Raw genomic sequence first — 110,923 nt, 5'->3', positions numbered from 1 at the left:
TGAAGCCTATGGTCTCATTTAGCCCAGGCTGGCCTTGACTCCTCTACTTAGCCAAGAATAACTCTGAACTCCTGATCCTCCTGCCTCCATCTCCCAAGCGCTGGGATTACAGACGTGAGCCACCATACTCGGTTTTTGCTGCAGATCAAACCCAGAGTTTCAAGCACACTAGGTAAGCACTCTACCAAACTGAACTGTAGCTCCATTCCCCAGACAATAATCTTCTTGGCCAGAAGAAAGGAGCTGCTTCTGAAATATAACTTCTATAGCACTGTGATCAGTGGGATGTCTGCCACCTGCCGGAGACACTTCATAGTCCTGGATCCAATTCCAGTTCCCAGAGAGGTCCCTGGGTCCAGAGAGGGCTTGTTCTCCTCCAAGCTGGGAGTGTAGCTTAGTGGTAAAGCACTTGCATGATCTGACATTCCTGAGATCCAGGTGTAATACTACATTAGAAAAACAAAATAACACCCAACCGGGCAGTGGTGGTGCATGCCTTTAATCTCAGCAACTCTGGAGGCTGAGGCAGGCAGCTCTCAGTGAGTTTGAGGCCAGCCTGGTCTACAGAGCTAGTTCCAGGACAGCCAGGGCTATTACAGAGAAACCCTGTGGGAGGTGGAGACAGAACAAAACAACAACAAAAAAAAACCCCACCCAACCTGAAAGCTGAGCATGCCACACCTTTAATCCCAGCATTCAGGAGGCAGAGGCAGGTGGATCTCTTTGAGTTCAAGGCCAGCTTGGCCTGTGTAGTGACACCTGTCTCAAAAACCACTTGTTTTTTATTTCCTAGACAAGGTTTCCCTGAGAATCCCAGCTGCTGTCCTACTTGCTGTTCCCGCCCCACCCCCACACACCGAGACAATAGGCATGTACCTCTCTACCCAGCCCTGGCTTGGCACTGTTTGTTGTTGTCATTGTTGTTGTTGTTTGTTTGTTTGTTTGTTTTTTCGAGACAGGGTTTCTCTGTGTAGCTTTGCGCCTTTCCTAGATCTCACTCTGTAGATCAGGCTGGCCTCGAACTCACAGAGACCGGCCTGGCTCTGCCTCCTGAGTGCTGGGATTAAAGGCGTGCGCCACCACCGCCCGGCAGCTTGACCTTCTTAATCTGTTCATCCTAGCACCCTAGCTAAGTGCTGGCTTTAAAACTACAGACAGAGGGTGCAGACAGACCCTCTCCCCACCCCCCTGCAGCAGCAAGCAGACTCCTGCTCTGGTGCTGAGATGGGCCTGCACTGTGACCACACTGTGACCACACTGCTCTGTGTCTTCAACCTAGCACCTTCTCTTTCACTTGTCCTTGTGGACCAAAACATTCTCCTTTCTTCATTTCCTTTCCCTGGGAAAATCCTTCGATGTTTGGACTTATCATCATGGGGAAAGAAGACACACATGCGGGGGGTGGGGTGGGGGACAAACGGAAAACGCACCAGAGCCTTGCCCATGAAAGGCAAACGCTCTACCACTGAGCTATGTCCCCAGACCCAGGTTGACTTTTGATTCCAGTTCCTCACATTGGACGCAGGGAAATGACAAACTTGGACCTATCGCTGGGAAATCTACAAAGCTTTTTTTTTTTTTCTTTTAGTTCTAGGATTGGAATCCAGGGCCTCACACATATTAGGCAAATTCACTACCACTGAGCCCCAGCTCAGTGCTATGAAGGGGATTATTTAGATAGAGCATACAAGAAGGGATCCCTCTGTGACAGCCTGTGACTTGCTGGCATCTGGCATGAAGCACAGACTTGGTAGGAAGGGAGGGAGGGAGAAAAGGGAAGAATGTGTTCGTCTGGTTTCAGGAGCTCCCCAGAGCCTTGACCTAAACAAATACAAAGAGTTGAGAACAGCCTGGCCTCAAGGCTGCTTTTTGTCCAGAGTCTTTCAGACCCACCTGCCTGAGAGCACAGAGACACCCTCAGGCCTAAACTGCACCCCCAATCCTCCGCCCCAGGAACTGGCTTTGGTAGGAAGGTCCTGGGCAAAGGGTGAACGGACGTCTCCTGGGCCCAGGGGAACCGAGCCTGGGGCCTCTAGTCTGCAGGCAGGAACGTAATTGTGAAACTATGAATGCACAATAGCTGTTCTTCAGGATCAGAACCAAGTTTGGAGATGCCTCTGAAGAACCCCAGAAAATGGGGTGTCATCAGCCTCATTTTATAGATGGAAAGACTAAACAAAATGAAAATCAGAAAACCAAACAAACAGGCTCAGAAAGCAACCTGCCCTTTTTTTGAAAAGTGACTTTTCTCAGGGTCCCAGAATAGAGCACATGCAGATTTTAAGGGAATACCAAAATAACTCAGCAACAAAGACAATATTTAAAGTGCAATCATTTAAAATAAAAAAATCTAAAACTCAGGATGGATAAAATAAACATCGTAAATGAAGATTTGCCTGGGTCACTAGGTCCAGTCTGAGATTTGGAGCTAGGATTCCAATCCCTCTGCTCCGTTCTTGAGTCAGTATTCAAAATCACCTGGCCCCATTCTTCAGCGACTCCAAAGCTTGAATGGCGGCTGTTTATATATATTAGCACAGACCTCAGGGGCATTCCGAAGACACGGAAACATCTCTGTATGGCTCAGCCTGCAGAGCCAGGTAATCACAAAGAGCAGAAACAAGCCTGTGTCCAATCCCAGGGCTGAGTGGTGTGAGGGAAAGAGGGAGGGAGAAGAGAGAGGGAGGGGGATGAGGTGGAACTGGGAAAAGGAAGCGTCCAGGTCTAGCCCTGACCCAAAGCCAAGCCTAGGTCTGATGGAGAAGGCTGGAATCTACAGCTGGGCTGCTTCATAACACCCACAGGCCTCTCCCACCCCCTGGTCTTAGGAGAAGGCTCCGTATGTGCCTTTGTATAAAGAGAAACCCGAGCCCCTAGCAGGAGACAAGTTCAGAGGCAGGCAGGGGAGCCAGCTTCTGAAGCTCCATCTTACACCTGTCCGCCCAGGCCCCACCTCTCTGGTGAGGTGTTCTTGGGTTTTGAGGGGCTCTGGATCTATGAGAGGTAATTTCACACGGGGCGGGGGCACGTGGGGACTGGAATTTGAAACAAGGAATTGCTAGAGGAAGCGGGAAGCTGGGAGAAAAACTCCGGGGTCTGGGGTGGGAAGTCTGAAAGAAGAGATTTAGATGCTGGGGTGACAGCTCTGGATCGTGGGGTAATACTGACTGGTCCCATAGAAATGCTCATCAGATTTCCTTCCTTCCATCAAGGTCCCCCAAAGTCTTCGGGAGGGGCCAAGAAGTGCTGGAGGACAGGTGTCTGGGAAGCAGGTTGACATCCTACTGTGCACTGCATAAGTGTATGGGGGGGTGCTCAGAGAGGTTAGGAAACTCGCAGAGGCTCACACCCAACCACTTAGGACCTCCAAGATCTGACACCCCTCCCTGTCAAGCAGGCTTCCCCGTTGAAGAGTGAGTGCATTGGATCCAGACTGTCTGGACCACTTGGTGAAAATTTCCCCTATCTCCTTCAGGCTGCTTCAAACAGGCTGGGATCAAGAGCCTGCCAGATGATGGAGGCTGGAGAAGTACCTCTGGTCAACACCAGAGTTGGAAAGAAGCAGTTACGTGAAAGAGGGCTAGACCCTAAATTCCCGACGAAACACCCCACACAGCATGTTTTATATTGCTATAGATTACAATAATTTATATTACAATAATAATTCAATACTAATGGTGTTATATTAACTGGCTATTAAATGTTCTTGGGCCTCGGAGAAGCATAGAGAAGCCGGCTAGGGCTGCATGAGCTTGAGTCCCGGCCTGGTTTATTTCTCCCCTTGCCCTAAGAGAGAGCTGAGTTTCCTCTCTGCCTGCTTGGACTCTGAACTGTGAGCTATAGGCTTCACTTTTGCTGGGTCCGAGATCTCTACCGAAGTCTAAGACCTAGAAGGCTGGCCAGGGCAGGAGCTGCTAGGAGCCCTTGAGGCAGAGGAGGCTGGAGACATGATATCTACAGAAACCGCAGCTCTTTGCCGGCCGGCCGCCGCAGCAATGTTTACAGGACCCGAAAGAGTGGGATGTCTTCGACTCATGTGGACTCAGGGTGCTACGAAAGATGAGGGTCCTCCTGAGATGAGAAGCAGCGGAGGTGTAGGCAACCGGCAGCCGAAGAGAGACCCGCTTGCAGCAGGAGAGAAGCCCAAGCGGGAGGCTGGCAAGGAAGGCCCCCGAGACACCCGCTCACGGTGATTTATGACTCTCACCCCCATCCACCAAACTGAAAAGAAAGACAAGCAAGGCCCGGCGGGAGGCACCCAGCGCAGGGGCGGCCGAGCTCCGGCCGGGTGCCCCCGCCCTCCCGCCTCCCCGACAGCTTGCAGCCGAGCCTGGCCCTCCGCCGTCCCCCGGGAGCAGCGGGTCCTCCGCTCCCAGCCCGGCCGGCGGCGAGGCCGCTTCCAATCTGCCGGCAGGAGCAGAGGGAGCGCGGGGGAGCGGGGCGCGAGGCCACCGGCGGCCCAGCCCGGGTGAGGACCAAGTTTCCGTTCTGCGCGCTGCGAGGGGCCACTCACGGCCGGAGAACGCGTTTGCTGGATGCGGCGGCGCTTAACGATTCCACCGCGGCCTCGGACGCCCGCCGAGCTGGACGCGGGCCTCAAATAGTTTCCCAAGGGCCCAGGACGAGGGGTAGGAGCGCGCCTAAAGGGAAAGTCTGGGCTCCCCGCGAGCTGCTGGGCTGGCCACTCGGGCCCCTGCTGCACAGGTGCGCAGCTGTGCTCCCTCGTGGACGCCGTCGGTCCGGGGGCTGAGCGCAGAGAATCCAGGCGCCCTCCGTCGCAGCTACTTTGGGGTCTTGGGCCCCGGCACTACCAGAGGCTGACCCCCAAAAGTCGCGGAACTAGAGCGCAGTAGTGGTGTCCAGAGGCGAAGGGGAAAAGGCCGTGTTTTCATTTTCAGCCCTGCCTTGAAAATAGAACCCAGGCCAGCCATGGCTGGGCGCTGACTACCAAGCTGGCCTTAGACATCGTCGTCATCTTTGTGCCAGCTCAAAACTTGCATTGTCCTGTCTAGAGGTACATAACACACACACACGTATCTAAAACCCACTAGCTTCTCAGGACATGAGCCCCAGGGAGGCCACTGGCTGGGGACGAAGAGGTCACTGCTTTCTTTGTTACTTCGGGCCACAGTCATATCCGTGGGTCCCCTTAACATTCTAGACTTGATCTTTCCCACGGCTCAGCTCTTACTCTTGCCTCCGAGTAAGGCAGCGCTGGGGTGTCTTCTCTGAAAGACACCGGGCTTACCCTTCTGCTCCAGGACAGCAGGCCAGAGGCCAGAAGGAGAGGACTGCCATGTCCTGCATGCGTGTGTGTGTGTGTGTGTGTGTGTGTGTGTGTGTGTGTGTGAGAGAGAGAGAGAGAGAGAGAGAGAGAGAGAGAGAGAGAGATCTAGAACCCAAACAAAACACCCCGAAAACAAAATTTTAAATTCTTTTTCGTACTAGGAAAGGGATTCCCTACGCACGCCAGTCTTTTCTCCATTGGGTTTTGCTGCCTTTCTGTGGGATGAGGAAGAAAAACCGGAGACAGGAAAGGGATTTACGACCGCAGTTCGGTCGAGTAGCTTGAATAACTGTGGACAAGCTCCGGAAAGGCTTTCAAGGCCGCTCATCCCAACTACAGGCCACGCAGCCGGGCTGGCCCTCCTCCCACCGGCCTCGGCCCCCCCTCAGCTAATCATCTTCATTAGGGGCGTCATCGCCGACCTAATGAAAGCAAACTGTGTGGAAATCGCCGGTAAACAGGTCTGTGCTGTAATTAATTCAGTGTCTCTTTTAATCAAACTGGAAAAGAATCGGGCCGCGGCTTGTGGAGCCGTGACATCACCCCCAAAATCGACCGGAGCCAATCAGCGTCATCACTCCGGGGACACGTGGGTGAGTCCCCTTTTAAAAAAAAAAAAAACACAACACAACGAAAAAAAAAAAGAGAGAGAGAGAGAAACAACAAAAAAAAAAAGCCAGCCCCAAAGTAAAAGTGACACAAGTTCGTTTTTTTTTTTTTTTTAAAGGAAGGGGGGCGGCGAAGGCGTGCGCCGAGGACAGGTGAGAGCTGCGGTGGGAGCCGCGGGGCGCTGTCCGCGGTGCTGACGGCCCCTGCGAGGCCGGGTGCGCACGCAGGCTCTCCGGGGCCAGGTGGAGCGGCGCGAGCCGCGGGCCGCCGCCGCTGTCCGCGGTGCTGAGGCCTGCAGGTGCGCTCTCTCCGCCCGCGGCTTCCGCCGCCCGGGCCGGCTGCTCTCCGCCGTGCTGACCCCTGCCCTCGGCTACCGTTTGCCTGGAGGAAGCGTGCGGTTTGGATTTTGCTTTTTTAAAAAGACGATCTTGATTCAGATTCCGACAGCCTCGCATTTCTTCTGTGCTAAAGGGGCCCTCAGGCCGTTCTTCTACCTTTTGGCTCTCCCCAACTTGGCGCGCCCTCCTCCCCTTCCTCCCCGACACTCCCACCACCACCCCCCCTCGGCTCGGCTGCTCGGCGCGGTGCTGCAGAAGACGCGTTGAACCCTTTTGGATGTAATGCGCAGAGGAGGTTGGCCCAGAGCTCCCGGGCTCCCCCAAGGCTGAACTCCGTCCAAGGTGCCCACAGGCTCCCTGCCCGCCTTCCCCATGCCAGCCCGCAGCTAGGGGCAGGGGCAGCGGCGGCTGGGGTTGGGGGTGGGTGGGGAGCTTTTGGGGAGGACAGGTCGCAGTTTGGCTATGGAAGGCTCCAATGGCTTTGGGATTGACTCCATTCTCTCCCACCGAGCGGGCAGCCCCGCCCTTCCCAAGGGGGACCCCTTGCTTGGGGACTGCCGTTCACCCCTGGAGCTGAGTCCGCGCTCAGAGAGCAGCAGCGACTGCTCTTCGCCAGCCTCGCCGGGAAGAGACTGTCTGGAGACCAGTGCCTCGCGGCCCGGTGCGGCATCTGGCCCAGGTTTGGACTCTCACCTGCAGCCGGGGCAGCTTTCAGCCCCAGCCCAGTCGCGAACCGTCACCTCCTCCTTTCTGATCAGGGACATCCTTGCTGACTGCAAACCTCTCGCGGCCTGTGCACCCTACTCTAGCAGCGGGCAGCCTGCAGCCCCTGAGCCTGGGGGCCGCCTTGCGGCCAAGGCCGGGGAGGACTTTCGGGATAAGCTGGACAAAAGTGTCAGCAGCGCCTCGTCGGACTCTGAATACAAAGGTAAGAAAACAAGGTGAAAACGGGATATGGGTGTTTCTAAAAAGTGACGTTTAGAACTTGAGAGCACACTTGGAGACAGGCACATAGTCATCTCAGGGGTCCCTCAGGCCCAGGCTGAGAGTTGGTCTTGTCTCGACCTCTTTGCCAGCCCCAAGGTTGGACCCTGGAGCAACAAGGAGTTCAGTGTGTGTGGCCGGCCGGGAGAAGTGTGTGAGGCTGAGGGAGACAGTGTGTGTAAGGGAGAGCAAGCTTTACCAGATGCACAAAGCAAACTTTTTAAGTTCCAGACGGGGGCCACAACTCCTCCGCCAGCTGTGCTGGCGGACAGGAAGCTCACCTTCCGAGGTTCCCGGGAGGAAAGCTTACAACAGTGCAAAGCTTGGAGGGTGCTGTTTTGTCAGAGTGAAAGCCTGGCAGAAAATTCCTGCCAGAGCCCTTAGTACAGTAAGAATCTTCTGGCTTTGAATCTGAATTTCCCAACAAGAGGAGAAAGTGGGCCTCCCCACCCGTTGAGGAGTGTAGTCTTAGGCCAGTAAACCTGCAAATGAAGACATCAATTTGAAGAAGGAACAGGCAGCCTAGCCCGCTGGCTGGCTGGAACAGGTTCTGAGGTCCAGTGGAGGGGGAAGGACCCCACATCCACATCCACACAGCTGCTCTCTCTCTCTCTCTCTCTCTCTCTCTCTCTCTCTCTCTCTGAGTCGGGTCTTACTTAAGTAGTGATCACCAAGCTGTGTTGAAGACCTAGAGATACCTGAGTGGTAGGTCCAGTTACCCCCACTTTCACTTTGGGAATCTTTGTGGTGGCTCCCTTTTCATTCTGTCTTAACTAAGGAGCTGAGGTGGTATTAAAAAGAAAGGCGGAAGGACGAGAAGAAAGAAAAAAAGAACAGAGGGGAGGGAGGAAAGAAAGAAAGCGTTCTTTAGTCTTGTTTCTTATCTTTAGGCTCCCCCCTGACTTTAGCTGTTTATTAGGTCCAGGGGTATAAGGTTCTTTCAGGAAGAAGTTAAGTGGCAGAGGCCCTGGGTGTCAGAGGGAGCGGGGATGGAGCTCTATGCCAACCAGCTGAAAACCAGGACCTGCTGGAGACTTCTCCCGGCTTTCTAACTATTACAATTAATTCCCCAAATCCTTCCTTGAACCAACACTTGGTTGCTGCCTGCATCTCCTGGTATCCATTTGTACTAAATTTCACAACTATTTAGTTAGATTCACTTAATCTTCCTCCCAACCAAGAATTCCTTTGAGGGGAGACCTGAACTCCAAACTGAAACCACTCAGCATCCACACCTCATCTCTGTCTCGTTCCCCCAGTGGAAATGGCTAGGCCTCCTTCAACCAGGCCATGGACCCATCATCTCTAGAAAGCTCACAGTTTCAACTACAGCACCCAGGAAGAGGGAAATTTGGCCCAGCCCCCCCCCCCACCTGTTTAGAGAGGCAAAGAGAACTCACCTTGGAGAAAGGTGTGTGAGTGAAAGGCAGATATAATGTATCACATTGTGTGTGTGTGTGTGTGTGTGTGTGTGTGTGTGTGTGTGTGTGTATTTTATTCCTTACAATTTGTAACCAACTCTATCTAGCTTCATGGTTAGAGCAAAGAGCAATCGGGTCCAGCCCTGCCTGTGCGAACATTTGCCTCCTTTTATGTTTTTGCCCCTAAGCAGGATTTTGAGGAGAGATTCCATTTCGTTTAAGATAATTGGAATATCAATTTTCTTCTGCTGTCCCTGATGATATCTGAGCAGGGGGATGACGAGAGAGCCGAGAGCTGGCTGTCTACGTATCACTTAAACAGGTTTGGAGCACAGGATGCTGCAGAAAGTTCCAGCCACCTCTAGGCACAGGCTTTTGCACTTAAAACTCTCTGAAGTGAAAAGTGTGTGTGTGTGTGTGTGTGTGTGTGTGTGTGTACATTGGCAGAGCAAAGCCAGGCCCAGCACATTTCTCAAACGGGGTGACTTTTGCAGAGTTAGGAAGCTGGTTTGAGAGACAGACACAGGAACCAGGTACCACCACCGCCTAGCCAGAGGAATACTCTGAGCCATTTCTTCCAAGGATGAGATGAGGAAGGGGTGGGGGACAGGCCAGTCCCATCACAGCTTCTGGCATGAAAGCTTCCTTAAACAGTATTTACTGAAGTTGGAACAGAGCTTTGGAAGTAAGGCAGGTGGCCACAGCACATTGGCTGGAGCCCGGGCTCTAGGAGAAACCAAACCAGGTCTCCACTCCCCACAGGAAGGGTCTCCAGCCAGCAGGCTCTAGACTGATGGGATGCAGGTCAAAGTCTGAGAAATGGACACAAGGTAGACAGACAGTCAGACTGAACTGGGTGAGAGTCCCAAAGGCTCCAGCAGAGTCAGGAAAGGACTAAAGTTTAAAAAAAAAAAAAAAGTGGCTGGCCATCCCACCAGAATGGGGGGTTGTTATAACTAATCCAAGTAATTAGGGGAGGGTAAAGTAAGATTTCTGCAATATCAAGTTTGAAGTTTGAACAAGGATAAGCTTTAGGCTTTCCAGGGAGAAATCTCATCTTTATCTTTGAGGCTTCCGAAGCCTCCCAGCGGAGGCAGAAGGCTGAAGGCCGTCTGGGGCAGTTTTTCCAGGACTCTGTGAGCCCGGGTGCTGGGGCTCCAGGCTCCCTCCCTGCCGGGAAGCCCTGCCTTTCCGGCTGAAAAGCCTCCCTCCCCAGTGGCTCAATTAACCGGATTATTGTTTCCTACAGAGAGGAATCACCTCGCATTCAGCTGAACCCTGTCATGGCAAACGCCACGCACAATGAAACTCACTATAAAAGAAAATAAAGAAAGCAGGGGGTAGGGTGGGCGGGAGGCCCAGCCCAAAGAGTTATTTTGGGAGAAGTGGACTATTCCGTTCCAATCTCGCCTTAAGAGAAGGTGATGAGATGCCAGACTCTTTCGATTAAATGTTTTCTGTTAAGTCAACCCCAACGAAAGTAGAGGAAAATGAACTAATCCAGCTCTGTCCGGTCCACGGTGGACCTCAGGAGCGGGGAACAGATGGCCATTTGCCTGACCGAAGGCTGTCCACAGGATCGTTACGCCGGTGGGGTGGGAGCCACAGTGGGCACAACGAAGCCCCTACCTCGGTGACACATACAGCCCTTCGTGCCCAGGGACGATGAGTCTCTCTCCCCGCGCTTGGCGCTCGCAGATACCCGCACCCTGCCGGCCTTCCACCCGCATAGTTCGGAAGTGGCCTAGGAATCAATCTTTCGCTACAGATTCTTGGCTAACCCGGGGTCAGTGAGATGTGGGCACAATTATCTGCTCTTCTGGACGAGGGGGTGCTGAGGAGCGAATAGGGTTTTGTTTCTCCATGCGAGTTTTGCGCCCAAACGCGGAGCCCACTACCCAAAAACCCGTTCTCGGCCAGTGGCAGACAAGGCCAGTCTGCCCCGAGGCTGACTTTCTCTCTCCCCGTGTTTGTGTGGGGTGGGTGGGAGGTTGAGTTTCTTCAGGGAGCTGCCAGCGGCTCTGCCCCCGGGCACTTCCTAACGCCATTTCCTCCTCACTCACTCGCAGTTCACACCCTTCTGAGGGGAGGGAATCCTGGCACCGATGCGTCCCTGTGCGCTTGGTGCTTCGGAAACGCAGAGGTCTGTGCCTTGTGGAGTGGGGAGTGGGATGGCAGGGCGCAAGCACTACCGAGCCCTGACATGCCTTCTGTGTCTCCGCAGTGAAGGAGGAGGGTGATCGCGAGATCTCCAGCTCTAGGGACAGTCCCCCTGTGCGCCTGAAAAAGCCACGAAAAGCGCGCACCGCCTTCACTGACCATCAGCTGGCGCAGCTGGAGCGTAGCTTCGAGAGGCAGAAATACCTGAGTGTGCAAGACCGCATGGAGCTGGCTGCCTCGCTCAACCTCACGGACACGCAGGTCAAGACCTGGTACCAGAACCGCAGGTGAAGTTTGGCTGCAGGGTGGTCGGTCGGTCGGGGCCTTGGGTCTCTCCCATTCTGTAAAAGTAGGGAAACTGAGGCTCTGAGAAAAGACCTTGTCCTAAGCCCCACAGTGAGGGACAGAAAGGACACTAGACTGACTTCCAAGACAGGTGAACTGGCACAGAGGCTAATAGAGAGTCAAGCCCTGCTCCACCCCAGCCTAAGTCACCAAGGAACCAGGCTTAGGCTAGGCTTTGAGGCCTCTGGGCTCTTCAGATGGAAGGCCCAAGCCACGAAGGGAGAGTGGCAGTCCAAGTCTCCAGAAAAACAGAGAGGTCCTGAGGTGGTTGTACTAGGAATCAGTGGCCTAGTAGCATTTACAGCCAAGAAAGGGCTCTCCTTACCCCAGCTCCTCTGGGAGAGAAAGACTGGGAAATTGGTATTAGGACACTGGTCTTGAACCTGCTTCTTAATCTCCTTGTTGGACATTCATAGGATTGAAACACACCGGTAAGATACACGTGCACAGATATGTCAGTCTGCATAGTGACACACTCTCCTACATACTTAGCAGAGGCAGGAATGGTGCCTTCCATAAACAAGCCTCAGAACACACAGCCCCATTAATAATAAATACCGATTACGGCTTCAGGCATAAATAATTAAGGCTCGTTGCAGTAATTACACAATTATGACGATGAGGAATTATTCGGGGAGGGAAACAGGGCTAGTGTGCCTGAGCCCACCTCATGGAACCCAGGCAGGCATGCCCAACCTCACCCCAGGTGAGTGCAGAGCCTCCAGTTTTACTTCCTCACATCTGCCTTGCCCTAGGCCTCCCAACTTCTGGGCCAGAGGGATTTGGGACTAGCTAGCCCCAGGCCTCAAACCTAGGTGGCCTGAGTGTAGTCAGACACGGAGAGAAAGTGCGTGCATTCCTCCAGAGAAATCTCTGCTTGGAGTCCCCTAGGCCTCTGGGGCTACCCCCATGGGGGTTGGCTACCCAGTAGCCAGCTCTGCCACCCTCTCTGTCACTCCAGTGTCATTAGGCCTCCTCAGGGGAAGCACATCCAGAGGGTACCCGACCTGTGAGTTTGTATGTGCACTTTGGAGTCAGACAGTCTGGCTTGGAGCAGGGGCTCTACTTGCCACTTGTAGATGATCATGAAAACTGGCTCACACGTCAAGGTTTCAATCTGTAAAATGGGGACAACAGTCATGTAAAGCCAGTGGAAGATGGGATGATGCATGATGCGATGATGCATTTGACTTGGGAATCCATTATTTATTAACAAATTAGCATTCTCCCTGTTGGCCACCTCGTGGCTCTCTGTGCCAATCACTAGAAAGGGGTAAGGGTTGTGGAGTGTCCTAATCCTGATCCCTTCCTCTGCCTTGATTTCGGTTTCCAGGACTAAATGGAAGCGACAGACAGCCGTGGGGCTGGAGCTGCTGGCGGAGGCAGGCAATTACTCGGCGCTCCAGAGAATGTTCCCGTCGCCTTATTTCTACCCTCAGAGTCTCGTTTCCAACCTGGACCCGGGTGCCGCGCTCTATCTGTACCGCGGCCCCAGTGCGCCACCGCCTGCCCTCCAGAGACCTCTGGTGCCCCGCATCCTCATCCACGGACTCCAGGGCGCCACCGAGCCGCCCCCGCCGCTGCCCCCGCTGCCCGGTGTCCTCCCGCGCGCCGCGCAGCCTCGGTGAGGCGCCCTCTTGCCCCTAGCCGTGCTCCGGGGCCCCCAGCTCAGGCTGGGCGCGGGTCCCTCACGTCGCCCCGGGGCAGGGCTGCCCGACTCCCCGCAGTGCCGCAGCCTAGTGTCCCCGAGAGGGATAAATCCACTGAGGCTACCCCTTCGCTGCGTCCTCTCTCCTGGCTGCTCCACCCCAGAGCCACTTCCACCTGCCGGATGTACATACGCGCCCCTGCCCACCTCCCACCCAACCCCAAGTCCCTGCGGGCTTCCCTAAGTGCTCCCTGTCCCCTCAGCAGCAGGTAAGGGGACGCCGGTGACTGGCTCTCTCCAGTGCCCCAGCCTCGGGTCCAACCTTCTCCCCGTGCCTCTGCGGGACACGGTGGGAGTGCTGTACGGAGCATCCCCCCCCCATCTCCTTTATTCTCCCTGAGCCCCGGGCTAGCGGCAGAGCTGTACATACAGTGTGCAAAGTGTATATGAAGTTATTTATTCGTGACCCATGAGCCCGTGACAGTGTCCGTGAATCAGTGAGTCTGTGGCCTGTGCCCTCCCCGTCCTGGGTGGGGCAGGAAGGGGCCGAGAGGGCTTGCCCATGCATCCGGGCCCCCAGCCCCACTTCCCTTCCACCCAGGTCCCGGGGCAGCCAGGCCTCTTGGGTTCTCTTTTTTAAATGTGGAAATAAACTTCTTACAAATGACCAGGCGCCTGTCCGCGCTACCGTCCGTTGGTCCCCGCTCAGGCTCTCTCCCACCCCTTCCTTCATAAGAAACTTCGGCATCTTACACTACATTTCCCTCCATTCACAAAAAGTAAAGTTTTCTCTCCCTTTTGGCCCGCTCCACGGTTCCTGGGTGCTATGATACTCAGGAGACCCCAGCTGGACTTCCAGGGCTCTCCCGGTTTCCACATCGAGGCGAGCCTGTAGCTCTTGGCCTCCCCATCTGATTCGCCCTGCTTCCGCACGGGGACCAGGGGCAAGGCCAGTGCCTGGCCTCCCTCTGCTGCGTGGCAGGTCACGAAGCTTTCACTGAGCCGACTCATCTGGCTCAGACTAGGGCGCCGGCAGCTGGTGACCGGCCCGGGCGCGGGGCAGACAGATGGACTCCGAAGCCGCTCCCTGTTGCCCCACCCTCCTCGGCCCGGCGCCCTCCGCTCCGGCTACCCGCAGCTCCTAGTCTCTAATGCCTGGTAGGACCCCACGGGCCTTCGCGAGCTTGACGCCACATCAGGCAACCCCTTTGCCCGATCCATCATCTACCCCTCCCCCCCATCCCCTTCGCCCTGGGAGAAATGGGAGCGGGGTAGGGGGCAGATCGCACCACCCGCCTCTGGCTCTGAGATCTCAGGGGAGTCAGACTCCAAATCACGTTCAAAGGGCCAAGGTCACCTCCTGACCTCGCTCGGTCTCCCGGGATATGGGCGCAGGTGCTGCCCTCCCCCACACCACCTGCAGCACACTGACCAACAAGATGGAAGAAATGCCGGGAAGTTTGGATGCTTGCAAGCAAAGTACCCTCCCAGCATTTCTGGCCCAACTGTTCTGGGAGAGAACCTGGCAGTGGTGGGAGGGGGCGCATTCAGAAATTAAACCCCCCCCACCCCCCCCACCCCCCGCAACCACAGCCAGTTCGGCTACTGTTTCCTCCCCCACCGCCCAGCATCCTCACACCCAGGCTTTTCTTTTCTGGGATGGTGGGGGTATTATTCTAATTTTGCAAAATGCACAGCAGCTAATTAAGTCAAGGAGCCCCTCGGCTTTCAAGTTCTTTTGCATGTGAATGCGGGTTGGTAAATCCCTCGATCTGGCTGTGGTGGGGTGTGAGGGGGACTGTCCCCAACTCAGGGTTAATGAAGTGGGAAAGGAGTCTCTCATAGCCTCCTGCAAACAAAACCCCCCAAGCAACAAACCCTGCCCAAATCCTACACGGATTGACTTAAACCCAGGGGATAAGTGCTTTAAATTAATCTCATTGAATAAGAATGAGACCAAACAAAACTCTTTAAAATCATATTAAAAATCTATCAAAGGACAACTTGCGGTGGTGTGCTTTTCATTTTGTGAGAGTGGAGGAGGCAGGCTGGAGCAGCCACCCTCACATTTACACAGTGCAGTGTAAACCGCAGACACATTCTGACTATGTAATTGTCCTTGTACCGCAGAGGCCATTTCATATCTTACATTAATGAAGAACAAGGCTTCCCTACAAGTTTATAATTACAATATTTTAAATTGTCCCGCACATCCCATCTGTAATAATAACTCCACAACCTCTGCAGTGAGGTGGGCTTGAGCCTCCCATCCATTTACAAGGCTAAATTGGTTTCTCTGTTCCTAACCCAGGGGCTGGGTGCCCTCATTTAAAACAGGAAAAAAAGAATGACCATGAGACCCCCATGGACCAAACAACAGGCAGGCCCTGAAACGCACTCTTTCTTCTAAATCTGGACTCCCTCCAAAGGGCAGGGGCAACCAAGTTTGAAGAGGTTGGCTTTTCTAGCTGTCCCTGAGCTACGAGGATTTTGGAACTTGGGCTGCTTCTTCTTCTTCTTCTTCTTCTTCTTCTTCTTCTTCTTCTTCTTCTTCTTCTTCTTCTTCTTCTTCTTCTTTTTAAATTGGGAGCACTACCCCAACAACTTGGCTTTATATTTTCTGTGGTCTAGCAGACTGGTAAAGTTTGGTGGTCATGGAGGCAAACAGGAAAGGCCTGTTAATCACTTCTCCATCAGGGAAACTTGTCGCTGCAAAGGTCTGAAGTTCCATCTCTGGGAGTGGCTTCTGCTGGCTGTGAAGTGCTGGACCCAGCCACTGGCAGGTCAGAATCACTTGCACTGTGAGGCCCATTCCCCTTCTCTTCTGTGCCAGGGAGGAGAAATCAAAGCGGCCCCCTGACTATCAGAACCGTCCTCGGCCGGGCTCTGCTTGGCCCTGGCTTCTGTGGGAGTGGAGGACACCCACGATGTCCCACTGCAGACAGCTGCTCCAGGGCTTCCTGCCCTCCAGTGGTGGCTCTTCACAAGATGGACAGCAGTGGGCTGCAAATGGGCAAGGCTCTGGACCCCAAAACAAGCATCTACAGCCACAGCACCCCCTTTGCTGTCTGAATCTCCTGAGACTTTAATATGGTAACCAGGCTGATTTGAGAGAATGCCAAGTCTGGGACCCTACAAAAAAGGTATGATTAAAAATACACACAAAATCAGACTATGTACACTGGAATTAGGCTAACATTGTGTCCAACTGATACCTGGGATGTACATCCTATCAAGATCCGTAAGAGATTCATTTGAAGGTTGTTTAAACTGAGAGAACATTAACCCTGAAGCTGCCAAGTCTGTCTCCTGATGACTGGGTACTATGTTACCTAAGCACCAAGTCCACCAGCATCTTTAACAAGACACCCTTGCTAGTCAGAAAACTACATGTGTACATTTCAACTTCAGGGTTAGTCACTGCGAAGGTCTCAGCACGCCTCACCTCACGGCCCTGCAGCTGAGCTGTTAGGGCCCGTTGCTGAGAGGCAGACACAGGTTTTTATGTGGCCATCCCCGATTACAGGCACTAATCCTGTTTTCACACAGCTGGGTGACTCCTCATGGTCTGAGTCCTCATTTCCCATCAAAAGCATGGGAGTCATTACAAATCCAAAGAAAGGCGGCTGATTTGTCCAGTCAGTTCCACAGCTGCTGCAGCTGCAGAGCATCCTCACAAACATCACCAGCAGGCTCTGAGTCTGTGACTGCCAGTCCTGGCAAGGCCATGCTCCCCCTGCACAGGGTTTTTTCTTCCCCTAGTGTTGGTGTTAACTGATCCTCCACCCTGCCTGCTCTCGGGAGAGGAGCAAAATGGCCTATAGTACTTGCCCTAGGGCTTCAGAGGGCCAGGGTGGGCTGGGCACACAGGACCCCAAACAGAGCACACTGAGCTTTTTAACCCTTTCTCTCATGAGTCCTCTGTAATGTCCAAATCTTACATTTATTGGGAAATCAATACGCTCCAGGGGTCCTCTTTCAAACCTCCCAGAAACACAATGGTGTGTGGGGGTTCTGGGTCTAGGTCACAACACAAAGACCTCAGACCTCCAAGAGAAGACAGGCTCCGATGGGAAAAGGCGAGCTCGGGTGCTGGTGCCTTCTGACTTCAAAGGCAGCTAATAAAAAGGCAACAGTAAGTCAATTAGCCCAGAGCGAGCTAGTCTTCTGTGGACATGAAAGGGGAGGCAACGCACATGGCGCTATGCTGGGCTTATGGAAGAAAGCAGTGTTTCTGACCCAAAGTGAAAGCTCTCTCGGTCCTTCCTCACAGAACATGCAGACACTAAGACAATAGCTATTCAATAAATACTTTATCCTTTTGCACAAGCTCAGTTCCAGTTTTTAACATTCCATCTTACAACACTCATGCAATACATGTGTGACAGCTTCATCTGGCAAGCTCGCCAGGAGCCACACTCTTCCAGGCTGACACACAGGATGTTTTGCTGTCCCTGTGCACAATCTCACAAGAGGCTTGGGCAAAGGCAGGTGACTGTCTAGCACTGGCCCCTGCCTGCTGGTTTCCATCAGGGCTCCTCCTCCAACAGGTCTGTGTTCAGGAAGCTTCCCTGATAAGAACAGGACATCAATCTAAAGCCACAGGGTCTGTCGATCTACCCTGACCTGGTCCTGCAGAGAGATTAAAAACCAAAAGAAGCTTGCTGGTTGGTGGTGAGCTCCTGGATGTAGGAGCAGCTTCATTCTCTCTGCGGCCTGGCCTTGCTGGGTACCACCCGAAAGCCCCGCTGTTTGCCTTGCTTGCCACCCTTCGAGCCGCCAGCCTCCAGCCCACTTGAGTATTCTGAGTGCAGGACTTCAGCGAGCACAAGGTGGTGCTTATTCCGGATCTTCCTCCAAGGGTCAGGCCTGAGAACAGAACAGCAAAGGGGAAGACTTTAGTGTTTTTCTTTCTTTCCCATTTGGAAGGAGGCTGACAGCAGCTGGCTGTGAGACCAGGAGGCTGACATTTTTGTATTAGCAGAAGAGCAATCTCTTCAGTAGCACTTGTTTTGATATTCTATGCACCAGAAGATTAGATACGGTGCTGACAGATTTTCATAACGGTGGCAAAATATCATGGCATTTTTAAAAGTGAGGCTTTGTTCTGTGTTGTTTTCATGGGGGTGGGGGGAGAAGAAATGTACACTCTCATTCTGATGGCAAATGAGCTGTATGAGACAGCAGTTTGCCTGCGGATGGGAAAGCCCACAGAAACCCGACAGTGCAAAAACAGTTAGCTGCAAAGCTTCCATGTGCAGGGCCTCAGGGATGAACCCTTGAGGGCAGACTGTGGGCACAGTGCCCTGCTAGGCCAGACTTGAAGGCAGGGATCTACACAGACTCCCTAGCACTCACTAGAGAACGCAAAACACCCTGATCCTGCAAAACACAAGCCTAAGTGCCTTCTGAGCAGCCGCACAGACCTGGGGCAGGAAGAAGCTCCTTCCTGGTCCTAACCCACAAGGTGCCAAAGCCTGATATCAGGTTCAGTACAGAAGCCCAGGAACTTCAGGAAAGACAGCCGTCTCACCACTTGACCAGAATAGGAAACATGCAGAAATTCAATCATATACTGAAGATATATGAATATATATATACTGAGAATGGAAACACAAGGATAAAACACACCAACTCAGAAGCAATGACCAACAAGTCCATACTGGCTTTCTGGCAAGTCCTTCAGCACCCCACATGACAGTGACCCAGGAAAACTCAGTATAAGGAGCTCAAAATAGGCCATCGGCTCTAACTTGACAGCATGTTCTGTGCTGTGGTAGACAGAGACTGGACAAAATAAACAGGAGTCCTTTAAAATCCAAGAATTAGACACAACCAGCACTGTGCTATGAGCCTTATTAAGAAGGTTGAAGATCCCATTATAATGAAGGTGAAGCCATTTATAATCCCACCCAGAGCACAGGGCTGCAGTTATAAGATCCTGTTTTTTTTTTGTTTTTTTTTTTTTCTTGTAAGAGGAAGAATCAACCTTGCTAGGAAAAAAGATTTGAGGGAAGGGTGTGTTAGCAATGATATTTAAGGTTGGAAGTTTATTCAGCACATATGCTGGGGCAGGGCCCAAGACCACTAGCACCACACAGGGAAGCAGTCCCTGCATCCGTATTATCCTCAATTTACAGGCAGGCACAGTGGTCTGGAGGGTGAGAACTTGCTAAGGCCATGTAGCTGTAGATACAGGTTTGAAGCGCCAGCCAGCCAGATGCTGCTGTGGGAACCATGATCAGAGTTATACAGGGGAAACTAAGGCCTGCAGACTGAAACTAAGGCCTGTTTTTTTTTTTTTTTTTTTCTTGCAAGAGGAAGAGTCAACCTGGGGTAGAGGCAGGTTCTACTTACAGTGCCCTCCCACTTCCTAAGGAGCAGTACTGTTGACCCTGGCCTTCTCATATGGACTGCTATGTCCCTGGTCAGGTCTGAGCTCCAGGCCTGTGCACATAGACAGGCAGGCTGTGGTGGTTGAGCACTGACTTGTTTCACAGCACAGGCCGCAACTTCTTGCAGTTTAATTTTAGTCAGGTTACATGACAAACAGAGCTAAAGGTTCTGACAGGAAGGGACACTTTTTTCTTCCCTCTTGTTTGAAGTAGGTGCTCACAATATGTATAATTTTAAATATAACAACCTGAGTTTCAAGATATGCAAAATTTCAGTCAAAATATTCTCCCCAGCAAAAGTGCATGCTCCTGCCATCACTGTAGACAACAGTAACCAGAGTCTCATCTGGTGACTGATACATTAACTATCTACAGAGCAAGTGCAGGCTGTGGGAAGCAGCTCAGAGCATCATACCCATGCCTTCAGCTGCCCAATGCAGACACCTCCATAGACAACACCCTCCACAAGGGTCCCTTGCAATGCCCTAGAACATATTGGTCCACAGGCAGAGAGCTGGGTGGGAGGTAAGCTCTGGGGCCACACTACCAGACCGACTCTCGAAAGTGTGGCTTGGTGGCAGTGGATGCTTAACAGGCAGAGGTTCTCCCATTCACCTTCATGTATCCTTGTCACACCTTCTAGCCATCTCATGCAAACCCAGCAGCAAACAAGCTGCTACACATTCCAACTCAGGCTACTCGTAGGTAGACACCCCTGCAGGGCCTCAGTGCTGTCACAAAAGGATGCCAACAAGATGTACTTCTCCCACAGCCAACTCCCAATTTCCTCCTCTGTTCTTAGGCCCATAGCTGAGAAGGTGCAGTGCAGATGGGAAGGTGAACCCCTCTAAACCCAAGCATGCATTCGGCATTCATGCCTTCTGACAAGCTGCTATTCTCCCAGAATTCTGCCAACTTTCTAGCCCTCCCAATACCTGGACCCTCTGACTCAGGCTTCCTGAGCCTCCACTGTGGAAATCTTGTGGTTACCAAGCAACAGACCAGTTTATCTAACTGCAGGGAACTCCCTCACAGTGAAGGGTGAAGACCCAGTTCTCCAGGCTGGATTACTCAGCAGGACAGGCAGATGCCACTTACTGCTAGTAAGGCAGTCAACCTAACTAGTAATCAATCACCCACTGCCCCCAGGACCCTGAAGGAGGACTGCACAGTACTCTCAACATCATCTGCAAACTCAACAGTCAGTTTCCTTGGCAAACAGCAATGGAACCCATGGCTTGGCTCACCATTCTTTTGTACAACAGGACTTATTATTATTTTCATTCATTCATTCTTTTATTTATTTTTTTTGAGACAGGGTTTCTCTGTGTAATAGAGCCTTGGCCGTCCTGAAACTCACTCTGTAGCCCAGGCTGGCCTTGAACTCACAGAGATCCACCTGCCTCTGCCTCTTGAGTGCTGGGATTAAAGATGTGCACCACCACACCTGGCTAAGGACAGAAAAAGACATGTTTTAAATCTATTATTATTTTTTAATAGCTTTAGGGCCATGCACAGCAAAGTCTTTATAAGATTCTAAAACCATTCAAACATACCTTCTTCTTGATGGATACTACTTGAACGCCATCTTTGCTTTACGATGCCTTAAGGCAACTATTTCTTCCCAAGAATCACCCATAACACTCAACAGTAAATCCAAGCTAATCTTAGACTGTGAGTTTCTGAGTAACTTCTGGCTTCTACTTTCTAGTTTTTAAAATGGGCATGTATTCCTTTAATAATGAGGGGGAAACCAGTGTATCCTCTTTATAGGAAACACACAGTGTAATGTGATTTCTACTTATGCAAACTCCACTGCCTTCTGGCCTTCTTCTATTGCACTGCCATTAGAGAGCTCAAGGACCAATTCTCCCCTCCAACTGCTTTCTAATCTGGAAGACTCTGAGTGCATGTATACGACTCAGAAGGCAGTGATGACCTCTGGCTGACTCTAAGTTTCTCCACTGTGCCTGGCTAACTTGAGGAGGAAATGGTAGTACATCATCAAGGGTTCTGTTGGCTTTCAGATGACAGAAAGAGAAGGGAGTGCCTTCCTGAAGGGGGGCATGCCACCTAACATCCGACCTGATGGGAAGGAAAGGTGACATATCTGGGCCCAGCTTTGGGCTGTTTGGGCAGAGATGTTGGTGGCAGGCTGGCCACTCAAGGGTGCATCTGAGTCTCAGGATCCAGCTAAGTTCGTGTCTGTCTTAGCGGGCTCTGCTGCAACAGCAGACACATAGCAGAAGTCAGTCCTAAGCACGATGTGCTGGTTACTATTCTGTCACCTTGATGAAGGATAGTCACCTGGAAGAGGGAACCTCACTCAATTGAGAAAATGCTTCCATACAGATTGGCCTGTGGGGCATTTCTTGATTAGTGATTGATGCGGGAAGGGCCAGCCCACTGTGGGTGATGCCACCCCAGGCAGGTGACCCTGGGTGGTATGAGAAGCCAGTCAGTAAGCAGCACCCTTCATGGTTTCTGCTTCATTTCTTGACTCTAGATTCCCGCCTTGAGTTCCTGCTCAACACCCCTTAGAGATGGACTACAAGCTGTTAGCTGAAATAAACCCTTTCCTCTCCAAGTTGCTTTTGCTCAGAGTACTTATCACAGCAATAGAAATCTAACTAAGACACATGAACATCTGGCACTCATCAGAGAATAAGGCTATTGAGGAACTGCACTAGGGGCAGGCACAATGTCAGGAGTGTCAACTGGGGAACTGGTAAATGTCTGCCGACAGTAGGACTCATGCTCCATGTGGGAGAGGACAGAGCTCCTACCTGGTGACTCAGGCAAGAGCTGCACCAGAACCCTTCAGTGGTAGGACTTGAGTGAGCTTCCTCAGCCCTGGTGGGAGCAGGCAGAGGAGTAGAGCCCCAGCTCTGGCAGTCATCTAGCTGATGATGACCTGAAGTCAGCCACAAGTTCAGAAAGGGCCTGAGCATAGAGAACAAGCAGCAACAGCATGGAAGAGTACTGGTGTTATTTTAGTCCTCTGTAAAAATGTTATGGATTATTAAGATCAGGAAGAGCAGGTAGACTTGGAAAGCAAGCATATGTAAAACTGCTATGGTGAGATTCTGGGAATGCCAATATTAAGCTGTTTGGGGCAGAATCTTGGGCCCACATCCAGGGCTCAGCCCTCTGGGCCTCTCCTGTCTACCACATGTCTGTGACCTGGGTGATACTCTAAGTCTACTTATAACATTTACAGAGAGATGACAGCATACCCACAATTCTCTATAGGATCAAAAGGACAGGTTCAGAAGGTGATCTTCAAGGACAGTTATGAGGCCCTGACCCTGAAAGGGGAAAGGAACTCTTATGTGCGCAATCATCTAGCCGAGCTGGTCAGATCTGACCTGGACTTGAAAGGCCTAGGATGGATTCCAGCTCCACCATGCTGACAGCAGTGTGGCTTCAGGCAGCCTCATCTGCAGCCACAAGAGCATAAAAGCAGATCACTCATGGCAGAGGGCCAGTGCCTGGCTGAGTGGACATTGAGTTACAGTTCCTACAGACACTTACCATGAGCTGTATGTACCACCAGAAGTGACTGCCCGGGCACTTGTGTTCGGTAGTCTCTACTGTATGTGTGAATGGTTCTCATGAACTGGATGGGTAAGTGTTGACTATTAGTAGAAATAATATGGGAAAGTGGAAGGGGGAAGGGATAAGGGGCCACCATCTGATAGGTGACACCAGCACCTCATGTTTTGGTTTTTTTTTTGTGATTTCATGTTATTTTTAATGCATGTTAGATAAGTAAAAAACAAAATATTTATATTAGGCATTATTTCTAGTCAGAATGAGAAATAATACCTCATGTTTCTATATGCAAATGGTACATACACAGCATTGGAGTCTCATAGAGAGCCACTGGTGGAAACCTTGGCCTATTTTTGGGAACTCTTAACCGTGTGCTGGGGCCACTATGGAGTGGGCATCCCTGAAAGTGGCAAGCCACTGAAACACAAGGCTTACTAAAGTACAGGCCATACCAATCATCAGAAGGATGTTCAAACAAAAAGGAAGGCAAGGCCAGGGTGGAATCAGGAGTGGGATGGGGGAAGAGAAGCAAGCCTTTCCTGGCCACTTTGCACTGCACTGGAGGCCTGGCGTTCACAATCCCACGCACTAGGTGACAACCTCCTGCCCTTCCCACTTTACAGAGGCTGTCACCAGGTGCTAGGGCTGGGACTACTCAGGAAGGGCCAACTCCAGAACCATGCCTTTTCTATGGCACTTCCTACCTCTGCACCCAGAGAAACTGACACCACTGCAGAGCCAGAACTTACCCACAAGTATCTCTTTACAAGCCTGCTGTCGGCTACCCCACAAGCAGAGCCATAAATCCCACCCTAGGGCTCAACACTTAGATGGTGTGAAACTCCGTTCTTCTATATACAACCTGGTCTCCTGCCCTAAGTCCATTTCTTTAGTTACATAAAGAATGATCTCCTCACATAAAACAAAAACCCACTTGGGCTAGAAAGATGGCTTTCTGGGCAAAGGCACTTGCCATGCAAGCCTGCTGACCTGAATCTGATCACAGTCCTGAACCCATACACAGTGGAAGGAGAGAACCGACACCACGGAGATGTCTTCTGACCTCCACATGCATACTGCATTCTAGCTGCTGTAAGAAACAAAAGCATAAGACATACAAGCCAAAACGTACCCTTGTTTAAAATCTCAATCTCTCTCTCTCTCTCTCTCTCTCTCTCTCTCTCTCTCTCTCTCTCTCTCTCTCTCTCTCTTTCACACACACACACACACACACACACACACACACACACACACACAGTAAAAGAGAAAATAGTGTAGTCCCCTTTACAGGGTTATGTACTTGTTACAAGATGACTCTAGAAACAATCAGCACTCCAACAGAACATGTAAGGATACAGAGAGGGGAGTGGCTTGGCCTGAGCTCTAGTTTCTCATTTAGTCACAGTGTCTGGGGGGACCTCCATAGGATAATGTACATGAGAGAACCAGCTTGGCAGAGAGCACGAGTCCTCTGGAGAGATGACCGGCTGCTGTTAAACAACTCACATTTCACATGCTGAGTATGGCACACTGGTGATATTGGAGGCTGGTTCTCGATGCCCCTCTTCCCCTTCGGCTTTCTGAAACAGGGCCCCTCTGCACAGCCCTGGCTGTCCTTGAACTCACAGAGCTCCACCAGCCTCTGCTAGGATTAAAGTCGTGCTCCACTGCACCCAGCAGCACTCCTCTTCTTGAGGAGTCAACAAGCTAATCCTGTTTTTTTTTTTTTTTTTTTTAAATTTATTTATTTAACAGCATGTATGACTGCAGGCCAGAAGAGGGCACCAGATCTCATTATAGATGGTTGTCAGCCACCATGTGGTTGCTGGGAATTGAACTCAGGACCTCTAGAAGAGCAGTCAGTGCTCTTAACCTCTGAGCTATCTCTCCAGCCCTCCTGTTTTTTGGACTGCTACTTGTAAGAGTTCAGGGCCGGAATAAAGGTGACATTTGAAAAAAAGACTTGGGGACATTTCACACAGGTCAAAACCAGAGGGGAAGGCCTTGGTATCTAGGGTAGGCTGGAGTATGACCCCCCACGCCCCACTTCAGAGGTGGCTCAGCAGGAGTAGGGCTGGCTTAAGAGAAATCAGTTCTCACAGGAGGGGTTTTAGGGTGAGAAAAACTAAATTGTGGGTAGCAGGGTAGAGCTAGGGGCTACCATGTTCTTTCTTGACTTTCCAAATGACAGGAGCTAGGTACTCTCCTGTAGCATGCTGCCTTGTCTGGTGTGGCCAGTTTGCAGGGCCAGCTTCTAATTCCAGTGCTTGGATGACTCTAGTAGCAAACATTACCATCTCCAACACCCTCCCAGGAGAGACTGCCTGGGCTCCTGTTCTTTGTTATCACCCGGACTGTGTGACAGAAAGCATGTCCTATGGCTCCTGCTGTCTGCAGGTGACTCAGGTGTGGAGGAAGCTCAAGGTCACTGTGAATTCCCTCTAATCGCCTCATTAGCCGGTGGGGATGAGGTGAGTGTGTTCCACAAGGAGGCAGAAAGCTGGTAATTGCACGATGCCAGATAGAAAAAAAATAGTGGTAGAAACAAAAGGGCAGATGTAAAGGTTGTGTGTGCAGAGCCACAATTACCCCAGAGTCCAGGGCAGCAGGGTATACAGTACTAGAGCTGCAGAGAGCAGGGCCCACATGGCCAGTCCATTTGGATGGGCCTGTGAACATACTGTGAGCTTCTGACAGGTAGGCTCAGTGCCCTGTGCAGTTAGAGTTCTGTCTAGAAGAACCCAGTCACTCATTTAGCCACTTTCTTCTTCTTTTTCAATTGTATGTGCATTAGTGTTTGGCCTTGGGTTTCAGGTCCCCTGGAACTGGAACTACAGACAGTTGTGAGCTACCATGTGGGTGCTGGGAATTGAACCTGGGTCTTCTGGAAGAGCAACAAGTGCTCTTAACTGCTGAGTCACCTCCACAGCCCCTCAACCACCTTCTTGATGACCTCAGGGCAAGGGCTCTAGAGCACCCAGCCTGCACTTCAAGTTTACTGCCTAGCTAAAGGCCCTTTGCTCCCAGTTCTGTGGCAAAGACACTAAGGGCACATGTCTGACACATCGTTGAGGACACCCTTTCCAGTCCCTAAGTCAAGTCTGTAGTCACCTCTATGTCACGCTCTATGACTGAACTGTGGTCTTTGGGGTGGGACCTGGGCACCTGGTTTTCACAGTGCTCCTCAGCAGACTTTAGGAGTAAATTCTGTTTCTAGTCTCACTCTTCTCCACACAGAAGGGCTGCCACCTGACATGCAGAGCTCTGAAAAATGGCTCCTCCAGGTAGTGTTGGTCATCTTCACAGTTCACTAAATAATGACTGAGTTCACCTCCCTTCATAGTAGAACAATTCCTTTTTTCTTCCCTCAGAGTTCCAGAATGATTCCACTCATTAAATCCAAAGTATTTCATTTGTACCTATCATGTTCCTGTTGGGCGTACAGTGAACATGAACCTGACGGGGTTTCTGTTGAGGCACTTCAAAAGACATTAGCCACACACATATCCTACACATAGATATGACTGTATCACCGTGTCAGAACAAGTGAGGACATCTATCTGCTCCAGCAGGTCTGAGAGGAGATGGGGAGAGCCCAGGCCAGGCTCAGGCCTAGGTCTTGAGAGTGAAAGCAGGATGTTAGTTGAGGCTGAGGCCACCAGGACCCATCAGGGAAGCAGGCGCTAAGCAACAGGATGTCACCAAAAGGTTCTAAGCCAGGGCTGGTTAAAGAGTATGAGTGGGCTGCCCGCACAGCAGTGGCACAGGGGGCATGGAAAGAGAGCATCCAGGAGCTCAGAAGTCAGCAGCCAAGAGTCGATCTTCATGAACACAGAGTTTTGGAAGACAAGGGAAGAGATGGAGTTAAGGAGACCCAAGGGACCAAGGCTGTGTGTTACAGGATGGACCAGGAGAGCACCAACTCAGGTGCAACAGACACACATGGAGAAAGCCTTGTGCTTCCAAGTGCGGCTGTGCCCAGCCTCTCATCTCACATTTGGCCAATCTGTTTTTTGTAGAATAACTGGCTCAAAGAAATTGAGAAAAATTTCACAGTGGGCAGGATTCCAGGTTTTCCTTCAGCTAATTAAGTGATATTAGGGAGGTTGTAAATGCCACGTAAAAATTGGCAGCAAGCTGCTCCTAATGATGAGGATATTGCTTCCCAGGGTGATGCAGCTGCAGCTTCTTAGTGCTCATCTTCAGGGGACCTGATTCTGCTTTCAAGGTTGTTCCAGAGTGCTGGAAGGTTGCAGCTACTTCCACACATACTCTGGTCCTCAGTCCCAGGACTACTCTGATACTGGAGGCCAGCAGAAGGGCTAGACAGTCAAAGGTCATCATTGTAGTAGCTAAGTGTTTGTCTCCACCATGATACCATGAAGCTCAGGTGCCTGCCTTCAGGAGGCAGGTGAACTGAGGTACAGAGAGGCCGTTGCTTGCCCAAAGGCACACAAGCATGCAAGTGACTTAGCTAACCTGCAGTGTGACACTCGGATAGACTTAGGAAGCAAGGGGAGGGCAAGGAAGACAGCTAATGGGAACACACAGAACCAACGTCTCAAGCTCCCACACAGTAGCACAGGGTGAGCATTTACTGAATGTTTACAATGACACACTGGCACAGTGAAGGCTGTTAGCATAAACAGTGCCCCCACGCCAGAGCTTGCAAGGTCTCCATTGTGAGCTCCAGGGATGAGGCATTTGTGCTGATTCAGGTAGGGGCAAGTCACTCTACAAGGAATTGCCTGCCGTGTATCATTTTCATAAGGATGTTTCCTTATTTTGAGAACTGAAAGACTTGTAGGGCTTTAGAAGTGTGGAGGTTAAATGTTTGGCTGTGCTGGTCTGGTCCGGTAGAACCAGCCCTCAGCAAGCTCTTCTCCCCAACCAAGCACTGCCACATCTAGGAATCTTACCTTACCACATCTAGAATGCTTACTTTGTTTGATAAAATGGAAACTACTAGGTAAAATAAAATCATTTAACAACAGTTAACAACTGAGCTTGCCATTCCTCTATTAATTTTAAAGGAGATGAGCAGAGAGCAGGGACAGAGATTGGATTCTGATGGCTACACTGGAGGGGACAGCAGAAGCTGGAGAACTCTTGGGAAAGTGGTGCTGAGTGTATGGAATAATTCACACAAGGCGGGTGATTCAGAAACTGCACATTCACATTCCCACACTGTCAGTGACATCAGCTTTGTTACTTTGGAACCATTTCCCACCAAGTGAGAAGGAATCATGGTCCTAACAATGCATGTCCCTGGACTCACCTCACTCATGTGTGCCTAGACAAACACCTTGGCCAACAGTCCAACTGTCCTTGCACAGCAGATGGGCCCCGGTCCCCATGTCTCCAGGGAAGATGGCAATTTTAGAGGACTATGTTACCAGTTTTGCTTCCTGGGAACTGCTGTTTTTGTGATGAATGTTGCTAAGGGGCCATTCAATATTTTACCAACAGCACCTGTATACATGTACATGTGGATGTTTGGGGTGGGGGCTGTTTTGACAGGTTTGTGTGTAGGTGCCAGAAAAGGTTTTGTGACTATGACTGTATTCCCATGTGTAGAGAGATGTTTACTGTTCCCTTTCAGAACTGAGGGTGGGGAAGCTGACAGAGACCTGAATATTGAGATCTCATTGGAGATGTTACTTATTTTCTTGTTCTGAAAAGTGGCTGTGTAAAAGGAAAGAGGTTGTGTACACGAAAGACAGGAGTGCCCAATAACTCAGCCCCTGACCTGCCTTGACCAGCACCCAAGTTTCCTGTCTGAGGGTGACAGGCTCGCAGCCGGCTGGACTTCGTAGCAGACACCATGGTCTGTGCCCAGCCTGTAATTATTCTTTCTGGCAGTGAGAACCAGAGCTGGGAGCAGAGCCTTGAGGACCCGGTGCCACTACTGCACTCACTCATCTGCACGTGACAGAAGGAACCCGTTCTCTTTCTTGACAGGCAGATTTCAGAGAAGACGCTCAACTCAGAACAATAGTCATGGCCACAGCAGGCCTAATTCTTTGCACCTTATAGGGTTTCTTTCCAGTCCTCAAAAAGCAGCAACTGGCATTTGCTTGAGTCCTGACAGAGAAGTACGGACAATCTGTCAGGTTCTCTCTGCCACTCACCCTGGCCACAATTAAACAGTTCATGCGCAGATTAGCTGCAAAACCATCCTCTTCCAGGAGTGACAACACGTTCCCAAATACAAAAAGGTACCTACTGTCTCTACGGTGCCCGTCTGTGCTAGAAAGTCAGGGGCGGGTGCATGGTGAGAAAGGCCTTCAAAAGAAGGGCACAACACAGAAAAGGCTGTTACAGAGTGGTGACATGGTAAGAACAGAGAGCGGCATAGCCACTCAGAGTAATCCTATGACACACTGCTGTCACTCACTGCCTGGCTCCCTGCTGCGCCAGCCAGACATCAAAGGCTGCCCCATACCATCTTACATGCTCTTTAGCAGCTAATCAGCCCATTCTTCCCTGAATAAAGCCCTGTTCAATCAGCGGCTCACAGGGGTATAGTGGTCTTGGTGCCCATCTGCTTGCTAGGGTCAGCTGAGACATGAGGTGGCAGTCGCTCTCTCCCCAGTGGCTTCTCAAGGTAAGGTCAATGCTGCCACTAAGTCATTTGCTTCCCAGGACCCCATGAGATGGGAGCTGGAAGTGAAGTCTGGGTCCCCCGACTCTAGGACCACTGTCCTACACTGGGCACCCTCTCATCCCTCTGAAGCCAGGTGCTGACCGACCAAGCTAGTGAGGCAGTGTGTGCTTCCCGGTGAAAGAGCAGGGCAGACTGCGTGGGAACAGCAGCAAAGCACAGGGCTGCCTAACCTCCACGTCAGGGCAGGAATATGGTAGCAGCTGCAACTATTATTATGCTGTAAGTACCCAGAGCATTCAAGGAGTCTACACCAAAACCTGGGTAAGGGAAGAAAAGTCTCTATACTCCAACACGTACTTATTCACTGTGTTTTCCCATACAGGTCACCCAATGAGGTGCCCCCTACCTCAAGACCCCCTACAGAGCACTCTCAGGGTCTCCAGTGCTCTGGCTATGGTGTGAAGCTGGGCCTGCTGCTGAAAGAACACCATTCCTTAAGGAGAGAAAGGGGACAATACAGACAGTTTGAGAGCAATCATTAACAGCACTGTGGGGTTAGACTCAGGGACAAGCTTAGTCCCTGACTCCAGGGACTCAGGACAACTGACCTCAAAGGACAGTTCTGGTCACCCTGAGATTCCTTTTACAAGGATCCTTTGGACAAAGCAATCTTGCACCCAGATGTGTGTTTTTTTGGGAAGGATAAGCGTCTGGCTTTTGCCTCTGTAAGACTCAGCACCCGAGGTGCATCAGCACCACAGAAAGCTGCAGTTAGGGTAGAGGCAGCTCTTCTAAATCTCAGCCCCATCCCACTCCATAGCTCACAAGGACTGAGACTGCCACTAGAGCTAATGATATGGAACACACCAGAAGCCTCCTGAGTTACTCTGTTGGGACAAGAAGACAACTCAACAGACCCGTCTTTCTGCTCAGTAATCCCCACTACATTTGCGTCCAACTGAATTTTTTGCAGGATTAGGCATTTTCCCCCTTGTTCCAAGTGCTTCTGTATTTTGAGACAAGCAGACACGAGTAGTGTCTCTGTCTCTGTCTCTGTCTCTGTCTCTCTCTCTCTCTTTCTCTCTCTCTCTCTCTCTCTCTCTCACACACACACACACACACACACACACACACACACGCACACGACAGAAGAGCTGGCATCAGCCTTCCAGGCGACCTTGCCTGCTTATGTAAACAGAGCTCTGCACAGTCTAACTCCCATCTTACCTTTTCAAGCTTGCCTTCTTCTTCACAGCAGAGACACTGAGGTTTCTAGGAGCATCTCTTAGCCCAAAGCTCTTAGCCACATGACCAAGGTGTAGGGACCTGACATGGAAGATGGGCTTCAGCTCCCTAGGGTAGGTGGCATAGGCCCGGATGAAGGACTGCAGAGCTAGAAGAAAGGGGGAAGGGAAAGTAAGGGTAGGGGTTCTGAAGTCTAAGTCTCAAGGCTACCCACCCCTGTGCTACTCTTCTTTACCTTGACAAGAAAGAGAACAGAACCAGGACAATTACAACACAGGTAACCTTAAGCCACACTTGTGTATGTTCTTAAAATCTCTAAAGGGCTGGGGAGATGCTCACTGATTAAGGGGACGGACTATTCCTGCAGAGGGCCTGAGTTTGGTTCCCAGCACCCATATTGGACAGCTCCTAACAGCCTGTAACTCCAGCTCTGAAGGGATCTGCTACCTCCCTAGGCAACTGCACTCACCTATGCATACCACACACAGATACACATGAATATACATAATTAAAACAACAGAAGTTAAAAAAAATCCATAAACAAAAAATTACAGCCAAAATTACTCCAAAAATCCTATAAAATTTGTTTTTACTGAGGAGTTTGCAACGGTCCAACAGGGCAGGGCCTGTTTTCTCTTTTGTCACACACGGTCTCAAGGCCCACAACAGTGCCTGGCATGTAGCATGTAGAAAATGTTGATCACTTAGTTTCTTCATTCAATTTGTGATCAACATTTTCTTATGAAAATTCTTAGGTATTTATATTAGGGGACAAATCAGTTATTTTTGAATAGTTAATGCATACACTCATGCCAAGGAGAAAGGATAGCATAAAAACTAAAATAGTGTAGGTAACAGTTGACCTGGGTACCCGCCACCAGTCTGGAGAACCCAGTTGCAAAGCTGCAGCCCCATTTTGAAGTTAGAAGGAATGGGTTCCTTGTTCTAGACCCCAGCTGCAGCTAGAGATGATCTGGGCTCCATTCCTAAGTGCTGGAGCTTTGGCTGGGCCCCTGTGCTTTACCCAGACATCCCCCTGGAGACAGACTCTCCTCTGTCTGGCTCCCTGATCATCCCACAGAGAAAGTGAACACGTTGTCTCCCCTCTCCAGCAGAGGGACAATCTGCAATGTACTCTGCCCATCACTGCTCTTTGACTTCGACACCCAACTCCTCTACCAGGAGGGCTGACACCAGCCCTGGACCTCTGAGGAAAGAGGCATCAAGCACCAGCCTCCCTCACCTGGGTGGTTGAGCCACCGGACTGGCAAGTTTGCCCACAGCTTAAGTGTAATATCCCAGCAGCACCTGGAGATTGCCGTTTATGAACAGTAATAAAAAGTGTCATTTTAGCAGATCAGCTCCTGGAAGGATCCTGGGAATCCATCAAAGCTCTATTTACTGAGCAAAGTGAACTCCTTTTCCCAATCGATGAGAAATAATAAGCACAGCAACTACTCTGCACCTCTCTCTTAAATCTGTGTTCACTCCCCTTCCAATAACCAGGGACCAGCTTTTTCAAAGAGCATCTTTAACACTTCAAATGGTCTGCGCTGTCTGGAGGGTTCCGACACTGGCCCCACCCACCGTTACTCACATTCTCAGAGAGGAACTCACTGGCATTGCAGTGACCACCAAGACCTGACTCCTCTACTTCCCTTTCTTCCCCCAATCTCAACACTTACCTCTGTTCTAAAACATCCCACCGAGCCAAGCTAATCCAAGAGTCCGGGCCACCCTGTCAGCCCATATCTCACTTCCTGCCACTGTTCCACATAAGCAGCTGAGCCCTGGGTCTCTGCCTGGCTCATAATCCTCCTCCTCCTCCATAGCACACACTTCCAGGAAGCAAGAAAGTAGATATATATCTGTCCCAAGAGATGTAGGTGCCCAGCTAGAAGCTTTACAGGGATAACAAGCTGCTGAGCAATGGCAGGAAATGTTTACACCCAGACATGGGCCCAGGCAGCATTTCACACTGCATATTTAACTAACCCTTAGTGTCCTCCAGGTTTAGTGTCACTGGGACAGAGACAGCTGGCTGTCCTTGCACACGTGCATAGACTTCCATGTTTGGCTAACTCTGAGACAGCAGGGGCAGGAAGTGGTTCATGCTGGCAGTGTCTAGAATGTACAGAAGGAATAGGGCTGTGGGACCAGCACAGCAGAAAGTGGAGAACTGAAAGGAGACGTTTATTCAGGGTGACGGATGGAGCTACAGGCAATGAAAGTTGAGCATTTTAGTTGCCGGCTCTTATTTCCAGGGAGCTATTTAAGGTTTATGAATTACAGGGAATCTGTCTAAAATAATCCACTTGGACACCTTGTCCTTTTTTATTCATGGGCATCTGGATCAGGAATGGGAATGTCATACAGATCACTCTTAGGATAAGGTGGCAAAGGAACAATATTGCAGGCTTGCAATATTGGAAACACTCCTCCTGCCCCACACCACAAGCCCTATCTGGTCCACCACAAAGGTATACATACCTATACCAATTATCCAAAGGATGTGAGAAAAGAATGCCTTGTTATGGTTTCTTAAAAGACAAAGCACTTGGCAATGTGCCCAGCCAATGCCTTTCCACTGAGGTGAGGAGGTAAATGTATTATTACGACCAAGAAGTGTCCCTTCCAAGCACAAGTGTAAGAGCCACACAATTCCTACTCTGCAGGGAGGCCAGAAGATAGAGATGACAGACCATGGGAACAGGGGCATGTGTAGGCAGAGGACTCTGCTCTCCAAAACTTTCCTTCACAGTCTAGCCTGAGAACACATGACAACTACTTCTGCAGCCTAAGTCCCTAGTTAAACAACACACAGAGCAGAGGAAAAGGAATGACTGCTCTAGAGACCAGCAACAATTAAACTGACTATTAATAACGATAGGGTCAAAACATGCAAAATGTATACTTGGCCCAGTTTCTACCTAGTTTTCTACCATGAAGGCAAGGCCAGCTGCATTGTTAATTATTCACAAGGCAGGTTCTGCAATGTCACAAAAAGGGAAGCAAGCTGGTTGAGGAATTTGTATATGTAAACTGAAATGCAAAAGGTAGTATCAACTTATGGGGTACAATGGCTTTTCATATGTCATGGGTTAAGTTCCTTTAGAGCGGCAGATGCAGACACATTCCTCCAAACCTCCCAGTCACAATCCTAAGTAAAAGGAGAAATTAATGAAGGTCTCTGTGTCCCAAGATAGGCGACTAAGGTCTAAGGTGAGGGCAGCTGGTTCCAGCCCTTACAAACCTGGAGTGAAAATCAGTTGGCAAACAAGAGGAATGATCTATGTACTTTCTTCTTGTATGTATATACCACAGATATGGGAGCAGCTCTGCCCCTACAGCTTCAATAGACTGCTGATGGCAGACACTCCCCCCAATCACAATCGCTGACAACTGCTTGTTGCTAACTTTCAAGCGACTATCCAGGCACCTACGTAGGGCAGTCTTGCCAAGGTACAGGAATACCACTGACACAGCCAAAGTGGATGGTGTGGCAGGCATCTTTCCATTGCATCGTCACTAACGATCCGAATTTAGCTGCGGCAGTCACCTTCCTCCAAAGGTCAAAATCACAGTGACAGTCTTTGGCTCCTCTACAGGGAGGTTCTCGGGAACTATGGGGAATTGCTGAAGACAAGGTATTATTTGAGAAGTGACTAGAAGGACAGACACCAGTTATATATGGCTGGCAAGGATAGACTTCCATTACATGCAGTTCTGTTTGAAGTGTCTTGACAACCAAACCCTGTGCTGAGGGTTAATGATGGCTATCTGAAAACATCTGTTTATCTTTTTGTTGCTGCTGAGGACAGAGCTTGGGAGCCTTGTGCTCTCTGGGCAAGTGCTCGACCACTGAGCCGCATCTCCAGTCCTGCCGCTCTGTTTTCCTCATCTACTGCTTGATGGCTACTCACTGGAACCCAATCTCCAGCTTTCACTCTTACCCCAGGGTCAATTCTCACACAGCCGCCAAGTGACCTTTTAAAACCTATGGCCAACCTGGGCGTGGTGGCAGAGGTCAGCCTGTTCTACAGAGTGAGTTCTAGGATAGCCAGGGCTACAAGGAGAAACTCTGTCTCAAAAAAACAAAAACCCAAAACCAGAAAAACAACAACAACAAAAGAACAAACAAAAAAACTCCAAACCAACCTACCAACCAAACCTCTTTGCCCCCTGAGCCACACCTTAGTTCAAAGCCTACTTGGGGTAATCGTACAGACTTCAGAGCAACCTCCAAGCCCTACAGGATTCTGCCCTAGCTAACCCAACCTTGACTACATCACCTTCCTTCCTTTAGAACATAAATACTTACCCCTTTTTGCCTTGCTGAACTATCACATTCTCAGCGAGGCTACTCTGACCTCTTTACCAATCACATTCCAGTCATCACACCTGCCTCCCCCTTACCTGTTGTCCCTTTCTGTAGTCTGTACGACTATCTAAAATACCTGTTCACTACGTTACTATCTCGCAGCTACTCCTGTACCTTTAACACATTAATTTATAAAGCAGAGGATGTTTTCCACCCACCTCTTCATGCACTGAAGCATCTGGGACAGCATCAAACTCTAGTAACACTGCCAAATAAATTACTTTTAAAAGACACTTCTAGCTGGGAGTGGTGGTACATGCTTGTAGTCCTAGCACTTGGGAGACTACGGCAGGAGGATCTCAATTTTAAGACCTGCTTGGGCTACATATGTAGCACGACCCTGTTTCAAAACTAAATGAAAACTATTTTTAAAAGAACGATAGCCAGGCTTGGTAACACCTTCAACCCAAGCATTCAGCAGGCAGATAGATTGCTTGTAAGTTTGAGGCCAGCCTGCTCTACAGAATGACTTCCTGTTTAAAAAAAAAGAAAGCTTCATTTTTCTCAAAAATCTCAAGGAACTCCCAGAAAGAACTGTGTATCCCTCCAACTTGGGTCTTTTTGTTTATTTGGTTTTTGAGAAAGGGTTTCTCTGTGTAGTCCTAGCTGTCCTGGAACTTGCTCTGTAGATCAGGCTGGCCTTGAACTCAAGAGATCTGCCTGTCTCTGCTTCCTGGTGCTGGGATTAAAGGTGTGCGCCACCACCGCCTGGCTCCAATTTGGATCTTTGCACAAATCAGTCATCAGCAGGAACATTCCACTAGGAAAAAGAGCTGGCGATTATAACCACACTCACTGCTCAAGATGAGCTGTTAACTCCACCCTCAACACCCGGATCCCAGAGGCTAATTTATTCTACAAAGGGTCCGAGAATTACAACAGTATCACTTTTATGAATTGCCCAGGTTCATGGTCTATGGCCTGTCCTCACAACCATTCTCCTTTTCATTTGTACCTTCACACAGGAACTCCTTAGGTCTAATGCTTCCAGTCCTTACCTTCATCTCCAATTTCCATCCTACAACTATTTCTGCCAACATGTCATCTCTGCTGTCTGGTGTTCAAAGACAGAAAAAACAGATCCCCAAGATCCAAGCTGTTGGGTCAGAGCTCTAGTCCTGATATAAGCCAAGATAAAGCCTCATTTGTGCGAAAAATGGAGATGTATGAAATTAGCATTTAATATCACTTTAAAGCCTTGCGAGCCCGATTCCAAACCCTGCAGAATTACTGCAGAATGAAGGCTTTGATTGGTACACAGAAGTCCCTGGATGTCCTCTCAACCATGGAAGTGTGTGGTGAGGGGTGAAGCCAACACCTTGTGGGGCTACCCCAGCCCCGATCTCCTGAGAATTCCACTGACCTTTCTTTGCCCAGGAGACCATCCTCTCACTGGAGTGCACATAATCTTCAAATACTGTCTGCAATACAGTGGCTCGTTCTCGGATTTCCTGGGGGCCACTGGCATGGGATTTCTGGGAGGGTGACGGAAGGATTAAAGGAGAGGCAGAGTTGAAGTCAGGAATAATGAAGCAGTTTATAATAGATTTAATAACAGTAAAATCACACGGTAACCACCCAGGGGCCAACGAGGGTAATCCTTTCAATATTACTAGGGAAAGAAGGAAGCTATAAAGATGTTAAAGTCAAGCAAAGATGAGGATGGCATTAAGGGGGAGCAGACCAGGTCTATTTGTTTGTTTGCCTACTTTCCTTCATGACCTCTTATCACTCATGTTCAAAGTGAAAGACCTTTGGAGGTACTCTGGAGTTTTCCAAGCCTAATTCTGGCATTTTAAACAGTGAACACATGCTGTTTTTAAATAACTCTTTTCCCCTTAGACTTTCTCCCTTATCCCCCCCATCCCCACCCCTCCCAATAGTGGAAAAAAAGCATTTTTTTCCTTAAGACCATTCCAGTGATCTGCCTAAAATTCAGCCTTACAAGGCTTTATATCCCCGAGTCTTGAGCTTGCTCTCCCTTCCCAGAGGTTGGTTACCAGTGTTTTAGGTTTGCTCCAGAAGCCTGTGACCACCACGCTAAGTTCTGAGGGCCTATTAAGAAGGCGGCTTTTCAGTAAGCCACATTCAAAGGCTGCCTTAGTCCCTGCAGCCAGGAATACCACTGTAGCCACTGAAAACTATTAATAATATATATGACCATTTTCATCTTTTAAAAGTCCCAGAGAAAAGATGTCGTTTAAAAATTCCTTCTAGAAAGTAGTGATTTTTATTTCCTTTATCTCACAACAAACAGCGGCATGAGGAGGCTCTAGCTTAGGGAGGCAGGTCACCCAAGTGCGGCCACTCATGTAAAATGGCTCCAGAGCCCCAGACTCCACCCTCCTTTGTAGAACCCGGGCTTCCTCTCTGCCCTCAGAGGACAAGTGTGGGGCACCCGAGCCCCGCTGTGTCTTTTAAGGCTGGAGAGGAAGAATAGAAGGGAGAGGAGAGAAAGCCTCTTTTTGGACAGACACTCTTCTCTGCATGAATAGAGACTTAACAACACGAAGATGTTTTTGGTGTAGTCACATCATCCTGCTACCTGTTTGGCTGATGACAGTCTAGCTGATTTCACGGTACATGGTCTCCCTAAGGGCTTTATCCACCACAATGTCAGGAGAAGCACCACTGAGGAGCCATGTTACCAAAGTGGACATTTGCTATTGTCATTAGCGGGGATTTTTTCACCTCTTAACTGATGTGAAACGCAAACTTTTCTGCTGTCCTCCTTTCATTAAGCCACCTCAGCAGCACAACTGTCACCTCGCCTGCATTTTTTTTTAATATGAATGTGAAATTAGTGAAGATGCCCTTTCCCCTGGCGGACAGAATCCTCTGTTATTAAAAAGTAAAGCACTTTAATAATGAAAACTTTTTCCTCTTTTTCCTGTGTTTTAACTGTTTAAAATTAATGAGAAGGGCAGAATGGTTGTCAAAGCGATATTGAAAGCCGGGCAGCCAGGACCGAATAAGCACAAAAATCCCTCTAGAGTGTTAAATAAACAGAGCTGCAGCCCTCTCTGAATCCCTCTGTTGGTTATTGTATACATTCTGTAACAGCTCTCAGAATAGATCTGAGAGCCAGGGAGGCAGAGAGGTTTCAGAATTCCAATAAAGGCCTCAAATTAAAGACAGCCTGGTGCGAATTCCAGGAGAAAATTAAAGAGACCTCAAGCTTAAGTGACAGGTGACTTGCTTCTGTGTCACAACTGTCAGGGGATTTAGTGATAATATGGCAATATATTACAAAGGGCTTTTCTTATTCCCCCCTTTAGGTTTCAAAATGAGGCATCTTTTCTTCCCAACCAAAAAAAAAAATTACATATATATAATGTGAGTGTATATACAAGTGAAATGTGTAGAAAAATTATAAAATCAGGCTTACACAGTTAAAATGATAAGGTCAGTTTTAGTGAAACGTATGAAAAGTTAACGACAGAAAACAATACATTTAGGAAAAAGCATGTCTTACCCCCAATTCCAGAAATACTTTCAGACTGCCCCTCCTGAGAATGAATGAGGTGATTTTTGGTTGTGGGGAGGACAGTCTAAATTTAAACTGAAGACGGAATGGGGCAGAGTTCGCAGTGCCACCGCAGCCCTAGCCAGGTAAACGCTCCTGTAATGAGAGTGGGTCAGAGCCCCGAGGCTGGTGGGCAGGCAGGCAGCAGTGCCTCTCCCACCCTCAGACACAAGCTGGCGACGGCTAATGAAGCCAGCCTGCAGCTAGCGGACCACGGGCAGTGGAGAAAACATGCTTCCAGCCCTCTCCTGGCTCTTGGTGTGCCTCTGTCTGCACCACCCCACTGATCCTGGAGACAAAAGACCATGAGAAAAGATGAGCTAGGGGCTCTGATCTGATTTTAACACTTCCCAATGCCAGTGACTGTTTGGGGAATTTTACAAGCAGAGCTCACAGGACCAAAAAAAAAAAAAAAAAAAAAAAAAAACCTTGGAAGAAAAACATGCTGGGAGGGTGCATACTCTGCATAAAAACTTCACAACGCCCAGCAGCCAAGAGACAGACATCTCAGAGAAAACTAGCCTGGACCACTGTGTCTGTGAAAAGTTTTAGGTGATGGCAGTGCTGGGCAGGAGTGTGTACACAGTGGAGGCACTGTGCTGAACAGCCAACTTCCAAGATATATTTAACTAAATGGAAGAATTTTGTTTTAATCACTTTCCTGCCAAGCTAAGCTTCACCTCGTGGTCCCCAGAACCTTCTGAGTGCCTCCCAGTCAAGCTGAAAGATCAAATTTATTCTCTTTGTAGGAAGGTGAACACTCACACCCAGACGCAGCTGTATATATATTTCATACACCTAAATATGAAATATACATTTTACAGATGCTTCACTCGCTTTCTTTCTGTTCACAGAAGTCCAAAAATGTGTGTGCCAAAGGGACATTTACCATGGGCTCGAGTGGAGCTGGTGAAGAAGGGGGCATGGGAACGAGGTGCAGCATCTGCATGCTGCCCCTTGTGCAGCTGCTGCAGAGCTCTCTGCATTTCAAGGAGCAGGTAGCCAGGACAGGTACACTTCTCATGGGAAACAGAACAGAAGCCGTACCAGCATCCACTGCACCCTTCCAGGCCAGAGCTCTGTGATTAACAACACTGCAACTTAGATCAGGCAGTCTTTCCTTTGAGTTAAAAAGGACACTTGGTCCTATAAGCTAGGTCTCAATCAACAGGAAGTCCAGTGTGATGAATTTAGTTTTCCAAGTTAATCATACCTGGCAATGTCAGTGAAAACCCAATTTTGCTTAGCATTCCCTCTCAAACAAACAGCAGTAAATCATAAAACTAGAAAAGCAGCCAATTCATTCCTACCAAAAGGTGGGAGCCAGGTGGGCTGGGGAGACGGTCTTCACCCTGGAGAACTCACACGGCTGGAAGGACAATGAGCTCCTTCTGCTCATTTATTAGACTCTCAGGCAACCTCAGACATGGGCACTCTTATTCTCCTTCTACAGACAGGAAGACTGAGTTCTGGAGGAAGGAAATCTGCCCAAGGCCACAGAGGTAGCAATGGCGAGGTAAGGACTCGAGGCCAGGCCTTTACAATGGCTCCTAGGGCTCAGGACGTCTTTGAGGCCAGCCCCCAGCCAGGAAAGGCTTAAGGAGAAGAACTGATGCTACAAGACCACAGAAGGTCACATGTTAAAAATGACATGGCCAGTTGCTGAAAGAATAGAGGGAAAGGGGAAGGGGAGCACTGTTCAGACAGACACAAGGATCACCTCCCTGGAGAGGAAAGTTTGTGTTCAGGGATAAAGACTCAAACCAAAGCTGGTCCCAGAAACAGACTACAGACGGTTGTCTGATCCAACTTTTTCGGATCTCACTTTGTCACTCTGCAGCCAGTTCTCATTTCTGGAGGGCAGGCAGTGCTTACACTCCATTTATAGAGCACTGGCAGGAAAGTGTGGCAGCTACACTGTACAGCCCTCCCTACCTCATGGGATACTTGGTGCTTTAAGACCTTTTCACACTGTCCTCTACTCTCCTTAGAAGAGCATGTACACCTCAATTTTACACCCTAAGCAGCTGAGGTGTGAGACAAGCTGACCAAGGACCTGCTCTTCACCCACTCTCAATGCCGCATCCCCATAGCTCCCAAGCTCCCTGCTGACACTACGGAGCTGGACTGGAACCTCGAGAAGCAGCTTGAAGTAGTTACAGGAACATTAAAACATAGAAACTCTAAGCACAATAGTTACAGAATAACAGAGGTGTGCAAAGACCACAGTACATCTGTGTAACAGATGCTCAAGCCCTTAAAAACAGACTAAGCTCACTCTAGTATGGCTGTGATGTTTCTTTCACATGGAAAGTCACTTAGAACAACTTGTTGATCAACTGCATCTTAACAGCTTTTTCTAGTCACAAGGGTCTGTGGTGTGGTATCATTTACTGACCAAACTTCATCTCTGTGGAAACATCAAAGATCTACTTAAAAAAAACAATTCAGTGTGGAGTCTGGAGTGCAGTTCTGTTGTAAAATGAAGTATGCACCAAGGCCTTGGGGACATGGTTAGTGCTACTGGAAAGAGCATTTCCAGCTGGTCACGTGGGCATACCTGGACACTCAGCACTGGTGAGGCTGAGCCCGCAGTACCCTGAGTTCAAAGCCAGTCTGGGTTACATAGTGAGACCCTGTCTCACCAACAAAACAAGACAAAACAAAGAAAGCAGGCAGCACTCGGGTTCTCCTTCTGTGCTATGGTTGGCAGTACAAGTGGGGCCACAGGGTGAAGCTGACACGAGCGCTCCGAAGAAGATAGGTTGCTGGCCTCACGGTCTGTGCAGCTCCTTGACTCTGAGCATCACTCTCCTGGCCTAGCAACCAGGTCCTAGCTACCTCCCGGGGTTACTACCAAGATTTAGTGGGGCCCCACTCAAAACTACCCGCTGACATAAACTCCCTTAGGTGTGCTCTGGAAAAAGAGAGCTTAAGCCAGGGCCCGGCAAATCTAGCCCTACTTCAAAGGCAGTATCGGTCCAAATACAGGCACCTGATGCATGAGAGGAATATCTCAGTCTGATCCAAGTGAGTCTGATTTTCCCACTGTATCATCGGGCCTCAGAAAATAAATGTAAAATATTCAAGTAATTAGCCAAGTCACATAGAGCAATACACATGTGCATACGCTACACTGAGCAATGGACTGGAGGGGCGGGCCGAGAGGCAGTAGGGAGGGGATGCTCAGGTCTGCAGGCACAGCTCGCTAGCTCCATATGGAGCTGCATGAATAGTAAACAATTTTTCTTCTTAATGATCTCAACTTTACCCTTCCTCTGTGGACAGTGCACTCACATTAAAAAATGGACAACCTAAGTGTGTCTGAAAGAGAGACAGAGATATTTATTTTTTCCATTCTGCTATGGATGGACAGGTCTAGTCAGTGGTCCTCGCTGATGATCTGGAGAGGGCCACCACCTGGGTGAACTTACAGTGCTGGCTCCAAACTCAATGCCCTAGACCTCCTTTCTGTGGAGCCTGCTGCTGCCTGGCGGTCCTCCAGAATGGACTGGCGCCCATTAACTGGATGAGACTAGCAAACACATCCAGAGGGAAGAGAAGGGGGAAAAAAAAACAAAAAACAAAAAACAAAACCCTACAATCAAATCTGACTTCATCTAATACTCATAATCCTTAAAATGTACATTCTGTTTGGTAGAAGAAACAGCCCACACATGAAGTCCCCACACCCCGGATCAAGATATGAGCCACTCACCTGGGCTCCCCTCTGTCTCCTTTTAAAACAAGCATCCTTTGTCAGTACAGCCAAAATATCTTCCATCTTAATCTCAGAAACACTGTAAGAAGAGTACATGGAAGTCAGCTTTTTTACTTTCCCGGAGATAGCACAAATTCTGATGTATAAAACTGGCCCGTTCTGAAACTAGACCTGAAGTACAAGCAACACCCAAGAAGAGACAGCCGGCCAGTGAGGACCTCAGTTGGTACAGGACTTGCTACCACGCCCACAACCTGACTTTAGCCACCAAGACCTACACAGTAGGAGGAGAGAACTGAATCCCAGAGTTGTCCTCTGACCTTCACACTTGTTTACCCCCCCCCACATACAGCATAAATAAATGTTAATAAAAACTGTTACGAAGAAAAGGATAATTTTCTTTCTCTTTCTTCCTTTCTTTCTTCTTTTCTTTTTTCCAGACAGGGTTTCTCTGTGTAGCCCTGGCTGTCCTGGAAATCACTCTGTAGACCAGGCTGGCCTCAAACTCACAGAGATCCGTCTGCCTCTGCCTCCTGAGTGCTGGGACTAAAGTCACCCAGCAAGGATGACTTTCTTAGGCCTTTAGACGTCTGATAAAGGGAAGGTAGCAAAAGGGCCGAGTCAGCCAGTGTCCCATACTTCCCTTTCTCTGATGGTCCAAAGCATGTTACCTTACACAGTTCTTTCTTTCTTCTTTCTGCCCACTCATCTTGCTCCCTTTCCTTTTCTTCATCTACTTTTTTTGGGGCAGGGTCTCATGTACCCTAAGCTGCTGGCCTTGACTCACCATGGAACCTAGGTTGGCCTCGATCTTCCTGCCTCTACTCAGTGCAGGGATTACAAGCAAATATCACCATGTTGGCCTCTGCCATTTCTATTTACTTGTATGTGCTTGTGTATGTGCATGGACGCACACATACAATATGGCTTGTGTAGGGGTCAGAGAACAACTGCAGGAGTCAGCTCTACCATGTGGGTCTTGGGGGTGGAACTCAGATCAGCTGCCTTGCCAGCCTTCTGCCATTACTTCTTCCTAAAGCTTGTTTACTAACACAGTAGGTTTGCTTCCTGACCTAATACTTGGACTTGAGCAGACAAGGAATCATTTCACATAGGCTGTTAGAAAACTCCTTAACTACTGGGCCAAGAGCACAGTGATGGTGGTGAGTGCCCCAACTCTATCCATGACTCCTCTGTTCTTTCTCTATTCTAGAGAGTCTCTGATCCTCTTGTCTCTTCATCATTCAGAGCTGAGGACCAAATGATCCCTTAAACCTGGAGTCGCAAGCAAACTGTTGAAGCCAGGCGTCAAAACAAGAGACCACAACTGGCCACTGAGGAGAGTCTGGCAGCTCCAAAGCAACAGTGACTACAAGGCCATGGCTCTGGAATCGGGAGCAACATGGAAGCACAACCAGAGACAGGAAGTGTGAGCTGCTGAGCTCATCCGCCAGAGGAAAGGGAAGGAGGAGCTCCAGGGGAGAGAAACAGATCATGAAAAGACAAATGATTTTGTTGTATGTTTCCTTTCTTCTTTTGGAAAATGTAACAGCAAATTAAAACATGAATGGCAACCTCTTACCGGTGAAGACAATTCTCTCCCTTTCCCCAACGGTTACTCTGACAAGGCTATGAATGAAAATGCTACATCTGACAGTCACAAACCTGAGACGTGTCAACTCCTCCTGAGCCCTAAGCCCCAGCCCCCATCCTCAGCAACACACAGTCCTGTGAAGGAGAGATGTCTCTATGGCAGGGAGAGGTAGCTGCAGGAGCAGAGGGTTGAGAAGATGGGAGGCAAGGCCAGGTTACCCCTTCCCCCAGGGGCATTTTGTCCTGCCCCCAAACCTGTGAAGCACAGAGACATACGGTGGCTGAATCTGCCTCCTACACCCGAAAACCCAATGGTGGGAAGAAGGCGCACTTGGGCTCTTCTCGGTCCCATTTGACTTACTGGTTACCTTTGGGGGAGGAGAGGAGAGACAGATACCAAATGAAAACAAATGTAAGAACCTGGAGTAAAGTGAGGTGTGGTGGCTCACAGCTACAATTACAGCATGTGGGAAGTTAAGGCAAAAGGACTGACAAAAGTCCAAGGCTAGATTGGGTCATGTGGAGAGTTCAAGGCCAGCCTGAGCTACAGGGTAAGTCCTGTCTCAAAAAACGAAAAGAAGACAAAACAACAAAAAGCAACTTTGGGAGTGAAATTTTAAAACAGAGAGAGAGAGAGAAAGAAAAAAAAATGTGATAAATAGCTAGGGCTAAAAAATGTGGTAAACGGCAGGGCAGTGTTGATGCACACCTTTAACCCCAGCACTCAGGAGGCAGATGCAGGTGATCTCTGAGTTCCAGGCCAGCCTATTCCACAGAGTGAGTCCCAAGACAGCCAGAGAAACTCTGTCTTGAACCATTATCTCCCCCAAACCTAAAACAAACAAAAGTGATAAAACAGCCACAAAGCCAGTCCAGTCGTAGAAGGCAACTGTAGCCACCAAGTTTAAAAGACTTCCTCCTAACCTGCTTCTGAGGAACAAAGTAGATCTACCATGATTATTTCAGTCCTATGGACAAGGAAAAGACAGGAATAAATACATCCAGCAAAATGTCATCTGCTTGATCTAAGACACACATGTTCTACTGAAGCCTTTACATTTTAATAAACCAGCAATGACTTTCTTAGCAACATACTTAAGCAGAAAGGAACTAGCACCATAAATAAGTGGAAAGGACAGAAAAATAAAGTCTGAGCACTCAGATGGAGGTGGCAACAACCCAGGGCACCTGTCTCTTGCCCAGTATACTAGAGTGAATTGTGAGAAGAGCTCTGCAGCCCCCGCACAAGGTCTTACAATTTACCCTTTCTTATCAGAGTTCATTTTAGTTTACATTAAGTCAAAGCAATAGCCTGTATACAGATATCAACAGAACTGTGATGCCTGCTGCTCCCTAGTAATCCAGGGTCCAGTAGTTATGTAGAATGATTATGTCTAGCCATGAGACAGGTGGCAGCAAGGAGGGACCCGCATCCTTTGTGACAGTTTTTACATTACTCTGTAGTCACTCCCAAAGGGCTCAGCTCCTTTCCTTCTGGTCCTTCCCTCTATCATCTTTCTCAACACTCTTGTCAAAGCCTAGCCTCCCTGTGTCTCTTCTTTCATGTAAACAGCACAGAAGTGCTGACATTCAAGAGGACAGTAATTACTACATCTTTAAAATAATTCGACTCACTAACAATTCCAATTTGAGTTAGTCACTGTCCCTTTTCAATTTTAGGTTCATTTCTGAACCCTTCACAGAAATCAACTTGAGTGTGTTTATTAAAGAAAAGTCAGGACAAGAGACAGCAGCACCTATGCTGTTAGCTCTGGTGACTGACACATACCACTTGTAACTGTGGCCCCTTGTTTTCTGAGAACTGTGACAGAGTGGATAGGCCTACGGTGGGAGCACCATGGGCAGGCAGTGGGAAGGGCTAAGTGAATGGACCCTGCAGGTCTAGACTGGAAGGAGGGAGAGGAGCTAAGGAAAGATGGGCTGCTATGGCGCATGGTGATTCTTTCCAGTGACTGGACTGCTCTGGGCCCTTAGCACAGGATACTGAAGATGCTCTCTACACGTGCACAGACTGCAGACAGGAGAGCACTACAGTGCTTTGTGGCTCTGTCTGGTAAGAAACAGGGAAAACCAAGACCAGCTCCATCAATGGGCTTCCAGTTCAATTCACCAAGACTCCCACAGAACCAGCCTAGCAAAAAGGCAGCCCAGATGCTGAGGACCACAAGGAGTACTAAGAAGCCCCAGACTGGAGGGCTCTGAATCCAGGCAGAGACATAACCAAAAGGGAGAGATTATCTGAACAACATAGGGCCTCTCCTAAATGAGATCAAATATGTGCACCTCCATGGAACAAAACCACTCTTTCACTTGACAGATTATTAAGATGAGGAATAAGGCAAACAGAAGGAAAACCTGAGCTACCTTAATTTTGGCCCACCTGAATGACCACCAGGAACAGGTGCCCACTTGTACACAACAGAGCTGGTGCACTGTCTCAGCCCACAAATGCCCATACTAACAATCTGGAAAGTTCTGAGAAATCTCACTAGACAGAGTCCTGCCTGCTGGGAAAAGTGGCAAGAGTTGGTAGGATAGCCATACACAGCTCTTTAAGTCTGTAGGTCAGTCCCACTGGCATCCTTGGACCAGGTCCCCAGCAGTGTTTACAACTTTGTATAGGGGTAGAGAGTGTCCTTGGAGTTTCAGTTTTACATAAAATGTATGACTGGTCAAAGAGGAAAAGACAAGAATCACCACATGCAGCAGCCCACAGAGACACACAGACACACGCACACAGCACAGCATCAGTTCTCACAGCACCTGAGCAGCCAGTGAGGCTTCTGGGCTTGGCATGCATCACACCACCACCTTGGGCAGACACATGGCTCTTCCAGGGCTTCCAAATAGACTTGTATCCATCACCCTGTCATGTTTGAGTAGAAGAAATTCTTAAAAGTAGATCTGTGTCAAACCCCGCATGCCTTTACAAGCTCACTGTTAGAACCTGTGACTTCAGGTGTCAGAGAACTTACAGAAGGCCAGACAAGTCCCTTAAGTGGCCCAGGCCAATCATTTCCGTGTGAGCTTCCCACAAGGACGTGAGGCCAGTTACCTGACAACACCACACACAAGAAGGGGGCTGCAGATAACGCAGTCAGTAGCCTTGTTCTGACTGCTCTGAGGATCTCTTTCCTTCATGAAGGGAGAAAACTGTGTGCTGAGCAAATCATTATTACTTCTTTAAAGACAAATCAGCACTGAAGCTGTGAGATGCTAAGCACAGGATAAAAAGAGCATGAAGAGGCCTCCGAGAGGTGGCTCTAAGGGCCTGCCTCCTACGAAAAGCTGAAAAACCTGGGGTGCAGGCCACCCTGTAACTTACTGGCACTGCAATGGGAACTGCCAGGTGAGGATGGTACTGAGGGTTTCAGTTTTTGCCACTGGCTACTCTGGAACTCATTTAGGGATCACAAGGGTTAATGGCTCTTCAGCAGCTTACAAGGCCCATCCACTCAAAAAGTGACAGAAAGTTAATTACATGAGATCAGCGAAACCCCGTTCAGGTTTCTGACTCACTTGATTTTGTGAGAAGCCAACGAGTTGACATATTCTGCCTCTGAAGGAGCCAAAATGAGCAAGCTGCTCCCATGACAGCCAATCCGGGCAGTTCTTCCAATCCGGTGAATGTATTCTGCAGGTGAAGACGGAGCACTGTACTAAAAAGGACAACACAAAAGAAGGTGTTCATAGATCAAGGGACTGCCACTAATTGGAAGAGCAATACCCCTCACCTGCCTCCAGGTACCCTGGCTACGGCTACTCTAACACAATCGGAAACCATCACTCAACCCTGAAGCTCCTGCTTCACTGAAATAAGGCTCTGACATAAAAATGTGAACAGTGGCCAAGTTTCAGATGAATAAGACACGTCTCATCCAATGTCTCCTTTTTAACTGTACTGCTTACAGGTCTCTTCATTTTCCTATTTGCATCTTTTCGCTGAAGTGACTGCAAGGTGAAATGTAAGCAGGTGGGGTAAATTTCTCCAGGATGACCACATGACCTTGGCCTACTTCCTTGGTAGACATAGCAGCTGGGAGGCGGCAATAGCGGACAAGAGGCGTAAGGATGAAGGGCACCAACCACTGTGCTGGCAGAGTCCATCTCTGCTGCTGGCCCCAGGGGCAGGCCAACCATCTTGCTGCAACTCTACTCCGCCGTCCCAGTCAGTGGGGAAGTAGACAGTCCAGACCAGACAGGGCAGGCTTCTGCTATGGGGAGTGCGTTCCTGACTCAAGGGAAGGGCAGTTCCCATCCAGGAGAACATCCTGGCAGGCATCCTGCTGTCTCTGGCAATAACTCTGCTATCTTCATAGCTAAATGATTGCTCTTCCTTTTTTCCTTTCTTTGCTGCTACACAAATGGAAGATCAGCAGACTAAGGTAACTATACTACATGAAAGGCCAGCCATTTTAAACTTGTCAACAGTAACAGTACAGGCTTCCCATAATAAACCAGAGTCTGCCCCCAGCACACTAAAATCACCCCTCTCTACCCTTCTCGCATTGGTTCTGTGGCCAGCATGAAAAGAGACAAAATGCTTCCAGTCCCAACATGATAACTTATGTCGAGCAGATCAGGTTTCACAGTCTAAGTAAGACAAGCCATAAAATGTGAATAAACCATGAGTCAGGTAAACAGGGCACATGTCCCCTGGCCCCGACAGACAGGCTTAAAAATACCAATCTGCAGACTAATGAAAAGAAAAAAAACCAACAAAACAAAATGAAACCCACTAGACCATAGCACTAACACCTGTACCCTCTGGCAAAACGTCTAAGGCAGGAGGTACGTGTAAGATGCTGTCAGGACCTTAATTGCTCCCTGCAGGTCAATGTACATGGACACAGCTCTCAGGACAGCTGAGCCATCTCCTTGGGACACAACGAAGCCTCCCGAGGGCCTGAGTAACTCCTGTTATGTTCAGACTCTTGAAACCTGGGTTTGTTACATGAATTAGTCTGGAAGCAGGAGAGTCTGCCACCCTCTCCTGAGAACGCCAGCCTGGCTGTTCTGCTGCAGTACTGCAGAGGGGCTGGGCTAAGGAAAGATGTGAAATGTACAGACAGGGCTGGCTGCTGCCTGGTTACCAGGGCAACACCCAAGAGGGTAATAATGATCATTCAATGCATCTTCTCACATTCCTATACTCACACCTCAATGACCAGAAGATTACCTGAACAATCCAGGTGACTTGTGGGAGATCTAAGCCTCGAGCTGCAACATCCTTTAAAACAAAGAGAATATAGTTTATGGTTTAAAACTGAGTTTCTCTACCCACCCCACCTCTTTGTTTTTGGAGACAGATTACTGCTCTATGACCCTAGAACCTTGTAGCCCAGGTTGGCCTTGAAGTTAAGGTCTTACCAATATGTTACCATGCCTTTCTGAGTTTCTGAACTTATGATACTTGATAATACAAATTCTGAAGATGTACACACACACACACACACACACACACACACACACACACACACACACACTCACACACACGCAGAGGCACACATGCATGCATGTACGATTTTGAATACAACTTCAGGTGGCTTAAGGGCCCATTGAAATCTATCTGTCATCAAAAATTCTGAATCAGGGGCCAGCAAGATGGCTCAGAGGGTAAAAGCCCCTGCCACCAAGCTTGACAACCTGAATTTGATCCTTAAAACCTACATGGTAGAGGAGAGGATCAATTCCCACATGTTGCCCTCTGACTCCCACACATGTGCCAGGCCATTCAACCTACCTATGCCCAATAAATAAATATAAAAATATTCTGTCCTGGGGTGAGTTAGACAACTTAAATAACCCATAACACAGGTCAGCCCAAGACCTTAAATTGCAGCTGTCAATGTACCATGTAAAAATTCTGAAATCCTATATGGCTTTGACAGCACATTCCTGTAATCCCAACACTTGGGAGATTGAAGGGAGGAGGATCAGGAATTGAAGGTCATCTTCAGCTACATAGTAAATGTGAGCCTGGGCTGTGGGAGACCATGTTTCAAATAAACAGTCATCTCTCAAATAAAGGAAAAAGCCATTTAGGATAAATGGATCCACGGATCATTATCTCAGCCCTACACTACTAGTAATGCCGAGCAACAACAGTTACACAGCACGCTGGTATGCTTCTGAAACACCCCCCAAAGCCCTCATCTGTGAAAGGGTGAGCTGCAGTGTTTACTGAGGACACTGCCTGTTGGGTTTAGAGCAGGAAGGATTAAGAAGTTTGCAGTCACTTCTGGGAGTTAAGATTAGGATACACTCCAAACCTGCCCATCACTTCAAAGACTTGACTGGACAGCTGAGAAGTCATAAAAGGGATGGAGATTTATTTTTCCCTTTCAACTGGTCACCACCCAAAGAGCCAAAGTTCTCAGCTCTCTCTATCCTTCTGCCATTCTGGCAGAGACTACATGGAACCGCCTAGTCTGCAGCAGTAATGTGCACTTAGCTTTCACATTCAAGTCCAGCAGCCACAGCAAGGGTCCACTAGCACTCAAGACACCAAGTGGAACTTAGCATCTTACCCACAATGCTTTAATTAATCTTTAATTAAAAATATTAACTTTATTTATTGGAGGAAAGGGTGCATGCCACTGCATATGTGGAGGTCAGAAGATAGCCTGTAGTATTGGTTCTCTCCTCATACTACATGGTTCCTAGAACTAAAATCATGCTGTCAGGCTTGATGGCAAGTTCCTTTACCTGCTGAGCCGCCTCACCAAACTGCCTTAACCAATCTTAAAAACAGCTATTACCTCCATTTGTCAGAGGAAAAAAAACCAAACAAGGTTTGAAGCCTAGGATACAGCTATGTGGGGGAGGTATAACCCTTAGATGCAGGCCTGCTTCACTTTTGCAAGGCCTTATTGCAAAATAGTACATTCTACCATGCAAGAGATGATGACTAACTCATGCACTAAGGTGGGAATGCAGAACCGTACACACTCTCATTGCAGAGAGCCTGGTAATACTTACAAAACACAACTACACTTGCCACCCTGGAAAGCAGCCTCACTTCTACAGAGATCCTGGTAAAAGGCAATACCAGGTAAGCAGAGACTATTCATTCAGCACTGTCTATGAAGAAACAGACTGAATAAAAGATTAAAGACAAGAAATTCTACTAATTTGAAGAGTTCCTAAGAGACCTTTGTGTATGTGTAATATGCTTTTGTGTAAGAAACACAAGCATTCTTGTTTTTTAAAAAAAAAGTCATGGAGGAAAGTGCTCCACATTTAGAAAAATAGTTACCTTTAGGGGAAAGAGGAGACCTGGAGGAAGATGGGCCAAAGACACAAAGTGGACACTCATAGGTCTGCTGTGAAGGAAGGTGATCAGTTCTTATGCAATAGGAATCAGTATAGCTTAACCATTAATTCTTGTCGAAGGCTAAAGCCTACAGCCAAATCTAATCAAGTGTCTAGAACCAATCATTAACTTGCAGGAATATGGGAAACAGGGAACATGCTAACCAGCTCCAAAAAGATGCACTTTAGAACCAGACCATGAACAATGAAAGCCGGAGACGGCTCAGTGGGCAAACATGAGGGCCACGTCCGAACGCCCAGAACCCACGCAGACCAGGTGCAGCAGTGCACGCCTCGAAGCCAGTGATTGCAGTGGGACTGGTTAATGCAGACAGGAAAACCTTTGGAAGCTCATGGGCCAGTCAGCCGGGCATACTCAGTAGAAAACAACAAAGAGAACTGTCTCAAATAAGGTAGAAGACCGACTGAAGTTGTCCTCTAATCCCCCCACACAGGCACAGTCATGCCCACACTCGAAAACATACAGGAAAAGAAATTAAAAAACAACGATCTGATTTCCATAGGCAAAAATAAATAAATAAATAAAAAATTCAGGGGTGGGGGTGTCAGTGAGAAATAATAAAAACAAAAATCATTAACTAGATGGATGAATAACCTAAAGGAGGCTCAAAATGCCAATAGCTGCATGTGGTGGTTCACACCTTTAAATTCCATAATCCCAGTGTTCAGAGGCAGAGGCAAGAGTGTGACACTGAGCCAGCCTCATGCACATAGCAGGTTCTAGACCAGCCAGGGCCACATGATGAGATCTTGTCTCATACAACAAAAAGTAACTTCTCTGGACAGAAAATTCGAGGTGGTTCTTACTTTTCTCTTGGTATTTTCCTATGGTGTTTGCTTTGTTTTAAACAATAGGTGTTATCATTTACCCCAAACTTTTGATATAGAAATCTTTAATTTAAATCTACAGAAGAGTGAGTTGTTTGTCTATCTTTTCTCTAACCCATCCACTGCTAACACATCTGCTTTTTCCTTCCATCTGAGCACACAGACACAGGAGACACACACACACTGTAATTGTCTAAAGCTATTTGCAAATGTACTGACAGCTCAGTCTTCAATATTTCAGCAAGGGCTCCTAAGAAAGAGCGCTCTTCTACTAACCACCATGAACAACTCGGAGGGAATCAGAGAAACATCCTTTCTCATCAGCCAACACTATCAAATTTCTCCACTCTACCTGAGATGACTCCTATGGATGCTTTTCTTTCCAGTCCAGAAGTGAGCAATGAACACAATCCTTGCTCAAGAGCTCTAGATTTCCTTAATCTGGAATGGTACCAGTGGTGGTCTGAATGAAAATAGCCCCCACAGACTCAGAGGGAGTGGCATTACTGGAGGTACAGCCTTGTTGGAGGAAGTGTCACTGGGGGTAGGAGTGGGCTTTGAAGTTCAGAAGCTCCAGCTGGGCCCAGGGGCTCTCTCTCCTCCTGCCTACTGATCCAGAGATAGAACTCTCAGCTACTTCTCAAGCACCTTGTCTGCCTGCACGCCTCCATGCTTCCTGCCATGACGATAATGGACTAAACATCTGAACCTGTAAGCCAGCCCCAATTAAATATTTTTCTTTATAAGAGTTGCCATGGTCATGGTGTCTCTTCACAGCAATAGTACATTAACTAAGACACAGTGCTCCTGCTTTCCATAGACTTTACGGTTTTACATTTTTTTTTTTTTTATGTGTATGTGTCTGAGCCTGAATGTATGTTTATGTGTACCATGTGCATACAGGAGTAGTGGAGACCAGAAGAGGGCGCAGAATCTCCTGGAACTGGAGCTACAGGCAGTTGTGAACTACTGATATGGGTGCTAGGAACCAAACCTAGGTACTCTGCAAGAGCAGCCAGTGCTCCTAACTGTTGAACCATCTCTCCAGCTCCTTGTTTATTTTATTGATGCTGTCCAAAGAAACATTCCACACTCCAGGTATACCTACTTGCTTCCACATGGTAGGGTTCAGGCAGGCATTCTGGCAGAATGGTACCTTTGGGGCAATGTATACTACTCACGGCTCCATGACATAGGGAGGCCTGCTGACTGACATGGGAAATGCTGTGCTTAATCAGTGAGGTAAGTGGTATCTGTTAGACCCCAAAATCTAGGGTCTCAAGTGGGTACCCCAAGAACCCAGACTCCAGTCCAGTTGATGCAACAGCACGAGATTTTTATTGAAGCGACTGTACAGACGGGCTACTCTTGTCCTGAGAGCAAGAGTCGCATCTTACTGTAGCTACATGGGTGCTTTTAAAGGAAAAACCCACAAAAGCCATAAGATTACAATTCCCATACGATTTCGTTTCACAAGATCATGGTCTGATCACAGAGTGGGTACAGTCACGTCCGCATGTACATTCTTCCTGAAACCTCAAGGGGGGTATCAGGGTGGGAGTGGAGTTTACACAAAGGTCACAGTGGTCCTTCCTGGAACACTTGCAACTATCCCAGTCACAGTTGAGCACATCTCTTAACAGAAATCTTTTTACATTGTTACATTGTTACAGGGGTGGTTGAGTAATGCTTGCCCTTGGAACTAGTTTTCTTTTTAGTTCCTTATTTCCTGGGGCTTGGGGGGTGTAAGCCTGAAGGGTTAGGGTCTTTCAGTATCTACCAGCTCTCTTCACTGAGAAGGGACATAACTGCAGAGTCAGATTCAAAGTCATGAGAGTATCCTTCCTTGTCACATTTCACCCAAGGTTCTTGATTCTATGGATACTCCTTGTCTGTATTAACTGCTACTTTGATGATGTAAAGGATGACTTTCTAAACCCACCATGCTCTCCTTAATTTCAGGGCTGAGAATGTCTGCATTAAAAACAGCTTTCCCTTCCACTCTTTAAAAGTAAGGATTTTGCCAAGTGTGTTGCCATAGGTCTTTAATCCCAGCACTCAAGAGGCAGAGGCAAGAAGATCTCGGTGAGTTTGAGGCCAGCCTGGTCTAAATAGAAAGTTCCAGGTCACCCAGGGCTACACAATGAAACATTGTTTCAAAAAAAAAAAAAAAAAAAGCAAATCAAAACAACAAAAGTAAGAATTTGGACAAACTACTTTTTAAACAAGTCTATGCTAAGTTTCTGTAAGAAGCAAGGGTAGGCCTGAACAAGATGTCTGAGCAGGACCCAGCTGCACTCTTAAGTGTATAAGTGGAAGTTAATACTGTCAGCTCAGCTCCTCTGAGAGCCTGAAGCTAGTGCTGTGGAACAATCTAGACTATGTGTCAGAATGCAATCTAGAATGTTCTTCAAGCACAAGGGAGCAGAAGAAGCTCTTAGCACTAACCATTGCCAACACTGAGGAAACTGATGGTTCTTCAGCTTGCTAAACTCTTGGTGAGATATGATTAGCTCTCAGCACTCTGCTGCAAGACACAGGATTGGGGCTACCTGAGCTTTTCAATCAGGCTTTGTGCAAACCTTAATGTTCTGCTAGAATAGACACAGAAAACAACAGCAGCATCTAGATGAAATCGAGCCTGGAGAAGCCATGGCTAGCCGTCACAAGCTCCACCCCATACAGCAAGCTTAGTAAATTCACCCAGGAAAGAGATTAAATTCTACAATAGGGCTGAAGATACAGCTTAGTGGTGTGGCACTTGCTGGATGCCTCAGGCCTTGGGTGAGCTCTCCAGCCGAAACAATGAGAGCTGAAGGGCACAAGCAGCCTCGCTGCTCAGCCCCAGTCCCCTACCCCACCCCAGTTTCCCTCTCTGACAGTCCTGCTAGGGAGCCCAGGCTGAATGTGAATTCCATTCCTCCCATCTCAGCCTCTCAAGTTAGGATTGCAGGCATGTGCCCCCGTGTTGGAGTCCGCTGTTTCTTCATTGTGTAGAGCTTGCTAACAGCCAAGCACTCTCCCCAGGTTTAATCCAGACACTTTCTGCATCCCCCTCCCAAGCACCGAGGCTAAGGGAAGGAGTCAGACCTGGTCCACAGCAGGGAGGACTGGAGCCAGCCGGTCAGCCCGCTGTACCAAGCCACCTACCTGTACTGAGGCTAAGAACTGCCTTGTTAATGAAGGACAAATGAGACAGTATATACAGGAACCATCCTAACAAGTGCAACCCAAGTGTGCTGCTTCATAATGAAGAAAACAGTGGCAACTCTAACACTTCTCCACTCTCCCTCACCACATCCTACTCCGCCCTGAGCAAGCACAAGACAGGCCAACAACGGCCCCGTCTTCTAGGAAGGTGTTAGCGACTCACACCAGATCAACAGGAAATTGACTTGTTGGAAAGGTTTCAGTTCTGTCCTCTCAGCTCTCAAAGCTTAAGCCTGATCACAGCCTCATTTTATTCCTTTAACCTAATTAGGGCAAAAGAATCACTAAAGTCAGCTCTGAAAGACATTCACCAATGAAGCCTTGAAGGCCCTGGGCTTGACAACTGGCGGCCTCCATGAGACCCAGGAGTACAGATGGAAGGCAGCTTGCTCAGGTGCCAGCCTGTCAGTTGGATTAAAATGACTCATTTATTTACCCAGAACCTCACAAAGTGCTTTTACTAACAGGGAGAGGGGGCCTGCCATCTCTCTGAGAAGGGACGCACAAACTCGCCTCTGACGCCTTCCTGGCCTGCCAAAAGTCATTATTGCCATGTGTGGAAAGCCATCAGCAGGGTACAGGCCCCCGTTGTCCGGGTGACAGATTGGGCTGCGTAATAAGAGGAGGAAGGGGAGAGTGCAGAAGCTGTCAGAGGCGAGAGATCTTGGCTGGAGCCGCCAAAAAACTGGCAACATGAGTTAGCGTGACTGAGTAAACAGCAAACAATCTCCAAACGATCCTTCCATTAGCAGTGCAGAAACAGTGTTAAGGAGAAACTTCCTCTGAAAAGCACAACCAGAGAAGTGTAAGAGCCACCTTCATGCGGGGCACTGAACCCAGTCTGGGGACACCAATGGTCCTTGCTCCTTTGTCTCCTGGCCGCTGGCACAGTAAATTTCCCAGGAGGAGAGGAAAAGAAGAGCTGCAGACAACAGTGTGTTTCAGCTGGAGAAACAGAACAAAAGCACTGAGCCGGTGGAGGGGCAGCACCGGTGACTCACATGTAGCTCTTCAACAGGAAACCTACCTGGTGGACTCCCATGGTCCACCCATCCTAGGTGTGCTTAGCTAACAACTCAGGCACCAGAGGCCTCTCCTTTCTGAGCACGGTGCTGCATTTCATTCACCCAGGGACAACCAAGGAGAGCAAACACACCAGGAGAAGTCCTGGTGCTGACCTTAAAACCAGAGGGGACTCTGGAATTTCATTTTGTGGTGCCCAGTGGCATTTCCCTGCATGGAACTAAAGACAGTGCTCCCTGCCTTGGCTCTGGACAAGTCGTAACAAAGAACCAGCAGAAAAATACTCTGTAGATAAACCAAAGTCCTGAGCCTAATTCCTTTGATTTCTCAATCCTATTTAGAAAAACAGGCCTTTAAGTTTCAGTATCCTTTCTCATCCTTACTTCTTGCCTCACTTACGTTTTCCTTGAGACAGGGTGTTTTGAGGCTGAGGTCTGGATCTTCCTGCTGCCATTTCTCCAATGCTGGGATTGCAGGGAGGTGTGTACCACCACACCCAGTCCATCCCTCTCCAGTTAAGACTTCTCTTGTACACAGAATGTCCCAACTCTCCTTTAGTTCTGCCTACCCACGCCCTCACCACAGTCCTACACTACAAACAGCCAGTTCACAAGAGCCATGTATGTATCAGGTCCTGGGAAAGCGGCATGTACCTACAAAGGTCCCAGCTCGTAAGATGAGTATAATTACGGTGAACACACACCCTACATACCTGTAACTAGTATTAGCAGGAAGAAAAAATGGAGCAGTGAAGAACACAGTGTAGTTCTACTAAATCTTCCATATTTTCATAAAGACATCCATCCAGTCTTCTCTGGCCTTATTAAAAGGGTCTTGGGGTGATCTGTTTGTCTTTGTCAGCCTCTATAGCAAGTTGTCAAAGGCTGATTCAGGGGGCTGGAGATATTGCTTAGCAGTTAAGAACACTGACTGCTCTTCCAGAGGACATGGGTTCAATTCCCAACAACCATAAGGCAGCTCACAAGTGTCTGTAACTCTAGTTCCAGGGCTTCTGACACTATCACATAGACCTACATGCAGGCAAAACACCAATGAACATAAAATAAAAATAAATTATTAAAAAAAGTAAAAGGCTTGGTATAAAGGAGAAAATCCCCACACAACAATTAACATGATTCCTTTCATCAAGAGAAACCAGTTCTCCATCTGCCTTGTCCTGACATGGCCCTCATTCCTCATTAACACCACGGAGGCTCCAGGAGTGTCCAGATAGCCTGGCAAGCAACAGGCTATTTCTAAGGAGGCAGAGTGACAGGATCTCCCCAGCCCAAGCATCCTCTATCCCAGTGTGGCTCACAGACACAGTGTTAAGAGAAAGCAAACAAATACAACAGCAACAGCAGGAACACAGAGGGCACACACCTATCATCATGGAACCTGCACCACATCATGGCTTAGAGGTAAGCCCCACCTAGTTCCACAGTCTTTGCAGAGCTGAGAAAAGGTGAGACCACAGTATGCATGCTGGAGTCAACCCAGACATGCCAACCACTATGACCAAGAGGTCCAAGTAATTAGATGTGGACAAGAGTTTGCTTCACTCATGGTGGGCAGGAGCTGAAGGCTCTGTGACAATGGCTAGCTGACATCAACTGCCTGCAGATAGCAGCCAGATAGAACAGCAAGTGAGCACATGCTTCTGAGCCCAGCAAGATTTACCTTCAGAAAGTATGATCTTTTCTTCTATGTAGAGCTTCTAAAACACTCAACTTCAGATACCTGGACTTTTTCTTTTAAAGACAGTTCCCCAGTGTCTAGAAAAACATTTTTTACATATGGGAGGTCTCAACATTTCCCATGGTAAATCCAGGATTTTAAGGTTCCTAACTCTTATTCCATCACAAAGTTCCTATTTTGTATTTCAACAGAGACAATAGTTAAGTTCACCTTTCAGAACTTATTCTGAAATAAGCAAGTACATTAAACTGCACCTGTCTGTCTAAAAACAGACAAGCCCCACCAACGAGTCTCTGAGGTCTCTCTACCCGTCCAGTGCCTGTATAAATACCACGTGCCCACTATGCTCCTGCTGTGCTGTCACTGGGATAGACCTGAGAACAAACAGCCCTGTCTTCACGGAGCTTAGGATCCTGCACAACGACACCTGTAATAGGTGTGAACATCAGAGGACCTAATGCGAAGGAACTAGAGCTGTAAGTGGGAGCCAGCTGGTCTGTTCCAGGCAGAAAACAGAGCAAAAAGGCCCCAGGCCAGAGGTCAGAATGACACAGTCAGAGTACTGAAAGATGGGTCTGGACAGTGAACAAGGAAGTGTGTTGAGAGCTCCAGAACATTCCTGCTGGCAGTAGGGGCTATTGGCATTTCCTTACCAAGTACTATATTTGGATCACTCTTTGCTTCAGATATTTGAAGATGCTTTTAGAACAAGTGTGAGCATCTGACCGTAAAGAGAAAGGTTATTTGCTCTGACACAGGTCTCCTTGGGAGGCAAGTGGCTTGAGAGAAATTAAACAAAATGTGTAGGTCTGAACAATGTATGCAGTGCCACTTTGCCATGAACAAAGGAAGAGGATGCACTGCGGGGAGGGGGTTTCTGAGTAGGTCTTATAGGAGATGGGAAAACACATACACACCCAAAGCTGACCTGACCCACAAACTGAATTCTGAAAGAAAACAGACTCTATTACTTTTGAATTGAACATGGAGTAGGAGTTCCTTAAAAAGTAACTGCAGTAAATGAGGCATTCAGATAGCTAAATGTCACTGTTTCCACCTAGCACTGGCTTGCAAGATTTACTAAGTTCACAGTGCAGTTTCCCTACTGTATACACAGAGTTTCTCCAACAGCCATTTGTAAGTTATGTCACGCAAATGGCACAGGAAGACAAGATATTTTAATCCTGGGAGGGAGTAACAGCTAAGGAAAAGTGGATCCCTAGAGAGGTGGGGAACATGGAAGGCATGAGTTTTCAATCTCAAAGCAGTAGTAGATGCGCAGTAAAAAGGGTGAGGTATGTGCTGGAGGCCACAAGACAGGACTGCAGACTGAGGCAAATGAACTGGCCTGAAGCTCCTAGGACAATGACAGTCTCAGACAAGAGCAGACAGACCCTGCCAGGCACCTTGACTTTCCTTTAAGAAGGTGAGCAAGCACAGGCACCTCGTTGTGCAAAGATTTTCTCAACTCCAACTACTCCCAATAGCTGTAATTTACAAGTTTTTGGTTGATAAATTCACACCTTTTCAGACTAACAGCTGCCACTATTAGTGAGCAAATCGCCAAGTCTTTTCAACAGTGGCAGCCAGTACCATGTGGCACAACCAGGTGGCAATCCAGAGGTGCAAAGAAACCAGCTCCACCATGAAGCCCAGGTGTGCCAGCTGTCCAGGGGGTTGAACACAAGACAAACTGTCAAGGGATCAAAGGTCACAGCCACCTTTGGGCATGGTAGTGTACACCTTTAATCCCAGGACTCAGGGTAAAGGCAGAGGCAGGAGGATCTCTGTGATACCAGCCAGGACTACATAGTAAGACCCTGTCTGAAATAACAGCAACAAAACAACAAGAAAACACTCACAGCCACTGTTGTCACAGGAAGTGACCCTGACACAGAGAGGAGTAATACTTACCGTGCAGAGCAGGACTCCTGTTCCGGAATGTGAGAACTCGTGAAACACGGAGGTTCTTTCCTGAAGGAACAGGAAAAGCTGGATAAACTCTTGAGAGAAATGCTAAGAGGAGGCTTTAAATTCATACAACTTTTCCAATTTCCTTTGTTCTAATCCCCCCCCCCCCCCCCCCCCCCCGCGCGCACAGAGAAGTTCAGCGCAAAGAGGAAGCGGCTTCTTTATATCTCATGAGATGTATTTGTATGAATGAACCTCTGAGACCAAGTAAAGCAGCAGAGCCTTGTGAGCACCCATTTCAATGAGCCAGTATCAATGGGGCACTGCCTTAAATGCCATTCATTCAAAAATACCAGCACCAGCAAAGAAGGCCCCCACTTAAAATATTCTTAGAGAAAAATTAGTGCAGAGCTTAAAACTGTCCCCAATCAAGTCCAGTTTTTATCTAGAAATTATGCAACCCCAGGTGAATAAATTAGGCACACAAATCAAACATTCCTAGTGTACCACACAAATATTTACTGATTTCTTTAGAGGCAGGGTCTCACTATGTAGCCTTGGCTGTCCGGGAACTCACTCTGTAGCCCATGCCTGCCTCTGCCTCAGGAGTGCGGGCACTAAAGGTGCATGCCACTACACTTAGCTGAAAAAATTAATTTAAAAAATAATCTCTTGGGCCAGGCATGGTAGAGAATACATATAATCCCAGACAGAGGCAGGCGAAACACTACAAGCCTGAGGCTAGCCAACATACCAGAGTTCCAATCAGCTTTGGAACTGAAAGTAAACCTAAAAAGTGTGACCTTGTCTCAAAAGAAGCAAAGAAATAAAACAAACAAACAAACAAAAAAAATCAAACCGAACCCCCCCCCAAAAAAAACAAAAAAAAAAACCAAAAAACCAAAAAACAAAAAAAAAAACAAAAACCAAAACAAAACACAAAGCCCAAATCTTTGCTAGGCATGCAACTTCACCATTTATTCGAGACAAACAAATTTGTGCACTAACTAATGAGTTGGATGTGCTTGCTTCTATGCTAAGAATTCCATCGTGGCCGAGTACCTGATTACAGAACAAAAGGCATCAGCAGTTGTTTTCAGAGTGAAGAACAGCAGCTGCAGAAACCCTAGTACTACAACATGGCAAACACACGCTCAGCCTTAGTTCAGAAGTGTTTTCTCGCCTACAAATCTGAGGACCTGACTTCAGCCCCCAAGAAACTACACCACGACCCTCAACAAAAGCTGGGCATGGCAGCACATACTTGTAATTCCAATGCTGAGGAAGTAGAGACAGGCAGATACTTGGGACTCTCTTACAGAGACCTGCCTTTAAAAGGGTACTGAGTTTCTGAGGAACAGCCCCTCACCCTCACACACTGCCACACACCTACACACTTAAAATTATGTCCTATCTCAAGCCAAAATTCACTTAATGATTTTCTATGAAACCTAAACCAACAATTTAAACATCAATTTGTAAAATCAAACATTTTAACAAAATACCATTTAAAGACTGTATTTTAAAGATTGGTACTTACATGATAAAAATAAAGATAGGGAAATATGGTAATTAAATTTGGTTTCCATAACTAAACCATTGTTTCTATAAGAGAATAAGAGTTTGTGTGCACAGCACCACTGCAGTTCCACAGAGCAGTCCGAGCTGAGGTTTCGGGCAGCTTTCATTCGAGTTGTGTAGCATGTGCAGTGCAGTGCAGTGCACACACTACATGTTCAAAACCAACACTGCAGTGAAGTCACATGAGGGACTTCATGTTCTCGAACCTTTTAGTGTTGCTGTGTTTTCACAGCCTCCTTACACGCAAGTGCAGGAAGTTGTGCTCTAGAGGAATAAAGTAATACCAACTTTTTCTACAGACCAATCTTCTAAAATTAAAAATTCATAAAAACTGGCTCGAGAAATAGCTCAGTAGTACTCCTTTACACGCAGGAGGACCTGGGCTTGGTCCCTGATATCCACGTCCAAAGCACTTGCAACCCCAACACTGCTGAGGGAGACAGGCACATGCCTGGGATTTGCTGGCCAGACAGTATAGCTTAACTGGTGAGCCCTGGGTTCCAATGAAAGACTAATCAAGATGAAAGACTCCTGGGGAACCAGACCCAGGGTGACCTCTGGCCTGCACAAGCACATGTCTAGCTACACCTGCACTTACATGAACATGACTCACATACAATTTATAAAATTACTAAACCAGGGTTGACTCACACTTGTAATCCCAGTACTAGGGAGGTTAAGGCAGGAGGACTTCTCTTTTCAAAGGCCAGTTTGGGATACAAATTGAATACTAGGCAAGCCTGGGTTACAGAGTTAGACCCTGTCTCAAAAGAACAAAAATACCCATAATAATAACAATAAGCTAAAATTATACATTTTAATTATAGAAAATTTGTATTTATATTAAAGGAAGAAAATAAAATCAGCCCACACTGAAGCATGCCATAAGTACCAGTAACACCTCAATACTTCCTTTTCTATGCCCAACAAAGCCGAACATGTGGTTTACAAACACGATGCCTCACTATACTGTAATAGGCTTTAATCATGAACCAATCAAATGTAAGCATCTCAGCCGATAAAAACCCAAAGACCATATCTCATGCAGTAAAATAGGATTCAGTCAATCAGCTGCAACATTATTTCATGGCCAGTGTTTTGCTATCAGGTGAGCCTCTTTTAAATAAGTTTCTGTACTCATCAATGGCTCCCTTAGTTAATTTTTAAAAAAGAGACTCGTGGGGCCAAAGGTGAGTGAATCCTGAGGCTTCAGCATGAACCAAGTATGTCTCCAAGTCACAGTGCAGCATACACCTGAGATCTAGTTATATCTGCCACCAACAGATAAAATACAAGATCTACTAACAATGCTGAAAGGATATCTCCCCGTGGGCACTGGCACAGCCCTATTACACTACGGTGAACAGTTCTGGTCATCTGAGGGCGTGCACTCTGTCCCATGGCTGCAAGGCCAGGGCACCATCAAGGGATACAGCAGCAGGGGCTTTTCAAGTCTCAATGTAAGTAGGAGAGGTTAAGGAACTCGCCTGTAGGACAGGCTCATAGTTAGAGGAGGACACAGTTAGGGTGTGGCAAGGTCCAAGCTGGATGGGATGATGGACATATGCTGCATGGTCTCTATAATATTTATTACTATATCATTGAAACAAAACTAGAAAAGTAAAAGTGTGAAATGTTTCAGACACTAGACACGATGTATTCACATATGGGGTAAGAAAAAAAGCCTACAAACTCTTGGGTTTTCACTACAACTACAATATATCTCCAAACATCAATGTCTCTAGTCATCCAGGGAGGCCATTCTCAGGTCTTGGGACAGTCCAAGATAACACACCAGAAAGATGTAACTGGGACTGTTTGGAATTAGTCTAGAAAAAGACACTTAACTCTGATAGATACAGGACAAGAGGCAGGGATACTACCTCCTGCGTTCTTTTTAGCTCATGGGGAATCTGTGAAGATGGAATACTAATAATTATTAAGTTGTGAGGACGTTGAACTATCCCTAAGAAAATTAAGACCATCAGGCCGGGCGGTGGTGGCGCACGCCTTTAATCCCAGCACTCGGGAGGCAGAGCCAGGCGGATCTCTGTGAGTTCGAGGCCAGCCTGAGCTACCAAGTGAGTTCCAGGAAAAGGCGCAAAGCTACACAGAGAAACCCTGTCTCGAAAAACCAAAAAAAAAAAAAAAGAAAATTAAGACCATCAGCAGATAATGATTGCTGAGTACTCACTACGTGCCAAGCTCACCTGCATGAACTAGATGGTAGACCAACCCTATGAAAGAACTACCACCATCACCTGACTCTGGAGAGTTGGAGACAGGTACAGAGTTTAAATTCTGATCTCAAGTCAGACAGTCAGTAACAAAGCCAGAGCCAGAACACAAGCAGTCTGTCCCAGAAGGCACACCATGCAGGACTACCATGAGGTGGACAGTCTGAGATCATTTAACTAGGGATCTTTCCTTATCTAATGAAACCCCGTGAGTCTTTCAGGTTCATAAGCTACTCAGCATCCTCAGCCACCTCCTGCAGAATGGCTCTGGAAATGGCAAGTGCCTAGAGGATTAAAAACCAAGTTTAAAACAAAACCCAAAACCACACACATGGTACTCAAGAACAAAACCAACTGACTCAACCAATCAGGGAGCTGAAAGCATAATAGGAAATTAACAAAGCTAGACTATTCTGTGACTTCTATGTATCTAGTGGCAAAGAAGCTGTGTCCATGAGTGACCTTCAGCAAGGTCACTTTCCTGGGCCCCATGTCCTTAACTGTTAAAGCCAAAGAACAAAGCCATGAGGGGACAGACCTGTTTCCAATCACCTCAGACCTCAGCTGTCTCTTTTAGCTTTCAACGTGTACTGGTCTATGCTAGCCTGACTTTGAGCTTTCAATCTTCTAAGATGCCTGAAACCTCATCACAAGATGGCTCTTATTTCAAACCTCTGCACCATCTAGGAGGGAGGTACCCCACCCATAACAAAGCCTAAGGATGGCCTTCTTAAGAGCCTAGGAGGGAGGCTTCCACAGAACATCTAAAGGTAGGGAAGGGTACCATTCTTCAGGACGCTCACTCTGCAGGGAAGAAGAGAGACCAAAGCCTTTTGGTGTGTAGTACCCTCTCCCAGCCCAAAGTGCTCACAGAGTGCAGCGCTGTGTCTTGTTGACAATGACAGCCGCCGCGCTCAGCAGTACCATATGGGATCCACAATTTAGCTCCATTAATGCTCTTAATTTGAAGACATCAAGCCCTAATTACACACTGGGTACTAAAAAGGCAAAAGCCTTCCCTGGTGCCAGCTACTTAGTGCTACTCAGTTGCCGTAACAGCTGGCTGAGGTAGACGCAGGCCAAGCAGGCCTGTGAGCTCTCTCAGGTGGAAGAGGCAACTCTAGAGCAGAAGCCCAAGGAACAATAGGCTCCCTCACCAGCATCTACCAGCAGCTCCTTCATTCTTGGCTGTTTTTTTCCTAGCCCTGGAGAGCCTGAAAAGGACACAAGTGCATCAGGACTCTCTATCTATCAGGCTCATGGCATGTGGGGTGGGGAAAAGCGGGCTCACCTCCTGTTCCATGTTGCCGTGCAGCCGAAGGAATTTCAGTGGCCAGGAAGCAGATGGTAGCTGCTCTGAAGTGGGGGCCCCTGAGCGGCAAGACAGGGTGTGAAGGAAGAGGCTGTAGTGGAACTCCACCAGCTCACAACTTGAGAAAAAGACAATCATCTTCTGGTCCTTCTCAAACTACACAAACACATGGGGAAAGTAAGCACATGGCCATAAGCATAGATGCCCTTAAAATGAGCACGTCTCTAAGGTCCATGTACATGCTGGCCCCGATTTGGAAACACAGTGACACAGGCTTTAATTATTAAAAAATACCAACATTGATATTCCACTCCACAAAGACAACAGAAAGGAAAATGACAAGAGCTCCAACCTCAAAGAGAAAATGTACTTTAGGGTAAGCTGTCCCTTACACTTCGGGCCTGTCAACCAGCAGTAATCCCTGCCACAGTCCCAGTGTGCAGTGACTCCTATAGCTATGATCTCATATCCCAGAGTCACCCCATGAATCTGGTAAGCAAATACACCAGGTCTAAGAGTCTGCAAGAAACACCTCACTCCTGCATGCCTCTGTCATTTATGGTATTCCCCTAATGTTAGCTCCAACAAGGTATATCAAATTTAATGCTATGATCCCCACTGCCCTTAACTTGGGGTTCTTCACCACTGTTTTGGAATTCATAATCTCTCTCTCTCTCTCTCTCTCTCTCTCTCTCTCTCTCTCTCTCTCTCTCTCTCTCTCTCTCTCAACAAAGTTAACAGCCCCTTCCTTTCTTGTTTTGGGGCTTTATCTCACTGCTATGTTTACCCAGCCCAAATGAAGTATGTGCTACTTCCCTAGATCTGGCCAGATCTAACCCACAGTCCTACCTTGCACTTCTGCAGGATGAAGGCTGCAAGGAAGACAAGGCGCAGCTTGCTGGGAACCAGCACCACATGCTGGTCAAGACTCTCTGGTATGGCAAAGCTGTCCAGCTGGGTATTAGCAACTTCCTTAGGGTTGGGCTGGTCCCAGATTTTGTCCAGGACAGAGATACTGACTGGATTGTGCAAACTGATATCAGCTAGCCGTGTTACACCTTGGATACAGAAAGAACAAAACAGGTGGTCACATATGCATCCCAGAGTACTCACCCAGGTTTTTCAGGAAAGTCCAGCATTGACCTACCCTACTGCCACGTTGGTGGGGGTAATCCATAGCCCAATGCCCATCTAGGGGAGCATTTTCTATGCCCTCATCAGATATCTGTACCTCACTTTACTAAAGGTTCTCTGGTCACCACAAAACCATAGATTAAAATACTTCCATAGACTTCTTGGCTGCAGGCCTTCTTAGGGCCTTTACCCAAAAAAGTGAGGGAATGAAACAATTCCCAAATTTATTTGATCACAGAATCCCTTTTCTGAAGATTATCTCTAAAGACTAATGTTTCTTAGTAACACTTTCAAAGTCACGCAAATGGCACCTAACTCATGTGTATCATACTGTGGCCTAGATCAACTAAACCACACACGGCCATGAAAGCACTGGTCGAATCTACAGTGACTCTTTATGCAGGGTGAAACAGGTGAAATGGTTCTGTTTTCTAAGCCTTAGTTTCCCATCTACAAAACAACAAGAAATTCTTGCAAGTGTAGAGGAGTCAGAAAGGAGCTAGGGGATGTGGACTCTTAGTGAAAAAGGAGGCTCATCACACTAAAACTAGTGCTGAGGAGAACATCACCTGCACAATGGGACCTGCTTGTGTCCCACCATCAAGTAAAACCAAATGGTGGCCAGCCTGCCTCCCATGCACCCTGGTGTGTGTACCAGCAGCCACTTCTCTCCTCCCAGGTCCCAGGTGCTGGCCATGCAGGACAGAAAAGGCTGTCCCTTACCCTACTTAGGGCACCTACTGGCATCAGCCCACAGCTCCTTCTCTACTCACCTTCTGTGAGTGTCGCTGACAGCAAGACATTCTGCCGTTTCTGACACTCAGCATTTACAGCATTCAGAATCACTGTGATGTCCTTCTCAAAACCCAAATCCAATATCCTGAAGGTGGAAGAGAAGGACTTTAACCCAGGCAAAGAGGAAACCTGACACTATTGGGCTACAGAATTGTCCCTGAAATGGTAGGACAAACAGCCCCTTTCTCCCACCTTCCCTGCTTCCTAGACTAGGCTCACCTGTCTGCTTCATCCATAACCAGCCACCGTATTCGACTAAAGTGAATGTTCTTCGTGGATTTTATATGATCCACCAGGCGCCCAGGAGTTGAGATAAGGATATTTATGCCTTTGCGGAGTCTGTTTAAATCATGTATCATAAAAGAAAGTATGTTAAACACTGTAGCAACAAAAATACAAGCAATAGGCAAAAGAGACAGTCATTCTGTGTCCAGCACAAATGCCTAAGCCTCCAGTGAAAACAAACAGGTGAGATTTCATTCTTCTGTGTATAGAACTGCTAAGATTTAAAGTTACACCAAATCATACAAACTTTACTTTGAAAGGAATTTTTAAGCATATGACCCAATGCATTTTTATCTGGTTCACTGATCTTTCTAGAACATCCTGTACAGATGGGCATCTAGCCATTTTTTTTTTTTTTTATTTTAAATTTTGTTTTTTTGAGCCAGGGTTTCTCTGTGTAGTCCTAGCTGTCCTGGAACTCACTCTATAGACCAGGCTGGCCTCAAATCCACAGAGATCCGCCTGCCTCTGCCTCTCATGCGCTGGGATTAAAGGAATGCGTCACCACTGCCCAGCAAGATCTACTTTTTAAAGATTTATATACATTATAGTTTTTTATGTAGTATATGTGAGTATGCCACATAAGTGCAAGTGCCCACAGAGGCCAAAAGAGGCCCGTGAGCTGGAATAACAGGCAGCCTATAAGCCACCCAACATGGCATTGAGGACTAACTCTGGTCCTCTGGAAGATTAAGTGCTCCTGACTGTTCTCCAGCCCCTTATTTTGTGTGTATGTACACTTGGGTGCCCATGGAGCCCAGAGGGGGCGGAGATTCCTTTGATCTGAAGTCACATGTGTCTCTAAGTCACCTCCTGTGGGTATTGGAATCCAAATCCGCAGTAAGCACTCAACTTCTGAGCCATCTTTCCAGTTCCCTAGCCAGTTCTTTAAGGCCTCTGTACCAGAGAACCAGGTGAACAGATATATATAGATATAGATATAGATATACATATATCTATATATCTGTGAGGACACACATTCTGACTGTGAGGACACACACATTCTGACTGTGAGGACATACATTCTGACTGTGAGGGCATACATTCTGACTGTGAGGACACACATTCTGACTGTTTGTGAGGACACACATTCTGACTGTGAGGACACACATTCTGACTGTTTGTTAGGACACACATTCTGACTATGAGGACACACATTCTGACTGTGAGGACACACATTCTGACTGTTAGGACACACATTTTGTTAGGATGTTTTTCTCATATTGGGCCCTCTGGGTAGCTGTCATAAAATGGGTATGAGCTTTGCCTCATAGATGATGTAGACTGAAGCTTACTTCTTTTTAAACTTATTCTTGGCTAATGTAAGAATATATACAATGTATCTTAGTCACACCCACCCCCCACTCTCCATTCCCTCTCCCCTCCTAACTTTCCTTAGCACATTCTTCCCGTTCTTTACAAAAAAATCATTAACTTTCCTGTTCCCCAAACAGCCATAATCCCATTATTCTATAGCAGAAGACAGAACACAATCTTGCTTGGCTAGGTTTTCTTGTTTTCAGTCAAGTGTGGCAACACGCCTATGCTTTGGCTATGGAATAAAGGATAAAGAGTGTGCAATGACATATGTACCTTTGGGCAGAGGATCTATGACAATTTTTGTCACTTCCAGCAAGAAACTAAAGTACAATGGCTGAAGCTCTGGCAATGATCCAACGCTATGAGGGACCCTTGTAAATAGAAGCCTCCACAAGGACACAAAAGATGGAGAAGCCACAACCTGGCCCCTATTGCTGTTGTTTATAGCTGAGTCTAACCTGACCAACATTCTTAAGTGTCAAGCTTTATGTTCACTCTCAAGTTACAGACAATTCAAAGAGCTGGTATAATTGCTAAAGTGCTATTTACCCATCTAACAATTTTCTTTTCTTTCCTTTTTTTTTTGTTTTATTTTGTTTTTTTGTTTTTTGGTTTTTTTCAAAATAGGGTTTCTCTGTGTAGTTTGGTGCCTATCCTGGATTGCGCTTTGTAGACCAGGCTGGCCTCAAACTCACAGAGATCTGCCTGGTTCTGCCTCCCAAGTGTTGGGATTAAAGGTGTGTGCCACCCCCCCACCCATCTAACAATTTTCTAATGACATCCATTGCAAGCTCCAATGCAGAACGAGAATCAAGGCACTAAGGTTGTGCTAAGCATTAAGGAAATTATCACTCTGCTTATTGTTGCTGAATCTCAATGTAGCTCAGGCTAGTCCTAAACCCAGTACGTAGCTGAAGCTAGCCTCAAAACTCCTGATCTCCTGCCTCAGCTTCCCAGTGTTGGGATTACAGATGCAGACCAGAAGGCCCCACCTATCTTCTTGTTTTTACAAATCTAAACAGCAAAACCAGTTCTCAATATGCACCAAAGGGAGTCACATGCAGGGGTGCACACCAAACAAGTGCCCTGTGGGGCCCCAGTGGGTGGGTTAAGCAGGTTACAGCACTTTCACTAACTATATCAGAAGGGAATCTGAGATAAACAGCACTGTCTCAAGGTGACTGCTGACCTGGCCTGGCTCTGTATGCGTGGACCAAAGACACAGTAGCAGAGGAGGCTTTCTTGCATGCCGAAGAACCAAGTGTTACTGAACAAGACAGCAGAAAAAACTCCAAGAGGAATAAACAAACCCATTTCCTCCTACCTAGCCTTTTCTGATTTCCTCTTCTCTCCGCCCATCAACACTCCAGGAACAATCCAGGTGAATGGCTACACAAAAATACCAGACCACGATCAACATAAAGCAAGCCCCTCTCCTAGAAGCAGAGCTGATCCTAAGTTCCTAGCATAAGCCAGTGTGCAGCAGGGAGCACTTGGGCTTTATAGTGTGTGAGGAGTTTCTGCGAAGATGCAGTCTGGTGGCACTGAGGTACCTGGGGTCATTAGCTGCAGTGCTAGACCAGAAGTACTGTCAGGACAAACGTGAGCTTGTAAAATAATCTAAGTAGCCCTCCACCCCGCAACGTTTTTCCTCACGGTGTCCAAATAGAAAATATACTTCAGGTAAGCTCACTGTTTTGCAAGGGGGAAAAAAACCTAAGCAATACATTCTCCACTCACTACTAGAGGAGAGAAAGGAAAAACAGACTCCTGGTCAACTTTTGTGGGCACTGAACCTTGGCTTGGCTGTCTTCTCTCTCCTGAACGTCCTTACAAGTTCTTGCTGCTTTCCATTGGTTACCTGAGGGTTGGGCCTCTAAGTCACTTCAAGTCAAATGCACCAACAATAACACTTAACCTTTAGCAACTACTAGCACTCAGGAGGCAGAGGCAGACTGATTTCTAAGTTCAAGGCCAGCTTGGTCTACAGAGTGAGGTCCAGGGCAGCCAGGGCTACATAGAGAAACCCTGTCTCAAAAAACCAAAAAAGTTACTGAGGTCTGCCAGTGAAACCTACCAGCTGCTCTTAGGGAGGCCCAGAGGCACACTGGGAAGATGAGACAGGAGCCCTTCTCACTTTCTGACAACAGAGACCATGCCACATGGCTCTTCTCTCCCAGTGTCAGAAAGGAAGACAGCACTGCCTCACGGCTTCGCTTACCTTGAGCAGCTTCTGGATGGTGTCAAAGCTTTGCAGAGCCAGCTGTAAGTGTTAAAAGTTGGAGACAGTGAGCAGGGCCCTTGCTTCCTTTTTATACTTTTTAAGAAAAGACCATCTAAACTGATCAGGGTACAACCCTAGACCTCCAGGCTCAGGGCAAGTAATCTTATATAGAGAATCCCCCCTGAAATACTCTCTTCTCAAACGGGCTTTGCAATCTGTCAGTTTAGGGTATGAGGGTGAAGACATCACATATATTTCTTACACATACAAAAAATAGTGTTTTGTGCTCCCTCTGCTGGCTCAAATTCCCAAAGTGTCACACAGAGAAGTTCAAGTCTAGAACAGTGGCCTGATAGGCACTTAGGGAACTTGGCCATCCATGTCTTAAAGCTGCAGCAGGCTATCTGAAAATAGAGGTGATCATTCCCAAGTTTACAAAACAAACCCAGGGAACCCAATGGATATAGGACAAGTAAAATTAATATAGGTGGCAGTCAATAAACACCATCAAAACAGCCCGTACAGAATCCTGTCCAAGGTTATGTGTTGTCCCCACATGTTCAGTGTGCATGGCATTCCAGCAAAGTGACAGGCTTGCTGCTGAAAACATTTCAATGTGCCTCCCTGCGTGTGCTCCTTCCTGGGACAGAGTAGAGAAAGGACAGAGCAGGCTGTATGAAAGGCTGACCAGAGGGGCTGGCTCAGCAGTTAAGAGCACTGGGTGCTCTTGCAGAGAACCCAGGTTCAGTTCCTAGCACCCACAGTGGCTCAAAATCACTTCTAACCTCAGTTTCAGGGATCTGACACTCTCTTCTGGCCTCCATGGACTCTGCACACATGTGGTTCACAGGCAAAACACTAATACATATGAAAATTAAAAAAAAAAATCTTGAAAGAAAGAAAAGCTGTCTAGAAATTTCCTTTTTCCTGTAAGTTCTCCATGGAGACATTTGAAATTGCCCCTGTGGACACATCTTGCAGCTCTGACAGAGGTGATTTCTACTTAATGTTCATGAAGAAGTAAGAATTAATAGCGCAGTAGCTTCATTTAAAAAAAAAAAAGTTCAGTTTTATATTCAAATGTTTTCAATTACTTTTAAAAAAATATTTAAAGTATAAAAATGCAATTCTTTGCCAAGCAGTGGTGGCCCACACCTTTAATCCCAGCACTCGGGAGGCAGAGGCAGGTGGTTCTCTGTGAGTTCAAGGACAGCCTGGTCTTTAGGGTGAGCTCCAGAACAGCCAGAGTTACACAGAGAAAGCCTATTTCAAAAACAAACAAAAACAAACAAACAAACAAAAAAAAACACAAAACAAAAAATGCAGTTCTTTTAATTCCTTCTGAAGGGTCATTAATTTAAATGTCACTAGTTTTTTAGACAATGAAGAAATGTCTTCTCATACCTAGCTCATAATGTCCAAAGAGCACTTAAACCTTCCTCCTTGACAACAATCAGCAGAATGGTTCCCAGGAGGAAATGTGAGGGAAAGCATGCACAGTGGCCTGTTCAGCAGGGAAGGGAGTGGGGAAAGCACTTCAAGTCAACAGGCCATCACCGTGCACACACAAACTTCACCCTACAAGCCAGCTGCTTACCTCTCTGGTGGGCACTAGGACCAAAGCATAGGGGCCGTCACTGCGCTGTTGAGAGAAAAAGAAATGCCAATAAGTAGAGTGCCAGGTACAGGCTGAGGTAGGAGAGTTCTAAGTTTTCAGTTCGAGGCCAGCTTGAACTATATGAGATCCTGTCTGGAAGGAAGGAAGGAAGGAAGGAAGGAAGGAAGGAAGGAAGGAAGGAAGGAAGGCAGAAAGAAATTTCATGAGGAGGACCAATGAAGGTCAAACTGTGACAGAAGAGATTTATGGGTGGCTAGCTAAAATTATCAGAAACATACGAAAGAAAAGGAGGAGACAAGAATGTCCGTTACAGGGGGCTGGAGAGATGGCTCAGTAGTTAAGAGCACTAACTGCTCTTCCAGAGGATCCGGGTTCAATACCCACCACCTACATGACAGCTAACAACTGTCTATAATTCCAGATCTAAGGGGATCTGTCACCTACTTCTGACCTTTGTGGGCACTGAACACATACGGCACACAAGAAATAGTACACAGACATGCAGCCAACATACCCATGCACATAAAATAAAAATAAATAAATATTGAAAAATTTTTAAAAAAAGAAAGAAAGCCCGCTACACCTATGATGATAGACTACTGTGCCCCACTCTACTGAACAGGAGGAAGAAATGTGTACAGAACTGGAAAATGGAAAACAAAATTATAATCACAAGAAGATGATGATAGTTTATCTTAGATGGGGGAAACTATAACAGAATCAGTAAGGAATTTCAGTTAAGTGGCTGAGTGCAAAACATAAAAATCAATAACCAATGGGGACTGGAGAGATAACTCAGTAGTCAAGAGCACTGGCTGCTCTCCAAAGGACCAGGATTCAGTTCCCAGCACACACATGATGGTTCACAACTGTCTATAACTCTAGTTCCAAGGGATCCAAGACGCTCTTCTAGCCTCTACAGACAACGACACACATGATATACAAGTGCATATGCAGATAAAATATACACTTAAAAACAAAAACCTAGCCAGTGGCTGTGGCGCACACCTTTAATCCCAGTACTGGGGAGACAGAGCCAGGTGGATCTCTGTGAGTTCGAGGCCAGCCTAGTGTACAGAGCAAGATCCAGGACAGGCACCAAAACTACACAGAAAAACCCTGTATTGAAAAACAAAAACAAAAACAAACAAAAAATGAACAAGAACAAGAACAACAACAACAACAAAAACCCAAAAAAGCTAAGTGAGGCATGGTGGAGCACACCTTTAAACTCATCACTTGGGAGGCAGAGGCAGGCAGATCTCTGTGATTTTGAGGCTAGTCTGGTCAGTATAGTGAGTTCCAGGTCAGCCAGGGCTACATAGCAAGACCCTGTCTCCAAAACCAACAAGAAGCGGGGTCAGGTGTAGTAGCATACACCTACATTCCTTCATAGCATTCAGGAAGCCAGAGCAGTGCAGCAGGAGAGTGAATCCCAAGCCCTCCAGGATTATGTATCACGACTCTATCTCAAAGAAAAAAAAAAAAAAAAAAAAAGGAAAACCAACCAAAATTCAATGTCTTCCAATATAAAAAATTAGAAAATGTAGCCAGGTGGTGATGATGTACGCCTTTAATTCCAGCACCCTGGAGGCAGAGGCAGGCAGATCTCTGAGTTTGAGGCCATCCTGGTCTACAGAGTGAATTCCAGGACAGCCAGGGCAATACAGAAACCCTGTCTCAAAACGTAAAATAACAACAACAAAAACAAACAAACAATATTAGAAAATGTAATGAATGGACAACTTCACACAACTGCAATAACAACAAAAGTTACAAATATTAGGTGTGAAATCTATGAGGCATGATGGCTCATGTTTATGTAGGAAGCTGAGGAGAGGGACCTGAGTCTGTGGCAGGCCTGGACCACACAGGGAGAAACTTTTTAAAAAAAGAGAAAATTCTCAAATCTATATGAAGAATAATTAAAACATACCTGAGGGGCATTTTTTTTTTTTAAAGGAAAGATATACCTTCTCCTTAGAGAAGATTCAATATCATAGTGACTGCTCCCTAAATGAGTTCAGGATTGTAATGCAGTTCTAACAAATGCCAGAGGGAATGTGGGCAGAAGAGCTGCACACAGACAATTCCAAGGTAAGCATCTTTAAAAGTGCAAAAGCCACTAAGATATTTGCGGGAAACATATCCCCACGAAGTAACTAAATACTGCAGCAGTCACAAGGTAGCACTGGCACGCAGAGGTCACAATAGCAACTGGGGTCTGGAATAGAATCACATACAGAAAGACTTGTAAAGCAGCCGGCCAGGCATGGCCAACCAAATACCACACTGCTGGCAGGCACACACTGTAAAACCCCTAACAGATCAACTTTGGCATTAGCTATTAAAACACAACTACAAATCCCACTCCCAGGAATTATTCCTACATGTCCACATGTGTGTAAAGGAGCTAGAGACTATTTCACAGATGTGTTGTTTTTCTGGACATAATGTCTAAATGCCACTCGCCAATACAGCCATGGCTCAGTATTTATGGCCCCACATAATGGGAAGCAGAGGGAGAGGCAGGGATCTGAGCTACAAGGGACCCTGCCACAAAGCAGCAATACAAGCAAGCAAGTACAACCATGGCAGGCCAATGTGGCACAGTGAGAAACCACCCAAGGCACGACAAGGACCGCAACTGCAATCCCAGGAGGATAGAGTAAGGGTGGCTTTGACCATACCCTGCATCAGAAGGGCAAATGACATCATATAAACATCTGTGTCCTCAGCACAACACAGAAAGAAATAACTCCACATTAAAAGGCAAAGAGGAAGTATGCAGTCAGTCCTGTTTGATGGATATGACAGGCTGTCCCTGGAAAGAGACACCCTTGTGTCAGGAGGCATACTGAACCTCTAGAGAAGTTGAGGCTTTGTTTCCACCCTATAGATCCTTGGAATTCTTTGAATATTTTATTTTTTAGACATGTTGACTCTAAACAGCAATAATAAAAATCCAAAGCAATGTAGAGAAGGTGCTATGTCAATGGTGCCTTTCTCATCAAGGGCTCAGAGGGCATGACGAGCAACTTTCGAGGGTGAAGGATGGGCTCAGCAACAAATCCAATTAGAGTTTGGTTCTCATGTTCTGCATTGGCAACATTTACTCAGGAGAGGAGGATTTAGAATTCAAACCAGAGCAGTCTATACTCAACACCAACTTTGTGAGACTGTACTGGAGCCCCAGCGAGGGATAGTAAACATGCGAGTACAACAGGATTAATGTGCCACCATGTGACGGTAGGAGATCCTGACATTTCAAGAGGTGTTACTACACAGACAAGAAGAAAGAAACATCAGTTCCTCACAGGGCGTGAGGACGCGTGAAGCAGGATGGATGTGATGTTAAAAATCAGAGCCAAAGCCAAAATAACTGGGAGAGAGCAGACACTGAAGGTGCCTACTCCACGCCAGCCCCTTGGCTGGGAACAGTCCAGGGTCCAGGACTAGCTGCTTATGGCTTCTAGGTCACATCATTTTATGATGAATTACAAGGGGCTACACTGAATACAACTAGAAAAAGTGAATTAAATTGAGTCTTACAGGGGATAGATGGCTTAGCAGATAAGAGGCTTGCTGCTCCTGCAGACAGACAGACAGACAGACAGACACACACAGAGACACAGACAGACACACAGACACACACACCCTGTGCACACAAGGTGGCTCACTGTAATCCTAGTTCTGGGGATCTGACACCCTCTTCTGACCTCCACAGGAACCAGGCATTCATACATGCAGACAAAACACCCATACACATACAGTGAAATATGTAAATCTTCAAATTGGAGCTTATTAAAAACTTGTTTTTCATTTTATTTATTTATTTATTTATTTATTTATTTATTTATTTATTTATTTATTTTTTTGAGACAGGGTCTTGACTGTATAGGTCAAGCTGTCTTTAACCACCATCCTTCCAAGTGTTGGAAGTACAGGCATGTGTCTCCATGTTCAGTTTGGAAAACCATTTTTTGTTTATGGTTTATTTATTTGTTTTTTTTTTTGAGACAGGGTTTCTCTGTGTAACAGTCTTAGCTATTCTAAGTGAATACTCTAAGCTAGAACTCTCTTTGCAGAGCAGGTTAGCCTCAAACTCAGAGATCCGCCTGCCTCTGCCTCTGGAGTACTGGGATTAAAGTCGTGCGCCACCATGCCCAGCTTGGAAAACCGTTTTTACAGAACAGTTTAATCTTTGGTCTTAGTGATGTTGAGCAAATACACAACCACACGGCCTGTTATTAATCATTCTGAATATAAGCAGATCCAATCATTGTGTTTGAAATGGCCACATGACAGTGTGGATGATGACAGCTAATACCTAGTGATCAACTCCGGATGCTAGGTCTCAACACGTCACATGAGCACCTCACTGTCTTGTCATAACCCTGGGAACAAAGGCATAAAAGGATCTGCCCAGTTGTACTTGGGGCAGGAGAGAATGTGAATTGAACAGGCACAGGTCCTGGGCCACCTCTCAGGCCAGGGTTGAGCAGAGTCTTCCACCTGCCTGATGTTGTACGTCATCGAATCTCTTGCTCTCAGTTCACCATCTATAAGAGCTGGGCTCCAACTGTAAGATTCACTTCAGCTCAAATATTGTCAAACTCTACAACTTGTTATAAAGAAACACAAAAACCCCTTTACTGGAAAGGTATGCTAGAATCTTAAGGGTGAGATTTGGCCACAAACATTAGCAAGTTATATTCATTCTTCTCTGACTACACGCTAGGGACAAGGCTATGCACTGTATATGAATCGGCTCTCCGTAAAGTTCTTCGTGGGGGAAAGTCATTTACCCTTAGAAAATAGAATTCCTCACTTACCTATCTCAGAGAAAAACAGTATTAACAATTTGCTGACCCATACTCATATACACTGTCTTAGTTTCCTTCCTACTGCTGTGATAAAAACACCAACAAAAACAAGTTGGCTTAATTTACAGTCCATCATGAAATGAAGTCAAGGGAGGAACCTGGAGGCAGGAGTTGACACAGAGGCCATAGAGGAATGTTGCTTACTGGGTTGTTCCTCATGGTTTGCTCAGCTTCCTTTCTTATAGCACCCAGGACCACCTATCTAGGGTTGGCACCAATGAGTGGGCTGGGTTCACTCATGTCAATAACTAATCAAGACAGTGCCCTAGAAACGTGCCCATAGGCTAATCTGATGGAGGCAATTCCTCTACTGAGATTCCTTCTTCCCAGATACGTCTAGGTTTGAGTCAAGTAGACAAAAACCAACCAGCACATATGTGTACACACACACACACACACACACACACACACACACACACACACACACAGAGGAAGCACTAAATGGACATTAGATTTGAGGGGGGAGGTTGGGAGGTAAAAGTAGGGGGCACAGAGGAAAAACCAGATCCAAACATTATATGCATGTAAGATATAATATATTAGATAAAATATTTAATTTAAAAAATTGCCAAGAAAGACATGGTAGCATATGCCCATAATGGTAGTACTTGGAAGGCAGAGCAGGAAGGTCAAGAACTCAAGTTTAGCTGCATGAGACCCATTCTCAAATGACAAAAAGCCCACCGTTTACTAGTGTCATTCTAGTTAGCTATGAGCCACAACACAAATCATCATTTGTGAAGCCGCAGTCAGAGCATGCGGCTCCATAGCCTGCATTTCTTCAGCTAACACAGCAGGAACACTTGTTCAAGTCTACAAAGCTATAAAGAAACTCCACTTTTAAACAAATTTTAACCTATTCATTTTGAAAGCTCAGGCTTTTACAAGAAAAGGGAAAATGGACAAGTCATACAATTAACTCTGACAGTCTCAATTTCTATGTATCATCATTCAAACTACAGAATAATTAGCAAAACCAGGAAGTGAGCACTCTTCACCTACAGCCCTCATTCAAATCTCATCAACTGACCTCTAGGTGATGTGTTCACCCAGACCCCATGTATGTTACCGCCATGCTTCCTTTGTCAGGCTCTGTCTGGGACAATTCTTCAGTATTTTTCTTTTATGCCATCAACATTCTTAAAGACTGCTGGCCAGGAATTTTCGCAGAGCACCCCTTAATTGGTTTTGTCTCATGTTTCCTTGAGATTAAATTCATTTTAGGCAAACAACAACAACAAAAACAAACCACACAAATAACATGTCCTTCTTAATACTGGCTAAGAGTGGCAGCCGGGGCTTCCTGTTACAGTTACTGTCTTTCCCATCTGTTCAGAAGTCCTTGTATGGACACCTGAAGGAGGCCACAGAGATACCATTTCTCATCTTACTGTCAACTACTCACTTCAGCCTCTGATGATCCATGCCAAGCGTGGCTATTCCAGCTTCTCAATTCTCTTCTAGTTACTGATTCAGTAAATTACCTAAGGATCTGCTGCTCTAGTGAGACCTCTGTCAGTGTGCACTCACCCAACACCCTATCTCTGATCTCACCACTGTCTCTCAAGGGAAAGTAAGGGCACTGCACCTGTGAGAGTCTGGGCTAGAAGATGAAGTCTGTGCCCACACTGACAGCAGCCAACTGGACTTCTCCATCCAATGTTAGCTAGTCTTTAACCAGGCATTAACCATGTTTCACAACTAAGAACAAATTCTAGGGAATGCTGACTATGTAGCAGCCTGACTGCTAAACCCACTGATAAACCACCATGTTAAATACAAAGTCCAGCTCTCCTCATTCAAAAGTAAACACACTAACCTGTAAGGTTGTAAATTAATTCCGCATGATGTACAACAGATATGAGAATATATGGACAGGGGCCAATCAAAGCATGTTGGAGTATTTCCCTAACAGTAATTCTGTAGGAGATCCAATGCTGGGTACTGTGTAAGACAAAGGGGAAGGCCCCCAAACAGGGTAGGAGCTAGCAACAAAGCTTCACCACAAATCACAGCCCAGATGACAGAGTCACAGAAATGAGGTGGGAATCTATGCCCACTGGTACTTCTACGTGGCCTTGGCTATTTTACTTGCCTACACTACTAGGATCACAGTAACCCCCACAACTTCATGGCAGAGGATGGGGAGTCAAGAAAGTGGCATGTGAATAGCAGCTGGCACATCTGGCACACTGGAAGCCTTCTACCCACATGCCCTACACATAGACAGCGGTGACTGTAATGTGTTTATCCCACTCCACTCTTGGCAAGCTCACACTTGATTCGATAGGAAGAGAGAAAACAATGCTATGTGCGGACAGTCTACAACTCTAGTATTACCACCACGTTTCAGCAGCATGGGCACAACAGAGCACAGAAAAGAAATACATTTTCTGCTCACCTGTATTTTTGATGTCAGTGCTTGAAGGGACTGGACCACAGGGATGCAATAGGCAAGAGTTTTACCTTTTAAAAGAGAGTGACATCAGTGGGATGCAAACAGGCTCTGCTTTCTGTAAATAATGCTACATCTGGGAGAAGGTAAACTGCATGCTCTACATCTAAGAGACACTTCACCTGTCTGCCATGACTCCTAACTTTGCTTTGTAATTTAGTACTTCAAAAATCCCTGAAGCTTCAGCTCCTTAGGTCATCAACAAGGGAGGTAATGATGTTTCTCAAATTAGACACAAGCTCAGCCTGACAGTCATCTGTGGAAGCTAGGAGATGGCTGCTCTGAGGTTCTCCCTCGGCTAAACAGCGTCTGTAGTGCTGGTGTGCCAAGTGTGAAGCCAAGCCAGCCCCTGAAGACAGAGAAAGATTAAAGGAAGCTGTAGGCTTCTCAACATGGCTCAGCTGGCAAGAAGGCAAGAGTGGATCAGAAGAGTAGACTAGAGAAAAAATGGTCTATCCCTGACATCGACTGTGCTCAGGCCAGAACTGCTTTCAAGCCATAAACATTAACTCCATCCAGAGTGAAGACTGACTGGCCACTCTGGCAGCAGGCACATAGAAAGCAGCAGAGCTCAACTATGAATACCCACTTATCACTACTGACAACAGCAGCATCACCACCTTCCTTCATCTATAACAACTTCAGGCCTCCCATCAAAAGCAAGCATGGCCACCCTCCCCAGACAAGACAAAACTGACTCTGCCACCACAGACACATCCCTGAAGAGCCTAGCCCATGATGATGGGCTAGGTGCCATGGGATAAGGGGCAGGGTAATCAGCAACTGACCTGAACCCGTCTGGGACCGCACAAGGGCATCTCTGCCTTCCAGCAGCACTGGGATACTCTGCTTCTGAACACTGGGGCACCCAAAAGAGAGAACAGACCTTTTCTTTATCACACAGCTCAGTCATGCATGCAGACAGATACACGGTTTACTTGACATACAAATACCCTGTGTTTGGCTCTGCCTACTTCATTGAGAGAAAGTGCTGAGAACACTCTGGTGATCCGAATGAACTTTTTAAACTCCTGGAACTTGACTGAAAGTGGGGAAGCAAGCTAGAGATTGGCTGCAATATTGAAAATTAAAAAAAAAAAAAAAAATTGTCAGGGCACAGTGGTGCACGCCTTTAATTCCATCACTCAGGAGGCAGAGGCAGGCGAATTTCTGAGTTTGAGGCCAGCCTGGTCTACAAAGTAAGTTCCAGGACAACCAGGGCTACACAGAGAAACCTTGTCTTGAAAAAAAAAAAAAAAAAATTGGGCATACCAACGAATCAGAATCACTCTCAAAGTACACTACACACCTTCCTGCCTGTTGTGTGACATGTGATTGGCAACAAGTAACACAGGCAAGATTTCCAAACAGCAAAGCAAAAGGAGGCTTTCAGGTCACCCAAGTAGCAACAGCAGCTCCCTCGGAAAAACTGTCACACATACAGAGAACACTGTCAACACGTACATTAAATCCCAAGCCCAAACTGGACAGAGAACTCATTTAAATTTGGTTCAGCCTACAAGAAAACCAAGCCAGGCATGATGCATATGCCTTTAACCCTAACATTTGGGAAGCTGAGACAAGAGGAAAATAAGTTTGAGCCAACTGAGCTGGGCTATGAGACTGTCTCAAAAACAAAAGCAAAACACAATGGAAAAAGCTGGTGGTTCTTTACTCTTCTGTATTCTTGCTTCTTACTTATGCAAAGTGAACTGTGACTATACAGCTCACTGCTCATACTTTAACTCTGAATTTCTCTTTTACAAGTGTCTCCAATCAGCAAGCATTTAGAATACCTTTTCAGTATCCCACTATAACCAAGCCAAATTTACTCCCATTTTCTGACTGACCTTATTTTTATTGCTAAGAAATAACATGATCAAATACTGTATTTTGGCCCAAGTCATTTTCAGAGACACCCTGATGGCAGGTGTCCTAAACCAGCTGTCTTGCAGTAGGGAGCTGAGTGCAGAAATGGAAAGAAACCTGGTCTGCCTGCAAGCAGGTGGGGAGCCCCATAGGCTATGTCAAATGCTATGTCAAGCCCTCCAGCAGTTTGTGCTGTTCCACAAATGTGCTCTGTCCTCCATGAACAATTGAGATTTCATTTGTATACACTTATGAAACCCTAAGAAAAATCAAGAATAGCCTCAGCCTCTTACCTGGTCATAGTTGACATTTTTAAGACTGTATTTATTGTGGATATCTAAAAGAGAATAGCAAAGTAAGTATTTATCAATTTAATGCAAATATATTCAATGACATAAAGACAAAATGCTGGAGTGACAACAGCACTTGACGTTTATGACCAAATTAAATTCCACTAACCCAGGATTTCCAACTGGAGGGTAGTTCTGCCCTCTACCCTACACAATCTGGAGGATCTGGGGTTCTTAGAGCTGGGTTCCTAGTTTGTAAAATTAGGGTGCTATTACAAACTGACAATGCACAAGGCAAGCCTCACAACCCATCACCTAACCCCACATACCTGAGCCACAACGCTCAGGCTGAGAAGCAATCCTACACAGCCCACCAGAAAGAAGAGGCCAATGGTGCCCAGCTGACAAGGGAATCCAGGCTTGCAAGGGAAGGTGTTTGTCTCTCCTTTTTCACATAACTAGGAAACTCACTCATGGTATTAAACAAAGGGGGAAAGTAAGATGCCCATTTGCTCACTGAAAACACACTTTAAGCAGCCTTTTCTGCCTTCATTCTCCAAAAATGTGCATGTCCCTTGACAGTAAGAGCCAGCTTAGCTCCCTTGCCGAGGCCACAGAGACACCTGCACCAGTTTCACCACCTCTCCCAGTAATTAGAAAGCTTCTTTAAGCCGGATAAATGAAGTCTGGAATAGAAACCAAACTGGGTGAGGAAAGTCAACACTTCTTAAAAATCACAGGGGAGAGAGAGGAGAGTGAGGATGGCAACCCGTGCTGCCATCAGGGAGCCCATCACCTGAGTTCACTCGGGTAGCCAAGGGCAGACACAGACTGAACAAGAACCAGACCACCAGAGCAGGCTGGGATACTTACGAGGTGTGGGTGGAGGTCCAGCTCCTGGAAAGCTTCTGGAGAGAACACTTGCTCTCGAGCCTGCTTTACTACAGCTCTGCAGAGGAAAGACAAAGTATGCATCAGTGCCAAGGTGGCAAAGGAAAAGGCGGCATCCGTGACTGCTCACACCCGAGGCACACCTGCACCGCAAGACACACCTGCGGAGTTCTGGGATCTCAGGATTGTTTTTAAACAGAGACGAAGTCTTGATGCAGGGCCTCTCCTGCCTTCCATTGCCTATACTGTCCAAGTACTTCTTTGGAGGAAACGTTCTGTGTGCACCTCCCTTAAATGTTCTTGGAGTTTCTTTATCACTGGCTTTCTTGGCTGAAAGAGAGGATGCTTCATTCCTCCGTTTTGTTGGTGGAGCATCACTGGACACTTGGTGCTTTCTCTTGGTAGCCTCTGTTTGCTGCGTTGTTCCCAAAAGGAAAGATCAAGAAGAGGTGCATTAGTCCATGAAGACACTCCTCAGAGTGAAGCCTGACTGCCCACAGAATGTATCTCTTCCTGCAGAGATCATTATTGCCCCATATGCCAACCATCAGTTTAGGGTTTACAACCAGACTCTGGCTTCATCTGAAATGGGGGGTGGAGGAGGGGAGAGACAATCTCAGTCCATTCATCTACAAGACCTCCATCCATCTAAATTGTTAAGTCACCCAAGATGAGAGTGGGGATCAGGAAGAGAGAAGTGTCCTGCCAGCTGACATTAACCAGCTCAGTCTATTCTAAGGAAAGCAAGAACCTATCTTGTGAAGCACGCATGCTTACTAGTCAAACCACACCCCTAGGAGCCCGTTTTGTGTGAGCACAGAGGCACACAGGGAAATGAAATCTGCTCTTTTCTACCAATAAAGGATGTTAAGAAGAGAATGAAGAAGCAAATGGGATGCTGAATCCTAGCTCATGCCCAGGAAGCGGAAACTGTCATTACTGTTCTTCCCTAGGGCTTGGATCTGTCATCCTCTCCCCTCAAGCTGCTCAGATTCAGATGGTCTGGAGTCAGTTCCTACTTGCCGTCCCCACTCCAAATGAGAGTGCCGCTCCATCCATCACTTTCATCGTATTGTTTCCAACCCTCCTCGATTCAGAGTCCCTGCCTGACTGCTGATCATAGACATACACCATTAGGCACTTCTTGCCTGTTGCTTATTCTCACAACACAAATGTAATTAAAAGCATGGTGCCCAAGCTTTCCCTAGAGCAGTGGTTCTCAACCTTCTGGTGGCAACTCCGGGGTCAAACAGCCCTTTCACAGGGGTCACATATCAGATATCCTACATATCAGATATTTACATTTTGATTCATAACAGTAACAAAATCATAGTTTTGAAGTAGCAACAAAATAGTTTTATGGTTGGGGGTCACCACACCATGAAAAACTGTATTAAAGGGTCGCAGGCCAATCTCAGGTTCAGGAAGCTTTTCTACTAAGACAAGACCTGCCTCCTTGAGCATCCAGGTACCAGTCTGAAGAATGTTGCTGCAGCAAAGCAGAGCAAGCTTATGGCCTCCTTTACACACCTTTCCTTTTCCCTGCTTTGGACTAAACATACCAGGCAGTACACAGACCCTAGACACCACAGCATCCTACCCACCCTATACGGGTTAGTCAAGGTCTCTCTAAAAGCAAGTGTCAGAAGCCAGCATGGTGGCTCACACATATAAGCCCAGACCCATGAGACTAAGGCAGGACGACTGCTGAGTTTTAGGCCAGCCTGGACTACAAAGTGAGTTCCAGGACACCAGGCTATAGAGTAAGACCCTGCCACAAACAAACAAGTGCTTGGAGTGAACTGAAGCAGGTTCTCCACCGCTGTTAGGCTAACACTGGAAAATCTGCAGGGAGATCGAGGAAGCCTCCAGAACACAACCTCTCCCCATCTCCTCAGCTTCAGGTTCACCTTTACCTTTTGCCAGTTTTTCTTAAATTCCCAGAATGGACCATGCTCTTCCATGAAAATATATGCTGAGATGCCTGATTAACTATATCCTATTTGGTTAGAAAAATATCATAGTTATGGTTTTTGAAGGCTATATATCAAAATGTTAAGTTATTTCTGGGTATGTGACTATAGGTGGGGTTGTATCTTCTAATTTTTCTTAAACTGTATTACTTTAACAACAAGGAAAACATCCTTAAGAAAAAAAGGTTTTCCACAGTATGAAGACAGAGCAACCCAATTTAAGCTGTAAAGGTCCTTCCAAACCCAGTGTATTAGCTACCCACCCTGAGTTCCCACTTTGACCAAATCTGCTCAGCACCGCCTTCCACTTCCATTTGGATACATAAACTGAAGCACAGATGCAGTCAGGCCTCTATAGACACCTGCAGCATCTTTTTTATTGGTTTGTGTGTGTAAGCATATATGTCACGGCCAGCATGTGGAGGTCACAGGACAACTATGAGGAGCTGTTTCTCTCCTTCCACCTTTATGTTGAGTCCTTGAGACTAAACTCAGGGCATCAGGCTTGGCAGCAAGCAGCTTTACCCTCCGAGACTCTCACTGGCCTACTGGCCTTATTACCTTTTCTTCTTCTGCCTTTTTTTTTTTTTGAGAGAGGGTCTTACTATGTAGCCCTAGCTGTCCTGGAACTCTCTCTGTAGACCAGGCTAGTCTCAAAATCAGAGATCCAATGACCTCAGCCAATCACTTTTTTTTTTTTTTTTTTTTTTTGAGACAGGGTTTCTCTGTGTAGCTTTGCGCCTTTCCTGGAGCTTGCTCTGTAGACCAGGCTGGCCTCGAACTCACAAAGATCTACCTGCCTCTGCCTCCCGAGTGCTGGGATTAAAGGCGTGGGCCACCACCGCCCAGTGCCAATCACTTTTGAAACACCCTATTTACTCTGTTTACTCGCTAAAACTTTGGTATTTCCTTTCTTTTTTCTTTTTGTATAGTTGGGGGTGGAACTCAAAAGCCTTGCGTATACTAGGTGAGCAAGGGACATCCTCCTACTGGGCTCTTGACCGGACACAAGCACCACTCTGATCCAATGTTGCTGACCTAATGCAGCCATCTACTTCCCCAAATGGAAACAATATTGCTTTTATTTTGATTACTGGCACTCAGCAACTGCCTCTGAGGGCCAGACAGTATACAGAGTTATTGCAGGTATTATCCCATTGGAGCCTCATAAACAATCTAATAAGAAACAAATTAGTGTTCCTATTTTCGGACAGGAGAAACTATGTAACTCCCCAAGGTCATAGGCTAGTGTGTTACAAAGTTAGTATCTAACAGCCCAGGTCTATCCTACCGTAAATCCTATCCCCCCTCCTTCACTACCCTCAAGGCTTGTCTGTATTTCTCACACACAGATTCAGCTATACCAATGGCTTGCTGAAGACTCCTTACTCCTAAGAATCTAAGCTTATTAAGGTCCCTCCTTCTTTCTACCAAAGTGAAACTAGGCAGTAAGTGTTAGATAATCAAAGAAGTTTATCTTCAAAACATTGGTGATCTGAATTGACCGGCAATTTGCTTTTCAACTTCCATGGACTTACATATTATCTTTAGGGTGTGTGTGTGTGTGTGTGTGTGTGTGTGTGTGTGGTGGGGGGGGGTGAGACCTCCAATCACATGGTCCCTGCTCTTTGATCACACATGATTTTCCAACAGACTACGTAACAAGTTTTCTAGAGGATAAGCCAGCAACTCTAAAAACAGCTTTCTGCTCCTATACGGTTCGTTTAAGTCACCTTTCTCCTCTCTGGGCAACAGGTTACAATGATTGTATAGTCTTTCCCTGCTACCTGGATGAAAACCTCCGCTTTACAAGCTCTTCAAAGAAATGAGTCCGGTCCCCGTTCCTAACAGAACTGAACCTTCCTTACACTAGAAGGACCGGCTCAGGAGTTCAGATCTGCACGATGGTCATGTCTTAGGCATTGTTTTCCCGCTTGGATATATCCTAGCCTCCAATCCTTACCCTATCTGACTAGACCACCAGCTAGCCTCAGGAACTTGACCGGTTCCTACAGCCTCCAATCCTAACCCTATCTAATTAGTTCTTCAGCTAGCTCCAGGAGCCCGTCCGGCTCTCGTCCCCAAGGCAGGGTTCCCGGCTGACGCACGTGTTTCCGAGCGCCTCTCGCCAGTCCCTCCAGACAACCTGAAGAACTCAACCCGATCATCAGCGCTGCAGCTCCCGGGCTGAGCTTCAACTCACCCGCCTCATCTGAGCCTGGCGGCGTCCGAAGTACGTCCTGGGAGGCCGGTCCGGGAGCGAGCTGCAGGCGGTAGCCATAGCCCGGGCGCGGAGCTGCGGACCAAGCCAGAAGCCCGAGCAGCACGTGGACGGTGAAGTACTTTGCAGCTATTGCTGGGCCACCGCCGCCGCCGCCGCCGCCGCCGCCGCCCCTTCCGGGTCCGGGAGCCGCGGCAGCGCGCGCACCGGCCGGAGCCAAGAGGCCCGAACGCCTCAGAAACCGGAAGAGGCCGCGCGCCGCCCACCTGGCGGGGTCTTCCTCAGCCGCCACGCTGGTCTTCTCAGCATCTCAGTCACCTACACGAGACTCATTCTTCCGTCGGGCCTAGCACCCAGTGTCTAGCAAAAGGCCTTCCCCGGAGTTTCCACATTCTCCTCTCAGCCGCAGGCGCGCCGCGGGTCAGCCTGCCCGGAGCGCACTTTCCATACAGGCAGTTCCGTGGCCGCCTAGCAGGGTGGCGTTGCTTAGCAACGGCGGGGTCCTTTCTGGCTCGGTGGCGCTCAGGGCCTGAAGCTAACGAACGGCCGCGGAGGGTGCTGGGGGCGGCGCCGTTGGTGCAGGGGGCGGCCGGGGGACGGTGGCGAGGGCTCTGTGCACCCGGGAACCCGACCTCTGCGCCCCGAGGAAGATGAGCGAGGCGGACCAGGCCCGGGTGGGGCCCACGGCTGAAGAGCCCTCGCTGTCCCCTGAGGAGGAGGGCGAAGGGGGCGGGAAGGAGCCGGCGACCGAAGCGGCCCCCGGGCCCAGCGCCGCGTTCCGCCTCATGGTGACTCGGCGGGAGCCGGCCGTGAAGCTGCAGTACGCGGTGAGCGGCTTGGAGCCACTAGCCTGGTCTGAGGACCACCGGGTGTCAGTGTCCACGGCCCGCAGCATCGCCGTGCTGGAGCTTATCTGCGATGTGCACAACCCAGGCCAGGACCTGGTGATCCACCGCACCTCGGTGCCCGCACCCCTCAACAGCTGCCTCCTCAAAGTAAGTCACCTCCATGGCTCAACCTCGGGTCCACCGCCTGCGGTTCTCCCGCGGACGCTTCACCGATCCCTAGGGAAGCCTGGTCTGCACCTGGCTCTACGATTCCCTGCGCATCCAACTCTTAGGAATCAAGGGACCAACATCGCTACAGCTTCTAAAAAGCCTTGCAAGCTGTGTGCGCTGCTACCAGACACCCCCTACCAATACACGGTGGTGCCTCCCGGCCCCCCTGCCAGGTTCCGCCGTCCATCCCACCTTTCCAGGTGGGCAGCTAGCGCTGGTTGCGGTTGTCCTGGTGCATTCTAAGATTCTGAGACTCCACCCCCGCTTGACCCAGCCCCAGACCTGCCTCTACCGTTGCTCCTATTGTCTGGGGCCAACTCCCCGAGGCGCCCTGGACTGGCTTTGTTTTTTATACTGTATTGCCTGCGCCCTTCTCTCGCGCCACTTTTGCTTTGAGAAGAAAAACTGTCCTATTTCGTTGTCTTACCTGTTTAACGATTTTCACTGTGAATGGTCCTTGTGTCTCTTCGGGTAGACAGGTAAATAGTGGTTTATACTCTAAATCTTTGGAAGTGGAACGAAAAAAAAAATTCGGGGAACATCCAGTGCTTACTTAGACTTCCAAGTCTAAATTTAGTGCTTTCAACTTCATATAACCCAAGTTTGTCCCTGAACTTTAGGGTTTCTAAAGTTTTATTGTGTTAATGTCACCATTTTCAAACACGGTGTATTAAAGTAGTCAGTGATGTTGTTCCTTTTTGTAGCCTATAAATATAAAAGCTTATTTTTTATTTCCTGTATAGCTCTGTGTGTATGTGCAGTACATAATCTGTCTGAGTGAGTGCCTACGTAGTTTCTGGGATAAATCGGGGTAGGGAGCAGTTCTCAAGGAACTTACATTCTTTGGCAGATCATGAACAGACAATGTAGTGTAAAAGCAAGGAGTGCTGTAAAGCTGTATACCCAGGTAGCAGTATGTTTATTTGAAAGCCCAAGTTTTCCACCCTCTTCTAGACAGCCGTTCCAAATCCGGGCCATTAGTCATGAGTAGTTTGAGTAGCCCTCATGAGCTCTTTTTAGCATACTTAATTCAAATTTCAAACACAATGTTGAATTGGATAATATTTCTTTCTTTTTTTTTAAAAATAGCATTTTGAGCTTGATAATCATGCCTGGGATTACAGGCTTACAGATTGAATTAGGTAGTCAAATTGACTGACTGAGCCATGTAAGATCTTCTTAAAGAAGCTCAGAAAGTCCATCCAGGTGGCAAGTAAGGCATCTAGCACATTCACATACATCTTTAAGCCATGAGTGTAACTGGTGCTTGAGTATTGATGATGGATCACCTGGAGCTGAAGTATTTCTTGTAGAGTCAGAGAAAATGACACCAGTTTAGGAACTAGGAAGGTTAGTCCAGGAAGTTTCTTGAGTGCTGTTTCAATTTTATGAGGATAGAATGATCTGGTATAGTTTAAGAGTGTGAGACTCCTGAGCTAGAGGTAAGCAAATGATTGCTGGGCTGAGGATAAAAGAGGGGGTTAAGAGACTGGCCATTAGCCAGGCAGTGATGGTGCACGCCTTTAATCCCAGCACTCAGGAGGCAGAGGCAGGCTGATCTCTGTGAGTTCAGGGCCAGCCTGGTCTACAAAGTGAGTTCCAGGACAGCCAGGACTGTTAACACAGAGAAACCCTGTTTCAAAAAACAAAACGAGAGAGACTGAGCTTTGGCACAAGATAAATGTGGTGATATATTGTGTGCCCTAATAAACTTACCTGAGGATCAGAGGACAGAACCAGCCACTAGATTAGACATAGAAGCCAGACAGTGGTGGCACACACCCTTAATCCTGTCACTCAGGAGACGGTTCTCTGAGTTCAAGGCCGCACTGGAAACACAGCTAGGCAGTGGTGGCACACCTTTAATCCCAGTACTGAGAAGCACGCACGCTTTTAATCCCAGGAAGTAACAGCAGATCGGAGAAAGGTATATAAGGTGTGAGGAAACAGGAACTAAAGCAGTTATAAGACCGTCTAAGATTCGAACAACAGATAGACCTATCTATAAAACAGAAATAGTAAAACTTACTTTGTTTAGCCTTTATGGAGAATTAAGTTTAATACATACATAACAGAGCGTTATCATTTAATGTCTAGCATTGATTATATGTTAGTGCCCATGATAAGAATATAATGTAACTATACAGGCATGAAGGAAAAGTCTGTGTTAATGTGGTAAGTGTGGGTTTGAAGGTGATACTAACATTTTGATAAATTGACTAACATATTGCTACATTTGACATTTGCCACACTGTTTAAATAGTAGCAGAAAATCTTTACATAGCCCTCTAATTGATAGAGTTTACACGAAGAGACCTTCATTGTTGCAATATGAATATAAAGAAGTCTGTCAGTTGGTCCCTAGAGATTTAACTCTATTCAGTGTTGTCCAGCTAGCTAGTGCTTCAACTCAAATAACAGATAATTTGTAACCTAGGGATGATTTTTTAGTAGTAGCACACCTAAAGCACTAAACATTAAACCTCTTTTGAAGCTATTACTCTATAGTTTTGTTAGATCACAGCTCAAACATTGATTATCAGCTGTTTGTAAGTTTCTGTCTTGGATATTGAAATTATATAATAGGAAGCTGAATGATAAAAATAATTAAAAGCAAGAAAATAGTTACTTAAGAATAAGTCGCAGGACTGGTGAGATGGCTCAACAGTTAAAAGCGTTTTGCTGCTTCTGCTAAGGACCTGGGTTCAGTTCCCAGCCCACAATGGACAGCTTACAACTGTCTGTAATTCCAGTTCTAGAGGATTTTACACCCTCTTCTGGTCTGTGGGCACCAGACATGCACATATAGGACAAATACGTACATGCAGGCGAACACTAATACACATAAAAATAAACCTTAAAAATGAATAAATCTCAGGGTTTTTTTCCCCCCGTTAGACTACTGATACAGTTCCAAATCCCAATTTGCTATTTATGACCTTGTCTTATTGTGTATCATTTGCTTACAGAAGTATTATCTGTGCCTACTACATAAAATGACTGTTGTCTGTGTTTGGAAATCACACATCCTCTGCCTTCAGGTAGTTCCTTGCTACTTGAAGTTTCAGATGGGGCTTCCTGTGTCAGCTTTTAGATGGGTAGTGGTCAGCTTGAAGCTCAGGAGTATATGTTTGAATGGTGGGCTCTGGCAGCCTGTGGAAACTCAACTTTCAAGTGGTTAGGTTCTTGGACATCTGAGTGCTTGTTTAAATTTGGTAACTGGTTTTGTGATGGAAAGAGTTGGGAAGGGAAATGTAATTAACTAGAGAAATTAGAATTTAATTGTGTGTTAGAAATTACCCTGCCCAGATCAGTGGTGTCCTCCATCTCTAGATGCCATAAAATAAGGATGTTTTGGCTATAGGTCTGTTTCAAAACCCGGAAGGTTCTACTTTTAAAAAGTTTGCCTAACTCTGGTTAAATGTGTTTCTACAGTGACTCCCTGGCCAAGGCATTTTATATGCTCCCATTACTTCTAGGAGGGACAGTGGATGCATTGAGCACTTCCAAAGCTTATCTGTCCATAGACATCTTTTCTAGGAGCACTTTAGGATAGTGGCTTTTAGGAGAAGTTGGCTTGTGAACTCTAGGAATCTGCTACCTCTGTTTCACCAGGTTTACAGACACTTATTGTACCTGGCTTTTTACATGAGTTCTGGGTTTAAATTCAGTTCCTTTGTGCTTGCAGGGCAAACTCTCCTGAATGAACCATGTCCCCAGCTCTATTGCTAGCTCATGGAGTGTTCACTGCTGCCATGCTGAGGAATTTTGTTATAATTTGGCTTAACAGCTTTTATATGCTTAACATTTGAAAGAGCTTTAAAAACAGTGTCTTAAACTTTGCTAGGAGGTAGGCACTGGTTCTTAGTGAATATTTTCCAAGTTTTGCCTGTTCTAGAGCTTAACTTTAGTGCTTGGGAACTTACTTACATCAAGTCACTTTTACTAAATCCATATATTAAAAGGACTTGAACTCCCTTTTAATCATGTCTTACTCTTTCCATTTCCAAGATTAAGTTTCTTAATAAGATTGGCACTAAAATTGAAATGGAAAGTTTGTTTTTTTGTTTTGTTTTGTTTTGTTTTTTACTTCTTTGTTTTCTTTGGCTTTTTTTTTTTTTTTTTTTTTTTTTGGTTTTTCGAGACAGGGTTTCTCTGTGTAGCTTTGTGCCTCTCCTGGAACTCACTTGGTAGCCCAGGCTGGCCTCGAACTCACAGAGATTCGCCTGGCTCTGCCTCCCGAGTGCTGGGATTAAAGGCGTGAGCCACCACTGCCCGGCGTTCTTTGGCTTTTTGAGATAAAATCTGGCCACATATCCTGACTGGCCTGGAACTTGCTGGGGTGATACTCCTGACTCTGTGTCCCAAATGCTGTGATTACAGATGTGTACCAACCACCATGCCTTTTATCTACTTTTTTTCTGAAAACAATAGATGAAGTTCTTCCTCCTTTCAGTATAGTAAAAAAATATCTTTAGATCGACTTTTGTTGTTGTTGTTGTTGTTGTTGTTGTTTTGGCTTTAGCCTTCCTGGCTATCATTTTAGTCATTTATAACTTCCTCTGTCTTTACTGTCCCTTTAAAATCTTCTTTCAGAGTTTTCATCATTTGGCTGAGCACTTGATACGTGTTACAGACCTAGTCAAGGGGGTGATGAAGCAAAGCTAGAATGATCTAAGGCCTCATAGGACTAGACCTGGTAGGATAGATGGCTAGGGGCAAGTTAGGCAAGGGAGCCAGGAAAAGCAGTGGGTGGAATAGAGAAGTTGAATAGGAACCAGCTTACTTGTAGCAAGGGTAGACAGGGCAGTTGGTGTTAAAATGCATGTGATTTGTTCAGGAAACTACAGATTAAAAGGCCTGGAATTGGTTAATGAGGAGGTTTAGTGGGCAAAAAGCACAAGCCTGATGACTTTAGTTCAATCCCTGGAACACACATGAAAAAACCCAGTGTGATGTGAGATGGCTTATATCTGTAATCCCAACATTCCTAGAGTGAGATGGAAGCATCATGGGGAAGCTGACCAGCCAGCTGACCTAGAAAACACAAGCACAGCAGAAACGAGAGAGACTTTGCCTCAACAAGGTGGGGAGAGAGAGAATAAGAATAAAAAGGCTGAAGTTGGGCTGGAAATGGAACTCAGTGACAGAACGTTTACTTAGCATTCATGTCTTTGAGTTGATTTTCAGCATGTGTCACAAAGCTATTACAAAAATCTAACTATCTAATGTAGCAAAAAGGGAAATACATTCATAATTTCCCTAACTTTTAAAACTGCTGCTGTTTTGTGACTAACTCAGCTAAGTGTTCTCTTCACTCTTGTAGACCAATTATCTATTCTACAGGCCAATTCTAAGAAGAATCTGGAAACCAAGCCATGAATATTCACATTTATTGAATCTTTTTTTTTAAAAAAAAAAAAAAAAAAAAAAGGAGGGGGGCGCCATTTCCTTGAGTAAAAGCACATTTAGTCTTTAAACATAATTGATTTTTTTGTTTTTTTCCAGAAAGGGTTTCTCTGTGTAGCTTTGGAGCCTGTTCTGGAACTCACTCTGTAGACCAGGCTGGCCTTGAACTCACAGAGATCTGAGTGCTGGGATTAAAGGTATGCGCTACCACTGCCCAGCCATAATCGATTTTTTTAATCATTATTTTTGTTTTGAGGTGGAGTTGTTCTGCCTCAACTTTGGTTGGCTAAACATGCAATCTTCCTGCCTCAGCTTTCAGTGTACTTGTGTTCTAAGTGTGCATCACCACACCTGGCTGTTTCATCTTTTAAATGCATATAATGCCCAAATTAGCAGAATTCGTAGAAATTGTTTTGTATGTTAATGGAAATCAGTTACTACAGGTGAATATTATTTATCTGATAGCTTCTGTATCTCTTATTTTCAGGTTGGCTCGAAAACAGAAGTTGCTGAGTGCAAGGAGAAGTTTGCTTCCTCAAAAGACCCTACCATCAGCCAGACTTTCATGTTGGACAGGATGTTCAACCCTGAGGGGAAGGCGTTGCCCCCAATGCGGGGCTTCAAGTACACTAGCTGGTCTCCCATGGGTTGTGATGCGAACGGCAGGTGCCTCTTGGCAGCACTGACCATGGACAATCGCCTGACTGTGCAGGTGAACCTCAATCGACTGCAGTGGGTTCAGCTGGTCGATCTGACTGAGATTTACGGAGAACGTCTTTATGAGACCAGTTATAGACTCTCTAAAAATGAGGGTCCTGGGGGGAATCTTGGAGATTTTGCTGAGTTTCAGAGGAGACACAGCATGCAGACCCCAGTCAGAATGGAATGGTCAGGCATTTGTACCACCCAGCAAGTCAAGCACAATAATGAGTGCCTGGATGTGGGCAGTGTGCTCCTGGCTGTCCTCTTTGAGAACGGGAATATAGCTGTGTGGCAATTTCAGTTGCCATTTGTGGGGAAGGAGTCCATCTCTTCATGCAACACCATTGAGTCAGGAATCAGCTCCCCTAGTGTTTTGTTTTGGTGGGAATATGAGCACAATAGTCGGAAAATGAGTGGCCTTATTGTGGGTAGTGCTTTTGGACCTGTAAAAATTCTCCCTGTCAATCTCAAAGCCGTCAAAGGCTACTTCACTTTAAGGCAGCCTGTTGTCCTGTGGAAAGAAATGGACCAATTGCCTGTGCATAGTATCAAATGTGTGCCACTTTATCATCCTTACCAGAAATGTAGCTGTAGCTTAGTAGTAGCAGCAAGAGGCTCCTATGTGTTCTGGTGTCTTCTTCTGATCTCAAAGGCAGGTCTGAATGTTCATAATTCCCATGTCACAGGCCTTCATTCACTGCCCATCGTCTCCATGACTGCAGACAAGCAGAATGGAACAGTGTACACCTGTTCTAGTGATGGGAAGGTGAGGCAGTTGATTCCTATTTTCACAGATGTTGCATTGAAGTTTGAACACCAGCTGATTAAACTCTCAGATGTATTTGGCTCCGTGAGGACTCACGGCATTGCAGTGAGTCCCTGTGGTGCTTATCTGGCCATCATCACCACTGAGGGCATGATCAATGGCCTCCATCCTGTTAACAAGAACTACCAGGTCCAGTTTGTTACTCTGAAGACCTTTGAAGAAGCGGCTGCTCAGCTCTTGGAGTCTTCAGTTCAGAATCTCTTCAAGCAGGTGGACTTGATCGACCTAGTCCGATGGAAAATTTTAAAAGATAAACACATCCCTCAGTTTTTACATGAAGCTTTGGAAAAAAAGATTGAAAGCAGTGGAGTCACCTATTTCTGGCGTTTTAAACTTTTCCTCCTAAGGATTTTGTATCAGTCAATGCAGAAATCCCCTTCAGAGGCCTTATGGAAACCTACCCACGAGGACTCAAAAATCCTATTGGTTGACTCACCTGGGATGGGTGATGGTGAGGATGAACAGCAAGAAGAAGGCACTTCCAAGCAGGGGACCAAGGCTGGCCCGCAAGAGAGGAGCAAAGAGGGTGACACAGAGGAGCCCCCCGAAGACTCACTCACTGCCATGGGAGACACTGGAGGCCGTGAACCCATAGAGGAAAAGCTCCTTGAGATCCAAGGGAAGATTGAGGCTGTGGAGATGCACCTGACCAGGGAGCACATGAAGCGGGTCCTTGGAGAAGTGTACCTGCACACCTGGATCACAGAGAACACCAGCATACCCACCAGAGGGCTCTGTAACTTTTTGATGTCTGATGAATCCGATGACAGAACAGCACGGGTAGGTGTCTATCAAAACTGCCAGCCCTGTGAACCCTCTGCTCTTCTCACTAGGTAAAAAAGTCTTGGGTTTGCTTTTGCTTTGACATTATTGAGGTAACTGATTGGCATGGGGTACAGGGAAATAGATGGGAAATATGGATTGAAGCTGAGGACATACATACTTTCTTCTATTTATGTGCCTTTGACTGATGTGCAGGGTTTGCCAATGACATTTCCAGGCTGTGGATGACGAAGGAGACTGCAGTGGCAAGTGGTGTGTGATGGACAGTCCCAGCAATGGAGATGCCCACCTGTGCTCTCTTCCTTCATGTTTTTACAAAGGTTCATTGTGAATGTATGTCTTCTATTTGAAAGGCTTGAGGTTGGATATTGCAAAGAAAACAATTGTTAAGTCCAGTTTATTTTTTTAAACTGGCTGTTATGTTTATTTTGGTACTGGAACAATGTAATAGTTTTGTCTACAGTGTATTCCACAGACTTCAAGGTTCCCCCAGAGAACAAAATGGCTACAAGCATAAGGAATCTGGTAGAGTGCTTCTCAGTAAGGTTATTGGTGCAGGTTATCATCCTGTGGGTTCTAAAGGTTCTTGCAGAAAAGATGGTGTTACCTAGCCTCCTAGGCTTGGCCAGGGGGAGCACCATTAGAGCTGTGGAACCCTAAAGAGTTCCCCACCAAGGAACAGGCTGTACACAGAAAGGTTAAATCACAAGTCTGTTCCTTTTACTCTGGATATTGACACTCGCTGCCTAAAGTCTCATTGAAAATGAGACGTCCTGATAGCTTTGTCCCTGCCAACTCATTCACAGTGCATTTGTCTGCCCCTGAAACTGCTGCCCAGAGTTAAACACAGTAAGAGGTGCTGGTCATGTGACTTTTCTTCTTTAAAAAGCCAACATTTAAACCTGTTTTCTGTCTTCTAAATTATCTGGAAGAGTATTCTGTTTTTCACTGTCATGGGACTGGTTAGAATTGTTATAAATAATCTGTGATATGCCAACAAAAGCATTTGTGGAAGGTAATAGCGTTCATTCTTGCCTTTAGGATTCTTGTTTGGATGCTGTGTGCATGTCTAACATGGTTATGTGGTTCTGGTTAAGCCAGTATGAAAACAGTTGAGAGATTGTACCCTGCTTTGCTGTAGCATCTGAGTTCTGATTTAAGAATGACTTATGATCTAAGAATCTAGATCTGCTTCATACAAAGACCTTCCAGCCTATGGTGTTGATTTCACTGTAGTTTTAGATGTTCTGTGACTACTGGGCATGTGTTATGATATATTTCTCAACCTGTTTTTCATTCCCAACTGCCCACTTTCTCCTCTCCTAGCTCCTGCCCATGACTTGTTAATAGTTAATACCACAGACCTATTGTGTATTTGTTTTTGTCTCATAAGTGTATCTGTGCTTTATATGTTAAAAAGATTAAGAAATATTTTTATTTCCTAAGAACCAGAATTTACTTATTCCTTGAGAAGGATTATCATGCAGAACGCACAAGTCAAACTAAACAGTTAGCTTCCGTGACTGGGGCCACAAAGAGCACACAGAAGCAGCTCTTCCCCATGAAGAACTTAGGCCCAGCTCTGCTCTGCTGTAGGACACTGGGCCATCTTTACTACTGCGACACTGTTGGGATGTTAAGCTTATCTGGAAAAGAGGAGTGAGGGTCTCTGTCCTAATGTGAAGGACTATAAATTAGAATTTTGAAGACCAAAAAACAAGGCCAAAAGTAATTTGAATTTGTAAATTAAGCCTGGTGTGGTGGCACATGCCCCTATCTCAGTACTCAGGAGGCAGAGGCAGAGGATCTTTGTGAGTTTGGGGCCAGCTGGTCTACAGAGTGACTTCTAGGACAGCCAGAACTACATAGTGAGACCCTGTCTCAGGGGAAAAAAAAAAAAAAAAATCAACCAAACCAAACAAATAAACCACACACACACAAAATCCAACAAAAATTTGTAAATTCAAGAGTTGAAATGGCTAGCTCAAATTAGCAATTAAAATACCTTATGAGATTTGGGTGACTTAATTAACCCAAAGTACAAAATCTTGTAGACTACCAGAGGAGGTAAAGCATAAATACATTCAGCCCTGGGAAGGACACAAGTTATTAGAAGAGGCTTAAAGGTTGTTATATTCCATGCCTCTAAGGCAGTGTGTGTGTGTGTGTGTGTGTGTGTGTTTTCCAACAAAATAATGAAATAGATGTATGTTTTTCAGACCTTTGTCTTTAAAGAATGTAATTTTAAACAATGTCTGGAAGCACAGGCCTAATGCAGCTACTCTGGAGGCTGAGGTAGGAGTATGTATAGCAAGTTCAAGACTGTCTGGACAGCTTATTGAGACCCTGTCATAGAATTAAGAATTGAAAGAGACGGGTATGGAGCTCAGTGGTAGTGCTGGAATATGCAAGGCCCCACATTCAATCCCAAGGCCACCACCACCAAAACAAAGAAAGGTATTCTCAATAGGGCCGAGGAAAGTGACCCATGCTGGGTCACTTGGGTTATCTCTGGTGCAGGAGCCGCTAGATCAGTCCTCTCTGGGCTATCAGAAGGGGTTTTTTTTGTTTGTTTTTTGTTTTTTTAATTCTAATTATCTTTTTATTTTATAAACCTGATAAAAGACTAAACATTTGTGGGCTAGAAAAACACCCACTGCTCTTCTAGAGGACCCAGGACCTGGGTTGTTTCCAGTGCCCACATGGCGATTCACAGCCATTGTAGCTCCAGCTTCAAGGGGTCCTCTGTGGGCACCTGTACACAAGTGGCACACACAAAAACAAATTTTTTTTTAAAAAAGTTGTCTTTTAAAAAACAATGTAGTTATATATTTCTGCAAAGTTCACAGTAGTCCACATCTTTCGTCTAGGGAAATTACGATTTTCCTTCTTACAGCACCGTAAGTAAAAACTATAACTGCTTCTAAAGAACTAAAACAAACAAGAGAGCTTGATTTTCAGTGGTTTCTCCCTTGAGGTTAGAGTTCACCCTAAAGGTTAGGGTCACTGTATCTATTTATTTTACTTTGCTGTTGACACTGGTCGGAGGTGCAGGTTTTAAACTCTTTGGACAGCAACTTAGCCTGTAGAGGTACACCTCTCTTGTCCCTGACGCAATCCTGTATTGGCTGTGAGTACCCTTTGCTCCCAGAAACCCATACCCACCCCTCACTCTGCCACCCGTGGTGTCTTCCCAGGTCCTGATTGGACATATCTCCAAGAAGATGAATAAGCAGACATTCCCCGAGCACTGCAGTCTGTGTAAGGAGATCTTGCCATTCACGGATCGCAAGCAGGCTGTTTGTTCCAATGGGCACATCTGGCTCCGGTAAGCCCCCAGGGCTGCTCCTGTCTCAGTTTTGTATAGCACAGAACCACTGTCCAGGGCTGATCTGCTTGACGAATAGAACTGTCTGTGCTTGCTTGGGTTGCTGTTTGCCTTACAGTCAGGGTTAGAGCCTTAGAGATGTTCTTGTGTCCTTTTTTAGTTAAGTTTCATAATAAAAGGAGAGGGGCATGGAACAGGCATGGAGGAGGAGATGAGAGAGCATCGGAGAGAGTAATCAGAATACACCATATACGTGTATGAAGTTGTCAGACAGCAAAAGCAATAAACAATTTTTGTAATGAAAGAACCCTTCCTTCCTCTTCCTGTCCCCTTAGCCTAGCCAAAGAGGTGACCTTGGTGGGCTCTCATTTCCTGTCACCCCCTCCTCCATGAGATACTTTATTACCTTCTCCCAAGACAATCCACTTTCCAATTTTCCTCCAGCCTCTCACCTCATATCCAGTTGTCCTCGGATCCTGTCTCATCTCCTCAGTGCCCATCCTTAGTCCTGTCCTTCCGGTCATCCACCATTCATTCCTAAAGCATTCTCTTATTGGTCTGTGTCTGCTTCAGTTCAGACTTGCAGGTTAGCTTCCTGCCAGTCTGCCTGGTGTCCTTATTCAGGGGTTGCCTCGGCACTTCACAAAGAATCCTGCCCCTCATCACTGCCTCTGTAGCCCTGGCCTAGGCACTGTCATTGTTCTACCTGGGCCTGCTGCTTCTGTACTCACACCCTCAGTCTGTTCTCTGCAGTTGTGATCATGATACTCAGTCTTTGTCAGCTCTTTTCACGGCAGGACTTAGTACTCTCCACTAGAACTGGGGATATGGGACCCTGGGAGAGCATACCTCTAGCATTTGCAAGGCACAATCCTGTAATTATAGCTAAAACTCTTTAAGTGACTTGCAGCCTTTTCACAGTCTATTCTTGTCTCTTGAAGCTCTCATCCTTTGCTCTGAGCTCAGCTCCCAGATTTCTCCATCTAGGAGAACTGGCCACTTTGCTTAGGTCCGTATGGCACCCCTGCTTCTTGAGGACATCTGCAGGGACACAGTAGATGGCATAATTCCTCTCGGCTATAGCTTCTGTCTGTCTGTCTGTCTGTCTGTCTCACACACACACACACACAAACTCCCATTTAGTGCTATGTATTCCTCTCCTTTGTTCTTTTTCTCCTTATAACTACATTTCATTCATTCATTCTTTCCTTTTTTTTTTTTTTTAAATAAAGATGGGGTCTCACTGTTACCCAAGCTGGCTTTAAACTCCTTGAGCTCTGCCTCCTGAGTGCTAGGATCAAAGACCTGCATCACCACATGAGGCTCTTTTATATCTTTGCCTTGTTACCCTTTCTTTGGACTAGGCAGTTCTCTGAGCACAAACACTAAAGCAGTGTTTGCTAATGCTTAGCAGAAATGTTAGATTTATTTAACTACAACAGGACTATGATACACATACCATTTATCCATTCATTCATTTTTTTTTCTTGTTGTGTGTGTTTTGTTGACAGATCTCACTATGTTATGAGGCTGGTCTCAAACTTAATGATCCTCCTGCCTCAACCTCCCAGGCATGTGCCACTGTGCACAACCAGGATTCCTTTTTTTTTTAACTTATTTATTTGGCACAAGACAGTCTCTCTGTGTAAACCCAGCTGTCCTAGAACTCGCTCTGTAGACTAGGCTGGCCTTAACCTCAGAGATCCGTGTGCTTCTGCCTCCCAAGTGCTGGGCTCAAAGGCTTATGCCGTCACCACCCAGCCAGGATTCCATTCTTAATGGAAGTGGAGCTGGAGCTTTTAGTCATATGGGTGCTCTATGATGCCTTCTCTTATTGACACATTTGTTTCCTAGTTTGACTGTTCGGACTTTTTTCCTTGAAGGGAAAGAATAGTTAAAATCTAATATTGGGTACATTTTAGGCTTATAATCAAACTAACGTCTGTTGAGCACTATCAGCATGCCAGACAAATTGGGACAGATGCACATCTGTTAAGTGACCGTATCCTCACAGTGGCCACACACAGGGCAGCCCCATGAGTATCTCCCTCCATCTTGTAGATAGGCTGGCATTAAGGCACCAGGATAGTAAGAACTGGCCCGAAGTCAATGGGCTCAGAGCCCACAGGGTAATCACTGCCTGCTCATGCCTCCCATGTTTGTGGGTTGTTTTATAGAAGTTGTTTTTCCATTTTTCTGAGTAAGGTTAGCTCCAAAATGCATTGGTATACTTTCCCTCTGGTGCACTCTTTTTTCCTGTGGACCTAAGTCCCAAGGTCAACTCTGGAGTCCCTTCCCCTGACCTCCTGCTTTCTACACCTTAGTTGCTTACCTGAAAACTGCTCCCTCTTGGAATTTTTCCTCCAGAGCCCAGTACACTCTTTTTTATCTTGTACCTTCCTGCTCTGGTAGGTGCTCAGTGAATGCTCATTGGACAGAATTGAATTGAACACTCTGGGCATTTATCAGTTTGTTAGTTTCCTTTCTTTTTATACCATTAGTTTCATCTTCAATACTTAAAGAGGTACGTGCATGTTGTGTGTGGTATGTGTGTGTGATGTATGTGCTCACTTTTGTGTGTGGAATCCAGAGGAGAGCATCCAGTGTCCTCTATCACACTCCACTTTATTCCTTTGACACAAAGTTTCTTTTGGAACTGGATCTCACATTTTTCTGCCAGGCTGGCAGCCAGCAAGCCCCATTGATTGTCCTGTCTCTCCTGGCTACGGATGCAAGTGGGAACACAACTGGCTTGTTACATTGGTTTTGGAATCTGAACTCAGGTCCTCGTGCTTACATAGCAAGTACTCTTAACTTTCGAGCCATCTTTCCGGCCCCAGTACCTGAGGCTGTGGTTCTCAACCTTCCTAATGCTGCGATCCTTTAATACAGTTCCTCATGTTGTAGTGACCCCCAACCATAAAATTATTTTCATTGCAACTTCATAACTTTAATTTTCTACTGTTGTGAATCGTGATCTAAATATCTGTGTTTTCCAGTGATCTTAGGCGACCCCTGTGAAAGGGCTGTTCAACACCCCCTGTGGTCACAACCCACAGGTTGAGAACTACTGACCTAAGGACTCTTAAAGATGGTCCATATACCTTATCTTAAAAACTATGAGTGGCTTTGCATATTATCAAGAATGCAGTTAGAGAGGACCAGACTGAACTCTTTCCCAGTACTTCTTCTACATAGAAGCTTTGTGTCACTTCAGAGCATGGTGGCCACACAGAGGGAAGCATTGCCCTGATAACTATGGGAATTCCCTCAGCACCAGCTGCTTTCTGGTGCTGATGAGCCCAAGGAGCCGCCTCTGACTGGACTCTGTCCTCTTTCAGGTGCTTTCTAACCTACCAGTCCTGCCAGAGCTTGATATACCGAAGGTGTTTGCTCCATGACAGCATTGCCCGGCACCCTGCTCCAGAAGGTGGGTGCTGGCTTAGCCTTAGGGTGGGGTGGAGTCAAGTGCCACACCTCATAAATGTCCTGCTCTTGCTTCAGGTCAGACTCATTCTGCTCTCTGCAGTTACTGTGAAGCCAGAACCAGTTAACAAATGACCCCAGGAACACACAATACCTGTGTGTGTGCTGTATGTCAGCTGATGGTAGAATAGGGGGCTGTTGTTGATCTACTTCTGCAGCAAGGCCTTCAGTCCATTGTGAAGGCCTGACTCAAGGGAGTGTGCAGGGCTATATTTGAGTGACAGTTCTGCAGATGGTGGCGAATACAGAAACTAGAAGCCATTGAGGGCTAGCTACTTCCTGGTTGGTCTCTGTGCTCTTTTGCACATTTCTGTTTCTGAGAGTGTTAGCTAGAAAATAAGATCTTAGAGCTGGGTGATGGTGGCACACACCTTTAATTCTAGCACTCAGGAGGCAGAGGCAGGTAGATCTCTGTGAGTTCAAGGCCAGACTGTCCTACAGAGTGAGTTCTAGGACAGCTAGGCTACACAGAGAAACCTGGTCTCAAAAAACATAGAAAGAAAAAGAAAGAAAGAAAGATCTTAGGTGCAAGCAAAAGATGAGCTGTCTAATAGTCACAAGAATGCCAATTATTGGTGTGAGCTTCACTAACTACACTCCAGCCAAACAGGCCAGTGAGACATGCTTGAAGAATCAAACATGCTTTGATGAACACAAAACAAGAGTATTCAACCTCAAAATCCATCCGTACTTACTTTTGCAAATTCTCTCAAGGTTGCATGTTGGCAACTTGGGTTGTGTCTGCTTTAGTTAACCTCAGTTCTCCATCTGAGTCTGCACCTTGCTCCCAGGTTAAAACATTTGGAGAGTTCTTAAGCAGTTACTGCAGTTGAGACTTGATGTTTAGGCACGGTGGGAGTTTAAAGCCAAGACCCCCCTACCCTTGGCTCTGAGGATGGATCAGAGCAGAACTGGAATAGGGCAGAGATTTCACAGGCCAGCAGTGGGAGGGTGGTCTGTTGTCAGTACATGTCTTCTTTTGTGCTATGGTAGAATTTCTGAAAAGTTGCTATTACTGTTACTTTATGAAAGAATACTGTTCACAGTTTATAAACTAGGCATAATAACACATAGCTGTAATCCCTGCACCAAGGAGGCTAGGGCAGGAGGATGGTGTGAATGTTCAAGGCTAACCTAGACTATATAGTGATACCCTGTCTCAAAAAAAAAAAAAAAAAAAAATGAATACAGTCCTTGCTTAACTTGAACACTTGTGGCTTTTTTGTTTGTTTAGAGGTTTGGTTGGTTTGTTTTTTGAGACAGGGTCACTGTGTGAACTCCTGGCTGTCCTGAAATTAGCTGTGTAGACCATGCTGGCTTCAAACTCACAGAGCTCATCCTTTCTGCCTCCTGAGTGCTGGGATTAAAGGTGTGCACCACCATACCCAGCATAGGTGGCTTTCTGAAGCACCCCCTCATTGCCTGGCCTTTATCTCAGCACAGACCCAGCTTTAGGAACCTCAAATTCATTTCATCTCAGCCTCATTAGAATGCTGGAAACTGAGGCCTAAATGCCTGGTCTGCTTGGGCCCCTGAGCCCCCTGTCAACTTCTCTGAGGCTGACCCTTGGTCCCGCTGGCTTTCCTTTGCAGATCCCGACTGGATTAAGAAGTTGCTGCAGAGCCCTTGTCCTTTCTGTGACTCTCCTGTCTTCTGAATGTCAGTGAGGAGGCTGGAGGAACATGAACTCGGCTGTAGAAAGTACCCTGGAGCCTGAGGAGCAGGTGTGCTGGAGGAATCCTGGCGCAGGACAGTGGAGAGACATTCCTCTGACTGGAGGAGGGAGGTCATCCCTGAGCTCATTTCGACAGCACACACACTATCTTCAGGAACTAAAGGATATCTAACTTCAGAGAGTTTGAGTCATTTTGAGGTGAACATTAGCCACCCCCAGCTCCTCACCAGTGAGGACCACTTACTTTTCAAGTGTCTTGCCTAAAGCAGTTTGAGTGGAAACCTGCTCCTTGAGCCGTAATGGGCTCTTATAGAAAATCTGAGGACCTCACTGTGAGTTAGGTTTCAGCCTTGCTTTGGTCTGGAACTGCCTGTGGCTCCAGAGGACTCGTAGGTTGGTACTTGACACTTCCTGTGCCAATACATCGTAAAGTGTCTAAAGCTGTGTGTGGCTAGTGTTTGCTCAGCAGACTCATCTGCCCATTGACTTCTTTCCATGAACATGGAAGACATTTTCTTAAAACTATATTTTTGAAGCCAAGAATAAAATCAATCTTAATGTATCAAATAATCAGGTGACTATTAGAAGTTGATAATTGTCATTTATTTTTATCTCCTGTGTCATCAGATTTCCTGACCCAGCTCCTTAGTATGTCAAAAGAGATTGAGTACTCCTTCCCTCATCAGAGTCCTACTTCATACCCAACTGTGTGACCTAGATATTGGTACATAGAGGGAAAGTATTTTCTTCTTTTAGTATTAAGTTGAAGCTTCAGTATTTTTAACATTGACTTATCCAGACATCTCACTGAGTATCTAGGGGAAGGTTGATCTAGGGATTTCTGGGGAGAGATGGCAGCGTGGCATTGGAGGTCCTTGAGCTCTGTGCTGCAAGCATGCGCAGCTCAAGTGGACAGACCTGGGACTTTCTTCTCCGGCCAAAGGTCCTTAATATTTGGAATACAGGTATTTTCTGTGAGCTTAAAGAAGAGGCACACATTATTGGTTGACCAGACCTGAAAGCATTCTGGAATCACAGTCTTGGGTTTTTAAATTAAGTTTCCTGGGATTGGTGCTAATGAACTGGACTGTAGTGCACGGTTTCTGAAATTGTACATGTTTTTGGAAAGTACAGAACATGAAATGCTTTGCTTCTTCGTGATCCTTTACGCTTTTATTTTAACATGCTTTCCCACTTTGATTTTATACCTGTAGTGAAAGACATTCTGTCCTCACTTCAGAAATAATGTCTTGACTTGGGTACCATAGTGAGAGATAGACCACATGCCATCCTACCACACTTCCTGCCTCGAAAAATAGCTCCACACTGGGGACAGACCCTAAGAAGCACTGCCAGAAGCTGCTCTAAAATGTACTAGTAAGGTTGTTGCCCTGTGCCATGTGTTTAATGAATTGTTTGCTGGGTATTTAATGTCCTACTTGAGGTTGTAACAACAGCATCCATCCAGACCTGCGGGGCAGCAAAGAAAGAGCCCCGACTGACCCAGTTCAGACTCTACATGGCTGCAACGGAGCCTGCAACTGCCACTCTGTACCGGAAACATGGCAGGAGTGGAGATGGTATGAAGAGTTGTCCCCAGGCTGACAACCACGCAGGCCAAGCTTCCTTTCTCTTGCTCTTTGGAATCAAGCTCACTAGGTGTTCTCACAGGGAATTTGTGCTAGGAACTATTTAAAACGTAACTGATTGTTTAAGGCAGTTGCTCTGTTTTGAGAAATTTTAACAAACAGGAGTAATGAAAGAATTTCTAGGGTGTATGCTTGTGTACAGGAAGAAGCATGGCAACTGGAACTCAGGTTCTCAGGAAGAGGCTCTGAAATCCAGCCACAGCCAGTTGTCTCCACAGCTAGTAGGGATGTCTTCCTCCCCTCCGACGCCTCCCCCCCACCCCAAGTCCCATCACACACCGATGATAGTCTTCAGAGCTGGGTGAACAAGAGAGTTTGGGATTGATGGCAGCCTCCCGCATAGGACACTTCTGAATTCTTCTCTAAGGGTCGGTATATAGGACCCTGGAGGGACCTTGGATGGAGGGACCTTGGGGTAATGGGAGTGACACCAGAGTCTTGCAGTTACCTCTTCTAGCTTGAACTTGCCTGTGCGGCTTGGTGGAAGAATTAAGGTAGCTTTCGGTTGCAGCTGTGGGGGAAGAGCAGCCATCACATTGTTGCCCTGCAGTTAGAAGGCTGGAGCAGACTACAGAGACCCCACAAGCTGGAACACTGCTGTGTATCAGGTCTTCTCTGCCTGGGGTTATTTGTTTCTGTTATGTGAGGTAGGAAATGGGCAGTTTGTTCTGGTTGGTGTTCATGCTGAAGTTCTGGTATGTTCATCCCCAGACTTGAAGCTGTCTTTACCTACTACTAGATCTACCAGAAGCTGTCATGAGCACCAGTGAAGTCTGTGGTCAGATGTAACAGTTTCCTGCTCGTCCCTCTAGGCTCTAGCAAGTTTTTAAGAACATCTATGTAGAAGTAGTAGGCTAGACCTAGCAATAAGCATAGCAAGTTAATTGGATTGGGAAAGTTTTATTTTCTGCTTGTTTGTTTTGTTCTGTTTTTTGAGACAGGGTCTATGTTATAGCTCTGGCTGGCCTGGAACGCCCTTTGTAGACCAGGCTGGCCTTGAATTCAAAGATCTGCGTGGCTATATTAGTGTCAGATAAGGTGCAGATAGATGGTCGAGCACGGCCTTGGTCTGGGGCCCTCCACCCTGGCAGCGGCTAAAGGGCCTGGGCTTGCTGAGTGACTGCAGTTCTGAAATAGACCAGACTTGGGTTCTGGCCATCCCTTCTTGCTTTCCTTTCCACAAGAGGCAGCTCTCAGCATTAGGATACACTTCAGGGCCAGAAAAATGTATAGTGATAAAATGTCTAAAGGCTAAGCCATGTTGTACGTCTTCCAAGAAGAAAAAATGGGCATCTCGTGGTCAGAGGGCTGACTTCGGGCTCCTTGCCACCAAGTCAGCATGGATCCCCCAACAGTCAGTCAGATACTCGAAGCTCTTTCACCATAGCACAGGCTGGACCTGAGGTGTCACAGCCAGGCTTTGGCAGCCCCTCATGGCATGTCCTGATAGAGTGTAGCCTCAGCAACCATACCTTCCCCCTTGAGGTGTTGGCTGGAAGGATGTCCCTGCAGGGTCTAACGAAGTGGGTTGTCTGGCTTTAGTTCCTGTGAAGCATCGGTGCCCTCACACACTTCAGACTGTGCCACAGACTCTCATGTTATTAGACCCTCAACTGCTCTTTCTGGAAGCTGAGTTCTTGAAGTTACATCTGCTTTGTGTCTGCTGCTCAGCCTAAGTGCACAGTAGGTGAAATGTCCTTAAATGGAACTAAGCTACACTCAAGGTAGCCTTGCTTCTAGCTACCTACAGATACAGTAGCTCTGCCCGAGTAGCAGGCAGAAGGCAGTGTTCGTGGATTTTTTTTCATCTCAAGGCCATGTTTATATCGAGGGGAGAGACCCTGATGCAGTCAGGGTTCTAGTCGTGAATTTATTTAGAACCAGATGGTGTGGTTCACCAACAGGGCTTAAGTATTCCTTCATTGTGATTGAACTGAGTAGAAAAAGAGGTGGTACGCATCAGAATTACTTTGTAGGCTCTCAAGCGAAAAATGTGGTCCTGGGTTGAGCAGATCACATCCGAGTTCTGAACCTTCTGTTTGTTTTTAAAAGTTCCTTATCTCAAGGCTGAGGTTGTAGTTGGGTGGGTAGAACACTTGCTTAGCATTCTCAAAGCCTCAAGTTCCATCCTCAGCACTTGGGGGAGGAGAGGAGTGTTTACTGTTTACATCCCTGTCATGAAGTTCTGTTGTTTTCATAAAGAAAAATACTCTAAAATAGACTGAGTGAAGCATGGTGGCACACACCTATGTTCTGAGCACTCAGGAAGCTGAGACAGGAGGATGAAGTAGAAGGCCAGCCTGAGCTGTGTGGAGAGAGCCTGTCTCAGAAAATCAAAACTGGTCAGATTGTGCAGCGGAAGAGGTGTTGGTGACAGTGTTGGGACATTTTGAGCCCAGGTCTACATTTGGCTAACGTGGTAGGGTGGATGCTCATGTTCTCACTGTCTCTGTATGGTACTAATGTAAAATCAAACACAAGTATCCCATGAATTGTGTTTTTCCAAGGTTTTGTTTCACATTTGTATTTGATAGGACATGGATGTGAGCATCACACTTGTTTACACACATGTCTGCTGTGCTTAGTGGTTGTACCCGCTGTTTACCCCATGCTTGTACTAAAGTTTGTGCTTGGCTTTGAATTGTATGTTTACACCTGACTGTTTTTAAATAAAGAGAAAATTTTACGGTATGCAAAGGGGATTTTTTTTTTAAATTCTTACTATCTAATCAATTTTAACTTTCAAGGTTTTAGCTAAAAACTAAGAATAACAACATGTTGCCCAGAATAACTGCCAACCCAAACAAGCCAGCCACTTGTTCCCCCAACGTGATAGCCAGGGCTATTAGCCTATATGCTCCTCCAGGGTCGGGCCTGTCTCAGTTCCTGGAGCTGGAGAGCTGATGAATGGGGCTCCTGCTCCTTCACTGTCCCTCCATGGTCAGCTCCACAGAGCCACTAAGACAGGAGAAGGCAAGGTTCTTCCCTGGCTCTGACTGAGGTTTACAAGACCATGCCACATCTTAGCCCTGTTTCTGATCTCATATCTAAGGTTAAGGCCACAGTGCTCAGGAAAAAGCTGACACTGGGGAGATAAGGAAAACTGGAAATTTGGGGGTGCCCATGTGAGTATCCAGTCCTACTGATTGCCCTGGTGGCAGGTCCTCGTGTTTCCTGCCAGGTAGGTGGCTGGCTGCTTACCGCACAAATGAAAGCCCTCTTCTCTTAGAGTGTTCTGCTTTGGGGCCCCACAGCTGCCCTAGTGATCCTAGTATGTAAGGTGTGTTGTGGGGTGCTGTAGGTTTCAGCAGCTCTGTAGTCAGGAACAGCCTCACACTGAGTTCTTCCGTACGCAGAGCGACTACTATTCCCTCAACTGCTCGTACTTAAATGACAAGTGTTCGTATATTGTGTGTCTATTTTCTGGGATTCGCATAGTTAACAGCAAAGCTGAGTGAGACACCTCTAAATCCAGTCCCGTCTGTCAGGGTACCAGACTCCCACAGAGGAGAAAGGAAGAAGTCAGACTGGCCACCAGCGACTTCCTTGGTGGCCATTCAGCACTTTAAAGGCAGCTATAGGCCGCTTTCTGTTGCTGCAGTAAACACCATGACCAAAGCAACCTGGAGAGGAAAGGCTTGCTTCAGCTTGCAGGTACAGGCTATAGTCCATCATCAAAGGAAGCAAGAGCTTAAGGCAGAAACCTACTTACTGGTTTGATCAGCTAATCTTACAGCCCAGGCTCACCTGCCTAGGGATGATACCGCCCACGCTGGGCTGGGCCCTCCTCAGCAATTAGCAATCAAAAACATGCTCAACAGATGTATCTATAAACCAATCCAATTGAGGAAACTCTCCTCCCCCCCCCCAAAGACAAGGCTTTCTCTGTGTAGCCCTGGCTGTCCTAGAACTCTCTCTGTAGACCAGGCTGGCCTCGTACTCAGAGATCCACCTGCATCTGCCTCCTGAGTGCCAGGATTAAAGGCGAGCGCCATTACCCAGCAGAGGCAACTTTTCAATTGAGATTCCTTCTTCCCAGATGTGTCAAGTTGACAACCATGATTAGCCACCACAGTAGTTTATTCCAGGGAAAACTTTGGGAATGTAAGGGACATTAACTTATTTACCAATAGGTTAAAGCATCGATGCTTTTTTTAAAAAGGTGTGGTGCTGAGGATTGAGCCACTCGGCCTCACACATGCCTGGCCAGCAATCACTGAGCAACATCCCATGCCCCAGATCCCACGTGGTTTTTTAATAAATTTACTGTCTACATGTGATTGGGAAGGGGATGTACCACAAGTGTAGAGGTCAAAGGACAACTGTGTGGAGCTGGTTCCCCCGCCCGTTTGTGGTTCTAGGGGTTGAACCTCAGGTTGCCAGGCTCGTGTGTGGTGTGCTAAGGGCTTTTATCCACTGATCGTCATGTTAGCCTAGACCCCCTGACTGTTAACAACGCCAGTTAAATAGTACTTGTCCAGGAAAGTGACACTGGGAACATGCTCTTGGTGAAGCACCAAGTAGTGGAGGTCCCCTGTGCTGGGTTGTGGCTCCACCCATCATTAACCACAGACTTACCTGGAGGACTTGTACAGGTCTGGGAGGGGCCTGACAGCCAGCATGCATTCTTTGGTAGCCATCCCTCTGCTTACCTGGCCTCCTTTTTAAAAACTGTCCAGTGATGATAAGCTCAGACCCCTGTCTGTGTTCTGTGGAGCCTCTGCGTGTGTGCCTGGCCTGCTGGTCTGTGCGGCTGCTGGGAGTATCAGCCTTGGCACAGCTGTCCCAACCTCTCAGGAGAGGAGTTTGGGCTGATTTCCTTAGGCATATAGCAGGGTGGCCACTGCACTGGTGTCCTCTCAAAGCACGGCTCAGTTAACCTTCAAAGGGGAGGGAGAGAGCCTTCCTTCCCATGGGTGAACAGTGCTCTCCTTTCCCAGCTGGCTTCCTTACTTGGATTCCCTTCCAGATTAACTGTCCACATCCTAACCACCTGCATCCAGGGACAGGCCAAGGCGGAGTGAAGGCTTAACCAGAAGCCACTGACACCATCAGCAGCCTCAGAAGAGGATTGG

At 46.9% G+C, this 110,923-nt stretch overlaps 3 protein-coding genes across 5 annotated transcripts; 2 read left to right on the top strand and 1 right to left on the bottom strand.

Annotated features, from left to right (window-relative positions):
• Positions 1-6,696: 6,696 nt before the first annotated feature.
• On the top strand, positions 6,697-12,772 carry Barhl1 (BarH like homeobox 1). Its single transcript, XM_059259009.1, has 3 exons — positions 6,697-7,162; positions 10,864-11,086; positions 12,478-12,772. Exons 1-3 carry the CDS (start codon positions 6,697-6,699, stop codon positions 12,770-12,772), a joined length of 984 nt encoding a protein of 327 aa, XP_059114992.1.
• A 3,080-nt stretch (positions 12,773-15,852) lies between these two features.
• On the bottom strand, positions 15,853-87,391 carry Ddx31 (DEAD-box helicase 31). 2 transcript variants are annotated; one of them, XM_059259918.1, is made up of 20 exons: positions 86,915-87,389; positions 82,900-83,153; positions 82,721-82,796; positions 81,851-81,894; positions 80,477-80,547; positions 79,635-79,699; positions 72,327-72,371; positions 70,727-70,768; positions 69,830-69,894; positions 67,120-67,239; positions 66,879-66,985; positions 65,821-66,029; positions 64,951-65,127; positions 59,845-59,904; positions 49,016-49,066; positions 47,356-47,495; positions 42,220-42,301; positions 36,339-36,450; positions 30,577-30,742; positions 17,383-17,661 (listed from the first exon to the last, which is right to left on the bottom strand). In XM_059259918.1, the coding sequence occupies exons 1-20, from the start codon at positions 86,990-86,992 to the stop codon at positions 17,493-17,495; spliced, it is 2,133 nt and encodes a 710-aa protein (XP_059115901.1). In that variant the 5' UTR covers positions 86,993-87,389; the 3' UTR covers positions 17,383-17,492. The 2 variants fall into 2 exon arrangements, with proteins under 2 accessions (XP_059115902.1, XP_059115901.1); XM_059259919.1 differs by lacking the exon at positions 30,577-30,742 and having other exon boundaries at positions 15,853-17,661; positions 86,915-87,391.
• On the top strand, positions 87,145-108,539 carry Gtf3c4 (general transcription factor IIIC subunit 4). 2 transcript variants are annotated; one of them, XM_059259917.1, is made up of 5 exons: positions 87,145-87,927; positions 93,887-95,707; positions 98,908-99,038; positions 102,380-102,424; positions 104,249-108,539. In XM_059259917.1, exons 1-5 carry the CDS (start codon positions 87,583-87,585, stop codon positions 104,295-104,297), a joined length of 2,391 nt encoding a protein of 796 aa, XP_059115900.1. In that variant the 5' UTR covers positions 87,145-87,582; the 3' UTR covers positions 104,298-108,539. The 2 variants fall into 2 exon arrangements, with proteins under 2 accessions (XP_059115900.1, XP_059115899.1); XM_059259916.1 differs by having other exon boundaries at positions 87,147-87,927; positions 102,380-102,468; positions 104,117-108,539.
• Positions 108,540-110,923: the final 2,384 nt, after the last annotated feature.

Source organism: Peromyscus eremicus, chromosome 4 (assembly GCF_949786415.1).
Source record: "Peromyscus eremicus chromosome 4, PerEre_H2_v1, whole genome shotgun sequence".
Classification (NCBI taxonomy): domain Eukaryota; kingdom Metazoa; phylum Chordata; class Mammalia; order Rodentia; family Cricetidae; genus Peromyscus; species Peromyscus eremicus.
The sequence above is the reverse complement of the archived record's forward strand: the minus strand, read 5'-3'. Positions and strand labels throughout refer to the sequence as shown.

Coding starts and splice junctions, on each gene's coding strand:
- Barhl1 (XM_059259009.1), top strand. CDS start 6,697: ATGGAAGGCTCCAATGGCTTTGGGATTGACTCCATTCTCTCCCACCGA. Junction 7,163..10,863: donor GTCGGACTCTGAATACAAAG/GTAAGAAAACAA, acceptor GTGTCTCCGCAG/TGAAGGAGGAGGGTGATCGC. Junction 11,087..12,477: donor ACCTGGTACCAGAACCGCAG/GTGAAGTTTGGC, acceptor TTCGGTTTCCAG/GACTAAATGGAAGCGACAGA.
- Ddx31 (XM_059259918.1), bottom strand. CDS start 86,992: ATGGCTACCGCCTGCAGCTCGCTCCCGGACCGGCCTCCCAGGACGTAC. Junction 80,548..81,850: donor AAAATGTCAACTATGACCAG/GTAAGAGGCTGA, acceptor TGGGTGCCCCAG/TGTTCAGAAGCAGAGTATCC. Junction 79,700..80,476: donor GCGGTCCCAGACGGGTTCAG/GTCAGTTGCTGA, acceptor CTCTTTTAAAAG/GTAAAACTCTTGCCTATTGC.
- Gtf3c4 (XM_059259916.1), top strand. CDS start 87,583: ATGAGCGAGGCGGACCAGGCCCGGGTGGGGCCCACGGCTGAAGAGCCC. Junction 95,708..98,907: donor CCGATGACAGAACAGCACGG/GTAGGTGTCTAT, acceptor GTGTCTTCCCAG/GTCCTGATTGGACATATCTC. Junction 102,469..104,116: donor CCGGCACCCTGCTCCAGAAG/GTGGGTGCTGGC, acceptor TTTCCTTTGCAG/ATCCCGACTGGATTAAGAAG.